This window comes from Hypomesus transpacificus, unplaced genomic scaffold, assembly GCF_021917145.1.
Source record: "Hypomesus transpacificus isolate Combined female unplaced genomic scaffold, fHypTra1 scaffold_30, whole genome shotgun sequence".
Classification (NCBI taxonomy): Eukaryota; Metazoa; Chordata; class Actinopteri; order Osmeriformes; family Osmeridae; genus Hypomesus; species Hypomesus transpacificus.
The window spans coordinates 2,742,793-2,879,239 of NW_025813826.1; the positions used below are offsets into that span (position 1 = coordinate 2,742,793).

General features: G+C 44.5%; 3 protein-coding genes across 5 annotated transcripts; 1 reads left to right on the forward strand and 2 right to left on the reverse strand.

The window, feature by feature from the left end:
• Positions 1-20,366: 20,366 nt before the first annotated feature.
• On the reverse strand, positions 20,367-85,589 carry zmat4a (zinc finger, matrin-type 4a). Of its 2 annotated transcripts, XM_047015466.1 has the most exons (7): positions 85,411-85,589; positions 77,148-77,249; positions 64,753-64,842; positions 52,218-52,374; positions 36,714-36,935; positions 29,742-29,838; positions 20,367-20,528 (listed from the first exon to the last, which is right to left on the reverse strand). In XM_047015466.1, exons 1-7 carry the CDS (start codon positions 85,495-85,497, stop codon positions 20,501-20,503), a joined length of 783 nt encoding a protein of 260 aa, XP_046871422.1. In that variant the 5' UTR covers positions 85,498-85,589; the 3' UTR covers positions 20,367-20,500. The 2 variants fall into 2 exon arrangements, with proteins under 2 accessions (XP_046871422.1, XP_046871423.1); XM_047015467.1 differs by lacking the exon at positions 20,367-20,528 and having other exon boundaries at positions 29,738-29,838.
• A 17,296-nt stretch (positions 85,590-102,885) lies between these two features.
• sfrp1a (secreted frizzled-related protein 1a) lies at positions 102,886-112,622 on the reverse strand. The gene is made up of 3 exons (XM_047015333.1): positions 111,842-112,622; positions 108,568-108,648; positions 102,886-104,211 (listed from the first exon to the last, which is right to left on the reverse strand). Exons 1-3 carry the CDS (start codon positions 112,365-112,367, stop codon positions 103,889-103,891), a joined length of 930 nt encoding a protein of 309 aa, XP_046871289.1. The 5' UTR covers positions 112,368-112,622; the 3' UTR covers positions 102,886-103,888.
• A 10,524-nt stretch (positions 112,623-123,146) lies between these two features.
• On the forward strand, positions 123,147-131,406 carry golga7 (golgin A7). 2 transcript variants are annotated; one of them, XM_047015335.1, is made up of 6 exons: positions 123,147-123,246; positions 124,103-124,228; positions 126,507-126,659; positions 127,339-127,440; positions 128,536-128,585; positions 129,929-131,406. In XM_047015335.1, the coding sequence occupies exons 1-5, from the start codon at positions 123,238-123,240 to the stop codon at positions 128,572-128,574; spliced, it is 429 nt and encodes a 142-aa protein (XP_046871291.1). In that variant the 5' UTR covers positions 123,147-123,237; the 3' UTR covers positions 128,575-128,585; positions 129,929-131,406. The 2 variants fall into 2 exon arrangements, with proteins under 2 accessions (XP_046871291.1, XP_046871292.1); XM_047015336.1 differs by having other exon boundaries at positions 130,969-131,406.
• Positions 131,407-136,447: the final 5,041 nt, after the last annotated feature.

A 136,447-nucleotide genomic window follows, 5' to 3' on the forward strand; every position in this document is an offset into this window, starting at 1 on the left:
GGCTTGAGTATTAATCACACTTGGTTTCTCCCTCACTTAGACAAGTTTGGTACATACTGTACACTCTCAGCCCCATAGCGCTTCTTAAAAAACTAATAGTCTGCAAGAACAAGAAATCACATTTTAAAACTAGCGAAGCAAATGCCATTGCAATTGTTTTGACTAGCAAATCAATATGATTCCAGAGGTCATTCAACAGGGTAATTACTGTCCCCTCGTACACAAACGGATTTGGATGTTGTGAAGTGTTGACACCATATTCGGGCACCAGAGAGGAGCAGATCAGCAGCAGCTCTCTCTCTCCCCAGTCAAATAAATGTTTTGTTTTGTCCCAGTCTGTGATTTGACACAGATGCTTCCGGACCAATCTCTCCCATTAAAATGTAGATTAGATTACCATGGGTCCCTCGACCAAACCAACTGTAAACCAGGGTTTGGTGGATTTTGTTGCAGTGCCTTTTAGTTTATGCAAAAAATGTTTGAGTTATTAAATATGGCTGTATTTTTGGTCTATTCCATGCGTGTTGTTGTGGTGCAAATGAAGTGTAGGGACTGTACAGTATCTTATTGTGACTAATCCCAGAGTCCATTGTTAAAATATGAGACTGTGTGGTCCCTAATGCAGCTCTGGCATCCTGGACCTAATGCATGCTGCCTTGACATGACAAGCGAATTAGAAAGCGTGCTAGATTAGCACACACACTGTACACTGATGTCAGACTTCCATGTTTTAGTACCCCTTCTCCTTAAGTGCATATCCTGGTTAAACAGAACTGCACCATGGGACAAGGAGGTGGTGATGATGAGAAACAAATGAGGTCAATCAATTTCTGCCATGATGACAAAGTAAATTATACCGGGGTCCCAAACTGAACAAACACATGGGCAGTAATAAAACGTAGTGACCTTTAAAGAAGACATTTGCAGCACTAGGATACTGACATTTATCTAACAAATCTAAACGATGAGAATTACCGCCCTGCCCTCGTTAATCTTCTACAATACATTGGAGAGGCCCTTGTGGATAAAGTGTCTTGCTATCCTTTCTGTAGTAATTACGGCCAGCATGCAGAATCGAAACCGGCGCTAAATTAGATGTAATGTGAGCAGACAATCTATAGCCCTTCAATTCACCTTGAAGTTTAGAAAATGTTCAATAAAACTCTAATGATTGTTGTTTAGCTTTGAAAGGGCTATCTTTTCATCATCCTTGGAGCTAGTCAGAAAGAAGAGATTTGCAGAGACATGTTAAGTGGAAGAGACACAAATAGTGTATCCCAATATCCATCCTACCATACCATATAGTATGCCTGAAAAATACATAGTATGTCCCAATCAGGGGCGCCGTATAGGGGGGGGGAAAGCTGGGACGATTCTAAGGGCCCCTGACTGACAGGGGCCCCCAAAAATAGAAAAACTAATAGAAATTATCAAAAAATATAATCTATATTTTTTTTTCATGGGGCCCATGCAAAATACCTGGCGGCGCCCCTGGTCCCAATACATAGTATATCATATGTAGTATGTCAAAAATACCAGGATGTCCTACTGCATCTGGTCGCATTATGCGGTATGCAAGTCAGCATGCTTTTCTGGCTGTTCTGACCCACAATTCTCTGATTCGCAAAAGACGCAGAAGTAAAACCAAAGCTTCCTCCTGGTGGTCCTTGGACAGTATGCATGTCTCAGGTCAGCTCCTTGTTTTTTTTGTGTATCTCCATGGAAATGATGGAGGGTTTCAAGAGGGTTGAAAGTTTAAAGGCGCAATGAAACGACAAAGTAGTATGTCCCAATTGTCTGCATACCGCATGCCACAGTTTGCACGTTGAAACGGCAGCTGCAGAGCATTCTAAAAGTCCATACAAAAATAATGCGATTTAAGATGTAGGGTAGATAAATCTTCTCCAAGTAGGTGCTTAGCGACGCTTGGTTGTCACTTGATTTGAATGCACACAGATTTTCTTTTGTATAAACACTGGGCTTTTCTCTGAGATATATCATCAGGCCATAGGATTGCTGGCCATTTATACCTAATCTATCCTTATCTTATCCTATCTAACATCCTTTCGTTTTGTGGAATATGGTTTGGGATCGGGTCATTTCTCGCCAGTACTAAGAACTGATTTGTTGATGTGATCGATGCTGTCCATGACATCCAAAGCAATTGATGCCAGCCAGCATGTCTAACGTCTTGTACAGTGTGTTTACAGCAGCTGTCAGACTTCCAAATGTGGCAGGTTGTTTACCATCCTTCTCCAAAAATTGTAGTTACCTTTAACCCTAAACCCCCAATGCTTAAATAACGAGAGGAGAAACTGGATCAACAACCAACAAAACCAGATAAGATGAGCACATTTGTAGGACATGTCAGCAAACCATAACGTTTTTGTGATTCAGCTAGCTCCATTTAGCGAAACATTTATTTGAATAACAAGCTTAGGATAATTTCATTCAGACCTTAAACATCTAATTGAGTGATTGCCTTTGGATTTGGGGAATTTATATTGTTTTCTTTGTTCCATCAAATTAATAATATGAAAAATTTAACTTGAAACAAATTAAATTTAACTCGTTTCAATGATAAGGTTAACATGTGAACCCAATTTTTCACTGGGGAACATAGGACCCTGGGAACATATTTTGGGAACATAGATATGCTCCCCAGTTTGAAATATGTTGTGTTATAGCTGTACAGTATGTTAATTAACACACATTAACACCCCCCCAGAACTGGCCCTACTTAATTTGTTATTCTGCACAAGGCAGTGAGGCATTACGAGTTTGGCCTTTCAGATATTCTAATAAATCATCATGAATGTTTGATGCAATTATCTCCATACAGAAGAGCCTTGTAAAAGAATAATCTAAACTGAAATGCCAAATGATGCCATTTGGAAAATGATACCGTCTGAGGTTATAGAGCAAGGGCTTAGCAAGACCTTGGAACACGACCCCGAAGCCAGTGTGACACTAGTGTATGATATCTTGTACCAGCTCATATATGTAAGATAATAGTCAGGAGATAGTGTTACAGAACACTGTGAACATCCTTGATACGGCTGGCCACAGAGACATCTCACATGGGGTACCAATGAAGGCATTGGGAGTGGATAATAGGAAAGCTGTAACAGAGTTACCTCAAATACCTACAACACAAATGTGTCAAAGACAATAACCTAGTCCCTTGGCAAAAATAAACAGGACTTTGGAAGCGTTATCTTGCCGGGAAAAAAAGGACAAATCAATTTTTTCATTTTATAACTTCATTAACTCCAAAGGACACCCACTCCTGCAGGTACTTGGCCGGCATTGCTGCTGCTGGAGAGATGAGCACAGGCATAATGTCCTTTAAAAGGTAATTTATCCCCAGAGTAAATGCTAAATGATTCAGCTGGTGTGTAATTTGAGTCTGGGCCTGGCTGGCAGATTGATCTGAGATATGAATCATTGAATGGTCAAACTGAGAATTAAGTTGCATCTCAGCGACTCTGTCATGATCCCTGGTGCTCGGAAGATGCTCCTAAATCACCAGGTGTTTACGTCTCCTCCCTGACAATTATACCGAAAATGATTTAATGATTATGGCTCAAACAAGCCCCCCAATGGAACTTCTAAAATAAGGGTCTTCTGCCCCAGTTCTATTCCAACCGAGATGATGAAATGGGCTTGGTGGTAAAAAGCAACAAGCACTGGAAATTGCCAATGTAAACTTTGGCAAAATGGCCACTGCTCACAGCTGTGATGGTGTCAGGGGTAAGTGCAGGAGGTGGACCCAAATTCAAGGAGAGGAAGGCAAGGCAGGATCACCCGAAAGCCCAAACTATTTAATCTTCCAAAACGTGGAGCACACAAGGAATGCTCCCTTATTCAACAAAAAAGGAACTGATAAAAACTGACCATGAGAGGAGCCATCAATACACAGGACCAAACTCAACACAGGTGAAAGGGAGTCAGGTGGCTGAGCGGTTAGGAAATCGGGCAACAAATCAGAAGGTTGCCGGTTCGATTCCTGGCTGTGCTAATGACGTTGTGTCCTTGGGCAAGGCACTTCACCCAACTTGCCTCGGGGAGAATGTCTCTGTACTTACTGTAAGTCGCTCTGGATAAGAGCGTCTGCCAAATGACTAAATGTAAACGTGAAACCAACTACAAGAAACAACTGAAAACCTCGCACAGACAGTTAACAAGACCCAGGTGCAGTAAATCCGACACAGGGACACAGCCTGGGCAGGGAGAAACATGACAACTCAAACAGGGGCACAGCCATGGGCGAGACATAAATCCAGGCCCGATGCTTTGGAACTTGTCGATTTAGTTTGATCAGTACAGGACGGATTGGAACATTAACAAATTCCCCAAAAGAGCAGACAAATATGACGAGCAAATTAGACAAGATGAACCGCCATCTGCTATCAGCCACCATCTGTATTCCTGCATGGGAACATTAACATTTCCTAACAACACCGGAATTAACATGTTTCTCTCCTGTAAAAATCTGTCATTCTGGGATATTTAGAGTGTGGACAACTGTATGTAGTGTAACTATCTTAAAGCTTTAGAATATAGACGACTGTGGTATGTGAGCAGAACAGTTGGTTCACAAGTGAGATTTTGACCAAGTTTCTTTAGGGGTTATATTTGCCTTTTTGATTGCTTTCTCTAAATGTCTTGAGTGCCGTTGCATGCTTAAAAACTGTTCTTAACCATTCCCCGTGTATTAACCAATATGTCATGTCCATTGGCAGACCAAAACGCCATCCCAGGGGCACCTCGTCCCCCCTTCTGAGGAGACAGAAGTGGGCCCCACAGATCAACACATCACTGCATCTAAATTTCAACTGGAACCTGGAAAATAGACCCACATTACATTCTGTACATTTTCCTTCTTTTTTTTTTGACCCATGCAAGAGGTTAATGGAAAAGGCCACAATGACATCAAATTGTGTCAAAGAGAGCCAGACTGCCCAGTCCACCTCCTCCTGAAGGGAACATGATGATCTATTAGATAGCCAGACTATAACATCTGTTGCGCAAGATGCATGATTCAGCGGCTAAGTATAGCAAGGACCCTTTAAATATTTATGAGGGGATGTGCTAAATCTCTGGAGCAGAGAAATAAGTTCACTCCAGTCAATCCTCTGGTGGGGAATGAAGAAGGCCAATGTGGCTCACTCACATGAACACTGAGCTCCATGTCCAATCAGAGTCTCTCCTGTGGCATTCCTTGTCTGTGGGTTATGGATTAAAGGTGACACGGTATCAAGCATTTGGGTTCCACTGATGTATGTCATGGTGTGAGTGCAGGGTTAGGACCCAAACGCAGGAGAGAGAGGCAGACAGGGTTCCGAGAAGCAAAAGGTTTATTCGTCTTAAAGCTGGGAACCGGCAGCTTCCATGTAACGACAAGGACAAGACATAAAACCTAAAAACACAGCCAAAAAAGACACAGATGGACGCAATAACACAAATAAGATAACCGGGATGACATGATAATTAACAAGACAGGCAAAGACAATGACATAGAATACCAGGGAAAACATCAGGTCAGAGAAAAACCGAACTGTGGGGACATGACTGTGATAGTGTATTTCTGGGGTCTGTTGAATTCGGTCTGTGGGTAGATACTCTGATTGTCCCAGGGGACCTCAGTACTGTAGTCCACAAACATGCTGTACTTTCTGGCCTCCTTACAGTAACCTGCAGATGCGGTGGACTACAGAAGACGGGTTTGTGTGATCTGCTCGCTGTCATTTTGCCCCAAATATGTGCCAGTGAGATGACAGACAAGGGCTGAAGTTTTTAGTTTCAGAGTTCAGCTGAATGGCTTTTGCATTATTGAACGGGGAGTTTCTGAAAGTTAGCTGCTCCATGAGCATCTGCCAAAGGAAAGATAGACAGGTAATGTTTGAGTTAAAATCATTTCATAGACCATTTGTCATGGTTTTCTTTCTTTCCAGCGTTATTTGTCAGGCGGCACTTCAGATGATTTAGCATCCTCCAGGTTCCAAAAGAATGAACGTGTGTGATGTGTGTGCTTGTATGTGTGCGTGCGTGCGTGCGTGCTTCCGTGCGTGGACCATGAATCTGCATATAGAACAGAATCCCTTTGAAACCCTGTAGCTTATGCTGTATGTCAAAATTATAGCTAGGATTTTACAGTGGAAAAACTATTCCTCAAAACAAATGAGCTCCCTCAGGCTTCACACTGTCGAATAAGGTTTAAATTGCCAAAATGCATTTCATCCGATCAATAACAGTTATGTGAGCTGGACTAATACAGGTTCCAGTGAAGGAGTTCTCAAGGCTGCAGTTTCTGCTAGCCTAGGCGAGAAAGTTCTCTCAAATTTTGTTTTTGACATTAAACATGCCCCCGGTGATTTCCCCCTTTTAATAAATTGTTATTCACCCTCACATTGTAGGTGTTGAAAAAAGTAAACTGAAACAGCATCATGCACAACAAGCTGCCCATTTCATATCAATCATAGAACTTCACAGTGCAGTCGGACAAAACTGTCCAACTTTTTTAAAGTGTTTAGCATTTTCAAAATAGTTTCAAAATCATTGTGAATAAAGGGACAAAAAGTAAAATAGTTGACAATGCAGTAATTGCAATCAGATTTTCATTGGCCAGGAAAGGATCTTCACTGATCTTTGAGTCCAAAACAGTCATTTGTTTGTTTGGTTGCAGCTTCTCTGAGACCCCTTGGATGGACTCCGGTGGTGCAGGCTCCTGATAAAGAGATGACATTGATATGATTCGATATGAGTAACATAACTGGAGTGGCCACAGTTAGCCAATAATAAAGGCTGACATTCTACTGAACCCTCATTGGATGTGCTTGGATACGGGGGGTGGTGGATAGCTAGGTATAGTGTGTGTGTGAGTGCGCGGGGGGGGGGGGCGGGTCGGCTAGGTATTGTGTAGGTCCTGGGTCAAGGCCATGGCCCTGGACTACTAAAGAGAAAAAGAGAGTGACAGGCAGTAAGAGAAAGAGGTGAAGGCAGGACAGTGTCTCCTGACTTGTTGAGACTTACTTGATGAGGACAACCTGATAGGGCTTCCCGTCCACGTACAGGGGCTGGGAGCTCATATCAACTAGCCAGCCAGCCTTGCCAGGATGTCAGCTGAGAAGGGGTTGACATGGGGCTTTCATGTAGCCACAGGGGGTCGCAACCCGACACCCACCTCCTCGTACCTGGCCTGTGTCTGGCTCCATTCGGAAGACTGTATATAGGCTAGCTGCCAGATGCAGTTGAGATGATCCTAAACTTGATATTAACTTTGCGTTGAGAGTTTAATGGCACCTTATTCAGAGCATCGCTGAGGCTTCCTGCATGAAGTTGGAAAGGCCTGGGTGATCCTGTGCTGAACTAGATTTGAACCCATAGGTGGTGGCTTCTTTTCACTTGCCATTAGTCTAATTGAACAATCAAGGTCTTAAGAGAAATTGAAGCCCTCTTGGTGCCTGCTAATGCTCAATTTGTTTCAAATCTGTGCACATTATCAAAGCTGTCTAACTCTAATCTGCTGTTTGTGTCTTGGCTGTCACCCTTTGGTGCGCAACTGATTAGCAAGTTATAGTACATACAGAGAAATACAACTCCATCAAGTTTATGGGATACAAAATAAAACGTTATTGTTCATCCATGGTATCACAACAGTATCACAGTATCACAGTATCACATTAATGGTGTTATGTCCATTTGTCTTACCATTGAGATCAGGGTTCTCCAATCCTCGATGATGCCTCAAGGACCAGGATTGGAGGACCCTGATTTAGATGTTCCCAGCAGCTCAAAACGAAAGGGCTAACCCTAGCCCCCTAACCGTTCCTTTAACCCTAACCGAACCCTGATTTAAACCCAAACCTTAACTCTAACCTTAAACCTAATCTTGATGTGCACAAGTTAAGGAAGACCTGGTAGAACAATTTGAGAAAATGTTAGGACAGAAGTTAGTGACGGTACAGTATAGCGGCCTTTAATCAAGCATGTACGCAGTGCTCTTCAGCCCCTGCTATCTACCCAGGGCTGTTATGTCCACTATGGACTGGTCTTGGGTAGCCGGCTTAGTGCAGAAGACTAGGCTAGACAGTGTGAGGAACTTGCAATTGTTTTATTGACCTTGAAGTTGCATTTTTCGTGAGCGTCATGCAGACTGTTCATTGACTTCATCCACCTCTAGCTCCTGACAAAACTTGTTTAGACGGGTGTCTACATGGAAAACCATTTTCTAACAAGCATTGCACTCATTGGATTTCTGTCATTGGTAACAGCCATTGAACTTTCGCAACAGCCCCACCCACCTTAGTTACTGTTGCTAGCCTGTCAAGCTGTGCTTCTTTGCACAGCGAATGGGTCTACTATTGTGAACTGCTAAGAAGGCAAGGGATAAATTGCATACAACCGGTCAGTGTAAACTTTACACTGTAAAGGATTCTTTTTGGAGTAATACCTCTGTGATATCCTCCAGATTGAGGCGAAAGGGTTTACCGTATGCAGTGGAGGGACATATTTTTAATATTCAAACCAACAAGGAAGGGGACAGAACATTAATCCCTTCCTGCCTAGTCATGCATCAAGAGATACTAATTTAAATAGGCACAGTATGTTGAAACACAAATGTTCAGAGTTCCAAATCAGTCCTCTTAGTTGACGTGTGTCAGTTTAGGCAGTGGATAGCCACAGAGCTGAGAAGCGTAGGATCAGCGCATCATGACAAAACAGCCAGGTAGATGGACAGGAAGGGACCCGGAACTCTGTCGGGCCAATCATAGGAGACTGATGTCCACTTGACGTCTATGCCCCCCACATCACGGGGGAGGGACAAATACAAGTTACAGTGACAGTAAGGGTGAGGTCCCCACCGGTGTGAACCTGTGAACTTGTGCACCAGTTAACTCGTAAGCATGGGCGTATCTAGCCCTATTTTGGCTGGAGCCCCCCCAAAAGTTTCATTAGCCCCCCCCAAAAAAGCGTTTAAAAAATATATATATTTCATATTTTAAATCTAAATTTGTTCATTTATCTTCCTAAATCCCACTACAGGACACTATTTAAAAGGATATTTTCAAAAATGTCTTTGGGGAAAACATGCCCCCAGACCCCCTAGTTTTGCTGAGTCATAGAAAAAATTATAGGTTTTATCTAGGGGCTTAGCCCCTCCAAAAGTGGGAACCTAGATTTGCCCCTGCTCGTAAGACTGACAAAAAATAAAGGCTTCTGATGTAGCCCTAAACACCAAGACAAATGTATCAAGTACTGCCTGTTTGGACACCTTATCATCTATAAAATATCTGTGTGGAACCTCTGCCCTGAGACCCACATTAAATGCCACCCAACTGGCTATAGTTAACGTTAACTAGCTTGCTAATCTTTACAGCCGGTAGGCCTAATGTTAGTTTGCTGGTAATAGTAGTTAAGTTAAAATTAATAGTAATAATACTAATGAATAGTAACCAGAATTTCCGTAAAATCCAGTTTTGTGGATATTATCTCACTTACCTAACTGTGATAAATTCCAGCCATACAGTCATAACCAGAACCAATAGCCTGCTAATGGGTCCGCTGATATTGTCGATTTTTCCAGTCATTTTATTCCTTCCACATTATAATCAAGCAATATCACACGAGAATGAGTCCATTAAACGCACTCCCTCTGGTGTGATATTGCTTAAATATGTTCACAGCACGCAATAGAATTCACGTCATCACTTTCCAGAGAGGGTATACTTTCTTAACATTTAAAACAAGTTGCCTGGGGAAAAGGAAAGGTGGACCAGAAAGGGAGGGAAGAAGACAGGTCCTTACGTTGCCACGAATGCAGCTAAATAAGTGGCATGGAAGAAACGGAAAGGTCAGTAAAAAATACACTCACACACAACATACCCCACAGCATGGCTAGCTAAGTAGCTAATAACAGTGTGACACAACAGCCTGTAGACCGTGTCCAGTATAGCATATTTGTATGTGCAATGATTCGTGTATTCCTTTAGAGCATTTTCAGTGGCTTGGAGTCATTTTCAGCCTGAATTATTGTGTCAGTCCACCCCCATCAGGAGGATACCATCTCCACTTAATTTTGAGTCAGGAAAACCCCTAGTAGGCCTAATGGTAGCAAAGCCTCTCCCTCCATAGGGCAAAATCTGTTGAGATGTAACTTCAGCCGTTAGCTGTTGTGTACCATGCTGACGATAGCAGAATGTGCTTGCCAATAAAATTGGGAAAAATATAAGATGACTGTAATCAGAGCCCGTATAATGGTGTCCTAACAGACCTAGACCGCTGCAAATGTTTCCGGAATCGTTGTCCATCTCTCCATATAACAGCAGGTGTAGAGACGGTCTTTACACCAATGCCCAGACCGTCGTAGTTGGGATATTTGCCACCCTTGCATAATGCCTAGTAATACGTCACACTTGTCCATTTAAAGTTCGTAATCACATCACAACACCTCTCTCCACAGGCTGATTAATTATTTCTACCTTGCTCCTTACACTTACAATATTTGCAAAATATTTTGATGATCAAAGTGGCTGGGAGACATCAGGCATGAATAATGGATTGTGATGTTGGGAATGAGTTTAACACAGGCAGGCGTTGTAGCCACCGCAGAACTGCTAATCTAGAGGCGGAGCATTCATTTGAGGGACCAAATCCAAAGTGGAAGTCAGCATGCAGCCCAATTATGCAAAGGTCAAGAAGCAGGGGAGTGCTAACGGAGCACTTTTGATGTTGAGTGACCGTGTATGAATGGAGACCTCGTGAGTGGGTTTAGCCTTATCTTTCTGTTTCTGTTCATGGTGCACTTTCTCTACAGTACAGTGTGATCCAGGAGACAGAGTTCCTTTGCATTTGATGTGAAGCAGGCTGTACAGTAGCCTGTGTGTAAGATTCCGTACTCCTGGTTTGACTCGAATATGAGATGATGTTCCCATGATTCCCAAGTCCTAACTGCCGTCCATCCTACAGGCTCTTTATCCAACCGTCTCTGCAGAGCACTGTCTAAGTAGGGTGCCTAAAGTATGAATTCTCAATGAGTGGGAAGGTAACTTTTCAAACTTAGGATTTGTATTCCCTCACAGCACTGATACACAGGGGATTAGACCTTTAGGGGTGCTCAGCCCCCAATGAGAATGTGACATAAATACAGTGCCTTGCAAAAGTGCTAAACCCCCTTGCTAATAAATCCCTAATTTCACTGGATAACAATTAATTCATGTATGTATTATTATGCAAAATATTGAATAAATGAATGAAAAAACTAAGGATGTCCTTTTCTTCATGACCTACCAGCATCAAATGATAATAAACAATAATAATTTTTATTTTTGTATTATTATTTTGATGAAATTTAGGGGTGCTTGAGCACCCCTGAAAAGGGTCCACTGCTGATACAGTATGCAGCAAAGTTTACAAACAGAATATTTGGGTACAAAATCTGCCCTACATCCAGACAGTCAACAAAGGGGAAGGATCCCCTTCTTTACTTTAACACCCCACCCCATTTCCACTGACACCATCACCACGCTCACACACTATGGTTGGACCATATGACAAATACATCAGGAATCGACAGTGGGCTGAATCCATTGTAGTGTTCAAGTTCAAGTCTTTTATTGTCAGGTACACAGAACAACACAAGGTTAGACTGGGCACTGAAATTCTTAAGACAAGACAACGCAAGCACCTGACATAACATACAAACGTGTATTTGTTTATGCCGGTATTTTGCTGATTCAAAGTCCTTTGTTTTGGTTATATAAATATATGTTCTTTTGAAAGTTTACAGTGTTTTCGCAAAATAATTAGTTGAGGCGGTTTTTTTTGCTGCGATTATCTCACTCTGTTGGTCGGTTAGTCCACCAAAATGCATGGCCTCCTGTTTATAGTTGCAGCTCATTTGCGCTTGTTAATGATCAAATAAATCATTAGTGCTTCAAAGTAAAACACTGCATTTCACTGCATCAAGATTTTGAGAATTACGGGGATCCGTACGGATCGCGGATCAACCATGGTCCGATACACCACTACCTGCAAATTCGCTGACTGAAGCACAGATAGTTGTCGCTAGGAAAATGTCTTCCTATTGCCCAACCCTATCGCACACACACATACTGAGTATATACTGTATACACACACACACACACAGTCATTCCTTCACCCTCTGTCACTTGGCTCACGTGAGTGGATGTGACAGATCCATTTACCCCTTGGAGAGTGGAGAGAACTCTGGTTATGTCAAACTCACAGAGGCTCTGGATTGTCAATAGAGCATTTTGACCACTCTCAGCCTAGCCTATTTATTGTGATGAATGCAGAAATGTTTACTACGCTTTTCTGAGGGATGGCTCTAAAAACAGATTTTCCAAAGATTAAGATTACGAATGATTAATCTCAATTTAATTAGAGTAATAGAGAAAGCATTTCATGCTCACAACAACACTAAGAAGTGATCAAAATGCTTTGCGATGCAAACTTAATGCATTCCATTTTAAAGGAGCAAAGTAAGACTAAACATGCAAATAACTTTTTATTCGAAAAAAGACCATTTAAAACATGGAAGTAGAGAATATTCCAGCAGCCCACATTGGACTGAGAGCCAAATCAGACGCAGATAACATGCAGCATGAATATGTCTCAGCTAATCTCCTGGCTGTACTTATATGGAAGACAAGCCTAGCTCTCTAGAGGTTCTAGAGTCCACACTCTCAAACACACACACACAAACACACACTCACACAGATTCACACACACACACACACACACACACATACACACACACATGCAGGCACATACACACATTCAAACACATTCAGTACACGCACTGTAACAGCAAGCTTTCCCAAGGCTGTCATTACAACATTCCAGAGAAAGTGCCCAAGCCACAGATCAATGGCCTAGTGTCTTACCCCCTGTGGAATGCAAACCGTGTCAGCAGTGGACAGGTCAATGCTGATGGAAGAACAATGATTACACACTCATTGGTTTTATCTGTCTGGAAATGCAAGGGAGGAAACTTGTTATTTTTGAAGCAATTTGACCCATGCACACACACACACACGCACACACACACACACACGCAGACACACAAACAGACACACTCAAACACACATACACAGAGATACACACACATATCACTGTACACATGGTACATACACATGCTACACACATGGTACAGACAGATGGTACATGGTACACCCTCATGGTACACACATGGTTTACACACATGATAAACACAACTGCAGTGTGGCCTGGCCTGCAATCGATAATCTGTGGCCAGGAAGGGAAATTAGGTTTCATCCCGATCACGTGTGCTTACAAAACACGCATGTATCTGAAATGTGCCACACATAACCCATGGCATTAAAAAAAGTATCTTATACCAGTCACAGCACAAGTTGTTAGCACCATCATGAGAGCTGAATGCCGAAAACTGCAAGTGAAGAATTAACGGAAACAGTTCCATCCTAGGGGGTAAATGGGAAGGAGTAAGAAGTGGTGAGCAGGAATAGATTTGTCTTTAATGAGCTCATCTGATGAATGTTTGATCAGCCCCGTTAAGACCGGCCAGCTCAGAGACGAACGCCGCAGTCTCCTGCACGCAACAGCAGCGACCACACTACGGCATCAGGAAAAAACGTCACGGGCAAAAAACCCAGGTCCATCCGACACAGGGAGCTTGATAAAAACGATGCAGGCACACCTGCGAACGAGCATAGCCTCAGATGAGGCTGGAGAGAAGAAAGGAGTGAAATGTTAATGAAATATACATGGCTTGGCAAATGGTGGGCCTTGCATATTTGCCGACGTTACTTTGTACCCTGAAGGGGATGTAGATGCAGCACAGTACAATGTTCTCATACCTGTCAGACGTGCAGGCTTTGTAAATGAGATTATTAGTCTGAATGTATCTACTGTACAAAAGAAAGAAGCTTGGTTGCTGGTGGGTGTACCACTGCAGTATCATTATTTTTACATTGTGGGATTTTTGATTTTGAGAATCTGATCCGTTGACAATTATTGACATTATTATTACATTGCACCAGCTTTTTGTTCAATGTGACCTTATGCAATGTTCCAAATCTTAGTTGAGGATAATGTCATTCAGCTCTCTTGGGATGAGAGATCGAAGCCAATTAAGAGAAGAACCCACCACTGCCCTTCAGACCCATACATTATAAATAGGTAGCATTTGTTGCAGAATTACCAGGGAATTGTTTTCGTTGTTGGTTTCGTGGAGGTTCTTGAGATACGTCTGAAGGGAGAAAAACAACATGACTTGATACAGTATACAAACTGACAGCTGTAAATAATTGAAGATACACACACACACACACACACTGCACACACACTGTCTCTAGAAGCTAGGAGATGTACTGTACTGAAACACATCTGAGTTTCAGCTTTGTGGAGGATAGTGTGCTGCAGAGACAGGTCTCTAGAAGTGGGCGAGACAGTAACACTGGACTTGTAAGTGTTGCATTTCAAGTAGCCTCTGAAAGAGCAAGCCATGGCAGATTATGTAATGATATCTGGAAGCTTCAACCATGGGTCACCAGTGACCCAGAATAACCCTTATTGCTCTGGAGTGTAACCTCCCCTCCATCCAGTACAGTACCATCAATTAAGCAATGCCTCGTCAAATTAATCACCCAGCCCGGCACATTGACCTGGGCTAATACGGTATACAGATAGTGTGCCAGGGCAGCAAACCTGCGAGTGCCATGGAGCAAGAGAGTCACATATAAAGCCTTTCCAGGAACGCTGTCACCGGCCCCTACAGCATGTGTGTGCGTATGTAAATGTGTGTGTGTGTGTGTGGTGGTGCTGGGCTCGTAGTCGTGTTCCTCGGACTGGCACGCCAAGCCACCGAAGCCCCGTTCCAGTTTATCCAGGGACTTGTGGACTTGCCGCCCGCAACACTAACCCACAATGACAGACCTGCCCCCTAGGACAACACTGGCCTGGGAATGAGAAGGCCTGTTTATTAGCTGAGAGAGAACGAGGGGGAGGGAGGAAAAGAAGGAATAGAAATAATAACACGAAGAGCCATGAGAGGAGGCAACGTCGCGGCTAGACAGATACACCTTGACAAGCCAGGCTGGGCCTCAGGCCACCTCTGGGATTCGACCACGCGAGGTCTAACTGGAAAAGACAGCCACTAATCTATTCCCACCACTCTGGCCGTTCATCAGTGACACATGACTCATAGGGAACAGAATAAATATGGATCATGTTTTATGTGCATTGCATACAGTTGTATCATTTACCATGACTTAGCTGTGGGGGGGAATTTGTGAAAGCATTTTGAACTGAACGGATGGCAAGACACTCTAATTCATCCACAGTTGGTTTCTAAATATGGATGTCGTTTATAAAGGCATGAGTCAGACACAGCACAATACCAGTTTGTTGGGTCCATTTAGACCCAAAACTAATTCTGCTGGTATGAATCTGTCATGTAAAGGTACTGTAGTGTCTGAAGTGTATCTCAACCAAAGTGATTCACAGCATAAAACCTATGGCAAATATGATTTCTTACAGTGGTTTGGTCTGTGTTATCAATATGACTGTTTTGCATATTCTGATTAAGGGATTTTGTGTGCATGTGTGTAGGGGGGGTGGTAGATGTGCTTCCTTCCTGTGTGTATAATCTGTGAAATACGCTTAGGTAATGAGAGCAGAACTTGTGGTTGGCTTTAGGAAATGTAAGCGGCTGTGCCACTGCCTAAGGAAATCATGAGGCAAAAAATATTTTATTAATGCACCATTAAAAATTGATTTATGTTCATTACTTTCTTTGATTACTTTCATCCACTTTGATTGTGAAAAAAAACACACTCCCACAAAGATTAGGCGTTGTATTGTCCATACGGGGAAAGCTGAGGCATGAACAAAGTTAACTGTCTGTAGATCAAGCAAAGAAGTTTTGGTCCTTTCTGAAGATGTGACATCAAACCTCCATTTAGATTACGATGTGATCATTCTTACCATGTTTCCACGTTAATGGACCTTATCTAGGGTAGAATAATTTATAAAGGACTGGTACTATAAATATATCCATTTCTGTGAATGAGTCTGATGACAGGGAGCTCAATGAAGCAGATAATCACAACAACAATTTACAGTATGTTTGGAGTGACAAGAAAGGGTTTGCATTTTTCTAGAATCACTAAATCTCATCAGTTGGCATTCAAAGGACTATACCAAGCTAAGCTTTTTAAATCACTCTCTAATTCGCCTCGTCTTGGAAAATGCCCAATTTCAGATATTGGTTATGGATGACAGAGTCTGTATGGGCTGGAGGGGGATTTGGCATCGCTGCTTTTCCGATCCAGGAATTGAATTCAAAAGAGCGCCTCTGTACTTATAGCATATGCTGGTAAACATTATCTACCAGAACATTTTTACCCCGATACCAGACAGTATATCTACCAGAAAGTATTTACCTGGTTACCAGACAGTATACATATATCTTGTCACTAGACAGTATATCTAGTAGACAGTATACATCCTGCTACTTAACAGTAGATATCTTGCCACTTGATCGTATATACCCTGCTATCAGACAGTGTATATCCTGCTACCAGACAGTGTATATCCTGCTACCAGACAGTGTATATCCTGCTACCAGACAGTGTATATCCTGCTACCAGACAGCGTATATCTTGCTACTAGACCGTGTATACCCTGCTATCAGACAGTGTATATCCTGCTACCAGACAGTGTATATCCTGCTACCAGACAGTGTATATCCTGCTACCAGACATCATATACCCTGCTATCAGACAGTGTATATCCTGCTACTGTACAGTGTATATCCTGCTACCAGACAGTGTAAATCCTGCTAGCAGACAGTATATACCCTGCTATCAGACAGTGTATATCCCGCTACTAGACAGTGTATACCCTGCTATAAGACAGTGTATCCTGCTACCAGATAGTATACCATTCTACCAGACAGTCATAGGGAACTGAGCTCATTCTCACCTTGGCCCCAAACCTCAAAATAACTCTTCTGTCTCTCCAAAAGAGATCAAATCAAATCAAATCAAATTTATTTGTATAGCCCTTTTTACACGCAAGCATGTCACAGAGGGCTTCACATGCGCCCATAGAACTGCCCCTCAACCAACCTAAACCCTCAAGGAAGACAAGGAAAAACTCCCAGAAAAACTCCCACCGGGAGAAAAAATGGAAGAAACCTTGGGAGGAGCAAAAAAGAGAGACGGGAACCAGAGCAAAGCTTCACACTCCTGACTGATTTTCAGAAGATTCAGCCTCCAGGCTCCCTCCTCCTCCTCTCTCCCCGATCACACACCACAGGGGAAGCTGGGAGGTGATCCTGGTCATCTAACAGCTGCAGCTGGAAGTGAGGCGTACTCATGCGTTCACTCAGTAGGTTGTACAGATGTTGCATCCTGGGTTGATGACATCAGATCTGGTTTGATTCGTAACCCGACCTCCTGTTAGACCCGTCTTGGGTCATGTGGTTGTTCTCCACCCCAGGTTACTGTATGTCTGTCAGTGCATGAGGCACTTATTGTTCTTTACAACATGTGTGCTCATTCATACATAAAACTATAGATGCACAATCGTATGCTTTGTTTTCAAGTCTGACCCGAAATCTCTCTGTCATGAGACTTGCTCACAGCAGGTTTTATACACGCTGGTTTAAGTCTGCCTTGATGCTTGTGTGTTATCAGTAGGAGTCCAAATGACCCCCTCAGAGGTCAATAAAGATAATGTCTTCACACCCCATCCCCCTCTATGCCCCCTTACACTAAAACCCATTTGGGGTCGTTCCCATTTCCATCCTATTATATAAATTCTAAACGAGTGAATTAATGACTTTGGCTGCTGATGAGTCTCGGTTTTCTGCATGGCTTAATTGGAATAATCTATCTGGATGGTTCCGGCTGCATGGAACTGGGCAAGGCCAAGACATTTCATTACTAAAGTTACTATCAAAGGAAGGAGCTGATTGACTTCTTGGGGGGGATGACAGAGGTCTGGCTTCTCTGCGTGGTGGAACATTGGATTTTAGGGCACCGGATGTCTGAGCGGAGCATCTACATTCAGGCGAGCAATAAATGAGGATTTTACCCACGTCATTGTAGCTCACAGAAAATGTCTGTATATAGCAGTGCTTGTTTTTGCCCCAATCCACAGCTTTGATTGTGTTTGTCTCCATCCAGAAGCATACATACTGTGATGCTTGAGACAAATTGACACTCATTCTGATACTGTAAAGGTCATTAAATAAACATCCCATATTGTCATGTCGCCAAGTCCGCTTCTATTGACCTGGTCTTGTTTCAATTGATTTTGTGGGTGAAGGGAACCAGATGAACAGACATTTCAAGTCAATAACAACAGGGAGGGGGGTGGATGTCATTGTTGCATGTGTCTTTTATTTAATTTCAGTCACAGAAGAGCACATGACATCAGAGCACAAGGGAAGAGGTGTTCATGGGAGGTGGGCGATCCCTGACGAAGGGATGGACACTAGAGATCCAATGCTAAATTGGACCGAATGGATGACTTGGGCTGAGTACAGCAATTTGGTGGATTGCAGAGTTTGCTTTGACAAAATACAGTACGTGCAGATAGTACATCTCGGTTGTAATATTAAAAACATTTTATACATGACTTGGTTGTTGCCTGTGGCATCACAAGGCAGGTGGCTTCGCGTCAAGCCAGCTTCAGTTGGTGTTCAGTCCGAGATGTTTTCCTATTGTCTCTCTGCATCTCACTAACAGCTTTGGTGGGTTGTTCTTGACAGGAAACAAAACCGCAAAGTAAAAAAAAAAAAATACTATAAAAAAAGACGAGAGCAGCGTTAAAAATGGTGTGACAATTTCAAAGTGGCTCAGTTCAAAACGGAACACAGTTATCAGATTAGCACATCAATACCATATTTAACAGCTTCATCAAGGCTACGTTATTGATCAAACACGAGTGTTCTGTTGACATTGCACTACTGACAGTAGACTAGAGAACTCATCTCTATACAGATACTGTACATTGGCTTTACCAATTACAAACAATCCAATCTACAACATTAGAATCTCATCCAAGATCATCTGATTTGTGGTTCTCAAATACTACCATCAGCAGTGTAAACCCCTTAACAAGATCGCTTGGTCCCACCGGAAAAGATCTGAGAAGAAGTTTCTGCAACCTTTATTATACACCTTTCTAGAACTGTCTGTAAAGTGTATATAAATGCAGGTTTTATAAAGTGATGTTTAAAGTGGGACCAAGTTATCTGAATAATGCATTCGAATAAATTATACAGGAAGGTTAGATAAGGGGATACAAAGTCGGATTGATTTTGAAATATTCTTCATTCCAAATAGGACATCATCACAGCAATAGTTTGACACCATTACAAAATTACATGGTTTTGATCCAATGGCATATCAACACATTCTAGAAGGGTCTATTGGAATGAATTGGTTGAAACTGAAGGACTGACTTTTGGGCAGTTGAAGATTAATTCAATGGGACTTCCCTGAGACGAAGACCACATTAACACATAAATGTCTGTTCAACTTTGACATTGACAACATATAAACCGATGGGTTCATTTAAAGCACTATGGATAATTTCCCGAAATTCTAACCATTAACTGCAGACTAAAGAGCTCAAAATTGCACAACATACCATAACAATTATGTCCTACGGTAGACTTAAAATCTTATATAGACCCCTCCCCTATATTCATTATTGCCATGAATCCCTTTAAAGTCATTAAGGATTTAGAATTACTGTGATTGGATGAGTGAAAAAAATCATTAAACCCAAGCCTGATACAGTAATACCTTTATGCAATAATCCCATTAACAAAAATGTTATGGCCAAAAAATTCAAGCACATATAAATATTCTTAATTTTAATACATTTTCTGTATATTCAAATACATATTTGAGATACATAACAAAAAAAACATATGAAATACATAAATTATTCCTCCAGAATCTAATCACCAATGATAGTCTGCTTCTCTCTAGCCTCGCACAACAACAAAACAGAAGTATGAAGCTTGTAGTCCATGCATGTACAAGACTGCCACATGTCCGATCCACATCTTTATGCCCTTGGATCAATGTCTTTGAAGAGAGACAGAGGTTGTGGGATGTTATCGTGGCTGACTGAAGACTGAAGAGCTCTGCAGAAGCTGTATACATCGAAGGTGAAGCGAGAGACAGAAACAAAGAAGTAGAGAGAGGGAGAAAGAAAGATAAAGGGAGCATGGCGGAGCGAAAGAGAGCAAAAGGGAGACAGAGAGTGAGAAAGAGTACAGGACAGAGGCAGAGATAGAGAGAGAGAGAGAGAGAGAGAGAGAGAGAGAGAGAGAGAGAGAGAGAGAGAGAGAGAGAGAGAGAGAGAGAGAGAGAGTGAAAGGAGTAGAGCAGAGGCAAAAGAAGCGGGCAAGCTGACCACAGCTTGTCTGACATCAATCCAATGGTTGTTTTGTTCTTCACTTCAAGACTCATTGGACACATATCTGATTCTTCAGGCTGCAGAGAGAGAGAGAGAGAGAGAGAGAGAGAGAGAGAGAGAGAGAGAGAGAGAGAGAGAGAGAGAGAGAGAGAGAGAGAGAGAGAGAGAGAGAGAGAGAGAGAGAGAGAGAGAGAGAGAGGCAGACAGACAGACAGATAGATAGATAGATAGATAGATAGATAGATAGATAGATAGATGGGGGAAGGAAAATAAACTTATGTAAGTTTCCATATTTGATTTCATTTTCTACTTTATGAATAGACAATGAATCTGCAATCCCTTTGCACAATGCTATATACACATTCAACACAGTACAGTTTCTCAGTTTCCCACATATGTGCCCCTCGTATCATCACACGCTTCATGTTTCTCATGAGCTCAACAAAGCCATCAAGTCGTGTCTACAGTGTTATCTCCACTTGGTGGTGATTTACGCTTTTATAGTGCACCATTCTCCTGGCCTCCAGGGCTTATCTAATGGTTCATCATCACACAATCACTGTCAGAGCAATCCTCTCTTGTCTCTCTTATCTCGTGTCATCTCTCGCTTTCTCTGAGAGACGACGCCAAATAGGGTTTCTCTCATCGGGGCAATAACTGTCATCAAAACTGCCAACACCAATCTACACCTTAAGTACCATTTGATAGTCTTAACAGTTGTAAAAGGAGGATGGAATGTGTGAGGAGTTTGATTTGACGGAACAGGGAGGGGGGGGCAGTGGTGTTGTCTGGAATGATTTTGAAGAACATTGAGCTTGACCTGTGAGATTTATGTTAAACGTATCATCGATTTATTTATTTATTATGCCTTATCGCTATTCGGCTCAACTGGCAGCTGCAGGTAAGCTTCTGAGAGAGACGCCGTCTGCTGTTTACAATGAGTGTTCCGGTGAGTGGGTCCCTGGGGAAGGTTGTCGTTACAACAGCAGGAGGAGGCCACTCTGGGGCACATCCATTTCGGAAGACAGCTTCCTGTATATGAGATATGTTTGACCCTGTTTCCGCACGTATGCCCTCACAACCACGAACGCAGTGTATGTACATATTTGCATACCAGTGGTAACACACGATAACATGGCTAACACGCTTGTACGCTCGCACGTGAATGCAAATGGCATATGCGTGCGGACGCACAAACGCGCGCACGCAACACACACGCAACACTCGCAACACTTGCTACTTCGCCCCCACTATGATAAAAAACAACATTTGGCCTTTGTAGGAAATGTCTGAGTGCGATTAATGTAACCATTACCGAGCAAAGGTGAAGCCACAAAGCAACATCAGAGGTGCTTCTCAATGACTGCTAATGAAGTTAAACAAGCACCTGCTGCAGTGGCACTGTTCATCCATTCCAGTCATTGGCCAGTCATGTTTACCTTTTTGTTTTCATTAAAGAGATCCTGTATTCATGGAGCCTTTCTATTTAGGAACACTATACGCTTATCCAACCATTTGTACATCTCGTATTACAATTAGCATGGCTAATTGTAACATATTCACAGTTATGTCCTTGTAAATTACAGATGGAAATGAATTAAGAAATGACTACAGACTGGGAAAACTTTCCCTCCGCCTTTTAACTCCAGATATAATTAATGAATATAATTAGTTCATATTACAGTAATTATACTATAAACTCCGGACATTACTCTTCTCTACACTACTATTGTGGTGTGGAGGAATACACATAGGGATTCAAAGTTTGTAAGTAGACCACAGGTTGTTAGGACATGCAATGTGTAGTTCCAGAGGTTCAAAGAGCACGATCCAATTAGTCAGATCAGCCTCTTAATTACAACAGTGTGTCAATTGATAGCCTTCTGGCATTAAAACCAGCAAGCGTCTGAGGTATACAGAACTCAGTGGAGCGCAAGCCTGTAGATTGAATCTTGCATTCAAAGGTAGCATTCAAACCGGTAGAATCGATCTGATCTCGAGCTGTGCCGTCATTCACAGCAACATCATCAGCAACATGCAACCACAGCCCAGCATGGGGTGTTTTGGCTTAAGCACCGCCTAATTGCACATATTTCTGTCTAGACAAGCTCAATCATGGAAAATGGGATACTCGGAGGTAGCTCATAAGTGGCAACATCTATTATATTGTCACCTGGCTCTCTCCAATAAAATGTAACCTTTGCCTTAAGTGCCAGAACCCACTACTTTGGCGGTGTCGCCTGCTACTTCCTGTCCTTGCCCTCAACTTCCTGTCCTTGCCTTCACAACACCCTCGAAGGTGCATCCTCTGCAAAACTTGCGTGGACCAGGCGTGGACTCATTCTGAGCTTAAAGAGGGAAAGTGGCATTCCCAGACGTGGTTTCAAAGCTTCCAGTTTCTCCTCTTACCGGCAAACTGGCTCATAAGTAATTTACCATGAAGTGGGGTATAACTTACACAGCGTCGCAAGGCACAACGGAGCATAGCAAAACACACCACCTGAGTGCCGTGACCTTACGCAGCAAGTAAGAGCAGGGTAGCTTATGTATTCATATGGCGTGTGACAAATCGTGTCAGCACATTACTCTGGCGAAGCACTCCCATGCATTATTCATACTGCTACTTATATTCCACATGGACATTTCGAGTCCCTTTGAAGTTAATTCCCTTTTCGCGATAAACAGCCTCGTTCGTTTGCTACAATTGTGGCTTATGATAGTCCCAGGCTGGTTGCTACTGCCTACAGTAGATGATTTTAGTTTACAAAACTGCAGTCCGCCAGATTTACATACTGCCAGTTACCAATGGACATTCGGAACAGGATATTTCCCTGGACCCTTTAAGCCATTGGGGTGTTTTCATAGACCCCGCAGATTTCTGCATGGTAACACAAAAGTTCCTAACATGTTCCTGGCCTTTACTTTCCATCTGGCCTATTTATTGGAGACCTCTCGGGGGAAGTCACAGGAAACTGATGCCTGAGCCAGTGAGCATGCTGAGGATGAATATCATGGCCATATTTTTACGGCCTTGAAGCTGATTGGTTGAAAGGGTAGCACGAGGGAGCTGTTATTTTTGCCTGTCTTGTGTGTCCATCTGTACGTGGCACTTCAATCTGAAAGGTTTCTGATGACTTGAAATAGAACGATAAAGTGGATACCAAATCAACCGTAAACGACAGTGAATTGGACAGATGTAAAGAGAATGTAGAAGGCCGAGAAAACAGCCTATTGGGAGGGAACGCTGAAAGGTGGGCAGAAAACCCTAAACACGTTGGGCAAACAAAGAGCTGAGAAAGAAAGTGAGAGATTGGCAGGTGAACTGACACAGACTCCACCCATTTGGGGACTGACAATTGTCTATTTTGCAGCCAGCACTGGCCGGCCTCCAGCTATCTTGCAGTGCCTTGGGAATTAATTTGAGGAGTCAATGAATGAGGAAATGAGGCTGAATCATAAAAGAGTGACAATCGTCCCCGTTTCTGCGGCTTTGCCTCTCTCTCCTCTCTTGTCGCTATCTCGCTTCTGATGGTTTCGCCTTTGAGGCTGCAAAAGTTGATATCTAACTCCGGCAGAAGCGTACAGCAGTAAATCTCCCTCTGCTGTGGAGTGTCATCCGGCCCCCTCGATGAACAATGAACCAATCACACACAGGGAATAAACACTGGATAGAGATCCCCCCCCCCCCCGCCACCTTAAGCTCAAAACAGTTTTCCTCAGCCCATAGCAGTTGCACTTGCTCAATATTTTAGCAGTCCAGCACCTTGAAAAACGAGCAGAAACGTACTTCCAAGCGCTCAGAGTGCTTACAGCGCTAGCTAGCTCGACTGCTCTTTCGGAATCAATTGCCTTCGTCAACCCTTCAGGGACTCCTGCAGCCGCTACGCAGCAGTCAGCCTCCTGTGCTGGTAGAGTGCTCTTTCCAGGACACTTCATATGGTCACTTACGTTGCTACTGAGTCTGCCACTAGCTCCCATCCAAACAAATACAGCTCTACCTTTCCCCTGCCAAATGCTTTTTCTGTTAGTACCAAAGTCCTTGCATGACACCGGACACACGCCTGCTGCTACCACGAGAATCTACAAGCCCTTTGAGCAGAGGGGGGGGATATGTGACTGGGTACGCCGATGCATTGCAATGAGATTGTGAGATTGAAAGTGTCAAGGCTGATTAAGCGGCCAGTTTTCCCTCTTTGAAGATGTACGCATGTTTATTTATAGGAGTGCGCGAGGCGTGCGGGTTACGGGTGGTGTGTTTCTGAGAGGGCCGGTCCGACAGAGCCTAGGTCCCAGGGGATGCAGGCCCCAGGGGATGCCTCCTCCCTGGGCAATGCTCGAGGACTGTCATGCTTAAGAGAGCCTGGAGGGAGGAAGCCAGCAGACGACCTGTCAACGTCACTCCCGGGAATACTATCCTTAATGTCGCCTCCACCATGCTGAGCGAATAGTGAGGTGAAATGGCCGAGAAATGAGTACTGCAGATGCAAGTTCACAGCACCGAATACAGTGTACACACAACAGCATGTTATTTTATATCTGCCTACTTTGCTCTCTTCATAGTTGGTGAAAATGATATTACCTGTCACATATAGTAATCCTGGCAATAAGAAGCTGAACTGAATTTGCCACTGAGGGGAATATGGACTTTTATTGTTTGACTTATGATCCAAAAAAAGAAAGTCAATACCTTTTCTTCTGCGCTGTTCGTCATGCCGCTTCCTGTTTACTTTCTTTATGACGAGGAAATGAAATCTCCCTTTGGGAAAGGAGATTCAGAACAAGCTATGTGCAAAAGTCAGGATTGTGTTTGAAAGTCGGGCCAAGGCAAAGCCAAGTGGCAAATTGGCCGGCACAGAGAAGAGGAAGAAAGAGGAGACTAGGTTCAAAGAGATGTCATTCCAGAGAAGAAGTAGAACACACAAGTCTGCTTTTGTTTTGTTGGGGGCCATTCTCTAAGGGTGTACAGTCCTGCAGGGTGTGGGAACATCAGGTACTGTGCGGAGAATCTGTGTGCAACGGTGTGCGTGTGTGCAGACATGAAAGCGTAGCCACATCCTTCCGACGCAGGAATCATGAGGGAGGACAGTGGAGGCAGGTGGGAGACCATACAAACAACAGCCTTTCCATAATACACCATTCTGTTTCATGTCCCTGGCTCATGGCAGAATCCACAAAGGTAAACTGCATAAATCAAGCTGCCCTTGTCTGGCAGCTTAACCCGCTGGATTGGAGCTGTGAATACATTAGGTTTTATGTTCCCTGTGCTTAGAGCAGGACACACCGCAGTCCCACTACGCAGAGAAGAGGCGGGTCCCCTGTCACAAACATATGGATTTCATCAAATAGGAACACAATAGAAAAGCTGCTATTAATTTCCCCCTCCCCTACTGTACATGCAACCCTCCAATGTCAAATGTCCAGACTGTTCCATTTCATTTGTGGCCCGACAGCTCCTGTAGATTACATCCTGACCAAAAAAAACAAAGGTCGACAGAACCAATTCTCAATTCCAGGGAGGCATGGCAATGAATTATTAAGAATCTATATCTCTCAGTTTCAATTCCCACTGTGAAAATATCCGCCAGCCTGGTCAAAACAGTCCTGCTATATTCCATTCCGGGCAGTCATGCCTCGCATAAACTGAATGACTTAAGGCTCATAATGACGTTACTGTAACATAATCTCTGTTATTAGGTGACAGGCAAATGGTGGATGGAGGCTCAGCGTCGTCAACCCTGCGAGAGAAAAATCCTTTAGAACAGACTCATCTCTCCATGTGTGTGTGTGTGTGTGTGTGTGGGGGGATGATTTCCCTAAACATTGGTACCAGAAGCAAAATGACAAATGACTGTGACACACAACCTCCCTGTAAATCCCACATTCATTCACGGCCACCGAAAGCAAAGACGAATGCCTTCTCTACACACGATTAGTTTGTGTTAGGATGAATGTGCGTGTCCGTGCGTTTGGGTCCATGTGCGAGGCTGTGTGTGTACCAACGTGTTTGTGTTCGTGTGAGCCATCTGTGTGTGTCTGTCCATGTGTCTGTGTGTGTGCATGTGTTCGAATTGACGTTTTTGTGTCCATGCATGCGAGTGTGCGTGTGTATGTTTGTGTTTGTGTCTGTGTGTGTGTGTGTGTGTCGTACAGGGGAATACACAGCCAGGGATGCTTGGGCGTTGATGGATGGTGTGACGAGTGGCTGGTGATACCATGGTAATGAGGCTGTCTGCTCGACTTGACCTATCGATGTTCCAGGAATTGGCGTCTGGCAGAGAGGGGGCTCTCTCTCACTGCGTACCCCCCCCCCCCCCCCCCCCCCCCCCCCCCCCCCCCCCCCCCCCCCCCCCCCCCAACACACATACACACACCCTCCGCTCCCTCACATGAATCTGGAGAATGTACGTTCTACCCAGACTGCCGTCTCCAGAATTCTCTTTCTCCTCCGTCACATCTACTAATGGATGACATGACATGTCATTCCTGGGAGATGACCTCAGTGTCTGCTCATACCACTACTGATCTCCGCATCTGCCCAGGCTTCAGATCCTCATCCATCTATGGGGATGAGTGTAGCTCAGTGGTAGAGCATGGGGAGGGGTATAGCTCAGTGTCAAAGCATGGGGATGGGTATAGATCAGTGGTAGAGCATGGGGATGGGTATAGCTCAGTGGTAGAGCATTTGATTGTGGATCCGGAAGTACTGGGCTTGAATCCCCTGAGTACACCTCTTTTGATAAAAATAGTCTGCTGAATGAATACATTACATTCACCCTACAGCCCCAGCACACAGTTAAGTGATTTGTTTGTTTTAAAGTGAAGGAACTTGTCAAGATTGGTGTTTTAAAACAATTTATGAAGTGTTTTATGGATGACTCCCTCACCTGTAACTGTTTTGTTGTAAGTTGATTTATGATATTAGTTTACTCCAGTGATTAAGGTATTCTTTGTTTTCAAATATCTTACATTTTTATGTTATAATATTGCAATGCCTGGGTGCTGCCAATAGTTTCTTGGCCAGGACTCAACAACTTTTTTTATATCTCAATGATATAAATAATATAAATAGTGGGTTAAATAAAGGTTACATTAAACATAAAGTGCAGGGTAAAAGGAACTAAAGGCCAAAGGAACCTAAACATCCCTGTGCAGGACTATTCACACAAAGCATAATGGTGTCATGCCGGATAATTACCGATTTTTCCACTCATCCTTAAAAAGTTCCAATCCTATATAGTATGTGCAACGAGAGAGAGAGATAGAGAGAGAGACAGAGAGAGAAGGAGAGAGAGATGATGTGTGTTTCTGCTTCCTCGCTGCATTCCCCAGACAAGAGGTCAAATGTGTTTCTCCCCATGTTCCCTTAGTTAATACTGACCAGACACATCCCTAGGTGTCTCTGCAGCACTCAACAGAAAAGCCCTCTTTCCCCCACTGCCTGGGGACAAGCACACCCACCACGATGCACACACACACACACACACACACACACACACACAGCCACTCTGTTACAAACATACACGCCCTCACACGCACACGCCCTCATACACACACACACACACGCACGCACACAACCACTCTGTTACAGACAAAGACACACACATATACCCTCACACGGGGACAAACACACACATATCCCACTAGACAAATGCCCTGGATAGCTCCCAGTGTCGAGGTACAGTGCAGGCCCAAGGACAGATTGTGTGAAAGCACTCATTTCTGAAAATGGGGCCAGTGCCAGAGCTGACGAGCCAAACAGGACATAGCCACAAATTCTTGGAAAGAGAAGAGAGAAGCATGTCAGACAGAGTTAGTAAATCAAGGGGGGGGGACCTCCGATCGTGGCGGACCTTTTTCTGTAAGCCGGCAGCACGAGGAAGGGTTTATGTATTTAGGTACTGGGGCTGTTGTACGGCTCTAGCTGGCTTGCTAGGGGAGTATTGATCACAGACCTCATTAGTAGCCAGGTCGTGATTGGCTAATTTGCTCCCCCTTCTGAGTTCAAATTGAATTTCCTCATGGACTTGGACTCAGTCCAAGTTAGCCACGTACTGTATAAATATGGGTCGAAAAGAGCATGCACACAGATCAGGGTGACTCTGTACTGTACGACATATGACATAAAGTGACCTGACCAGACATGAACAGATCCAATCATTCAGTACAATGGCGTAATACGGATCAAAACATCCAAACCTACTGCAGGGGATCCATTCATTATATCATTTGTTTCGGCATGAAATAAAGAAGCAGCTCTTTCAGAATAAACAGCAAATCTTTTGACCATCAGCTTCTAGTAAGTTATGATGGAGGACACATAAGACAAACAGCAGTCCAGTCCTCCCTTTAACACTGTGCAGATTTTCCTTCATTTTATCGAAGTACACCGGCATGAAGCAATGACCTAAATACACCCGTGACACTGCAGGCACTACAGACTCAGTGAGCCTGGTTGGAAGGGGATGGAGAGGGGTGATGAGGTAGGGTGGGGGGGGTGGGGGTGTTTCATGAAGAGGAGTTGAGGGGGAAAGTGGTGGCGGGGGAAGAGGGGTGGTGGGGAAGTGTGGAGGGGGGTCTGGGGGTCCGGTGCCTGCATCCTCCTTCCAACGAGTGCGAACAGACACTGCCCAGCAGTCCGCATTAATTCCGGGACATGCCTCGCTCCGCCCCGCGGCAGCTAAGCCGCTGACCTCGCACCTAGCGTCAGCCAGATAAATTCAGACCTCAACGTCCCTCCCACTCCCCTTTCTCTTCACCTCCACGTATGTGTCTCGAAATCTGGGCTTCGATGTCAGTTTGGCCTCAGTGTTTGACGTGACTGCGCTGTGCTGTGTGTTTGTGGGGTCTGGGCAGGCATGTCACAGGCTTTGGGTGGTTGTTCCATACGTCGAGATAAGTGCTTGTTGATTCTGGGCTCTGGGTAGCCTCCTGCAGGCTCCACAAGCACCAATTAGAGGCCATGTGAAATAAGTGGAAAAATTGCTCAATTAGACCCATTTCTTCTCTTACAACTAATTGCTTTCAATAAGCCAGAACATGAGGGGGATCCCAAGATGCCTGTAGTGATTCTGTTCCACAGCCCTGTTTACTGTAACGTCTGGTGTAAGACCCAACGCGTTCACTAAGATCTCTCCCGTGCTGCATGTTTATATGTGAAAGCCTCCTGGAAAGCGACAATTGAATTTCAAGGGAGCTGCAAGATAAAGGAATATGTAAACAGAGGCCTACTAACTGACGATGCCATCATGCGGCAAGCTAACAGGATGATAGGAGCTCTGGGAGCGACTCACTTGTTTTGGTGCTTGGAGCCTTGCAGATGTGCATGGTACTGCGCCACAGAGTTGAGTGTGACACTGCAGACCTCGCAGGTATAGCTACGTTTCAGACCTGGAAAAAATGAAAACACAGAAACAAACATATCCGATTAATACACAGACGCACACAGGAAAAACTGCATTCAGGAATGGAATTATCCGATTTACCTTTGGAAGTTCCAAATGAATTGTGTTTCAATTCAATTCATTTAAGGGCACTCAGGGAGTATATAGTAGAGCAGATTGCACTGGACTACTATACAGCTGGCTGTCCTGTACAACTGACACAGACTAGTCAGCCAGCAGCTCTGTGAATGTCTGCAGTAGGAGAGCAGGTTAAAGATAACAGCAGGCTCTATCTCCTCCAACCAGCTGCACTGGCAGTGACTGTACCTGATCACCACTTGCAGTGGGATAACACATCAATGAATGATGTAGGTGCTATGTCTCTTTCCACGAAACTGCGACAGACTTTAGCGCCTGTTCGATGTCTGACTGGCAAGATACTTTAGAGCTGGTTGCTGGTGTGAATGAAAAGATGTTTGTGTAAATAACAAGATGCTGCTCCGTATACGTTGGAGGGTAAGACAAACAAACCCATGTCTCTGTCGGTCTCTCCTGCCATATCTCAGGTAAATCATGCTTAAATGTTATTGTCAAGGCAGGTAACCATCCCTTTGGTTTGTGTGTGTGTGTGCAAATGTGAAAGAGCTGGGCACTTGTGTCATGCTAGGTTGCTTGCGTTCAGTGCCCAGTCTGACCTTGTGTTCTTCTATGTACCTGACAATAAAACTTGAAACAGTTAGCGGCGTGCTACAACAGAGTAAGTGCCCTGTGTAATCTCTGTCATGTTTCACTAACTATACGGCGGCGTGATAGATGTCCGCGCTTGCCTCCCTGACCCGATGGAGCTGAAGCCCAAAAGCCATCAGAGGGAAAGGCCAAGGCTAAACAAATGTGTCAAGGCCCCCATCATCAGATCTGATCTTGGCGTCCATCTCATCCATCCTGAACGAAAGCTCCGATTGCTGATGACCTTTTCTCTGCACCAAGACCGAGTTCCACCTCCAGGCTGTCCTCTTCGTAGATACGAGTTGAAAATCACCCCCCCCTGTTTTCTGTTTGATATCTCTGACACTGGCCCGAGCGCATGTTATCGTCAGCTTTTTTCTTTTTTTTTCAACCCTCCATTTTCGATGAGTCCGAGACTGATGCCTCTCTCCCTGACGGAGGAACAAGTCTCTCTTCCAGCAGCCTCCATCTGTTGATCAGCCCTCTCCATAACCATATGTCAGTCTGCTGGCCCCGAGGACTCGAGATTTCAATTTTCGCGAGAGCCTCCCTTGACACACTTAGCTGCCGGCATTAAAGTGCTGCAGTGGCAGCAGTTGAGGGGGGGCGGGGGGGGGGGGGGGGGGGGCGGGCGCACCGGGGGCTTCGTGGTGGCCTTTCGTCAGCCCGCTTCTGAAATGCTTTTTGAAAAGGTGAAAGAATGTTCCGCAGCCCTCCCGAATCCATCACTGCCAGTCGGCCCACCTGAGGCGCTGGTTCCCGTGGCAATGCCGCCCCCCCTCCACCCCCCTCCAACCCACCCAATACCCTCCTTGCATGCGAAATCAAGATGGGAACAGCCTCCGGGCCTCTTTCGCTCTGTGGGCGCTTATCGCTTTCACTTCCTGCTTTGTAGACCCTTTGTGGTGAGTCATGGGGGGGCCATTTGTTTTGGTTAGAAGGGAATTGGCCCTATCTGAGGACGGAGTAAAAGGCAGAAACACAGAATGAATATAAAGTCGGTCTCCATACTTCCTTTATTTTAAACCTTGGCATAGACACCTCATCCAGACACTCTTAAAGGAACCCTAAGAGCCTAGGGATAAAATTAGTACTGCATTCATGCACACAGTATTCAACTGATGCATAGAAATATGCTGATCCTTATGTCTCCACAAACTAAAAGACATCTGGTGTCATGTTACTTCATTCACTCCAACGCCTCATTATGACCTCTCATTGGGACAGCCAGCAGTCATGTCACTGGATTTTACGAACGCATGTTTGGTTGCCTTGGTGCTAATGGAAAGCTATTGCCCTGCCCTTTGAGGCCAACAACAAAGGGTTGGTAGCAGCATGATCGATCAACAGTGTAATCCTCTGAGTGGATTGTTTATAAGCAGCGAAAGGTGGTGTGGCTTCACGGTTCATGCTAAATTAACCAGCGGCCATCTGCCTCTCTCAGATGGTGCATCTAGATCTTCTCCCAGACTACGGCAAGCGCAACCAGCCTGAAAACAGCATATGCTAGCCCTCCGTGGTGCTTGGGACAAATTGTACAATAGTTCAAATCTAAGAGTTAGCTCCACAATGTTCCTAATGCCCACATAACCATACCCAGGCACGATTTCCTCTACACACACATTTCAAAAGGATTCATTCGCTCCCTTACTTGAAACAAGGGGAAGAAACAGCTTCAGTCTGGAGATTGCTGATAAAATTGCAATCTCTGTGGAATCGAGATGGGCTATAACTTGGCATGGGATGGTGATAGTGTTGGACTGATGTGTAGTCTCCCCATGGTCTCATCTGCAGTCTATGGATGGAGTGCTTACCCAGAAGACACTGTGTTCAAAACACTGCCTTCCCCTGTGCCCTCTGGAAGAGGAACTTGATCAGCTGGGTGTAATTTGCTAGTCTCTGAGACTGCCATTAAAGGCAGTAATAGATCTATTTTAGGGTCAGGAGGAGTGGCGGATACGACACACATACAAGAAGGATGACTGGTGAACTGTGATTGCTGGGCCCCCGAGAGGAAGCTAGAGAGAAGCGAGGGGGAAGATAGAGAGTCAGTGTCTCTGTGAGTGTGTGTATGTGTGAGAAAGTGGGAGACAGAGAGAAAGCGAGAGAGAGAAAGAGAGGGAGAGGGCGAAAAGAGAAAAAGACCAAGAAAGAGAGAGACGGAGAAGGAGAGAGGAAGGACGTGTCAAATTACATCTCCCGGACACGTCTCTCCAATTAACAACTGGGATAGAGTCCGGAAAAACACAATTTGTAGGCTGACTTGATTGACAGGATTGGCTACGGTCTAAATTAAACGCTTTGGAAGGAATAGTAATCACTGATGCAATCATATCAGATTGCATTAAAATCTTCATGCGGCAGCTGTATGCAGAATCCTAAGGGACTGATTGATAAAGATGACGAGGAAGAATGAAATCGGACCAAAGTGACTGAGTGTGAGAGAGAGACACAAAAATGGCCTCCAGTATGAAAGAGGATAGGGAGTCTGAAAAAAAGAAAATAAAGAAATCCACACCCTATTCTATTCTTCTTTCTGCCCAGTAAGCACGTTCTGTTAGGGCAAACACCGGAGACATGGAGATGATGAAATATCCTTACAGAGAGGTTAGTTACAGGGAAACAGCATGGTACTGCACCACAATCTCCAGCCACATGATGAAGGCAGGAAGGGTGGAGAAAAAAAAATATAAAAGCAAGATAAAACCAATTAAGCATGTGTCATCAGTCCATAGCTGGAACCCTCGAGAAAACTAGGAAAGGAGAGCTAGGAAAGGAAAGGAGAACTAGGAAATGGAAAGAGAGCTGGAAAAGGACAGCTGGTAAAGGAATAGAGCTGGGAAAGTAAAGGAGAGGAAAGGAGGAAAGGAGAGAAAATGAAAAGAGAGCTAGGATAGGAGAAGAATGCTAGGAAGGAAAAGGGAAACCCTAACCCTAAATATGTGTCAGCTGAACCATGTTCACATTTGAGATGAAATCATAATATATTTTTTATTTATTAGAAGCTAAACTTTTCAGTGCTTTTAAATGCAACTAGCTAAAAAAGACATCAGGAAAACAACACCATTAACCAAGCACTGGAATGATAAGACACTTCTAAATGGGCACATTCAATTCAATCTTATTGTTATTTCGGCATACTATCACAAAATCTGTTTTTCTACAGTACATTCACTGGCAATTAAATCCAATGTAAATTCTCCTTTCCATTAGTTTTGTCTCCCTATTACCAGGGATCCATTTTCTCTAGTTACTGCGTGTGATAAATTCACCTGGGATTACAATGCAGCACTCTGTTTTGGATTGACAAGAAACATTATAGCTTCACAGTAAACTATATAACCACATAAAAAGCGGAATTACATCATCTCACAGTAATGCACTTGGATCTAGGGTAAAGAGTACAGGTACAAGAGCTATAAAACATGTACACGGCTTCTTTAGAAGTTGTGGGTAGCCGTCAAGGAAGTTACAACAGGCCTTCCAGGCTAGCTTCCTCCCCTGGGGCCCGCAGGACGATAAACGAGGTTAGGTAGTTGTAACAACTAACAAACTGAGGGTGAAATGGAGCACAGACGGGGGGGAAGAGTGTGGGATGTCAGGATAAAGGAGAGCACTAAACAACATGGGTGTTTTTATTGCATAATGGTAAATCAGAGCGGAGAAGTGGACAGGTATAGGCCCTGGAGGCTTGTTCTCAAGCGTCAGTATTTGTCAGCGGTGCGGTAATGAGTGGAGGTCCTGTAGCCGACCACACACAGAAACATCAATCCTGGGTTGTACTGTACAATGTTTAGGACATCTCGTCAAAGAGTGGTTCTCCATAGGGCCCAGCAATCTGGCAAATCTTGAGAGCGAAGCTGAAAATATTTTCTCATTTGTTGACACACCAGCAAGGTCATCTGAACAGCCCAAAAAGCAAGGATTGTAAAAGGTAAAAAGAAGGAAAAAAAGAAAGAAAGAAAGAGGGAAGGTAAAATGGAGAGGAGGGGAAATGAGATGTGCTATTTCATTTGTCACCCCCCCCCCCTCCGCCCCTCAAAAAAAAAAAAGGAAAAAAGAAGAGGAAATGCAGAAATGGAGGAAGCTTTCTAGGCAGGAACTCTGTGTGTTGAAAGATGGGCCTGCCAGACCAAACTCGGCAGCGCTATGCATTAAGCAGCCCCAGAGCTTTGCTCGCTCTTCCCTCCGTGCCCCGCCCCCCCAGCCCCCCCCCTCACCCCCACCCCCCACAAAGGCAGTTCTTCCCGTTAGGATGATTTGCCTCTTCATTACTAATTGATTATCGCCAGAGTGGGAGAGGCTCATTAGGGGCGAGTGCTGAATACTGCAGCTTCACGCTGCCATTTCTGGCCCGCGTAATGACTGTGCGGCGTGTCTTCCATCTCTCTGCGAGACACACTGTGCCAAACAGGTGGCGAAGGGAGGTGAGGAGGCTGCCTGAGTTATGGGACATCAGCCTTGGAGTCAGGTGGCTGAGCAGTTAGGGAATTGGGCTAGTAATCTGAAGGTCGCCTGTTCGATTCCTGGCTGCGCCAAAAATGACGTTGTGTCCTTGGGCAAGGCACTTCACCCTACTTGCCTCGGGGGGAATGTCCCTATACTTACTGTAAGTCGTTCTGGATAAGAGAGTCTGCTACATGACTTAATGTAAATGTCTGGGAGATGGACATGTACAGAATAGACATCATCCTGTGACGTTGGGGCCGACTGTATTGAGGACAGGACAGGTGGCATTGTGATGCGGTCCGAAAAACGAATACCTTCCAAATGAGAAATGGTTTGGGTCCCACTTAACCTAAAGGGATGTGGGTTTTCCGTTGCCATTGACTTAACTGGACCCATGAATGCTAATACATCTCCATCAATAATGAATAACGACTGCACACAAAGAACCTCATGTGACAGGTACATCCTGCAGGGACGACGGAATGGTGACCACGGCCCTCATGGATACGGTGGGGACATACCTGGAAAGTGACCAAATTCTTTGTCTCCAAGCCCACCTATCAGCATCAATCAGTCAATCAGCCCCTGGGAGTGAGAGAACCTCTCCAATCAAAGATGAGAGGAGCAGTGTTATGCCCACCCCTCGTGCTCCACTTCCCTTCACAAGCCCCTGGGCACCTCCTGCCAGCCTGGCAGCTTGCCCACCACACACTAAAGGTATAATATCTCGTCATTATTATTGACATAGCACGAGTAGGAGACGAGAAGAGGACACCCTCCCCTCCTCCTCTGAAACTAACAGCCCATAACGTGTTCCCTGAGCCGGGGCACTTGGAAACACTCACTCTCTCCTCTCCTCTCTGCTCCTGTAACAGCCTGGCCACTTAGAAACACTCCTCCTCTCCTCTCTGCTATTGTAGGAGGGCTACAGACAAATTCAGAGAGCCGCAACGCAACACAGTTGGAACAATGTATTCACTTACCTGAAAACCATGTAGTGTATAGTTCCTTGTAAAAGACAAATACTCACCAATGTTATGGATTCATGACTGACTGAATGAATGAGTCACATATTGAAAAGGACTTTGTTGACGATTTCATTCGAGGGCTGCCAAGCTGTAGCATCTTTGTTTTTGCCTCACTGAATCTCCATTCTCAATCCACTGCTAGAGCGCGCACAGTTCTTTGCGGACTAGTTTGTACTGAATGTTCTGCACAGCAGACCATACTGTATACTGTAGACGCGCTGTTCTTTTAAATAACACCTTGACATAGTTCTTCCGTGTGTCATTCCACATATGGAATGAAAAACTTGGCTCCTGTAACTACTGTGGCAACCTGGACAACTGTGAAATTGTTTGAGTGTGTGCATGTGGGTTGTATGAAAGGGATTATGCATATATACAGAGATATATATATATATATATATGTATATACAGAGTAGATACAATCTTACTTCCATAGCTATATACTCCTTTCCTTATCTCCAGTCCCTTCCCCTTGCAGTTGTATATCTCCAGTTATTCATGTTTCCTCATCCCCCCACCCCACGGATCCCCTTCACCATCCACTCCAGGTTTTCTTCACCCCAGGTCACCTCCACCCTAGGTCCCCACGCCCAGGTCCCCCCTCCACCCCAGGTCACCTCCACCCTAGGTCCCCTACTCCCAGGTCCCCCCTACACCCCATGTCTCTTCCCCCAGGTACCTTTCATCTCTCCCATGTCCAAGGTCTTCCCCAGCTGCTCCAGCAGGTCTGCGCGGGCTGCGTTCTTCTTGTGCTTCTTGCCGTCGTAGTGCTGCTGCGCCATACCCGGGTTGTTGAACCAGGCGTTGCATAGCTGGCAGTAGCGGTCTGAATCCCGGCGTTGCCGTGGCGAGGTCACAGGGGTCGTTTCTGGGGAGTTTTTTACTGGACTGGGCGGCACCTCTGCAGGGACAAACAGAACCAGAAAATGACGGTGTGAACAACACGCTCAGAGAAATACTACTAGAGTTCTCTATATGCCGAACGACGGGTTGCTTGCTGGCGGTTGACAGGACACAACGTGAGGTAAAAAAGGATGTCGTCTCACAGACATTGTACTGCAGACAAACTCACCGTCGGGTTGTGCCAAAACGAGGGGTTTTCTCTGTCAAACGCCTAAAGATGATTTCCCCTTAACGAAACTTGGCAAATGCGTGGGTAACCAAGCTTCACTCACGGCTGCCCACTTCAGACTTCATGCAAGGCTGCCCCCATTAACGCCCCCGACAAACAACTCGCAGCACAGACGGAAACGTGGCAGTGCCGCGCAGCCCCGTCACAGTAATCACTCTCAACACTACAGTGCTTGTCCCACCCTGTCTAAGTCAACATGTAGAGTGAGTGGCCCATTCGAAAGAGAACAGATTTCATTAAATCCTACTGGGCCCTGTTTGTGTGCTGTGGCAGCAATTCAAAGGACACTGTGACCATAGAGTTGGATTGTCAGTGGTGTAAAAGCTATTGTCAGCACTCTTGTCCTCAGCTTAAAGGCAGGCTAGGTAATGTTGTTGAGAAGCACTTTTTGACAAATTCTGTGAAATAAACATCACATCCTGATAGCAACCAATAAATCTGAAGGTTTGACAGTAAAGGGAAATCAATCGGATACCTTTGGGTGTCTCAGGATTGTCATAAACACGATCAACCATTAAGGTTGGACCACCACTAATGATTGGACAGCATTCAGACTGAATGCAATGATTGGACGGGCTACTTTTCTGTCTGTCTACCTACCCCCCGGCAGTAGTCAGGTAGCGCGTTCATGTGTTTTGGAGGAGTGGCTTTTAAGAGAAGGGGTGATATATTTGGGATTGAATCCCTTCGAACTCAAGCTAAAATGTCTAGGTTTGCAAAACATGCCTATCCTGCCAATAACTCTAGTTAGGCTGACAGGCCCGTGACTAACTCTGTTCCAGTCACCCCAGTCAAACCCTGATCACAGCAGAACTATTCACATGAATGATATAACAACTCCAGATAAACGTTCTATTGTTTAGTAACAAGAAAGTAACAAAACCAGGACACTTTACAGTAGAAAAACAATGAGAAAGCTGAGAGGTAGACATGCTTGTTTTTGCAATCTTCTCTGTTTTGTCACTTATGGAAACGACATACATGAGGAAGCAAATAGCCCCCTGCTCTACACAGAATCCCACTCAGCCCATAAAATACTGCAGCAGAAAAGAAGACAAGCGAATATGAAAGCATGGAATTAAGTGTCTGTCGGAGCTGAAAATCCCAGAGTGTGAAATGTATATCGTTTGTGGGGGTATGACAATAGGGGTAAGAGAACAAAAGGCTAGGGAGATTACTCATCTGGAAGAAAAAAAGGGGGAAAAAGGAAGATAATTCCTTCAACATTAAGACAAGCCTCCCGCTTTTCCTTTGCTTGAGCACACATGCTGATTCCAACTTCTCTAATTGCATCCTTTTACTCTCTCACCATCTCGTAAGCGGAGTTTGCCCCTGGAAGCAAAAGACATTCGCTTTCAGAAGCCGTTGTTGGAAAGTGGTGTGTAATTTTCATTGGCAAACACATCAGGCAGTTTGTCTCATCTGCATCAAGTGTGTGTGTGCGCGCCATGTGACGTACTGCAAAGGAGGAGGTTTTGGACAGCACTGGCATTTTCCATGCTCATCTTTGATTCATCTGACACCCAAAACAAGCCCATTCTGTATATAACATCTTCTAATATGCAATACCCTAGAGAGAAGATCCCTTCTTCTTATTATTACTTTTGAGCACTGAATAGTCCTCATTTTGAGACTCAACACTGACTTAATCCGACACAGAGAAATCCTCTCATTCAGCAAGACTTCCCAGATATATGGCTTTTTGTGTGCTAGAGTTGGCCTGGACCATGTGCCCACCATTCCCTGAATAATTGACAGGGCCAGTTTGGTGTCACTCCCAGCTGTGCCTGTGACATTTACAACGCCAACAAAACACATAGCTCCCCCAGGCTCATTTTATGGAAGCAAATGATTGTCATTAGATTCTTCCTGCTGTTTTACATTTCAAAAGAGAGATACATGGCTATGGCATATATATATTTATATATACATATATATATACTGTATATATATATAATCATTTTTTAAGATGTTTTTTTAAATATAAATATGTTTTTATTTTATACAAAATGTCTTTTTTAGACGACAACGAAAGCCTAAATGTTTCATTTCCCTGAGATGACAGCCCTTCTTACCCTTGACATGAGCAGAGCCTCCTGTAGCCTCGATGTGATTATCTGCTGAACCACAAAATAGAGGTCCTAAAGGGAGGCTGAGTGCTCCTGCCCGTGTGTCTGTGTCGTGACACCAGCAGCAGCCACAGGTGACATATTATACCATCGACCGGGCAGCTCCCAAATTTAGAGAAACCATCCATCACTTGGGAAAAAAAAACATTTTTCTGAAAGTGAAGGCATTTGGAGGCCAATGCAAGCCATTTTCTGCTGTATATTCACTGATGTTTGTGTCTGAAGCAAGATAGAGAAATATTGATTTGTTTTATTCTGAAGTACGTTCAAAGGTTAGATATGTGTTGTGTACATATTTCAAATTTCAAATGTTTTAAGAGAAACATTTAGACTGATGTACAGATTCCCTAAGTACAAGTAATAGTGATGGTCAACTGAGTAGATGTGTTTGTGCCAGACTGTTAGCGAGCCGTAAAAGCAGAACATAAATCTCCAAGTATCTGTTAAAGAAATTACATGATACAGAACTGATACAGAAATTCATAACAACTTCATTAACAATGAAGATGGATGTTCAGACAGGCTAGCAATGCAGCAGTAGCTGAACACCATTACTCATCCTATCTTCAGGGTATCACGGTCTGGGGGCCAGATGTAATCATAGCTAGTTTTTCATGCTTAATATCCTTGTAGTCCACCTCCCTATATATTTAGATTTTGTAACTTAAAAAAACAAAAAAAAATAACATAATTTGTTTAATTCCATAACAATCTCCAACCTTAACTATCGGTAAACCCTAGGTCGTCATCCTGATTATCATTCCACTGGGCATCATCCTTCTGCTTACCATCCCACTGGTTATCATTCCACTGGGTTTCATCCCTCTGTTTATCATCCTGCTTACAATCATTCCACTGGGCATCAACCTTCTGGGTTATCGTCCCACCTGGTTTCGGCCCACTGCTTGTCATCAAACTGTTTATCATCTCATTGGTTATCGTCCAACAAGGCATCATCCTGCTGGGTTATCATACTACTGGGTTACCTCTGCTCTTTATCCTTGCCAGGGAAGGCCTCCTCCCCATTCAGCCCCATCTCTGTGACTGTGGGATAACAGCCCTGCTTCCAGATAACGGCACAGTGGGGTGTGTGCCCTCTTCCAGTATTTAGAGCATCATTAGAGCCGTGCTGTTTCCATCCCTGTGTGCTCTTTGAAGCAAGCTGGGGAACAGAGGCTAGCCTGGCCGTCGTCCCTCTACCCCGTCCCCTGGCACTCGTCCCCAGCCCCGCCCCAGAGGGGCAGATGGGTGTCCAGGCTGCCTCGGTCAGCCTGTGACAATGTATCGACACACCCACTGTGTGGAAGGCACTTTAAAATCACTTAGAAGGCCATCAATTCTCCAGTGCGGCAGGGGAAGGATATTTATAGCGTCTTGGATTAGAGAACAACAAAAGAGAAAACGGGGGTACCCATGGAGAGAAAGAAAGAGATAGAAAGAGGGAGGGGGGAGAGAGAGAGAGAGAGAGAGAGAGAGAGAGAGAGAGAGAGAGAGAGATAGAGAGAGAAATGAAGGACAAGAGAAAGGGACAGAGAGAGGGGGAGACCGAGAGAGAGAGAGCGCGAGAGAGAGAGAGCGCGAGAGAGAGAGAGCGCGAGAGACAGAGAGCGCGAGAGAGAGAGAGAGAGAGCGCGAGAGAGAGAGAGCGAGAGCGAGAGAGCGAGAGAGAGAGAGAGAGAGAGAGAGAGAGAGAGAGAGAGAGAGAGAGAGAGAGAGAGAGAGAGAGAGAGAGAGAGAGAGAGAGAGAGAGATGGTGTGCGTAACCTTCATTCGTCAAGGGCAGAACAGGATCTGTGATTGGTATAGGTGGTACAAAGAGGTGTGAAAGAAACAATGAGTCGGAGAAGAGGATGCTTTCTTCTTCTGTGGAAATGGTGATGGCAAAGGCTGGCTCTGTTTGCTGTCATGCAGAGCATGGACACTAGTAGAGGGCGGAAAGGCTGTGTGACTCATCTATATGACCTAGTAGAGTCTGATACATAGCTGCATCACTCCTTCAGATACATAAATGCTTTCACTCCTCTACTGAGGAAGGTTGTCTCATCTTTCATAACATGAGGCAATGAGTTTCTTTAATGAGTAAACTAGCAGTCCTGTTTACGGTTTGGAAAACCAAAATATCTCCTTCACCCTGATAGATGGATGATGACGCGGATGCAGGTATTTGTGTTGTTGTTTGGCATCATGCTGTAGTGGTCACTGTAGAGTGTGTGTTTTATTGGTGCTGATTAAAAGGGATATGAATCCTGCAGTCAGGCAAATGGTGTTCTTGCATCATCATCATCATCAAGTCAATGAGACTTCACATGAGTTTTTTTTGTAAACCTAAGCATGAGTTTTTTTTGTAAACCTAAGCACTTCTGTAGTTAGCTAGCTAGCAGCCCCACAGTCAGTCTGTTTGATATCGTTATTTGTTGGCTGTTTGGTCTTTGATTGGGACGTATATAATTTCATGAAATCATTTAACGTAATCATTTAACTCCACTCCAGTCTTACATCATCCAAAAACAACGTAATTTTCCAGTCAAATGTGTTATGTTGTTACATTAGGATAGCTTGAACTTGAGCCTGATACAGTTACTGGAAGTCTAAGACACTTTTGGTAAAGATATCATTAATTCACAGATTCCTTTTTACCCTGAGGGGGTGCATAAATACATTCAAGATGCACTGTAATCCAGTTTGCATGAAAAAAAAGCATGGTAGGCGAAAGGTTGAAAAAGGCCACTTCCCTTTCATCCTAACAATCATTATGGAAACACAGTGAAACAACTACACATGCTGGTATCATACTGCATTTAGTTTAAAAGCTCCAAAAGCCAAATAAACAGGATCATCTCTCTATAGTCTTCCTGTGTACACAGAGTGACGTGTAAAATGCAGCCTTTGTGAGCGCAAACAGTTCTGAAAATCGGGTGAGATTCAGCATCTCATGGATCAAAAAGAGAAGGATCAAAGCGCTCTGAATCCGTGCAGTTATCTTTTCCTACAATGCTTTTCCCTTTTGGGCTTTCCACCCCCCTGCCTTTTGCCCCCCCACTGTACAACTGACGAAACTAAATATTTTCTCAGAACACGTTTTCACCGTGCCTCTGAGGCCACGACCACAGCAAGCTGTGCGGTTCATCAAATAATCAAAACAGGCTCTTCCTGCTGGGTTTTACTGTAGCTCTGTAGACACCCAGCGCTTATTCTAGATCAAAGTCTTTGGCCATTTGGCCAGTATTTCATCGATGGATATGACACAGATAGTGGTTATTTAAGAGTGAAGTATTGTACTTGTGATGGGGATGGCATTTATGTTCCTCAACTACAGAATGCAATCTAGAATTAATACAGCACTTATTCAAATGGTAGAAAAATTGTATTGAAGCATCACAATGGGTTGGAAAAGACATTCAGACCTGCAGCTTTTGTGCTCATAGCCTGCTGACTCTTGGAGACAGGCCAGGAATTTCCCCATACAAGATGGAAACTATGCTTTCAATACCCGCTGAGCCATTTGGAGAATAGGACATACTCTATAAGCGCCAGTGTTTGTATAAGAATACTAATAGGAAATGAACGACTCATTCACTCCTAACCGAGTCGAAAGGCACAGTACAGAAGCACGAGAAACTGAAATGCTCACTGTGTTAACGATTCAAAAAATATGTGAACACGCATGCCGTATGTGGGTCACTGAATCCACATGTTCTTGTTGCCATGTCCTGGAGGCCTAAACTGAAAGGGCAAAATCGTTTACACATGCTCACATATGCAGTGTGTGTATGCTCTACGATAAGAATCCTAAACATGTGATGACAAGGAGAGAGAAAAGAAGTATGAACCTTAAAATACATTGCTTCCTTCTTTCTTTCTTTCTTTCTTTCTTTCTTTCTTTCTTTCTTTCCTTCCTTCCTTCCTTCCTTCCTTCCTTCCTTCCTTCCTTCCTTCCTTCCTTCCTTCCTTCCTTCCTAGCCTCCTCTCCTCTAAGATGTTGTGTACAAAGTCATACAGATTACTGTACATTTTACTTAATGTACAGTATAATGTTAAATAAGAGCCCGTTAGTGGCTCCACTAACAGGAAAGGATACACTTTAAAAGTATTTGAGCCAGAACCATGGATCAATCATCCTCTGAATGAAAGCATGCTGTTCTGGCATTAATGGTGTTTGGGTTGAATGTGAGTATTGGGTCTGAGGGTTGAGTGTTGTGTCTGGGGTGAGTGTTGTGTCTGGGGGGTGAGTGTTGTGTCTGGGGTGAGTGTTGTGTCTGGGGGGTGAGTGTTGTGTCTGGGGTGAGTGGTGTGTCTGGGGTGAGTGTTGTGTCTGGGGGGTGAGTGTTGTGTCTGGGGTAGGCGTTGTGTCTGATGTGAGTGTTGTGTCTGGGGTGAGTGTTGTGTCTGGGGTGAGTGTTGTGTCTGGGGGGTGAGTGTTGTGTCTGTTTTATTTTTTTTTTATTACTTATTACTTTTGAGCACTGAATAGTCCTCATTTTGAGACTCAACACTGACTTAATCCGACACAGAGAAATCCTCTCATTCAGCAAGACTTCCCAGATATATGGCTTTTTGTGTGCTAGAGTTGGCCTGGACCATGTGCCCACCATTCCCTGAATAATTGACAGGGCCAGTTTGGTGTCACTCCCAGCTGTGCCTGTGACATTTACAACGCCAACAAAACACATAGCTCCCCCAGGCTCATTTTATGGAAGCAAATGATTGTCATTAGATTCTTCCTGCTGTTTTACATTTCAAAAGAGAGATACATGGCTATGGCATATATATATTTATATATACATATATATATACTGTATATATATATAATCATTTTTTAAGATGTTTTTTTAAATATAAATATGTTTTTATTTTATACAAAATGTCTTTTTTAGACGACAACGAAAGCCTAAATGTTTCATTTCCCTGAGATGACAGCCCTTCTTACCCTTGACATGAGCAGAGCCTCCTGTAGCCTCGATGTGATTATCTGCTGAACCACAAAATAGAGGTCCTAAAGGGAGGCTGAGTGCTCCTGCCCGTGTGTCTGTGTCGTGACACCAGCAGCAGCCACAGGTGACATATTATACCATCGACCGGGCAGCTCCCAAATTTAGAGAAACCATCCATCACTTGGGAAAAAAAAACATTTTTCTGAAAGTGAAGGCATTTGGAGGCCAATGCAAGCCATTTTCTGCTGTATATTCACTGATGTTTGTGTCTGAAGCAAGATAGAGAAATATTGATTTGTTTTATTCTGAAGTACGTTCAAAGGTTAGATATGTGTTGTGTACATATTTCAAATTTCAAATGTTTTAAGAGAAACATTTAGACTGATGTACAGATTCCCTAAGTACAAGTAATAGTGATGGTCAACTGAGTAGATGTGTTTGTGCCAGACTGTTAGCGAGCCGTAAAAGCAGAACATAAATCTCCAAGTATCTGTTAAAGAAATTACATGATACAGAACTGATACAGAAATTCATAACAACTTCATTAACAATGAAGATGGATGTTCAGACAGGCTAGCAATGCAGCAGTAGCTGAACACCATTACTCATCCTATCTTCAGGGTATCACGGTCTGGGGGCCAGATGTAATCATAGCTAGTTTTTCATGCTTAATATCCTTGTAGTCCACCTCCCTATATATTTAGATTTTGTAACTTAAAAAAACAAAAAAAAATAACATAATTTGTTTAATTCCATAACAATCTCCAACCTTAACTATCGGTAAACCCTAGGTCGTCATCCTGATTATCATTCCACTGGGCATCATCCTTCTGCTTACCATCCCACTGGTTATCATTCCACTGGGTTTCATCCCTCTGTTTATCATCCTGCTTACAATCATTCCACTGGGCATCAACCTTCTGGGTTATCGTCCCACCTGGTTTCGGCCCACTGCTTGTCATCAAACTGTTTATCATCTCATTGGTTATCGTCCAACAAGGCATCATCCTGCTGGGTTATCATACTACTGGGTTACCTCTGCTCTTTATCCTTGCCAGGGAAGGCCTCCTCCCCATTCAGCCCCATCTCTGTGACTGTGGGATAACAGCCCTGCTTCCAGATAACGGCACAGTGGGGTGTGTGCCCTCTTCCAGTATTTAGAGCATCATTAGAGCCGTGCTGTTTCCATCCCTGTGTGCTCTTTGAAGCAAGCTGGGGAACAGAGGCTAGCCTGGCCGTCGTCCCTCTACCCCGTCCCCTGGCACTCGTCCCCAGCCCCGCCCCAGAGGGGCAGATGGGTGTCCAGGCTGCCTCGGTCAGCCTGTGACAATGTATCGACACACCCACTGTGTGGAAGGCACTTTAAAATCACTTAGAAGGCCATCAATTCTCCAGTGCGGCAGGGGAAGGATATTTATAGCGTCTTGGATTAGAGAACAACAAAAGAGAAAACGGGGGTACCCATGGAGAGAAAGAAAGAGATAGAAAGAGGGAGGGGGGAGAGAGAGAGAGAGAGAGAGAGAGAGAGAGAGAGAGAGAGAGAGAGAGAGAGAGAGAGATAGAGAGAGAAATGAAGGACAAGAGAAAGGGACAGAGAGAGGGGGAGACCGAGAGAGAGAGAGCGCGAGAGAGAGAGAGCGCGAGAGAGAGAGAGCGCGAGAGACAGAGAGCGCGAGAGAGAGAGAGAGAGAGCGCGAGAGAGAGAGAGCGAGAGCGAGAGAGCGAGAGAGAGAGAGAGAGAGAGAGAGAGAGAGAGAGAGAGAGAGAGAGAGAGAGAGAGAGAGAGAGAGAGAGATGGTGTGCGTAACCTTCATTCGTCAAGGGCAGAACAGGATCTGTGATTGGTATAGGTGGTACAAAGAGGTGTGAAAGAAACAATGAGTCGGAGAAGAGGATGCTTTCTTCTTCTGTGGAAATGGTGATGGCAAAGGCTGGCTCTGTTTGCTGTCATGCAGAGCATGGACACTAGTAGAGGGCGGAAAGGCTGTGTGACTCATCTATATGACCTAGTAGAGTCTGATACATAGCTGCATCACTCCTTCAGATACATAAATGCTTTCACTCCTCTACTGAGGAAGGTTGTCTCATCTTTCATAACATGAGGCAATGAGTTTCTTTAATGAGTAAACTAGCAGTCCTGTTTACGGTTTGGAAAACCAAAATATCTCCTTCACCCTGATAGATGGATGATGACGCGGATGCAGGTATTTGTGTTGTTGTTTGGCATCATGCTGTAGTGGTCACTGTAGAGTGTGTGTTTTATTGGTGCTGATTAAAAGGGATATGAATCCTGCAGTCAGGCAAATGGTGTTCTTGCATCATCATCATCATCAAGTCAATGAGACTTCACATGAGTTTTTTTTGTAAACCTAAGCATGAGTTTTTTTTGTAAACCTAAGCACTTCTGTAGTTAGCTAGCTAGCAGCCCCACAGTCAGTCTGTTTGATATCGTTATTTGTTGGCTGTTTGGTCTTTGATTGGGACGTATATAATTTCATGAAATCATTTAACGTAATCATTTAACTCCACTCCAGTCTTACATCATCCAAAAACAACGTAATTTTCCAGTCAAATGTGTTATGTTGTTACATTAGGATAGCTTGAACTTGAGCCTGATACAGTTACTGGAAGTCTAAGACACTTTTGGTAAAGATATCATTAATTCACAGATTCCTTTTTACCCTGAGGGGGTGCATAAATACATTCAAGATGCACTGTAATCCAGTTTGCATGAAAAAAAAGCATGGTAGGCGAAAGGTTGAAAAAGGCCACTTCCCTTTCATCCTAACAATCATTATGGAAACACAGTGAAACAACTACACATGCTGGTATCATACTGCATTTAGTTTAAAAGCTCCAAAAGCCAAATAAACAGGATCATCTCTCTATAGTCTTCCTGTGTACACAGAGTGACGTGTAAAATGCAGCCTTTGTGAGCGCAAACAGTTCTGAAAATCGGGTGAGATTCAGCATCTCATGGATCAAAAAGAGAAGGATCAAAGCGCTCTGAATCCGTGCAGTTATCTTTTCCTACAATGCTTTTCCCTTTTGGGCTTTCCACCCCCCTGCCTTTTGCCCCCCCACTGTACAACTGACGAAACTAAATATTTTCTCAGAACACGTTTTCACCGTGCCTCTGAGGCCACGACCACAGCAAGCTGTGCGGTTCATCAAATAATCAAAACAGGCTCTTCCTGCTGGGTTTTACTGTAGCTCTGTAGACACCCAGCGCTTATTCTAGATCAAAGTCTTTGGCCATTTGGCCAGTATTTCATCGATGGATATGACACAGATAGTGGTTATTTAAGAGTGAAGTATTGTACTTGTGATGGGGATGGCATTTATGTTCCTCAACTACAGAATGCAATCTAGAATTAATACAGCACTTATTCAAATGGTAGAAAAATTGTATTGAAGCATCACAATGGGTTGGAAAAGACATTCAGACCTGCAGCTTTTGTGCTCATAGCCTGCTGACTCTTGGAGACAGGCCAGGAATTTCCCCATACAAGATGGAAACTATGCTTTCAATACCCGCTGAGCCATTTGGAGAATAGGACATACTCTATAAGCGCCAGTGTTTGTATAAGAATACTAATAGGAAATGAACGACTCATTCACTCCTAACCGAGTCGAAAGGCACAGTACAGAAGCACGAGAAACTGAAATGCTCACTGTGTTAACGATTCAAAAAATATGTGAACACGCATGCCGTATGTGGGTCACTGAATCCACATGTTCTTGTTGCCATGTCCTGGAGGCCTAAACTGAAAGGGCAAAATCGTTTACACATGCTCACATATGCAGTGTGTGTATGCTCTACGATAAGAATCCTAAACATGTGATGACAAGGAGAGAGAAAAGAAGTATGAACCTTAAAATACATTGCTTCCTTCTTTCTTTCTTTCTTTCTTTCTTTCTTTCTTTCTTTCTTTCTTTCTTTCCTTCCTTCCTTCCTTCCTTCCTTCCTTCCTTCCTTCCTTCCTTCCTTCCTTCCTTCCTAGCCTCCTCTCCTCTAAGATGTTGTGTACAAAGTCATACAGATTACTGTACATTTTACTTAATGTACAGTATAATGTTAAATAAGAGCCCGTTAGTGGCTCCACTAACAGGAAAGGATACACTTTAAAAGTATTTGAGCCAGAACCATGGATCAATCATCCTCTGAATGAAAGCATGCTGTTCTGGCATTAATGGTGTTTGGGTTGAATGTGAGTATTGGGTCTGAGGGTTGAGTGTTGTGTCTGGGGTGAGTGTTGTGTCTGGGGGGTGAGTGTTGTGTCTGGGGTGAGTGTTGTGTCTGGGGGGTGAGTGTTGTGTCTGGGGTGAGTGGTGTGTCTGGGGTGAGTGTTGTGTCTGGGGGGTGAGTGTTGTGTCTGGGGTAGGCGTTGTGTCTGATGTGAGTGTTGTGTCTGGGGTGAGTGTTGTGTCTGGGGTGAGTGTTGTGTCTGGGGGGTGAGTGTTGTGTCTGGGGTAGGCGTTGTGTCTGATGTGAGTGTTGTGTTTGGGGTGAGTGTTGTGTCTGGGGTGAGTGTTGTGTCTGGGGTGAGTGTTGTGTCTGGGGTAGGCGTTGTGTCTGATGTGAGTGTTGTGTTTGGGTTGAGTGTTGTGTCTTAGCGTAGTGTCTGGTTGAGACTTGGTACCCAGCTGTCCTATTGGCTAGAGAAACGTTGTACTGGGAGACGGTTTGTTAAAAGGGACGCACTGTGCCAACCCGCTAACATTCCTCAAGTAGAAATCGAATACTGGGCTCTTCTGATGCCTGGATTTATCTTCCTGACATGTTTTACTTCTAGCCCCGGCGTGCAACTGCTCTCAAGCAAACGAAGGTCCCAGCCAAGACCTACATCATCAGTTTGGAGAGATAAAAAGATTAGTTTTTACTTTTAACGCTGCTCGTCAGTTTGCTGTGTGACAGGAAGAATGTTCTGTACTGTGAGTGCTCTGGGGAAGTTTACTGTCAAGAACAGGATGCTAGTCACTGTCACTGTTTAAGTACAATGGCTCACATTCAAACAAATGGCCAATGGAAGTTACCCATCATTTGAACTGTTTCCTTGGCTATTCCTATGCCTATTCTGCATTCGGAGGGTGTGCTGTACTAAATGTGGGTAGAGCAACGAAATGATCTGTTAGTACTTCCGTGTCGTGGCTGTCAGGTTGGAAAGAGGGTTAGGCAGCCTGGCCTGTGTCAGAGCGATTGATGGCTAAGTCCATTCCTCCCTCAGTGAGGCACACCGCGGCCACTGTTCTGAACCACTGGCCACAGATGGCACATTTAATGACTGTATCTGTCTTTGACATTGATGAAAAAAAGTAAAGAAACAACAAAGCAGGGGGCTCTCCTCTAACTCAATCAGCAGATTAAGTTAGATCTATATAATCTTCAGAAGACATTTTCAGTTTTTTTTTTTTTTTTTACATTTACATTTTGTCATTTAGCAGACGCTCTTATCCAGAGCGACTAACAGTAAGTACAGGGACATTCTCCCCAAGGCAAGTAGGGTGAAGTGCCTTGCCCAAGGACACACCAATATTTATTACGGCCAGGAATCGAACCGGCAACCTTCTGATTAATAGCCAGACTCCCTATTCAGGATAGAGCACTTTATGAAATGCAAACGCTAAACTGGTTACTGTGGCTTACAGGTGGTAGAAAGTTCAGTGTAGAAAGTTCCCTCGAGGTATCTGGTTTCCCCTGAGGTTTATAGTACCAACATTCAGTAACACTGAACAGCAAGCCAGACGTGATGTTATTTGACATGACTCAAACCACAACATCCCGTTAAGGGAAATCAAGCAATTGTCACAGATTGCATGCAGTGCTGTTGACTAGATATCTACAGACGAATGTCTTCGTTGGATTGTGGTGCTGTGTTCCTGTCTGCCTGGGGTAATCCCCTAGAGCTACCCAGGCAACGAGGGGAGGGGGAGGGAGAAAGGTCAGGCTCCTTAACATCTGAGGAGAACTGCAGGGCCATGGCTCATTCTGCAGCCCCCCTCCCCTCACCTCCACCTCCCTCTCCATCTGCTCATCCACCTCCATTCTCCACCCCTCCTCCTCTCTCTTACTGCCCCCTCCACCTCCCCTATCTCTGCACCTATTCATCTCTCCTTTCCTCTCCCTCTCCATCTGCTCCCCCAGCCATTCCCTGCAGGAGCTAACCAGACGTCATGTCATATAATTAAATACTTTACAGTCGCTGTCGTCAAGGATACATCCACATGCAAACACCACCACAATACAGTGTATGGAGGATTGCAAGTGTTTGGAGAGTGAGAAAGGATGCTTTCTCCAGCGTTAGTGTGCAATACGTTGCAAAAAACAACAACACTTGTCCCATCGGATAGTGCAGACCAAGACATCCACATCTAGTACACACGCATACGCACACTTGAAACAGAGACCATTGTTTTGTTATTCCAAACCATCACTCCTTAGTCGGATGCTTCTACCATTTCCTCTTCCTGTCCCCCGGTGAGGCTGGCTCATGGCAGCCCACAACGTGGAGTGACTTCTGCACTCTCCTTTCTTTGTGGGTCAATTAGAGCCGAGGGCAAGGAAGTGAGGGTGGACACTGATGTGCAATGAAAGGGTGACACAGCAGGCTTAACACACTGCCCTCCCTCCCCTCGCCATGTCCCTGTGCTGTGAGAACTCAGGGGTGGAGGAGGAGAGTGTTCTGAAACATGGCCCACTCAGAACAACGCCCCCCAGGCAGCACATCCCTGTACGCAGACAGTGTTTAGCTTTAGAGCTTTGATTTAGAACTACAGTACCCATAAGGCAACATTTAGACCACAGAATCTGTTTATAAATGGGCATCCACAGAGACAGAAGAAGGCCTCTCAGGGTAATGTAGTCTTCTTTGTTTGGGTTGGACCAGAACAGACAACCGTGTAAACTATGGTTATCATTTTTCCCAGTAATTGTGCATCTACACACATCAGCATTAGTATAAAAGGGAACAGTCCCTGACGCCTTGTGAAATAAAATATTAACTGGAAACTTCAACAAGATTAAACAATAAACTTAAAACGACATGAAATCCCAAACAATAAAAACAAAATGACCTCTATCCGTATTTCTCTATCCTTCTGTTCCTCTTCCTGCAAAGCGAGTGGACATTGTCATACTTTTTCAGTTTCCCTTCATTTCCAACGTGACCAGCTTTCATTACTCTCTCAACTGCCAATTTGTAAACAGTGAGCAGCTGTAGAGGTTTACAGAAGCTGCCAAACTTCCTTCACCTCGAGGTGAGGAGCAGACGGTAATTAAATATAAACAAAACAGAGGAAGCTCACCACTGCTAATATGCTACAATAGTTAGCTGCTATCCCTCCAGGAACCTGTTGCTCTAACCAGTGTTATCTGCTCTCATTACAGAGCGACTCCCACACACACACACCCACACACACACAGCGTGAATACAGAAGCATGAGTTTAGTGTGAATTCAGACAATTTGTTAACTGCATGTCTAAAGACAATTTTTTTACTGAAAAGACTAACTCAATGATTGGCACTGAGATGGAGAGAGAGAAGGGAGGCAGGGAGAGAGAGAGAGAGAGAGAGAGAGAGAGAGAGAAAAAGAGAGAGAGAAAAAGAGAGAGAGAAAAAGAGAGAGAGAAAAAGAGAGAGAGAAAAAGAGAGAGAGAAAAAAAGAGAGAAAAGAGAGAGAGAGAAAAAGAGAGAGGTAAAGTGGGAAAAAGAGAAGGAGTGAAAGAGAAAGAGATAGAGGGGAGAGAATGATAGAGAGGGAAAGTACAGAGAGGAGCGAAGGAGAGAGGACAAGGGAGGGAGGCAGAAAAGGACAGAGGAAGAGGGAGAGGCTGAGAAAAAGAGGCAGAGGGACAAAGAGAGAGACAGAGAGAAAGAAAGACAGAGAAAGAGAAAAAGAGAGGAAGGCGGACAGGCAAAGAAAGAAGGGGAAAGAGAGGGAGAGAGGAAGAGAGGAGGGAGACGTCGACATGCACTGTGAGAGGCGCCTACCTTTGGCTGTGATGGCAGGCTGCTCCCCCAGAAGCAGCTTCAGTCTCTTGGCGTGGATTTTACCCTGGTAATGTGACTGTGCCACCACCGCGGAGGTGAACGACATGTTACACAGCGTACAGCACTTGTTCTTGTCCACGTCCCCCTCCTCGCTGCCCTGAAACACAGACACACAAGGCTACAGGTTGAGTTAACACAACTTTGAATGACAGCATCATGACATGGCTCTGCCCGAAGAGCTTGCAAGCCGAAAGTGATGCGTCGAGTCAGACGCTGATGAGCCGACCAGAACCTCAGCAGGGTTCAAGCGCTTAGGGTTTTCATCTTTCTAGGGAAAAGCCTTGAGGCAGTTACCTCCTATGTGACCCCTAAACATCAGTGTGAATGACCTGAGAGCATGATACAATTCATTGCTCCTGCAAATTATGTTGTGAGTGTGTATGTGTGAAATAGAGACAGAGAGAGACTTAGACAGAGAGAAAGATACAGAGAGAGAGGCAGAGAGACAGAGAGAGATACGGAGAGAGACAGGAATAGCTTGAGATGCTGAGAGAGAAACGGAGACAGGGAGAGATACAGAGACAGATACAGAAACGCAGACCGAACCAAGAAGACAGATACAGAGATAGAGACAGAGATACAGCAAAAGAGCGAGACACAGAGAGAGACAGAGGGAGAGAGAGCAGCACGGGAACTCAAGACAGGCAGATGTACAGTGAACACGTCAGTAAACTCCCAACAGCGACAGACGAGAGGAGCAATTTGACACTCCTGGCCGGCTCAGTCATTAGTTTCTTGGTGGGATGCAAATGGAGACTATTCAGCGGAGAGAAGAGAACGGGAGGGGAGCTGAGCAATGGCAGGCCCTCTCCCTGTGGCTCCATCTGGGCAGAGAAGCACATTACCCTGAGAGAGCAATCAGGGACCAAGTGGAGAGAGGTCAGAGAGAGATGGATGTCGCCATTTCTGTTGGGAAGAGAAGGCTAACCTAGGGGGTCCGGGTGGGGGTCAAGGATGGGGCTGACAGGCAGGCAGGGAACAAAGATTGTTCCGGCTCAAACTTTCCATGCTGCTTACAATATTCTCTCCTCGAGGAACGGTTTTGAAACATGGCGCGATACTGCAGAGCCACGAAGAAATGACTCGGTCTGTCAGGACTAGACAGTACACATTTCACAGTTTCATTGCCCATGACTGCGGCGCGTCGGGATTGTGTGTGCCTGTTTGTGTTTGTGCAGTCTCTGTTGTCCTCCGGTTAAAGAACATGGTAGGGGGGAAGTGGACTGACGTGCACACTGTGACAAAAGACTCCGCTGTAAGGCACAGCCACACATTACATGACACCAAGCAAAACAAACAGAAGTCCAAACACAGGCGTGAGTGACAAGTAGCTGCCGCCAGGAGCCAGGGCTCGACGGATGGATTGAAGCATCCTTAATGGGTCACAATGCACACACGGGCCAGGTCTTATTTACTGCGTGACTATAGAAGGACAATGGACAGCTCCCTCTCTCCCTGCGTGTGTTCGTGTGTGTGTGTGTGTGTGTGTGTGCAGAAAGCAAGAACAAGGGTATGCCTGCGCACTACTGCACTGTGAGTCACTCGGTGACACACAGCATCACACATGCACACACGCACGCACAGACACACACACCACGCCTCCTCCCACGGTTGGTCCTGTCCTTCAGTGATTCTCGCTCTCTGTCTCTGTCACTCCTTTTCTTTTTCTCTTTTTCCACTTTCCCCCCAACTGTTGTCAAGGTGAACGCACACCAGCGGTGATTTTAGGATGTTACTTTATGGATGAAAGCATTCCAAATGAGACTAAATTAAACATATGGCGCAAAAAGCATTATTTTACAGTTAATGACAATTGTAATTGTTTGAAATGTAACTAACTCCGACTAAGCAGGTTGACGGAGTGGTACCCGATATGTGAAACATTGTGTGGCCCTTTAAAAGAACAAAAGGAAACTGTCATATGAATCGGTCCGTATATACAAAGCCCTATGCCAGCGAAATGTGCTGCCATCCGTAAAGAATTATTTACGTTTCCCCCAAAAAGGGCCATGACTCAGCAGAACAGAAGAGATATCATCTTTACTATATTTCAGTGCAACGTATCATTTGACGCCTCTGTAATCTCTCAAAAAGCAAAGTGGAGAAATGATTGGACTTGTGCATGGCATGTAGTCTACTGCTTTGCTGCAGTGTGTTGCTGCGTGCGAGATACATTGCAGCTCTCCTTATTCCCATTCATGTGAGGCATAATAAAATAATCTTTTTGATTTGCAAGCAGTAAATTCTCTTTGCTGTCAACGCCCAGCTGCACATTCTCATCTGGGATTTCACCGAGCAGCAGATCCAACTTGCCCAACGAGTGCTTGTGGCGTCTGAAAAAGATAGACGATATGTCTCACCAGACCAGATCCCTACCACCACACACACTACCAGACCAGCACCTGTGCCTCGTTTGTGTTCCGGAGCCTCTGGCCTGGTCCAGAGTCCCAGGATAGTGTTTTCTCACTGTTATCAGTGGACCAAGGTGTGGAACTCCAGTTTGGTAGGGTTGGTTCTGGGTTGTACTGAGTAGGGTTGGGCTGTGTTGGACTGGGCTGAGCTAGGCTGCTTTGGGCTGGGGCTTGGTTGGGTTGGGCTTGGTTGGGTTGGCCTGGGTATGAATAAATAAATGAATAAATGTAAATGTATGGGTATGCTGTGTTGGGCTGTGTTGGGTATGGTATGGTTGGGTTGGACTGGGCTGGGTATGGTCTGGCTGCCTCGTATCTGCCTCTGCCTGTCACATGTGAAGCTCTTGAGGGGACAGGCCAGGGAACACACTCCTGCTTTGGCTTATTTTCACTACAGACAAAGAGGGAAGAGGAAATGGGACATCCAGGCACAAGGTTATACCACCCGCCAAAAGGAACAGTTGATCTTAATATAGAGTGGGATAAGGTAGACTATGGCTGTCTGACAGGCGTATGTTTTAACCTTCACCTCAGACAAATGCCAGCACCAATAACAGAGAGAGAGAGAGAGGTACTGTGGCTCCATTTGACAAAATGCCAGTGCAAGACTTCAAGGACAATTACTGGGAAGCATTGATAACTGAGTTTGCTCAGGTAGAAAGAGGTAGAAAAAGGTGCTCATGTAGAAAAAATGCCATATGTGGAATTGTTTACACTGATCCTTAGATGTACTTTTCACAGTATTTAAATTGTATGAAACGTCATTGCTATTTCAACTCATTTTACAAATGAATTAGGGGCCTAAACACTTTTGTCTCATCTTCATCCAGATCTGGAACATACAAAGTGGGTAATTACTAACAGCACAATGACTCTTCAGCCAGCAGAGAAGGGACTGATTTCAGGGATTGTGATTGGCTATGCCAGTGCTGTGAGATCTTAGCTAGAGAGACACCCTGCTGATCCCATAGCAAGTTTAATTAGCTCAAAATGGCAGCATGATGAAAATGAGTTATAACTGTTTGGGAGAGCTAATCAGACTAACGCTCTTGAATGCATGGATGGAGATGGAGATGGAGGGAGAGAGAACGAAGGCAATTCAGCTATAGCGGACCAATCTCAACTAATCTCTTGTTCGTAAGTGTGGAAGCGTGATTAAGTCTAATGAATAAACTGAAATACAGACACAACTCTTAGTGTGAGGAAGGGTTAGGGTTAGGAGAGAGCCTCGTCTGAAACCACACCATGTGGGATTCATTTACATTTAATCAGTTAGCAGACGCACTTATCCAGAGCGACTTACAGTAAGTACAGGGACTTTCCCCCGAGGGAAGTCGGGCGAAGTTCCTTGCCCAAGGAGACAACGTCATTTGGCACGGCCGGTAATCAATCTGACAACCTTCAGATTACAAGTCCGATTCCCTAACTGCTCAGCCATCAAACTCCGAATGTGACATTCACAGTATTTCAGAATCTGGATAGAGAACTATGGATTGAATGACATCAGCAGAGAGTCAATAAACAGCTCAGTCCATACCGGATTATGAGACCATACTTCCTGTTTTTTAGGAATATAAGGCGCGTATCTACAAAGAGCACCAGTGACTTTCACTGTTTAATACCAATCCCAGATTCAATGCTTTGAGGCATTTGCTCTAACACAGGCAGAGTGAGGCGAGAATAGCATCAACCATTCCTGATTATTCAAATCACCGGGGAAAGGTGAGGCGCTGTTCCTCTATGAGGTGGGGGGCAGCTGATACACTTCCTGTCTCCATAATGAACAAGGTGCAGCCACAATGTAGTCCTTCTCACTCAGTGGCATGCTGGGAAATTGGTCTGCACAGCCATTTTAGCGTTTCCTTGGCTTTTTAGCGTTTGCAAATGGTTCATTAGCCTAAGATAGACATCTACTACCTCCAATTCCTCCCAGCGTATAGCTGCCACTGCAGGCCATTGAGCGCTTGTGAAATCATAAATCACCGTCTGATTACTGATGTACCCCATCTCCAGACAAGATATAAAATTCAAGCCACGCAGAAAAGTAGAATAGGAGCCAGAAGAAACTTCCAACTCATATTTTATTTTGCTCTGACAGTTGGGTCTGGTTACCCTTCCGTTCAAATAGATTTCCCTCCGACCAGAATCTGGTCGGGCCAATCAATAACCTTTTATCTGACATGGGGAGGGTTTAATGAGAGAAGTGCCTTTGAGGCGTCTTTGTAAACAACGAAGGACATTTTGTTGTTCTGAATGATTGTATCTATTAAATTCTATCCAGTTGTGTCCAGAGGGATTTTAGTGTGCGTCCATTGATAATTCCCCTTGGAAATTGAATACTAACTAACTGAGATATTCCAGACTCATTCACATTTGCTAAAATGCAGAGGCAATTAGGTGGTGATTAGGGGCAGGTGGGACATTTTTTATCTGTTATAATTTATAGCATCTTCCTTAATTGCATATAATTTGGTTTGGATTTGATTTCATGTTCATTGGTCCCTCCCTGCCTTGCTGTTTCAGACTGCGTACGGAATGTGGGACTAGCCCCTTTCTCACAATGCAATGTCTACATTGTACGTGGTAAAATATGAATATGCACGCTCAGACTATCGGTGTATTCAATGTTGATCACACAAGTTTGGTGCCAAGTGGGGCTGACAGCTTGTTGCCTCACTACAGCGTCATTTCCTATTTCAGAGTTGATTGGGTCAGCAAGAAGAGCGAGATTGTCTCAGCTTCGCTCATGCTAGTTTACTTGATAAAATGAATGAAAGGGATTACATACTTAAGCACAGGTTTCAAAGCATTAGTTTTATGGATAAACTGTAATTAAAGTGTCTTGGTGCCCACAAGCCTTGGGATATTGTCATCACTTAAACTGCTGGTAAAAGTAACCGCAGGTTTAACTTGGTTAAAACTTGGTTTTAGAAGAAAAAGGTTAGGCCAGCATAAAAAATAAGCCATAATAAAGTTGTCATAACATTATAATAACAACCTTAATAGATAAGCATGGACACGTGTGCGTGTGCGAACACCTGGTGGAAGCAAGCCGCTCTGTTGTCAAAACTGTTTTGTGGGACCATACTGTTTGCTGACATGTTAAAAAAAGCATATCAGTAGCAAGAGAGTATTGTAGCTTCACTGGTATGCAGCCCATCTTTCGAAGAGGTTGGTGCCCCACCAATTTTACATACAAAAACACCACGGATAAAATGAATCTTTTGGAAAAATCTTAGTAACTGAACTTTTTTTTCTTGAGCCAAGACAAATTATATGGTTGTGGAGGTGAAAGTCCCTGATACTAACAAGTCTAGCAATCGAATTCCACAGCTCTGCTTCCAAGATGCTGTATTCATGCACTGCAGTACAGTTGGATGATTTCTCCTCCACGCTCTGCTACTACCAAGTACTGTCTTTAAGCATCATTCTAACAGCTGGTCAGTGAGTAATAGTCCTGGCAATAGGTCCTTAAAGTCTGTCAAGAGCTTTGACTATGAAGCTGTTTGCTTTGCGCACCTGGGAACTTGAGATTCAAAGGGAGGCTCATTCTTCTTCACTGTTTGTTATGGCGTGACATTCGCTTCTTAGGAAGGCAAGCTGCCAAACTCTACTGTGTCAGGGGAATCCAGCCCACCACACCACCATCTCAGCTGAGATATGACCTCTCCAGATGCTCTGGTAGCCAGGATATCAGAGAACCAGGAGATGGATATCACTGGTCACTGTTTACTGTGACTGACAGCTGAACAAGTTGTTTACACACACAGGGCACCATCACAGTGAGGGTTTTGAGTACACTCCGCCACAACGTCCACCAGAGCTCCACAGGACTCTGCCTCACTCTCCTGACCTCACCTGCACTGGGCCTCACTCTCCTGACCTCGTCTGAACTGGGCCTCACTCTCCTGACCTCGTCTGAACTGGGCCTCACTCTCCTGACCTCACCTGCACTGGGCCTCACTCTCCTGACCTCGTCTGAACTGGGCCTCACTCTCCTGACCTCGTCTGAACTGGGCCTCACTCTCCTGACCTTGTCTGAACTGGGCCTCACTCTCCTGACCTCACCTGCACTGGGCCTCACTCTCCTGACCTCACCTGCACTGGGCCTCACTCTCCTGACCTCGTCTGAACTGGGCCTCACTCTCCTGACCTCGTCTGAACTGGGCCTCACTCTCCTGACCTCACCTGCACTGGGCCTCACTCTCCTGACCTCGTCTGAACTGGGCCTCACTCTCCTGACCTCGTCTGAACTGGGCCTCACTCTCCTGACCTCGTCTGAACTGGGCCTCACTCTCCTGACCTCACCTGCACTGGGCCTCACTCTCCTGACCTCACCTGCACTGGGCCTCACTCTCCTGACCTCGTCTGAACTGGGCCTCACTCTCCTGACCTCGTCTGAACTGGGCCTCACTCTCCTGACCTCACCTGCACTGGGCCTCACTCTCCTGACCTCGTCTGAACTGGGCCTCACTCTCCTGACCTCGTCTGAACTGGGCCTCACTCTCCTGACCTCACCTACAGACCTAGTCAGCAGGCCTAAGCAATCTTGTTCCTTCTAGAATGGCTTACACAAACCATCTACCATCTCATTAAGGTGAGGGGATTTATAACCAGGATATGTATCAGACTGTGTAAAAAGAACACATTCTTTTAATTGTCACCCTTGTGCATTTGTCTTTGTTGAAATCTATTAAGGTGTACAGGCTGTTAGAGGCTCCGGTGGACTCAGGTGGAGAGGGATGCTTTTACAGGCTGAGGTGAAAAGGGAAACATTTCGAGGCTGTTTGGGTGAGTGGTGTGCCTCTGATCTCCAGAAGAAGCCTGTGCATATGTGCTTCCCTCTCCCCGGCCTGCTACAGATTGAGAGATGTGCAATCTGCTGGGCGTTGCTGAAGGAAGCGTTTACCCGACCAAGCGTGAGACTGCAGTCACTTCTGGTTTAGTCAAGGCAGCACTGCACACCTGTGCCATCAGCAATCACAGGACTCCTGTCTGTCTCTTCTCACGGCTTGGAATTTTAGGCAAACCAAATGAGGGAACTAAATGAAATGCCGGCTTCTTCAAGCCACGCACCACGTTTGCGCATGAGCACACACTCGCATACAACGTTGCTGTTTACCCCCAGGGTGAGCGATGTGGAGATACTGGGTGAGCACAGGAACTTATTATGCACACATGCAGCCGTGCCCCTGGACATGCCAGCACAGACCAGCAGATGCCATCCTGGGTAGGCGTCAACCCTAGGCAGAGGTCGTGACCCCTCGCGTGGCCCTGCCAACCGCGGCCGTCCGCCAGGCCGCTCAGCACGGCGGCGAGCAGGCGAGCGCGGAACGAGGCGCTTGTGAACTTTTTTCTTTGTGAGGATCCTCACCTGGATGACCGCTTGATGGTCATCCAGGTGATACATTTACATTTACATTTTAGTCATTTAGCAGATGCGCTTATCCAGAGAGACTTACAGTAAGTACAGGGACATTCTCCCCGAGGCAAGTAGGGTGACTTGCCTTGCTCGAGGACACAACGTCGATTGGCACGGCCGGGAATCGAACCAACGACCATCTGATTAATAGCCCGTCTCTCTAACCGCTCAGCCATCTGACCCCTTGATACCTCACAGGGGATGGGCACTTTCGGCGACGGCTCCAACGACGTGAGCCAGCTCCAAGCAAAAAGGAGCTGCAGACATCTACTATCCTTATACAGGTGGGAGGGGGGGAGGATCAGGAGGATAAGGGGAAGGGGGCAAGATGAGAGGAAGGAGGAGGGTGCGTGTGTAAAGGAGGAGAGAAGGCGGCGGGGGGGGGAGCGGAGGCGTGGAGGAGGAGAGGACGTCGAAAGGAGGGGAGGAGTGAAGGAGAGGAGAAGAGGGGAGGAGTGAAGGAGAGGAGAAGAGGGGAGGAGTGAAGGAGAGGAGAAGAGGAGGACGCGGGCGCCACCCCGCCGTGCTCCTGACCCGATCCCTTTGGATGGGAGGAGACACGGGATGACTGCTGTCTCCTCATGCACAAGGAATCCTAGGGGAGAGGGCAGGGCAGGGGAGAGTGCGGGGAAGGGAGGGGAGGGGGGGGGCTCAGCATGCTCCAGAGCTCCCTGCCCAGACTACAGACAGACTCACTGCTGCTCCTTTCCACGAGTGTTCCAGCCAGGCTTTCATCCAGTTAACAGGCTGCTCGGAATACTGACACAACTCTCGCTTCTCTGACGACTCGTAAACAGCGGACATAGAGATGTGCCCATTTTTTTTCTTCCCTTGATGCGGCCCTGCACAGCTCGTTTCAAGTGTATGTGTATATTTCGAAGCAGATGTGTTGTTCGTGTTGTTTGACAGCCAGAGTACATGGCCCAGGCTTTTGGTTAGGACTCTACATCCCCCCTTCCACCCCCCTCAAAGGTTACCGCGGCGACTGCGGTTAGCTGCGTGGAGTTGTCAGCTGAGATCAGTTCAGCCAGGTCCAGACAGGGCCGTGCTGGGTACCAGGCTCGTCAGGCCCCCAGGGGGGGCCCGGCCTGACTATTTTTAGACGTCACCACCTCAGAGCCATGCATGCCGCCACAGTCCTCGTCGCTTCACATCTGTTTATCACTGTCCCTTACCGCTCTGATCCGGAGGGATGTGTCCTTTTGGGGAGTGCAAGGAAGGTCAGGGTTTAAAAATCCGTTTGTGGCACTTAGCTCTCTCTCTCTCTCAGTTTTTTCACTCTGTCTTTGTCTCCGTCTCACACACACACACAGTCTCTATCCCACCCCTTGCTTTCGTCTCTGTCGCTCTCCGCTCTCCTTTTTCTCCTCCCCTCTCTCTCTCCTAGACTAGAGAGCGCCAACGGTTGATTTGAATCCCGCTAATTAAAAAGGAGTAAGGCTCTGAGCTTTCCAGTCTGTCCTAAAGGTCCCCCTGGTTGCTAATTGTATCCTTTTTTACCGGTTTATACTGAGGTTTACAGGGCCCAGGGCAGGGGGAGAGTTTAACTGTCCTTCAGAGGTCCATGTAGTTATTAGTAACCAATGGCACTTGCTGAATTAGTGCAAAACAGACGGACATATGAGCTCTATGCTTATTGGGTGCTGCCTTTTTTCCATAGCAACTCATTAGAAACAGTGCCAGAAATGAGTTTCGCACACTGAATACTAATGGCTGGGACTAAAAGGAGAGGAGGGTTGAGCGGGACACATTTTGAGGGCAACTTGTTTATCTGTTATTTCTTCCCAATACACTGCTTCACTGCTTGGACATGGTGAATAATTCTTTCTCCAGCTTTAGAGCAGATTTGAGTTGTGGGTTGAGCAGTTGAAACGCCTGTATTATGGATTCAAAACCTGAACCCTCCCACGGGAAAGACTAAGCATCACAGCTCTCAACGAAAGACTGTCCCTTTTAAAAGAAGACAAAGGAGAACGAGGAACAGATCCAACAGAACCAACACAATAGATTCATTCTGAATGAATTGCTCTTTGTAATTGAATCTCGAAGCGACGGCTCACACTTTATTCACAGGTACTGTGTAAAATGAAATATTCATATATTCCTACTTAGTATATGTCAGAGCTGTTGCATTTCATCCTTCAGATCTCAAAGGGAATGAAAGAACATTTAATTATCTGGCTCGGATACTTCTGACGGAAGGAGTGTCGATATCAGACGAATCTGAAACCTTGTCTAAGAGGTGGGGAAGGAAAGAAGAAGTGAGAGAGAAAAGGGAGGGGGGAGAGACAAAGAGAGAAACGGAGAAAGAGAGGGAGAGAGACACCACGACAGAGAGAAACAGATCCAGAGAGAGGGAGAGCTACAGCAAAGCTTCTTCATCCCAACTTTCATTATCTCGCCTTGCGTCTTACGTTTGATTCTCAGTTGCTTAGTGACAACGGATTTGGTGGATGTGCACATCTCCCCTCCTCTGTATGTAGTGATGTTGCTAGGCTCACATCACCCCCACCCTATGAACCTGTCTTCCCCTGAAATGACCTGCTCCGTCTTTAAAACTCTGATTTAACTGGATAACATCCAGATACAACTATTTGGACCACCTCAAATGTTGCTGCGTCATCTACCTACACACTCCACCATTGGATCCAACAATGTTCCTCGAAGAAGATCTTTGTAATGGAGACAATTCTCTGGGGAAAAAACGCTGTTGTTCAGACACCCCGCCCGGCCAAATGGCCAGTGTTAAAGTGGTTGACAGAAGGCATCAGCCTCTTCTCCCATGGATGTGCAGTGAGGGCTACACCAGCACAGTTTTACGCTTGGCTGTGTTGCTCAGCCATGCTGCCTGATTCTGTCCAGACACAGAGTCTGAAACCACCAAACACTAGCTTCTCTTATCAAGTGACCAATGATATAACTTTCCTCTGGTAACTGGGATGCATGAGGATGACACCGATTCCAGCTGACTGGTATACACACACACGCGCGCACACACACATGCACACACATGCACACGCACACACTCCCACACACACAAGCTAGCAGAGAGCTTTGATCTTGAAAGCAGATGAAAAGGTAACATAGAACTGAAGAGATGAAGGGAAAAAAAGACTTGTCTCTACCTCCAGCATATCCCTTTTCTTCCTGTTTTGGAAAGGGTTTATTTACTGTAGCAGTTTGAAATGCTGGCATAGTAGTAAACAGATAAGGAAACATATACATCTTCCTATTGTGGATTAATATTGGATAAAAACAAATTTTTCCATGTGTTTATGTGAATATGGTATGTGGTCATCTATGCGACTTGGTCGAGAACAACATGTCAGAGGGAGAGACAAAGAGATCCAGAAAGAGAGACAGAGAGAAAGAGAGAAAGAGAGACAGAGAGACAGAGAGACAGAGAGAGAGAGAGAGAGAGAGAGAGAGAGAGAGAGAGAGAGAGAGAGAGAGAGAGAGAGAGAGAGAGAGAGAGATCCAGAGTGCTCCGTCCCCTGATGAGTTTTTATCTGGTCCAGAGGCAGACATTCCCAAGCTGATGGCAGATCAGACTCACAGTAATCACAGCTGAGACCTCCAGTCTCAGCAGCGCTCTGCAGAGTAACACTCTGCACATACACTCTACCCACAGCACACACTACACACTCCACACACACTCTACACTCACCAAACACAGTCATCAAATCAAATCAAATCTCAAAAATCTCATCTCCCATCCCCAGACGCCCATGGAGCGATACAGTAGCCGTCCGCAGCGAAGTCCGTCGAAAAGATTTCACCACGAAACACGGGGGGACAATGCCATGCACAATGTATGTACATGGCTTGGAAATGTACAGCACAATCTACTCTATTCTCATCCATAAGTGAAAGCTTTCTTGAGCTGTAGTGTTGGTTTGATGGAAACATGGTGATGTTTCCATCAAAACAAGGGCGGTCTGTGCTTTGTACAACCACCATGATCCATCTCCCCTTGTAAGGTGAAAGCTCAGAAACACACCCTTCACTGTCCACACACGTCTCCACCTGGGGCTGACAGCTAGGACATAATCGCTGCTGTCAAAAATTCCATGTAGTCCAGATTAACGTGTGTGAGTATGTGTGTGTGTGTGTGTGTGTGGGGGGGGGTTCAATAGATTGAAAGCAGCCCTCGCAGCCGCAGACTGTTCCATTGTTACTCCCCCGTTCAGCCAAGCAGAGATGCTGTTTATCTATTCACCATTCTGACGGAGGCGAAGAGGGTCAAGACACGAGGGCAGGAATCAATACTGGGAAAGTCCATTAAGACTGTAGAGTGGTTGAGTGAACAGCTGAGCAAAGAGTGTGTGTATTTGTGTGTGTGTGTGTGTGTGTGTGAAGGTGCATGTGCATGCTTGGGTTTGTCTGCGTGTAAGTATGAAGCCTAGCAATTTTCAACAAGTAATGATTTTCTCACTGCTGTAATGCCCAGTTGAGGGACTGTGTGCGGTAGGCCTGTGGGTGTGCAGCGTATCTGTGGCATGTGTGCGGTTTGTGTTTGGTGTGTGCGTACTGTGTGTGTGGGTTGTGTGTGGTGTGTGTGTGTATGGTGTGTGTGGTGTGTGTGTGTGTGGTGTGTGTGTATGGTGTGTGTGTGGCGTGTGTGTGGGGTGTGTGTACTCACATTGTCTGTTCTGAGCTTCTTAGCTGGACAGCCCCCATCTCTGGGATGTAGCATGTAGTACAGACGCACTTTGTTTGCATGTTTCCGACTCTGAAAATACAAATGAACAATTGTTACAAAGAATTTCCTTGCAGTATTTCTCCAATAACAATAACTCATGGAGCTCAGCTGAAATTATATGGACGCACAACATAATTAGATTTCATTGACATATTGACTGACATTCATAGCTTAGGGTCACCACGGTTATCGGCTACATCTGCGTTATAGCAAGGCACCGTTCGATCGACTGGAAAAGCGATGATGGAAAATAGTGAAATCCACAGCATATGGATGCCACTGAATATCCTGGGTAATTAGTGCAGCTTCCATTGACGAGGTCCCCTCGTCACAAGGCGATGGATTCCTTCGCTTTGACAGCGAAACACTCCCGTGGTGCGGGGGATGACTGTCGATCGACCCCCTCACACACGTAGCACCCACACCACCTCTGACTGGGCAGGGACTTGGATGTGGACCTAAATTAAAAGGAGGAGGTGAGGGGGGGGGGGTTCTTGAACTGAGAGGGACTGAAAGTCACCGAAGGAGATCCTATTGAAAACCTTTCATTCCATCTCAAATGATGAATCGAGAAAAAGGGAGAGAGAGAGAGAGAGAGATAGAAGAGGGCGACGAACAGAAAGGGAAAAGGAGACGGCAGAAAAAGAGAGGTCGAGATTGACGGCCTTTCCGTTTCGTCTTTTTTCGGGGAGATTCACAGCAGCCAGGTGTGAGAACACACGACACCACAAGCTTTTCAAATGGCTTCCTGTCAACATGGACGGCTCCAGATCCATCTATCGGTCTCGTCTCTCCCGTTTCCGGCGGAGGATATTGCATCCTGAGTCTATTTCGATGAGAAAGGCTTCATCAGGAAGACTCTCTCATCTCACGCCAGAACAAATAGCCCAGAACTTTAATTCAGTGGAACATTAGTTACCACTGACCTGAGTTGACTTTTACAGGATCTCCGTCGGACACAATAACACGTTGTCAGACAGCGGAGCGGTTCGATGCAATATGTATGTCACGGCCACAGCCGTGCCCTCCTATTGTTTTTGGTTTTGCCCTGCCCTAGTGTTTCCCTGTCATTGTCGTCACCTGTCTTGTTCAGTTGTCGTTAGTTTCATTGTGTTCACCTGTGTCTTGTTTGTTTCTGTGTATTTAGGTTCCTGCTTTGTGTCCAGTCTTTGTCTTAGCATTACCCTTTGTCCCTGCGTGTACCCTGTCTGTTTCCCGTTTTGAGAATTAAACCTGTGTTCCTCGCTATGCCTCGGTACTCCCCTGCATTTGGGTCCAACCCCACCTCACGTCGTGACAGAATGCTAAGACCAAGATGGGACCCAGCAGAGAGTTCACCCAACCCTTTCCTAGGGACCCGCCTGGCCCTTGGTGGACCCCGAAGCCTGCAGCTCAAGGCCCACCCCAAGTCCTGGTTCCAGCCCCAGCCGGAACCCCGACTCCAGCCTCGGTCCTGCCCTGGGCCCCTGCCTCGATCCTGCCCTGTGCCCCTGCCTCATCCTGAGGTTGTGCCGCCCTGCGCCCGGACGAAGAAGGTTGCGCCGCCCAGCACCCAGACCACCAAGGCTGTTCCTGCCAGGGAGTCAGCCGCCTGCCGCCAGAACCCAGCCCCGTTCCTGCCCTGTACCCCTGCCCCGTTCCTGCCCTGTGCCCCAGCCTCGTTCCTGCCCTGTGCCCCAGCCTCGTTCCTTCCCTGTGCCCCAGCCTCGTTCCTGCCCTGTGCCCCAGCCTCGTTCCTGTCCTGTAGCCCAGCCTCGTTCCTGCCCTGTAGCCCAGCCTCGTTCCTGCCCAGTACCCCAGCCTCGTTCCTGCCCAGTACCCCAGCCTCGTTCCTGCCCTGTACCCCAGCCTCGTGCCTGCCCGGTGCCCCAGCCTCTTTCCTACCCTGTACCCCAGCCTCGTTCCTGCCCGGTGCCCCAGCCTTGTTCCTGCCCTGTGCCCCAGCCTCGTTCCTGCCCTGTGCCCCAGCCTCGTTCCTGCCCTGTGCCCCAGCCTCGTTCCTGCCCTGAGCCCCTGCCTCGCCCCGAGGTTGTGCCAGGCCATCCGAGGACTCCTGGCCGCCTCCTCCTCCGCCCGAGGACTCCTGGCCGCCTCCTCCTCCGCCCGAGGACTCCTGGCCGCCTCCTCCTCCGCCCGAGGACTCCTGGCCGCCTCCTCCTCCGCCCGAGGACTCCTGGTCGCCGCCTCCTCCGCCCGAGGACTTCTGGCCTCGTCCTCCGCCCGAGGACTTCTGGCCTCGTCCTCCGCCCGAGGACATCTGGCTGCTGCCTGCCGCGGTGCCCGCGCTCCCATGCGCCCCGGTGCCCGCGCTCCCATGCGCCCCCTCGCCCGCGCTCCCATGCGCCCCGGTGCCCGCGCTCCCAGGCGCCCCCTCGTCCGCGCTCCCAGGCGCCTCCTCGTCCGCGCTCCCAGGCGCCTCCTCGTCCGCGCTCCCAGGCGCCTCCTCGTCCGCGCTCCCAGGCGCCTCCTCGTCCGCGCTCCCAGGCGCCTCCTCGTCCGCACTCCCAGGCGCCTCCTCGTCCACGCTCCCAGGTGCCCCCGTGCCCGTGCTCCGGCGTCCGGGCCGCCCCCCGGACCTGCCTCTGCCTCCGGGCCGCCCCCCGGACCTGCCCCGACCCTCTGCCCTGCCTCCCGTCGTCCCCCGGACCTGCCCTGACCCCCTGCCCTGCCTTGTGGGTCGTCGGGTGACGTCCCTTGAGAGGGGGGTACTGTCACGGCCACAGCCGTGCCCCCCTATTGTTTTTGGTTTTGCCCTGCCCTAGTGTTTCCCTGTCATTGTCGTCACCTGTCTCGTTCAGTTGTCGTTAGTTTCATTGTGTTCACCTGTGTCTTGTTTGTTTCTGTGTATTTAGGTTCCTGCTTTGTGTCCAGTCTTGGTCTTAGCATTACCCTTTGTCCCGGCGTGTACCCTGTCTGTTTCCCGTTTTGAGAATTAAACCTGTGTTCCTCGCTATGCCTCGGTACTCCCCTGCATTTGGGTCCAACCCCACCTCACGTTGTGACAATGTAGGCTCTGCCTGTAGCCATGTGCAGTTGCTCCATAGCTGGGGGTGATTTAAGGCACCGTGTCGGGGGGGGGGGGGGGGAGTGAGTGAACACTGTGGGTGGTGGACTGATGCATGCCTTTGGACTCATGCACCAGTTGTCTTCTAGAAGCCTCCGCCAGTTTAAGACTGGGACTAACATGTGGTACTACACTACTGATGGCATTTCTGTCTGTGCTTCTGCCTACCTGTCCACCTGCCTGTCTGTCTGCCTACCAGTCTGTCTGTCTTTCTGTCTGCCTACCAGTCTGTGTCTTTCTGTCTGCCTACCAGTCTGCCTGTCTGTCTGCCTACCAGTCTGCTGTCTGTCAATGTATCAATCCCTCTATGTGTCTGTCCATCTGTGTGTCCATATAAAAGTGTATGTTTCGTATGGTGACTGGAGAAGGGAGATATAAATAAAACAGGGAGTAGAACAGGATGTCTCCCTGGTGTGTCTTGTTTTCACAATCATGGCTCCAAATGCACGCTTGACATGGTTAGTGCTGAGGAAAAATCCATATTGCATTATCAGCACATGGGTGAGTTGATCAGAGTTCCCATCGGTCTGTTTTGGTGTGGCCCAGGACTGTCTCTGGGCCTGAGGGGATGAGTTCAGGGTGGGATGAGTACAGAAGGGATGAGCATTGAGGCTCCGGAGTTGCCCTGAGACAACCCTGCTCTATGCTACGGGGAAGAGATTCTTTACTTCACAAGCCAGGGGTTTGTATGAGGCTCAGGCTGTACGTAGCAACAAACAAAATCACACAAGCAGCAGCAATTTTGATCACGTTTTACAAAAAGGCAATGCAAAAGTTTGCAGTTTACATTTACATGAAATTACCTTTTGATGTGTATATTTGAATCATTTGGATTTACATGAATAGGAATATATGAATATATACGTGAATTCATCTGAATAGGTATTCAACGAAAGTACTTAGGTATTCAACTGATGTACAGTGGGTATTCTACTATTTAGTTTATCAGCCCAGGGACAACCTATCGCTTCTGTACATATCCATACTGCTCGCTCATAGCCTAGAACCAATTAGTGACATCAAAGAGCCATCTTAGCCAACTGTCTGCCTGCCTGCTGCTGTGACAGTTACATAATGCCATGTCATGGCAGAGCTACAGTGCCCGTCTATTTCCCTGTCACTAATTGAAGCCATTTACATGAGCAAACTCTTGAGTGCGCAGTGCTGTGCTCTTTCCTGCGTTGTCGTTGCCGTGCTGATACAGACGGGACAAGTGGGCCTACTGGGCTTTGAGCCTTCTAGGTTCTTTCCAATTGCGTAAAGTCAGACAAACCAGGCCTGACATCAAGTAGGGCAGATAGGCTCTGGAGACGGTTGGGACAGGGGGTGGGGCGACGCAGGGGAGGGTGAGGTGAAGGGGTGAGGCTGTCACTTCGTTGGACTCTGAAGAGGCTTTTAAGTGTTTATCATCCAGTCATGCGCCGTGACCGAACATCATTCATTTGCATGAAATACACCAGGCGGAATCAGGGCATATGAGAATAGGGCTGCTTGTCTGTATTAGGTGTGGGAATGAATCAGGACTTGACATTTCCAGAGGACTGACTCTGTGAAAACGGTGTTCTAGCTGACTTTCTCAATCGAATAGCATAGAGAGTGTATGCAGGAATATGGCCGACAGCATGCACAGTGAACCAGTGAATCAGACTAATATCTTCTAGCACATATAGCATGTAATTGCGCCGATGTCCCATTGATTCCCAGTAATAGGCTGTTTCCGAACCCGCACAGATCACTGTGTGGAAACGAATCCCCAGAACAGCACATCATCAGCCACTTGGCAAATAACATCCTTAGGTTACTCATTTGTATAGTTGGCAAAAAGATAATTTTCTGACCTTTTCCCAAAAGGTAATATTCAAATAATTTGATTTCCTTGCATTTGCTTCATAGAGCTGGGTCTGTGCGTGTATGCCTGTGTTTGCCCTGTATATGTGTGTGTATGTGTATGCTGCAGATTTATAAGCAGGTAAGCAGCTGTGTGTATATGTGTGTGATGGATTAATCAGACACCATGCAGTCCCAGCTGTTGGCAGAGCGGACAACAGCGGAGAGCGCCAGCGTGCCACATAGAGCTGCTGTGAAGCAGCGGAGGACTAATAGATGTGACTGCAGACGTTAGCAGGCACGCTGCACTCAGTTTGGGGCGAGCGACACCCATAAGCACCGCCTGCAGGCTCCCTCTAATTGGGCCCCGGGAAGCCATTTTGTAAACACCTCACCACTCCGTTGTGTTTCTTCTCATCTTGTGTCTGTCGTGGATGACTCTTGCCTGACCACCTAATTAAATCAAAGATGCTTTTAGTTAGGCCAAATTTGGGACTGCAATCTCTTAAATGACTTGGAGGAGTCTGTACTGGGATGTAGAGATGCTGTATTGTAGACGAGTGGACAAAATCAGCTCAGACTGAACATGTGACATTAATCTGTTGACATACAGTACATTTGAGTTAGGAATATCTCAATTTCATCTCGAGAATGTATTCTCAGTTTGATGCCTCAGACAAATCATCTTGTCATGTGAACCTTTTTGTCTTCATGTATTCTGTCTTTGTAGCTAAAACCTACCCAGACTGTGACAGACCCCCGGAACCAAGTGGGCTTCTCAAGGAGCAGCCAGAGCCCACTTAACCAGTGAATTGTTCAGTCGCTAGATCACTAGACCACTGACGATGTGCTCCTCCTAACACTTGGCAGCATGCTGTCAAAAGCGGTTCATTCTCAAAACTCCCACAAACAAACCCACTTTCTGACGTGAGTTCACCCCCTCAAAGATAAGAGGAAGACACTCTCAATCTGCAATCACATCTTACATTAGAGGAGGGGAAGAACAACTGTACGTTGATGGTGTTTCATCTGCAACAGGCAACATCATGCGGATGTGTTTACTTGTACTTGGATCTGAGCCTTATTTTGGTAGTGCTGGCACAAACTGAAGGCATTACCCAACAATGCGGGAAAATAAGTATATCACACATCCAGAAATACCACTGTAAGGACAATAGACATAATAGACACATGCCTTTGAACAAGAAACACTTTGAACTTTGTGTGTATTGCACCTGTCTGTCTGCCTTCCTGCCTGCAATGCCTGCCTGTCTGTCTGCCTACTTTTTTGCCATTCCATGTCTACTCATTATCTGAGCCTGAAGTATAGCATTGAAATCAGTGACCAGGAAGTGAAACCAGACCAGGAAGTGAAAGCGATGTGGAAGTTAATGGCTGGCTATCGTTGGCAGTGGGGAAACAACTGAGCAGGGTCTCAAACCACTGAGGGGTAAAGATCAAAAACTCTCAGCACAAAAATTCTGCACACACCCAACAGAACTTCCCACCATGCCATGGGATTTCTCAAATATTCATTTTTTCCCTTCCTGACAGCTCATATATTATACCTTGTTCTTGGACCCCACAACTAACAACAACAACAAAAAAATTAGCTCATTTTCAGTAAGTGATTTGTTTGTAAGCGATTGCCTTTGGGGTCTTCCTCGAGTTTTATCTGCAGAGAAAAAAGCTAGAATTGTTGAACAAATTGGAGAATGCCATCGTAGTTCACTCTTCATTCCTCCAAAATAAACCTCCCAAATGACTTGATTAAAACCCAGAACGTTTCAAAGGTGTTCAAATCAAATTAAGAATTCTTCGGCATTCCGCATTGATGGATAGCACACAATGGTATGTCATTTGTATCTCAGGAAATTGCACCCAGGGAAGAAAGCCAGTTTAAAAAAATCACCCAAAGATTAAATTCTGAGGTTTCAACTCCAGCTCCCTCCCTCCCTGCCATGTGTGTGATAGAGCTTACTCACATGGGGTTTGATTTCTTTAACACTAAAATGACATTATTATGATTTATATATATATATATATATATATATATATATATATATAATATAAATATATATTATTATTATTATTAAGAGCGGAATTTCAGCCCGTGCTGAATTTAGCAAATAATTCAGCATTGAGTTCAATAGGGGGTCAGATGGCTGAGCGGTTAGGGAATCGGGCAATTAATCAGAGAGTCGTTGGTTCGATTCCGGGCCGTGCCAAATGACGTTGTGTCCTTGGGCAAGGCACTTCACCCTACTTGCCTCGGGGAGAATGTCCCTGTACTTACTGTAAGTTGCTCTGGATAAGAGCGTCTGCTAAATGACTAAATGTAAAAATGTTAAAAAAAAAACTGTTTTTGTTGTATGTAAGAGGAAAGTACAAACTCCAGTTTATGATCCTCAAGTGAAATCCCTGACATTGTGAGAGAGAATTGTATTGGGACACAGAGATGTAAGTGTTGGGGTAACAAGGGTTTTCATGTCTGTTCAAGTTCACATGTATAGTGTTATCTTCACATTAAGAGGATTATATTCCGTTTGTTGACCAAATCTTGCAGTGGGAACCTTTCCTCTCCAAAATAATTGCACCCAATGAGAGACAGTTTCCCTCATTACAACATGTTTGAGAGCATCGTCTTCTGTTTGTCCATCATTAGCACACATCAGAGAGACAGAAGCACCCCTTAGGAGACTAATCACTTATAATGTTAGCGTCTCCAAAGGCCTTCTGAATGAGCTAAGAATTTTGTGACGTTCCTCATGGCATGGAATCCACTGATACACTAAAGACCCAATCATCTGGGCACCAATCAACATATCAGCCCTTTCAATTATCCGTTACTGGGGTAAAAAGGACTCTGAGCGCCAATTCCATTCATTACATTGTCAGCATAAAAATAATATTTCCACCCATTAACTCAGTCTAATGGAACCCACATAGTTTCTGATTGATAGCCATTTTGCATGCATCACATCCAGCACAGGCTACAAGATCTCTGATGGCCAATCTGATCTAGTGCAACAATTAGAGGATATCACTGGTGTAATGATACATGAGATGTAATTAAAGGGGGTGTGGGGATCTAGATTTCCTGCTGCATCTGACCGACACACTGCCATCAACACGGACCAAACGAGGCTTCAGGGAACACATGCCACCGCGGGCTACTCACCTCTCAGAATAAACTGTCAATGTTTTGAATAGTTTATTTTGTCATGGTATTGTATTACAGTCACAACCCAGCAGAACGGTTCCAGTGTAATTGTTGATTATTCAGTGTTTATCTGGTTATTTCAAACAGGGACTGATTGAATCAGCATTGATATAACTCCAGATAATATGAAGCTATCATGTACATACATAATGCAAGGCATCTATACTGAGCCAAGTATATAACAGTATTCCTCCATGGCCTTCTCTTATCCCCTGCCCCCAGAACCCACAATCAATAGAGAAAGGTCAGGCAGAGTTGGCATTAGAAATGCAAATTAGCTCGCCGATAAACAACATGTCTTAACTTGGCTATGTTCTAATGAAGTCCTGGGGAGCCAAGCTGTGTGATTACCGAGCCTCCGTAGATAGGGCTGTGTTCAAGTTACCTGCAGGTTGTATGAGCGAGCGCTGTACGAATATTTTCAACGCAGACCACAGAGAGCTGTAGCTGCTAGAAAATCCGATGAACAAACGGAGTTCAAAATGGACATTTAAGTCCAGAGACGGTAGCCGAATCAGCATTCCACGGACCAGCCCCGGCTCCACTTTTGCTGTCCGCGGAGAGCCGAGATTCGGGGATAATACGATAAGACATACGGATCAGATCGTCTCTAATTGGCCTTATTTTACACTCACCCCCCGTGACTAGGTGAGGTTTCAGAGGGCGGCAAGCTCAAGGACAGAGAAAGGCCACCGCAGTAACTATCTAGGCCTCGACAGTCGTACCCAGCACGTCCACGGCACGCTAGGAAGGCCTCCTTGAGGGCTGATCATATCGCCGGGACCAAGTGTAGACATTCAGCCCCTCTGGTCTCTCCTCCTCTCAATCTCTCCCTTCTCCATGCATATTCACGAGCCAGGAAAGCTGAACGTGGGAATCCAGTGAACAAAACATACAGGCCGAGGGCGAGGAAGCAGCACCGTGTACGCTGTGAGGAGGGAAAGACACTGGGAGCTAACGCGCGGGGAGGAAAGTCTATATGCGTGTAGAGTGGGAGGGTAAATGTGTGAAGCCCAAATCTCGACAGGGTTTGGTTCGATATGGATGTTACGAGTCACATGGAAGCTCGACCAGATTAGTCTTGGTGGTTTCGTCTCGGTTATTAACAGCATCAATGCCCCACATTCAGTCTCCAGACTGGATCATGTTTCCTGATGTGAAATACTGTGCCCAGTTTGTTGCCTGTAGATAAACAGACTAGTTTTTCGGCTATGGAATAAGGTAGAGCACGAGGAGATATGGGTCAGTCCACACACTCGACAACCCTGTACAATCCCTCAGTGTCCTCCAAACTTCTCATCACACATCCCTCCAGTCAAGGGGAGGGCCAGGGATATCCTGAAAGGCATGGTACTGAAATCCTAGAGAGCGTGCCGCAGTGCACAGGTGGCTGAACAGAACGGTTGATAACTAGCTTTGTAAACTCATTTTCCAGAGTAGAGAGATAATGACAACCCATTCTGTAAGACACAGAAAGGACAAAAGAGCACAGTTAAAGTGAAGTCATATTATATAGAGGGAGGGTAGCCAAATTGGTCCAACAAAGCCAAGGAATTTAGGCGCTGCTGGTAAGACAATTCCAAAACGATTAGCTGCTGTTGAAAAGAGACTCATGCTATTGTGAAGGAGAAACAAAACGTGTGAATTTAGGTTGAGAGTTCCCCTGGAAAACTGGATTTGGAAACAGCTGTTCTACCATACAGCCCAAAAGCTGGAGATATGCAAAACAAGGACAAGAGTAAGAAGTGCTGACAAATGCCAGTTGACAGGCAGGCTCCGAAGATCAGGAAAATGAGATTATTCTTGCTAAGGCAGAGAAATACACAGAGGATGAAAGCAACCGTGCAGAGCAAGGAGCTCTGTGGCAAATAATAACAATACTATTTCCCACATTGGTACAGTACTGCTGCAAATACCAAACCTAATATCAATCCTAAAAAATAAATTGTTTATATAATACTATCCATAAATGAATCTAATAGTCAGAAAACCGTCAAAATCTACTTCTCTCTGTTTTGTGCAATACTGTCTGCGATACTGAAACGTTTTCCGGAACATACTTTGCTAATCAACTTTGTAAGAAGCGTGAGATGTGGGACACACTGAATTGATTACCTAATGTTGAACCCTGTACGTTTAGAACAATGCTACAGAACTGTAAATTAATGGGACCTGGTGAAGGAAGTGATTCTTTCCACTGTGGACCAGATCTCAGAAATCTTCTGAGGTAGGTCTCTATTGCGTTTGATGAAGGGATTAAAGGCTGTATTGCCCAGAAATAATGACGTCCTCAGACTCAACTGGAAGCAGAGTTTGGCATAAAGGCTTCATTTAGCATTTTCAACTTTGATCAACCTCAGAAGGCTGGATTGGTCTCACAAATTTTCCAGTCATAAAAAATAAATAATCCTATAACAAGGCCAATGCCAAGGTCACACTGGAGAGAAAAGGCTTAGGGTGAAATGCAAGAGATGCAGGACTTTTTAAGTTTAGGATCCACCAAAATTGGGTTGAAGGAAAGCACTAAAGGCTTGTTAAAATGCAGCATCAATAATACAGATTACAGATAGGGTCCAGAGAGCAGTTTCAAACAAAGTATGAAAATCACAGAGGGTACAACCCCTGAAGAAGACTAAACCAAATCTCTCTTTGCTACTCGTCCTGTACAGTTGCTGTCGTCACTCTGTGCCCCCAACACGTCACTGTCCATTAGAGACCAGAACAGGCTCATCTGTAGAAGCCAACAGGAAACATGCTGGAGTCACCCGCTCACTCCACAATAACTGAGTAAATATTTCATACCAGTGGGTGAATGTTAACATTTTTGTCCAGTGTACTGCAGTGCACTGCAGAAAAGATATTAAGAAAGTATTTTCCTTCTACCCATGGCTTGTTCCAATTATTCATATCCTACCCATAATACACTGCCAAATCCCTTCTTAATATGTTCACACTCCACACCGTGTTCACACAGTGTCTCTTGGGAAACACTGATGACAGCGATAGTCGGTCAGTGATCAGTCGGAAGAATAACTACATATGATTATTACAGACAATATCCTTAAGCCTTTGATACATTTTACAACAGTGGTAAATGGTCAAATGGCATTGACCGTTTCACAACAGTGACCAGCAGGCTGGACGAACCCTCCTACTTCAACATCCACAGAGGAGTCTCATATGAGACCTTTCAACTCCTATTATTCACCACGTCCAACACTAGGGCTTTGCAGTCGGACAGGCTTGTCCAATAACACCAGCTGACAGTGACTGAGCAGCAGCATCTGCAAGGAGGATGGGAGTTGGGGAAAGGGGGGGGGGGGGTGGCCCAGTAGTACACATACAGCAGTAACGTACCTGACTCATGGTGTATCTTTCAAGGTTAGGCAGTGCTAGGGTACACTAAAAATGTGGTATACCCGCCAAAAAGGGAGTTGTGCGGTGTTGAATGCACTCTTTTTTCTACCTCGGGCTTGGCAAACTGCACCTAGCCCCTATCCTTAGGATTCTTCTGGGGTGAGACTTTGACAAGAATATCAATGAGATTTGCTTTCCTGATATGTGCTGGATTTATCTCATTTTTATGTTTTTTGACATCATTTTTCCATTTGTTTTTCAGTCCAATTAGATTTAAAGTTTGAGAAAATCCACTGTTAACAAGGACTCATTTGCAATAGCTGTGACAACGTACACATTCAGTTTTTGTGGACTGAGTGAGCTATTGAGCTTCTAGTCCCAGCTAAAAAGACACACTATTTTCCAGCTCCACAACCGCATGATATCAATAAGTAGAGTTAAATATTCCTGATCTCAATATTGACAAAAATTATTCTGTCCTGCCCAGGGCCTGGGGGAACAGCCAGGGCAGGGAACAGCCAGGGCAGGGAACAGCCAGGGTAGGAAGCAGCGCGGTGTGGTACAGTACACCTGGTGCAGCTTACTACTGTACACCTGGTGTACAGTACTACAGCTAATAACTGGGTTGAAACCACGTGAGTCATATGCTGACTGGCATGTCTAACCTGCAGAGCTTTGCTGTTCGGGCCATTGCTAAGAGTTTTTTGTGCAGGCTGACTGAGGAAAAACAAATGACCCTCAACCTTAATTAACACTGGGTGTGTTGCTGCTTGTTTTCCTGAGGTAACCCAAAGAAGGTGTGTGTGTGTGTGTGGGGGGGGGGGTCAGAGACCCCCAGAGAAGGGAGCAGGTGGTCTTCCTCACCTCATAGTGGGCAACCCTCTGAGACTCTGAGATGAGCTGAGCGCTGCACACTTTGCAGTAGCTGTCTGTGAAAAGCCCTTGGTCCACTTCTGTAGACTTCATCTGTGGAGGAGACAGACAACCGTTAGGGTATCATATCATCTCTCTACACCAGCAACAGCCAAATGGGAATTGCTGACATGAAACAACTGAATTACACAGGATTATGCTTCAATGCTTTACATGCAAAGTGGTGATGTAACAAAGTAGGTAAACACACACCATTGCATAGCTTGACAGTTGTTTCATCAATATTTCATCACAAACAAATGCAGGGTGTGTTGTGCCAGCAATGAGTCATAAAATAATGAAATTGTTATCAATAACACCTCATTTCAGGTATCTAAAGAGCATTAGCATCTGGGCCAATGCTCTGTTGCCAAGTCAAAACCATTTCTGTGAACAATACAGGACCTGAGAGTCGGATGGAATCTGTCCATTGAGGATATGCATAAAAATAAATCACAGCATGGGAAATGGTAATGTGGACGGTGATTCTGGTGTGATGCTATTTCATCCATTCCATCGAGAGCTCTGTCAAATCTGGGTCATTTCAGCTCTCCATTACTAATTCAGCCCCGCTTCCATTAGAGGTTCACATCCCATATTTGGGAGCACTCATGCTCAACTTATCCTCATTTAGCCAGTCACGTCTTCATTAAGGCCTGTCTGACAGATGAGCATACAGGTCATGTGGGTACGAGGCCCGTCCTTTAAAAGTTACTCACGAAGAATAAACATAGAGCTTGGAAGACCGGAGTACTTGGAAATAATACAATTATTATATAAACCAAAACGGATGTACAGTTCCCTGTGAGTGAATGATGCATACGATTAAAAAAAAGCTTTTTTGTCCAATTCCATCCTTGAATTAACGGCAAACAAGTTACTCAGCCAACCCCATGATTATTTGTACTGTGATTGATGTAATCAGTACTGGTTAAATCTTAAGAAATACACTCACTCACAATTCACTTTCGTTTTTTATACATTTACATTTAGTCATTTAGCAGACGCTCTTATCCAGAGCGACTTACAGTAAGTACAGGGACATTCTCCCCGAGGCAAGTAGGGTGAAGTGCCTTGCCCAAGGACACAACATCATGTGCAGCGGCCGGGAATCAAACTGACAACCTTCAGATTACCAGCCCGATGCTCTACCCGCTTAGCCACCTGACCCACACTCATCCCCAAATCTGGGAATTACTGGGATCATATGTATATGATGACCCTCAAAATATTTCAGGTTGGGGATGTGATAACAACAGCTCTGATTTAAGGCTAACATGCTGTTTATTTTAATCTCTTCTCTACCCTGGATACTTAAATAAATGATGAACTCTTGAGACTCAGCCAGTTCTCGCACATTATCAGTTGATGTTGCCTGGAGAAACAATTGTTTAAAAAATAAATAAAAAATAAAATAACTGGGAAAAGAACAATTAAATCGTCAAAAGCAGACCATTTATCAAAGCACCGTACGGATGTTTTAACTTGAAACAACCTTTATAGATTCCAGTTCCATTTGATTCTCTCCCGAGAGGTCACCTTGTCATTCCATTCTTTTTCTTTATAAGGTTACTTTATCTTGACACTGTATTAAAAAGCAGTAAGTATATCACTACCGCTTTGAGGGGAACATCGCTCTACTAATCTGGACAAACCTCTGAACTCTTCCATTTGAATGATCCTATTGAAGCAGACACCGTGCATTTGTTCCAGACTGCCTTATTACCTTTGGCTGTTAGTGTGGCTGTTCCTGAAAATAAAGTGACCTTGGCAGAGAGTTTCAGCAGGTCACAGTGTGCCTCGTAGCTGTTGCACATTCGATCACCCAGAGGCCAGGGCCAGACTGACAGGGTGAGCAGAAACCCTGTCACATCCCCACAGTGTCTGCAGCACAATGGACTGAGGGATAAGAGAAAGACAGAAAGAGAGAAAGGGAGACAGAGAGACAGAGAGAGAGAGAGAGACAGAGAGAGAGAAACTCTCTCTGTCTCTAATAGAAGACGAAAAGAGGGAGGATAAATTAATAAATCAGTGCAGCTCAAAGGGCCCCCTTAGTCTTGTAATCGGCTGAGAGCAGCACTATTTCCCTGGTACGAGACAGTGCGCAAATTCCACAGGACAAACAGCCTAAATGAGGGGCTTTAAGAGCTCTATCGGCCTTCCTCAGCCCTCAGCCTGGCTTGGGCGAAGGCACACAGATACAGCAGATGAATCATTCATCAGTCTAAACACTGTTCGGGAGCAGAGGCGGAGGAGGAGATGGCGGTAGTAGCGAATGTGGAGAGAAAGACCTCTCCACCCTCTCTTTGACAGAAGCATTGTTGGCCAGATACCCGCATGACCCGACACAGGTCCTGTCCTTGTCCTTCAGTATTAGTATCATAGTAGCAGAGCCGCCGGTCTTATGGGGATAAAAAACAATAGCGATGGTGAGGCCGCGCGGCTCACGAGAGATCCAAAAGAGCTCAAGCAATTAACAAGTTCCACTTCTCCCTGCTTGGCGGTCAATTCGTGAACACGATGGACCACTCTCAGATAGCGAGCTCTGATTGCGATGGGTTGAATAGCCAATAAATGAGATGCCCACATACATACATTTCTCTTTGCTTTAAGTAGACAAAGGACTGCCACCCACAGGGGTTGTCAGTTGAATACACGCAGTCAATAACCGATGACAGAAGCTGCCCCTCTTGGCATCATTAGGGTCAGCCCTAGAAGCGCCACACACAAACCTTCTTTCATAGGTTATTGTGGAAAACGACGCAGAGGAGTCGGAGCTAGCGTGGAGCCGTGCTGTGCTGCCGGTTTGCCTCTCCGGACAATCAAATTAGCAGGAGTGGCATTACCCTGCCTCTCACACCCAGTCGACACAGTTTCCAGCAGGCAGGCAGCAAATCAGCCTGAGCAGCTGGTTGTGGTGGGAAACAAAAGGACGAAGGGAGGTTTGTAGCTGGCAGAATATGGAGGTAGAGGAGTGAGGGTAGTAGCAGGAAGGATGTGGAGGTAGAGGAGTGAGGGTAGTAGCAGGAAGGATGTGGAGGTAGAGGAGTGAGGGTAGTAGCAGGAAGGATGTGGAGGTAGAGGAGGGAGGGTAGTAGCTGGCAGGCTGGGGCAGCAGGACAGAGGTAGAAGAGGGGGGTTTGGCAGGAGGTGCGGTGGGGAGGCAGCTTAGAGATTACAGAGAGAGCGATGTGGTGTGTCACTGCAGATGTTCAGGCTACTAAAGGTCATATGTAATGCTTTCGGGAAGGTGTTGATCTGTGATGCTGGAGCGCAGCCATGAGCATAGAGTCACACTGGGCTGTCGTCAAGGTGACCCTTTGGCTGAGGGAAGGTTTGACATGGCACAGATTGGTTCTCCTGCTCCTCGGGGTTGGGGGAGGAGACTCCATAATATGACAGGCATGGGGCCTGAGATTGATAGGAAGATAACTTGACACTGACAGGAAGAGGGCTTAATATTCTGGTTTGGAATCAAGTTGTGGAAAGACAAACTGGGGACCTAGAGAAAGTTTGGTGTTTATATCATGTAAGACACAAGGTGATTTGTTTATTAATGAATTAAACAAGTTTCGTAAAAAATACTGACTCTTTATTCTCAAGGTGTCCAGAACTCGACTTCAACTCGACCAGTGAATTTTTGAAGCAAGAGGTTCTTCCATAATTCATGACAAAAAGTGTGTTGTTTTAAGTATTCCCCATTTACATAATTAATACAACTCTTTGGATAAAGGATGAGTTAGATAAAGTGTCTTCATTCCTTTGTTCTAGGGACTGTCATTTTGACTTGGCACAATAGATTGTTTGCATGGTGTTTTTTAAGTAATTTTCTCTAAAACATTAAAGAGTACACAATACATAAAGATTATCTGAAATCTGCTGTAGTTAAAAGCTGAAATGTCTCTGCCTGGAAGGCCACATTTTTCATTCTCCAAAAAATGTGCAGCACCATGGAATAAATCAGCCCTGTTCCATTTGAGATCTACCACAAACAATACATAGAGATCACAAGACGACACCAAAGAAAGTTCAGAGAGAAGGCAATTTTTACATTCCAAAGTGAAATATTAATTCAGTTTTGCGCATGTCTTTTTGCAGATAACAGTAAACGAACACAGCTCAAAGAAGTGCAGTGTGGGATATACACAACGACCAACGGTGGCCGGTCTCTACGGGAGTATTCTTGTGCTATCCCAGCTGAGCTCATTACAATCAGCACCATCCAGGCAGGCAGCCATTCAGTGGCAGGACATCAGACAGCAAGAGCGGAATCAGAGATGAGAGAGAAAGGGACCGAGGAGGAAGGCAGCCCAACGCACTCATCAAAAACATGACCACAGACATTTAAACGTGAACAAATGTTTTGATCAAGTTTGCTTCCTTCAATGATGCACTAAGGACAAGCAGCTTTCCGAGTTAAACAGTGTGGAACCAGACCAGGCTTCCAGCTTTGCTTCCTAATTACTACTGGTCCCATTCCCTCACCTTGAGGTACTCTACCCCATCAGAGCTACACATCACACTCAAAACTCATTGTGAAAATAATAATTTAAAAAGACAATAAATCATTGATAGATTACATTGCCCACTGACTTCCTGCTATCCTGCAAATGAAGAAAGGATGTTCTTACCTTACCTGTTGTTGTCCTGCGGATAATGAACAGTGTCCTTTCAAGGAGGGCGTCATGAATTTTGAATGCCTTTCAAAGCTTTCCTTTGGATGTCAGATCACTTGTCAGAGAGGCCAATGGCATCCTGATAAAGTAGACTGTAGCAGCCTTCTGTACAGTGGCTGTATGTAGAGAGACTTACATGTCTTGCCAACATGAACCAGCTCTCTTGAGCAACAGAGATGATCCAAGGCTAAGGAGACAACTAAGACTTTCCGAATCCTGGAATCAGGTCCTAATGCTTCACAAAAATGCAGTCATTATTTATTAAACTCACAGTGAAAACGTAAAGACAATTATAAGAGTTAGTGGCGGATATCCAAATCTTCAGTACAAGTAACTACAACAAAAAAAAACCCTCCTGTTGAGGGATTGGTCTCATCCCTGCCTAATCATCAAGTCAACAGCATCGAACAAGAAGGCCCTGGCAGCCGTCTCAAGGACTCAAATCATTTGAGTGCAGTCCACCACTCCATCTCACAGGCTTACTGAAGGTCACACCGGCGTTTATCAGCCTGATGGAGCTCCTAGTGAATCTGCATATCATCAGTGTCGACACGCAAATTATAATGAAGTCATCCTCTTGAGAACCCAAAGGATGAGACACCAAAGTACCTGAAGTCGTTAAAAAACACAAAGCCTCCGACGGGCACACATCTGGATATCTGGAAAGGGAAAGAGAATACGACTGAATGAATCGACTGAAAAGCTCAGAGGAGGATTTGGGGGGGGGGGGGGGTTATACGGTTGCTTTCTGAGAGGAGAGATAGGTGAGCTGTGGTCCAGGCTGTAGGGGAGAGAGAAGGCGGGTGTACTGGGAGGCCACGGGAGCACAGCTCAGCCTTGCAGGGGAAGAGGGATCAGCTGCTCCAAGGCCACACCCAGAGTGACCTGTGCTGTCGACGTGCTCGTCGGTCAACTATCATCAGCAAACATCAGCAACTTTGGTCCAGCTGGTGCTCGGGGGGCCTCAAAGTGACATCCCAGCACAGCTGATCACCCGGGGGAGCACATTAACCAAGCCAGCTGAGGGAGGCAGCACTGGGGTCTACTGACTGCAAGACTACGCGTCCAATACCACACTGCAGCTTCTTCCACAGCTCTACAGGCTTCGTGAGACATGGCACTGCAGAGCAGACCTGGTATCATTAACTTACGGTCCTTGTACCCTACAGCGGTCCTGAGGAGCATTCCCAGGTCCCCCGTGTTGTGATCCTGCCCTAGCGTCAGGCCACAAGAACAGCAGGGTGTAAACATTAATGTGCTACTCTGCCTGAGCAGGCTGCAAACACCTCTGTAAAATAATCAGGTTGGAGGTGAGCCAGGGTGGCGTGTGTTGCTATTAATAAGTGACACTGGCGACGTCCAATCTACATAACGTTCATATGTTCCCCGTGCTTTCATTTGACTGCATTGCACAAAATCCTAACGCAAGGCCACTGCAGTCGAAAAATCTCAAACTGTGAGGCAGTTCTCTGATTCTGTGTATTCTTGACCTGCTTCTGTGATATATTTGGATCTACCTCATGCTCTTTACTTTTAAGCAGTTTCAACTTTTTACTAAGATCTGAGAATATATTTGGCTGGCCTTATTGAAGTTACTTGTTACGTAAGCTATTTATAATAATGGACCTGTTCCAGTCCTATCCGCTCACTGTTTGATACACAGCATTGAGGAAAACAGAAACCTAACATAAGGTTTTTTTTAAACAACTTTAAAGGAAGGCACATTTTTCATTTACCAAAGCAGATATTTATTGATGACACCGAAGCAGAGTACTTCAAAGCGGCTTATATATAGCTCCCACACATGACTGACGGCAGGAAAAGGATCATAAGCTTTTTACGACTTCAAGCTTTTTCCAAATAGAATGAATAAACGGCGTCCGAACAGATACATTTGCCAATAAAGGTTCTCATCCCGATGTCAAGTTGGAGAACTCGTATGGGCGGTGTGGTAAGCATATTTTCCTTGTGATCGATTTTCATGCAATATCAAATGAGGAAAACTGAGGGGGGAAAGGACGTTTATCATATCTCCTAAAGCAAACCCATCCAGCCAGCCTGTATCACTGTCAGGAAACAGATATCATAGACAAAAGAGGAAAACAAAGTTTGGTAGTGCACTGACGGAGCCACCTGGTGGTCCGCACAGATACCCAGTATTATGCAACTTCACAACTCTGGCCACCACACCAACAGTAGTTTACTGAGCACAGAGGTAGCAGTGTTGAGCTACTGAGTAAAGCAGTGTTGAACTACTGAGCCGGCTCGATGAGGCCTCAGAGAGAGCGGACAGGGACACAGACAATCACATCTGAAACTTGTTTCAATGCATAAGAGAGGTGAAACAGGTGGATTCATTTTTCAGGGTTGTTATCCCACTCACATAAAGCCATGTCCACTGACGCTGAACAACCGAATGCTTCACTTTCTTTTTTTTTCATTCAGAGGAATAGGAAGGGCAGAAGAAATTCGAAAAGATTGAAACTACAATGAATACCTCATAATAACAGAGAAGCTATGTTACAACTCAAACACGGCAGAAAGAGAAGGACATAATCTTTCTCCAACAAAGCGTAGGCTACACTATACTATGGGGATCTTGAGATGACAGAGAATTAAATGCAGCGGTGCAAAAAGATAAGCTTGACATTACCTGGGGAACATACGTCATAGACGCAGAGGTGCAATGCAAGCTGTCAATGGTAAACAGAGTTGTTGCATCTCAAACTTCCCTTGTGTAGCCTGCATTTTAGTAGTCTAATCCAAATGTTTCACTGCATGTGAAACAGAGTTTGAATGACACACATTATGTAGGGTAAGTGAGATAGGATCGTCTTGACAAACATCAGGCAAAAAAAGATGTTAGAAGAATTTGGTGCGTTAAATACCAGGTTGCATCGAGCATGTCCTGTCAGCGTGGCTTGTCACAGTAAACCTAGTGGCCAAACTGGATGGAGTTAGTGTAAACGTGCTCTCTGCATGTTTATTTTGTTGAATTGTCAACAAGACAACATGACCATATCATATTCAGGGTTGTGTTTAACATGCAGTGTTGAAACAATAGTTTTAAGTCACTGTAATGGTCAGTGTAAGGCACAAGACGTTATATTGGCTTGATGTCACCAGACTTTATAAATAGTGGGAATGGTTTTCTAGGAGTCCGAAGCGCGCGGCTTCAAATTCAAAACCGCATCTGATAACAATATTCTAAAATCTCAGCATAGCAATGCATAATCCATTAAACTGCACAATTTTGCAGAATGGCGTGGCGGATACTTTTAAACATGTGTCGTTAAAACATCCCATGACGGCGTAGCCTACACAATATTTTCCTCTGCCAGTAGTGCGCATTGAAAATCCCATGCCATGTCAGTGATGCCGATATTTCTCACAACGAAGCAAATACAAAAAATTATGTTATTGTAAAATAAAAATAAAAACATACATTTCAAATCTATTTAAATGCGTGATTAGTTGTATAAACAATATAAGATGCAACAGACAAAATAAATGACTCCGAAGGAATTTAATTCTGGTACCTGTAACTCCAAACTGTAGCCCTGGTACAAGTGTGTCGGAAACACCGTCAATTGATGTTGCACTTGTAGAGAAACTGTGTAATCCATTGACCAGATGAGCGAAACGCGTTTACAAAACAGAAGACGCTTCCACTGCTTTTTGCAGTTGTATAGCCTTTCTGTAGTACAATCGTCGACTGTTCTCCGCCCCGCTCCTACCCCATTGGTGGGTTGCTGTAGTAGTTGTGGCTCTGACACTGTGGCTGTACGGCAGTGCCTCACCAGTTTCAAAGTAATCAGAGGTTTAGTGCCGGTTTTGTGGTAGAACACCTGCCGTTCTCTCTGGGACCGCCCTTACAAAAGCAGCCTGACTTAATGATGCAGCCTGACACTAGTCATGTAGCTACATTAAACAGGCTTTAGTTTCAACTAATAATGTGCTAATAAATACGATGACTAGCATCATTAATTATTCATTTTGCCTATTGAATTCGAACAAACTAAAGGCATTCCGTCCAAGGAAGATTTATTACAAGAGATCCAGGGACGCAATCTGGTTTGCTGATTTCATCAAGTAGGTCAGAATATCAAGGTCAGACACTTTCAGTGGAGGGAACAGGGGGAACCTCACCATGCCTACGTGTCCTTGCTCTGTCCTTGAGCTCCAGCGCAGTACTCTGCTCTCTGAATCCAGAGGGGCTGGACTGGGCTCGATCTTTGTGTGAGAGAGGTACAGTGTCTGTGTTATCTACCCCCCCCCCCCCCCCCCCCTACACACACACCACCCCCAGAGCCGAGCCGTTTGATCACACCACCACAAACAGCATGCCTCCTGTGGCTGCTCAAAATGTGTCAGGGGCAGATGTTCTATTTTCTCTTTGTACATCTCCTACATGTATCTCCATCGAGATAAGCCACGGCTCCATTACACAGTGTAATGAGTGCGATACAACTGCAGATCTCCACACACACCCACACCCACACAGGAGACGAGCCAGGGTTGGGTGGTTCAGTTAGAACGAGAAATTCTCCTCCTGTACAGTCTGGTGATGACGGATGACCAGAAACCTCATTAGACTGTGCCGCTCATCCCTTGTAATGCACATTCATGTTAACAATCATCCCATATGCCCATCGCTGGGCCATCCCCATCGTCCCAAAGGTTAGGTCCTCAGGGGATGTGATCCTGACAGGAACAATGACAGAACGCATTGCAGGGGGATACATTCTGTGGCAGTTGTTTGCCAGTGCTTCTTTAACTACATCTCTAATAAATAGTCTGTTATACACAATTGATAGCACAAATGTTAGTACCGGCATCCATGTCTCTATGAATTCATCACAGCGGTAACTGCATGAGGTTGACATTATTGTTTTAGCTGATGCCATTTTAGCATGACAAGCCACACAAAGAGAGAGAATGTCACCGTCAGTCAATCACTGATCTGTAGCCCATGGCAACCACCACCACCACAACCACCACCACCCCCAAACCCCCAGTGACCCAGAATACGGGAGTGCTGTCAAAAAAACGGTGCTTGTATAGTAATGTGAGGTGTGGGTGTGCGTGTGTGTGCCATACAGCAGTTATATAGCCCCAGGTTGATGAGGTATTTGAGTTGCGTGCTGGAGGTGGAATCAGACATACCATAATAGCCCAGAGAAGTGACAGCTTCGGTTATATTAAAGTACATTACTGATTCTGTTTACAACCACAACCCCTTTAGCCCCAGCAGACTCACATTCAGGATGAAGACAAGTAACACACAACATGCAAACTAAATTGGAGGTCAAGTTGTTCAACTGTATTGTTCATCACAAATCCCTCTAAATAGCAATGGTTTACTTTGACTTTGAATTCATAAGGTAAGATAAGACAACTTTTATTGTCCATTACATTGATTAAATTAAATTAGTTGATGCAGGTGCAATCAACCAGATATTAGAAAATGTCAAGGCGACACATACGGAGGCACACATAAATAAACACAAACACACAGTACAAGGGAGAAAGAGCAGTGTCTGGGAAGAAGCTTGGATGCAGAAATAAATGACAGTCCATGACAGGTAGCACTGGTACAGGGACAGGAGCTGGGGAATGTAGCCAATAGCTGATATCAACTTTCACCCTTTTCCTCTCAAACTCTGCTTTCCATTCCATCAAAATCCCTCAGACGCCAGAGAGTGACTCACCTTGTTTTTAACCTTCATGAGCCACTCTGGTGCCAGACTGCTGATTTTGCCGTCTTCACACTAACCCCCCTTTTCTTTCATCAAGTTATGTTTGGATCAAAATACTCAAATGAGGTTTATTTCCCAAAGCCTTTCAAAACAGAGCACAACAGGGTAAACATTAAAGGGCTCAGTTGCTGTGGCTGTTCCTGAACAATTAGAGGTTTGGCTTGTCAGAGATGATGTTGTATTTGTCCTACATGCACCATTTCTTTTTGGAGGCCTAAATTGACAAGTGAAGTAGATACATTCCATATAAACTGTTTTTATTATTGTGTATTTCCTGAGCTCTTGTCCATTAGACTCCATGGACATGAGACGTAAATGGCCTGGCTGATTCATATTCCATCCAGGACTGCTCTGTAGCGAATAGGCTGATCCAGGGGGAGGATATAGATGGCCGGTCACACTTGTCTCATATCAGACCTCTTGATGTGACTTGTATTAGATTAGAGCTCACACAAAGCTGTTATTCTAATTTGGCTTCGAACTGCCATGTGCTACCCACGAATGGGATCTTTTTACATGTATTATTGTATTCCATATATCATTAGATATTGTATTCCATTTGACATTAGATATTGTATTACATGCAGCATTAGAAATTGTATTACATGTAGCATTAGATGTTGAATCCCAGGGGCGTCGTTAGACCCTTTTTACTGGGGCACGAGCCCCAGTATAAATCTGCTGTATCCCGGTAAAATCTAAAGTTTGAGTTCTAACAATTTACTTTATTAGTCAGTGCATTCATTTAGATTGATAATCCCGGAAAAAATAAACACAGTATTCCAATCAACGCTTGTAAAATCAAAGAAGTTTTACCGAAAACACAAACCGATGCCCGCAGAATTCCATGTCAGCGCGCTCTTCTGAGCTTGCCAAATAGCCACTGCAGCACGCACACAGTAGTCCAGGTGTCCGACTCGGCACACAAGTCAGAATAGAGGTAGGCTAAGAAAACATTACAAAGCGATCGACTTAAACATAAAAACAATATTGCATGAAGCTCAAAAAACAGTATTTGCGTGCGCTTGCATAAACTATTGATGTCCCTGCCAAAGCTGATATCAAACTTGCATCCCTGAACTGTTGTGTAGTGGGTTAAGCAAGGGCAGTTTCTATAGCTAGCCGAGTAGTAGTCTATTGTACGCGGCAAGCTTGGAAGAAAAAAAAGGAATATGAATAGGGGCCTGTGCACCAGTAAAACTTTATGTCGCCCCTGTTGAATCCCCTGCAGTATTAGATTTAGAGAGGTCCAGGTCATTTAGAGCAGCAGCCATGTTGGATGTTTACCTCGCTTATTTGGTGCGATCCTGGCAGGCGTTTCTTCTAAAGGTGACAGGAAGAGTCCCCATGGCATGTCCGCGGTCAGAGAAAGTCTGTAACGAGGATATCCCCCGCCTGCTGTCTCATGTGGCTGTGCATCGGTGACATGGAAGCAGCTGCCTCCTTCAACCCAGCTTGCCTGGCCTTGCAGCTCTGGGGTCGGAGATGGCTCCCGAATGGCCTGCCTCTCCCCCTCTCCCCGGGGAACAGTTCGCGAGCACCAATTCTCTGAGGGGGCAGTGCTAGCAGCAGCGCTAGTGTGTGAGTCTCCTGGTATGTTGGAGGGGGGTTGTGTGACTTCATGCTGTGGCTCTGCCCTGTGTAATGTAGCGCAGAGACGGGCCTTGAGATGAGGCCCTAAGGTTGTGTGCTCAAGACCGCCAGGACCTCTGTCTTATTCACTTCTCATTCTAACTCAGTCAGGTCAGACAAAAGCTAGGCTTTTTTACTAGGTCATCCTACTCCACTCAGCTTGTATTTGCACTTGTATTTGTTGAGGGATGTGTGAGGATGGCAGTGAACGTAGTCTCTCAGCGAACCCATTTTATTCCTCAGAGAAAGGGTTTGTTATGTAAAGCAGAAGAAAATAAAGGAGCCTATCTGTTCCCATTGGATAGTGAGCAGCACAAACATTTTGTTGAACCTTTTGGGCAAATTGTTCAGCGCCGTCTTGCTTCTCAACACGTCATATTATAGCCTCAAAGCCATATTCCACTTCTTATATGAGTACAATTTCCCAGCTATAAATAGGTGCTCTCTCACTTTATTTTCAGACGCATTAACGCAACGTGCACACTGTATGCCGACACACCTCGTACTTTCTTTCCCCTGCTTTAGAACACTTCACATTAGGTGAGCAGATGCTGCAGTGGCGGAAGCAAACACACCAACACACGTGCACATGGACACACGCGCACACGCACACACTCGTGCGAACACACATACAAGTGCACACAGGCGCACACACACATGCACACACACCTCCTACACCAGCCTCCCACCTATTGTGTTGGAGCAGAGCGACAACACATGATCATCTTTAGCATCGTGAAGAGTCCTTTCAGGCGGAAAAGCGCAACTAAGATTGTAGAGGACCAAGATGACTTGACTGGCTGTAGGAATCAGAGGGCAACGTTTGCTATGTGGTGGTGTCGGGGGAAAAGGTGTTTTTCTTTTCCCCCCTCCATCACCCTTTTCATCTTACCCTGAACGCTCTCTGCAAATTGAGGGTTATAAAATGCGACAGCTCTAGACACACGAAAAGAGGGGTATGTCGCCATGGGGTGACTTGTCACCTTTCTGATCAATTTTACAATCGAAGTCTGCCTTCAAGTCATGCAGGCTTCCTGTGTGCTAGTCTTTGTTCGATGCACGCAAAACAGGTTATTCCTATCTGCTCATATCTGAACCGATCTATAAAGTGGGATTGATTCTAAAGGAGAATTATTGCTCCATTCGTTTCTTGTCCAATTGTCCTGAACCCTTGTACTGTATTGTACTTTGTTCGTCTTTTTGAACAGTCGCGATGCCTCAACCCCATGCCTCTGACACACAGTGGGACCACAATCAAGCAGGCAGATTGATTAGGAAATACATCCTACATTGGCTTCTGCCTGCCTGCCAGGGGTATGTGTGTCTGGCCCTAAGTCTGGCACTAAGTCCTGTCGGCTTAGAAGCATCAAACCAGCCAGCACTAGTTGCCAGAGAGCTGAGATTAGCACTGTGCTTTAGGTACGATGTGTCTGTGTGTGTGTGTGTGGGGTGTGTGTGTGAGAGGGAGGGAGATTTAAATAAATGTGTGCATGCATGCTGGTGCATGTGTGTATGAAGTGGGCGCATGTAAGCATGTGTGTGTTTGTAAACCCACTGCATGCACTAGAGGGTTGAACTGTGAGGTTCACGGTCCAGAGCCCAGGTTTAACATCCACAGGGAAGTTTCATGCCAGAGAATCGCAGCAACGGAAACATGCAATGTGCTAAAAGCTTTTGGGGTTTCCCTGATCCATAGTGTTTGTTAATGGAGTGACTGATTAATCACGCTACATTAACACATGGAATATTGCTGTCTGTTACTGTTGGGTTCAGGGACAAAATTCCTAGGGGGGGGTTGGGGGACAGGCCCCTCCCAATGTTCTAGGAAGGAAAATGTGTCCCCTCTCGATATAATAGGCATGTTTATGTTGGTAGGATTATCATTTCATTTCAAATGGGGCTGATGTGACTTTCTGTGTTACACTTTTATAATGTATGTATCTTGTTCAGGGTTGGACTGGCCGTCAAGAGAGTCAGGAGATTTCCCGAACGGCCGGTCAAACAGCCACGGCATAATGCAAAAAATATATAATATATAATAATAATACACAGTCGTGGGCCGGTCTGCATTTCAAAGTCCCGGCCGTTTTTCAGTCCCAGTCCAGACCTGATCGTGTCCCTTCCAAAATCGATTCCAGTTTCATAAAAAATTCAAAATAAGAATCTCTTAGAACTGATGTCATACTTTACTCATCCTTGCTCCCATGGTTACAGTGAGTTTAGACTTTTTTCACAGCACAATATTTTGCTGTTAGGAGTATGACGTAAATGTCAGATGGATAGCTGGCTTACTTTCTATCTACAAGTACAGTATGTCGTTTAAGGTAAGTTCGACTCAGTAGGCCTATTATTGTTAGTTTTCTACACCACAAAATGTGTCACCCCCAATGTGTGACTATTTTGCCCTTGGTTGGGTGACATAAGTGTATGGCATGCGTGCAGCTGTGAAGGCATTTGCACGGCTGCATTCTTAGGTTGATTTAACTCAATTTGTGCAACTGAAGGCCACAATACCGCTTCAGATCCTGGTGTTTCCATCGATACTAATCTTGTAATCAATTGTTCCATCTCCAAGTGAAGTGTTCTGTCCTTCAGCCTGATCTGCACCATTGGAAACATGCGTGTTCAAGATCAGGCCAAACTGCAGTGAATGATCAAGATAGCATGTAGGATCATTGGGATCAGTCAAGTGTCTGCGGCTCAGCTGTACATTGACCATATTTAAAACGAAAAGGCTGACCAGATCCTCAATAAACCTCTTCATCCTCTCTTGTATTTCTGAAGGAGTGGCAGGTCAAACAGAACCCAGTAGAAGGAAACAGTTACAGCAAATCATTTGTGCCTTTAGCAATCCGATTACTCAATGATAGATACATACACCTATGTTACTAGGTTTGGGTATTTTGATAGTGTATATTTGTATATTTTATAGTGCTAGCATTGCACAAGATATTCTTCTTGACGATTGTGCTGACTATCTATATGTGTTTGTGGGTGTGTGTGCCTTTGTTTTCAACGGGACGTGTATGACCACATAAATTTCCCCTTGTGGGATAGTAAAGTTCACCTTGACATTGACCTTGAGCTGGGGAGCAGGGTGGGCAGCGGGATGAAGCACTGACTGGGTGGTGAAAAACAAGCTGTGAGGTCTAAGAAGGCTTCACTCAACTCAAGAGTACGGCCAATTGAATAGTGCTCACTCGTTCAGTGGCATTATGGGAGAAATATCCATTCAAAACGGATGATGATGGCAACGAAGGCTAATGCAACGTTGAAAGAGCAGAGGAGGATCGATGAGTAGAGGTGGTCAGAGTTTTGCCTCAGAAAAGCACCTGCACAGAGCTCTTATCTTCACCTTGCCAGGCTGACAAAGCGACTGAGGGATTACAGCTCAATAATTCCAGACTGCACTGTGGGGCGAAAAGGCAACGGTGGAAAGGAAGGCACTACTTCAAATCCTTCTGTAACCTCATTTCAACCTCAAAGAAAAGAAAAGCTAGAGACGGGCCGAGAAATCCTTTCAGTCTCAAGTTTAACAGAGGGGGCCCCTTTCTCAATCAACAGTCTGCACCTTCATGTGTGTGTGTGTCATAGCAGGCCAAGTCAACTGAAGGTTTTACAGAGTGCAGTCTGAGCTCCTTAACACAGACTACAGACAGGTCCTGGGTGGTAAGATGCAGTGAAGCGATTAACGTGACACAGTAACGGGCATGTGTTTCCCTCACATATGAAATGCTGCCGACATTGTTCAGAGATCCTACATCAAACATGTACGTGATTGATCACCTCATGATGCACGCACTTCACGTCCTTCCATCCTGCTGACAGCGTTTGGGGTATAGCATACCAGCTGAGATCCATGTTGACCTGAGACCAAGGGTGTCGAAGTGGGGTGAATAGTGTTGGTGTGTGTGTGTGGGGGGGGGTTTGAATATTTTGAAAATATGTTGAATTTAAAAACAGACATAACCAAAATAGGGAGGTGTGGCCCCAAATTGCAATCTCTTCATGCGCCCCAAAATGATTAGCGGTGCCCCTGACTGAGACCCCTTCCTCTGGCTTCATCAGAGTGCAAGCCCACCGACCCTACTATGGAGCATGACTCTGTCATCCCATCTCGCAGACCACGGGGCAGGTGGAGGAATGCCAGCGGATGTCACAGAGGTCACGGAGCCCAGACACATTGTCATCACCAGGTGGATGGGGTCACACAATATCTGTTTGGGTTGGACATGCCAGGTCGTGGCCCCTCCCTTCTTTGACTTGCAGACCTATGATGATATGATGATGACAAGGTTCAGTTTTTGAACCGATAGCATAAGGCCTTGTTTGTGGAAAGCTGTTTTCACAAGATCACAGCAGTATTTGTGGTATTTTACTATATTGTTAGTGTGTCATGAGAAGTCGAGGGATAGTGGTCAAAATGTCTGCGTAAAAGGCTACACAATGGTTCCCTCTTGTGGAGATTCACCAACACTACCTTTTTGTCAAAACATCATTTAAACATAAAGTTATGAACATTTGAAAGGTTATCCTGAAATACAAATGGTGTAGTCATGTAATCAAATTCAGTACAGTTTGACTGTTTTTTGTGCAGGTCGTCAACCAACTCTGCAACACCTTCATAATCAAGGAGTAGTGTGGGAAGGAAAAGTGAACAGTAAAAGCATTTCTTCTCAAAGTGGATGAAGGATGTTTATCAGGAACAAAGCACTTCGGGGAAATATCAGGGGCACCCCTCCACACCTCATTGGATTGCGTTTAAATCCAAACCACAGCCAATCCCTGGCCAAAACCACATTCAGGCCTGTTTCTATTTAAGCATGGAGCTTTCAGAAAAATCTAGGCTAGGAGACAAAGTGAAGCGATCCGTGAATACGCATGGCTCTCACTTTGGAGAGGAGGCTGGCAGCTGACGGCTGGTTGGCAGGGCAGCGCCTAGCCAGCGCCAGGCGTGCCCACAGGGATGGATGCTTGCCAGAGCTGCGTTTGTCTTGGAATACCTCGCCTTGCAGGATGAGGAGGGAAAAGACCCCCCGTATCCAGGGATCAGAGGTGGGGGATGCAAGACCCCCAGAATCCCCCCAATGGGGGGTGGGGGGGAATGTGTTTCTGGGGGGAGGATCTCAACTCTTCCATAATGGGTGGATGGACGGATGGATGGATAAATTAGGAAATGGATGGATGGTTGGATGGATAATGGATGGGTGGATGGTTGGATGGATAAAGGAGGGGTGGGAGGATGGATGGATAGAGTTCAATGGAACCCCAATCCCCAATGAAGCATTTTAAAATCAATATTAGTCCGTTTGTTTTCAATTGTAGATCTGCTGTAAATTCCTACTGTTTTGCATTGTGAGGGATAAATCAGAATTCTTCTCCAGTCATGATTTCGAGGTCAGTCGAAGCGCCGCAGGGACAATGGCCTGCAGCCACCACTAGAGGGCTCCTTGAGGCTCCTGTCCACTCTCACAGGTCTGACCGGCTCCTGGAATCACCTTGTGCTACGTTACACTCCTTTGACTGTTGAATAGCTTCTTCAACGTAGAGAGGCGCAATCTCAAATTGGCCATACTGAGCTTTGACATTCTGCGGAATAACGTATGAGTGCCGGGGTCCGTGGATTATCAGGCACTTGAAGCCAGCATAATGTTGAGTCCATCCCGTCCCCCCCGTCACCCCTCCTCCGTTACTGTGCTCAAAAGAGGGGAGGGGGGGACAGAACAGTATGCTGCTTTCAAGTGGGGGCACACAAAATCCACCAGGACATCCATCAGGATCAGAGCAGTGGAGATCCCCCCCCCCCCCCCCCTCCAGTGTTTTCGCTGACACGGCTGATATATCGCCTGATACTGGTCCTCTAACAGAAACATGATGTAGTTCATTATGCGCCCTGCAGGCTTGGACAAATAAGAGTTCAATCTCCTCTTTCAGCCGGCTGAAATATGAGCAGACTCTTTTTCCAGTCTCGTTCCTCTTACTATCCCTCTGTCCACAGCTGGAAGAGAGGGACCTGCAGAGATCCAGACAGACATTCCTGTATTTCCACTGTAACTGAGATCATAGTTGTGTGGGGTAGCATAAGGTTTAAATAACAGGAAAGTGCATTATTTTGGAGGTGTCCTTGAATGGGCGGGGGGAAAATCTCCATATTAAAGAGGGAGTCAGGTGGCTGAGCGGTTAGTAAACTGAAGGTTTCCGGATCGATTCCTGGCCGTGCCAAATGACGTTGTGTCCTTGGGCAAGGCACTTCACCCTACTTGCCTTTGGGGAATGTCTTACTGTAAGTCGCTCTGGATAAGAGCGTGCTAAATGATTAAATGTAAATGTAAAGAACATGGCCAAAAAGGCCCATGCTGTATTTTCAACCTAATACGAATGCACTCATTGGTTTGTTTGTACCAGATACAATACTCCCTGGTACAACCCAGTTCTCCAGCTATGGCTGAGGGCAGCCTCTCTCTGTGCCAGGGACTTGTGTGTCCAGCGCATACACTGTAAAACACTTTGTTATGACCACGGGACTCATCTATCACGTCATTAGTCTGCCTGTTGGCAAAGAAAGTGGGCACACAATACCATATTTATAAAGCAGTACCACTATAAAAGCTTACGAATGTTAAACAGCTCTTAACTCCTATTGTGTGTGTGTGTGTGTGTATGTGTGTGTATGTGTTTGTGTGAAAGGGAGAATGAAGGAAGTGGGGGGCATGAAAGAGGCCCCAGGGGAAATCTTTAAAAGTGTGCAATATAGGCAGTGAGCACTGGAAAATCCTGCCAGAGAAATCCCATTCTAATTTGATTTATGTCTGTTTTGGTAATTGTTCATGATTTCTTGTTTACTTAATCAGACAAAACAAGAACAGCACAATATCTTCCATGTTAACGGTGAAGTCTGAGAGCAATGCCTGGGCTTGAAATCCATGTGACAGATTGGGGTTGTTGAGGCAATTGTCTGTCTCATCTAAGCTTTGCCTGAAGCACCATGTCTAAAGCTATAACCTATAACAGTTAGCAAACAGCAAAACCATACGTATGCCGTGTTTGGAACCAGTAGATAACTTTTTGGGACTTGACAGTACAAACGTATGTTCTGTTCATCCACGTTTCTCCAGCTATACATACAATGTAGTTGACGTCAGCTCGCTGATCTATGGAGTCAGCTGAAACAGGCGTTTACGTAAGGCTAGTTCAGATAGCGTACCAATATCCTCTCACACACTAAACACTCCATTACCATATGTAATGTTTATGGCTTATTTCAGGAAAGGTAACTCTTTCACCTCTCAGCTCCATCTGGTTTAGGGAGGTGGTGGGGGTTAGGGGTTGGAAAAAGTGCCACATTGTAAATTACCGGCACATACACTTTCCTCATGACCTTACAGTATAATAAAAAAAGCTCCAACCTTCAAGCATAGGATCCAACCCACTAATACATACATTTGCAGCATAATGCATTTCTGTGTTGTACTATTAGACAGAATCCCATGAACCAAAACTAATAAAGTCATGTTACATTATTACATTTACTCTAACTCTGCATTTACTCTAACTCCGCAAAAACAAAAAATCTGCAGGTAGGTAGGTGTCGAGGCTGTGAGGGTTTTATTGGCATGAGTGAAGACCTCTGTGACATTGCTTGTAAAAAAAGACTGAACAGATTAAATTTGATTGTGTGGGGGGACAAGACTCATACAGGTTTCTTTACTCCAGGGGTACCTCCACAGTTCAATCTCTGTGTAGTTTTTGTACCATTCATTACCTATGGAAATTTAAGGAGCATAAACACTTGTGAAGTTCAATTCTTTGAAAAACACCTATAACTTTTTCCGAGGGGGGAAGTCTGCCAGGAAAAGTAAATATGTAATGTGCTCAACATTCATTTCAAATGGAAAAACACTATAAAGCTGTCTATTTGATGGAATCCAGCAAGATGGCATACCGAACATGCAGATCCAGTTCAAAAGCCGTTTGTGAGGAGGAGGTGGGTTTGGAGGGTAATCCCTGCGTTCAGCTCTAGCAGGTGTATCTCTGGGATAGAGACCTGGAACCAGAGAAACATGGGATTAAACTAATGCCATTTCTGGAATCAGGATTTGGAGGTAAAACATATTAACAATATTATTTTAGTTCAGATGCTTTTATCCAAAGAGATGTACAGCACAGGGGGGGGGGGGATTTGACCTCTTTATCTGCAGTCAAATGCTCCAACCATTGATATCCTGCACCCCCTGTAGAAATGATGGAGGGCAAGGAGATATTTGATTAACCATTAACCATGGTACAACAGTATGTTAACGTATGTTCATGTTTATGAATATTCACACTCCCAACCCCATGAACCAACAGTTGCTAGTTGCTTCCCTGGAGGATGGTTTAAGAAAAAAGTTGAATATTACATTGTTGGCACTTGAAGCTGCAAACTCTGGTTCTGAGCAACAACTGAAATCTCATTTTAATGTCAGAGTGTTTGTCATATTTAGAGTGAAGAGGCAGTCTCAGAAAGAAAAAGGACCAGTCACACACCCTGGCTTGAACAATTATAATTCATGAGTGGATAATGATGTGGCAAGTTCAAGATCTGAGGTGAAGCAAAGTGAAGCAGAGATGAGACAACCTTAACTACAGTTGAACAGGCAAACCCAGTGTTTGGTATATTAAGTCCCATGCTTAGTCTAAATTGCTCATTAAAAAATTTATAAAAGTAAATGGCCCTCACATTTCAACCTAACATAGAAACCAGAGCAGATTTGAGAGCAGAAATTATCGTTTGACAGGGTTCACGTGATTCATGAAAGGTTTGTGTCTCTCCAATCACACCGTCAGAATGATTAGACGTTGATGTGGTGGCTGAAAACAATCATCATTCACACACCCCTATGTATTATTCATTTAGAGGCCTAGCCCCTAGACTCATGAGCAGTGAACCGGAGACAGAGTCATGGGCGGCCCAGGTTCACTGATGCACGTGGTGAGCGAAGGCTGGCCTATGTGGTCCGATCCAACAGACGAGCTACTAGAATGAAAAAATACAAAAAACAAATTTGTCCCTGTATCAAGAAAGCTCTTAATACTCTGGGCCAAAGGCTTGTGTAATACGTTATTCTCATCACTTTGTATGTTTTGTAAATCATTTACTTATTTGATAAATGCCTTGTACATGTAATTTTCTGGATCTAACTGTATTGTGTATTGATTTGTGTTGATAAACTGCAGCACGCAAGACACATTTCCCTTTGGGGACAACAGTCACATCTGTGTGTGTGTTCACATGTTTTGTTTGGCCTCACGCCCTCCAGGTGTGTCTTGTCTGCTCATTAGCAGGGTGTTTAGTCAGGTGGGTTATGTTTGTCCTGTGCCAGTTTGTCTTGTGTGTCTCTACCGAGCGTTCCCCTTATAGCTGTTACCTGTTCCTGCCTTGTGCTCTGATTTCCTGAGCTTAGACCTCGATTAGACTGGACTACGACTACTCTACCTGATACTGGATTGTACCTTCACCGCCAGCCTCTGCACCGACCACCTGCCTGTCCCCAACTACTCTCTGCCTTAAATCAACTCTATTGTTCTCGGAAGCTACCTCCTGTGTCTGAGTCTGCATCTACTTCTGTGCGTGAGCCGTGACGATACAATCTTACCGAACACACAAAGGTGTCTCCCAATTCAGCTTGCACCTTGTACCCTGGTCCTTCTCCTGATTTGTCTATCACCCTGTTTACTCTCTTCTGTCCTCTGACCACTATCTCAAAGTTTTCTCACCAATGCTCTTGTCACCTGTTTTTAGAAATGTACTTTAAAACACATTTGTCGTGATATTTTTTTCTCTTTGCTGACAATATCTAACTTTTATCTGATGCAATTGTTTAATGCCTCTTGCATCTATGTTGCCCACTGTGCAAATTCCTGTTATGTCTGTGTTTCATGTGGCATGAGTTGACCACTCACTTAAAGCGACAAGCACAAGGACCCAGGAGCACAAGGACACATTGGGCAGAGGCTGATGAGGCACACCTGACCTCAATTCCCCCATATCAGCTCTCCCATAAAGACCCTGCGAGGTCCATGAGGAGAGTTGCTAAGAAGACAAATCCACACACTTACCTGAGTTTGTGTTCTGACGAGCAAATTCTACAGAAGAAAACACCCAACCGCCCATGCACCACGAGCTGTTAGCAAACCCTCTTCTCCCTGCAATGCGACGCTTGACCGCAAGCTCACCTCTTCTGAGCTCTCCCAATAAACCTGCTTCTCCAGGGCCAGCCACAGTGTTGTGTCCCTCATTTCCCACCACAGTCACTACCTGGTTACAAGTCAAAGGGCAACCAAAGGTCTCTACCATCCAACAGAAATAAAGGAGAGTAGTTTGTTGCTCTGTGTCTGGTTTGGATGGTCTCTCCATGCACTCTTCTCTTCTCGTCAAGTATGGAGCATCTGTCAAAGCATTCTGTTCACCCTTTCCACCGGGTTCCCCTGCAGATGGTAGGGGGTGGTTTGAGAATGTGAGATTCCTGCGAGCTGTTTGAACAAGCTGTTCTCAGACTCACGCCCTTGGTCATGGTGCAGTTTCTCAGGATACCCAAAACAAGGACTAAAATCTTGGAATATTTTTATGATTTCTTCTTCGTTGGTTAGACACTGCATGGGATAGAACCGTTCCCTGACTAAGAGGAGCACATTGTCTGCATCCACATGGCCCATGTCATCATGGAAGTTCTTCAGCACTACTGCTTTCAGCTTGCTTGGCAATACTAACTGTTTTTGCCATTCCCTCTGTACAAGATTCCGTAACATTGACTTTCACCTTGCTCCATTCATTCACCAGTCTCTTCATTGCTCTTCGCATGAGCCTTTTCTCTTTTGCATTCGAATTTCGTCCTTTGTTTTTCAGATCAATCATTTTTCTAATGTGAACAGCCACTTGTTGGGTCTTCAGACGGCACACACATTTCCAGGTAACGCTTCTTCTTTGCTAACTGCTAATTTGCCATTTGAAACCAAATTACAGTTGTCAGATACCATTAACATAATGTGTGATCTCACAGAAAAACAATAAAACATCTAGAAAGTGCAGAAGACTAAACTAGAATGTAATGGTACATGCACTTATCGAGTGAGCTACCAGGGCGCCCCAATATGTTTCATTTTTATGTAGTTGGCTTACTATGGAAACAATTTTCATGATTTAGCCTACAGCTCAGCATTATTTCTGACAAGGTCTATGTTTTATGGCTGCATGGATGGGTGCTTGCACAAAACACCCAAAATGACCCTTTTATGTTGCTGGCTAGCTACTGATGGTGCGCAATAAAGCGGAGAATAGGCAACAGCTTTACCATAAAATTCAGAGGATGTTTTTCACTAGTTAGTGGTAATGTTGTCCCTTTGAAGACACATGCGTGCATTAAGAACAGAGAACTGCCTCACTTTGAAAACCTTCAGGCTCAGCCTGGTTTAAAAAATCCATAAAAAAAGAAGAAAAAGATAAAGTTTTCGGAGGAAGAAAAAAGTCTTCTGTTACGACAGTCTATTTGCTGCCAAATATTTGCACTGTAAATCTAAACAACACTTTACTGTTTCCTCCAGTTTATGTGAGGATGTGGAGTTGCATCCTGGAAAACACTGAAGAGGGGTGGACAGAAGTGTCCAGATGGTTCTCAAAGAAGAAGAAAAAATCACTAAAAGAAAGAAATGTCTAGATCCTTAGCTTAACAATTCCTGTCAAGAGTAAACTAAGGTTTGCTTAAGCATACGGGCAAGCAGGAAAACAGCTAATATGCAGTTTGTGTATAATTAGCAATGACACTGATCCAGACTGAGCCAGTGTACAGTTGGAAAAACAGTGTCAGATTATCAAATTGTATATTTTCATCAAAGCAGTATCCAAATCATCGTGTTACCATATTAGAAACATTGCAAGAATAAGGGGGTTCCTGTCCAGACAGAATTTTGAGAAACTCTTCCATGCATTTATTGCAAGCAGGGTAGACTATTGAAACCTTCTGACAGGCTTTCCAAAAAAATTATTAGGAAGTTGCAGCGCATCCAGAATGCGGCAGCTAGAATTCTTACCAAAACAAAGAAACTGGGCACATATCTCCAGTTCTTAGAGTCCTACATTGGCTTCTAAATGCCCTGAGTTTAAAGTACTTGTTCTTGTGTACACATCATTACATGGTTTAGGACCAAAACACAACTACCAGGACTTCCTACCCCAGGTGAGCATGTGCTCATGAGAGAAGTTCTTATGCAGATTGTCTCTTATTCAAGTAAAGTGGTGTGTGTTTTTGGGGTATTTTGAAGACAGCTGAAGCAATAATTAGAGAGCTGAATCCCCATCTGAGATGTATTTTGTAATACCAAAGCCATTACTGAAAACAGATGGCCTAGGGTCTGCTCCCAATGATATATATAAAAGAAAATCCAGCAAGCCTTTTATTGATAGGAACAACAAAGGTGGCCAATGTTTAGCTTATAATCTATGCTTTTTATCCACCAGCAAGACAGTACCAGTTTTTATTAATTACATTTCAAAATCCTATGCGGCATGGTAATACAAGTCTTTAAAACATATTTTTCATTTTGACAGTTGATTAGATAATGTTGCCATTTCATGTTTTGTAAAATCAACAGCAATTTACTGCAGACAGTGTGATAAAATAAATATAGGCCTATATCAATTATTTTAGCATTTACACAGCATTCCAAGATTCAAATAGACTGTAAAACCACAGTTAACAAATATGTCAAGAAAATAATTGGTTGTTTAAAGAACATGGTCTGAGATGGAATAAAAACATCATGCGTGAGAGATCCATTCTTTCCAAAACATGGGGATGTAAAATTTGATCTGCAAAAGCAACTCCAATCTATCTGACAGCCATGACAGATGAAAGTTAACTTTGAACTCATGCAAACTTTATTGGCATAGCATCTCCTGTTTTGTTGTTATAGCAGCAGACGATACGCACACATCATCAGCAAAGCGGAAAATGTACGTTTACACTGAGTTTGAAACATCGTACTGTGATTCTAAGACAGATTGTTAGATATAATTGCACCATCAAACCATAAAGGTTTAGGCTGTGACAAGTTATAACTCATGTCTGCCTCATATAACTAAATTCACAATTCACATGTTGCAGTCGAAGACAGAAAATCCTAAACAATTATGGACTATTTACCTTTTCCATTTTGTGCTTTTCAAGACAAAAGAAACAAGAGACTGTAAATATGTGAAATTCTAACTACATCATATTTGATCATGTTTAACGGTGTTAGAAAAGCATCTTGAAAACAGATCCCGGTGGGGTGAATGACACCAGGTTTTCTCCACCAATGAGGAGAAAGGAAATGGTCATCACACAAGGGAAGCATTCCATCCAGTTAACCATACAGTAGTATGCCTTGTTTATGGGTTAGCGTGAGGGTTTCTCTTCCTTGTGTGCACCATGTGAACGTTTATATTGCTTGACCTATTTGAGAGGAAAGGAGAACTAGGAGAGTAAATCATCAGTCATTTCCAGGAAGAACTGTAGGATTATGGCGCATGTTCTTTGTACTAAAATGGAAAACTAGGTATATTCAAAAGTATGTTTAAAAAAAACAAAGAAGTATTCAAGACAACAGTTTCAAGTTTTTTTCAATATTTATGTAAAATTTGTATGTACATAATAATGGGCAGCAATGCATTGCTGACATTCAAAGTTAAAGTCATTTAACTTGACAGTGCTAATATGGACCAGCAATACTGAAGAAAAAAACTGATTTGTCAATCCACAGTTTTTTCAAACTGAATAATGGTTTACATGAACAGCAATAAGGAGCTGTATAAAAAAAACTTTGGTCAAGTATGATTACTATACGCAAAGCGTTTCAGTATTGTTTATCAGATAGTTTGCCTGTAACAGTGAGTAACTTGAAATACTGTATAATACATAGTGAAACAGATGACATTTGGCACAAAATAAACTGTAGCCTACCATAAAGCGGAAGTAAACTATTTAACGGTGTACATGTAGCTCATGTAGATAGTTTGATATTTGAATACTTTCAAGTCAGAGAAAATCTAAATAGTAGAATCACTTGTAGTGCAGTCATGTATAACACAAAACAATCATGTGAATGCAGCACTCTATTATACTACTGTCAATAAGTTATGTAATGACCCTATCTGTACCTCCTCTACTATGTGGCTTTTAAAGCTAGAATGCAAGTAATTGTTGATTCTGCATTATCTACTTAATGTGATCTAATTGTTGATTCTTTGATTGATTAATATATGATCAGAACAAGAAAAACATCATAAATTTTCTGCCAAAATCACTGAATTGTATAATTTCTTTTTTTACAGCATAATCGGGGAGTGTGTAACACAAATATCTACATATAAAGATGTGGAGATTATTTCAGTGAGGAAGAGGACCTACTAAGTCTTTTTTGAGGAACCAAATGGAGACCCACCCCTATAACAGGAGGTTTCCACGATTGTTGTGTATTGACCAGAAATGGACAGCGTAGGTCTGTAAATATACAAAGATATATATATAGATATATAAACAAAACGAAAGCCAAAATGTGGATTTTTTTTACGGTTGTGCAAGTTCTTATGAGATGCTAACTGGGTGCATTATTAGAAGACATTCTCAAAAGCAGGACACTTGTAGGTTTTAAGTTTCTTTATGGCCTTCTTGAACTCTTTGCTGGACTTGTCCCACTTGTGGATGCCTGTCAGAAGATACTGCTTGTCGACCTTGCGGCCCATGATCAGGTACTGGTTGCCCAGGTTATCCAGCTGCTGACAGGGGCAGTCGGCTCCATTCTTCAAGTAGACAACCAGCTTTTTCAGGTCTTTCTTCTTAAGGTTGCCAGGTTTCAACATCTTCTTCCTCTTTTGCAAGATCACCTTGCGATCCATGTGCTCCCGCTTCACCTCCTTGATCTTGGCTCTGAAAGCTACAATGACAGAAGGAGAGAGGGGAGATAAAAAAGACATTTGTGTTTGCGGCTCATGTTTTGCATTGTGTAAGGGAATATATCAGATGTTTGCCTAATGTTCTCACTTTCACTCAGCAACTAAAGTGAAATAGTAGGCGTTATTTCATGTCAGTAGAGAACAGGACAGTCACATCGTGTGTACATGCCGCAAGCTGGGAGGCTGGGTTTCAGAGGGGACTCAATGACAGCTCCCACCAGCACCATAGGACCGTGCAGGAAAGAGAAAGAATATGCGACCGCAGCTGAAAGGGGAGACATATACAATAGAGCCTTGCGCTGTAAGGTACTTGGGCTAGTTATGAAAAGAAGTCTGTCTTTCGTGGACATGACTCTTAGACAGTGTCCAGGTATGGGAAACTGAGACGTCTACATTTTCTATTCCTTTCACTGGACAGGAATGTTCAAATACCGTCCTGTTGAGCCGCATGCCCCTCCAGAAGTAACCTGAGCAGGGTTTCGTTCCTCAGAAGAACCCTCTCTTGTGGGCTTCTTGAAAGGAATTTCCGTAGCCTAGTCACCCTTGTGACAGATGAATTGAGGGAAAGTCTTACGTTCAAAAATTTGCCAGCCTCTTTCTGGTCAACATTGTGGCTCATTCCTGACCAAAAAAAGACTCCCCAGAAACGTCTCCATTCTATAATTCTTCTTACCTTTTATCCCCCAACCAAATCTCACACTAGGCCTCTGATTTGCCATAATCGGTCTGATCTTTCACTAAACTCTCTTTAACCTCATAATCTCTTTGTTTCCTCTGACTCCCTTTCTGAACTAGAGCAGAGGTCTGCCCCGAGGTGGTCCCGATCTCAGCCCGCCTTCCTGGAGCTAGATGCCCACGTCCATGTGACTGTGTTGTGTAGAGCAGGTCAACCTGGTGCATGGTAACTCCACAAAACCTGCGTGGCACATTATCTCAACATCTAAGATCCGCTATCCAGATACACACAATTGTGTTGCAGAATTGCATGCACCATTGCATTGTCATTTCTTAGATTCAAGCCCGACAACCCTTCTTTTTTGCATTTCATCTCCCCAATTAAAGTGTTAGAAAGGACCAGTCGTATTCTCCAGGTATTAACAGTGCACATGGTAAGGATTAGAGCTTTTATCCTCGGTCTCTGTTCCTTGAGAAGTTGCCGTGAGGAGGCTTAGTGTTAAATGAAATTTAAAATGAGCAGCTTTCATAATTAGCAGTCAGAAAAGAAAGGTACGGCCCCACTCCTGAAACCACTTCATCTAGATAAACCCAGCTTACACTCTGGGCTGAACTTTATTTGCACCTAGTGTTATTTGTGTTCATAATCTCCTCAGCCAAAGTGTACAGTAACCGCTTGTAGCCAAGGTGAATGGATGGAAAATGATTTAACTGTTAAACGGGAGAAATCAGCCATTCATTTACAGTGCCTGAGGGGCAGTTGAGTTTGGTTGTGTGTTACTCTTAATCAAATACATTCAGGGCCCCAGTAATGCAAACTTTTTACCCAGAACGTTTATCTAACCATAACACTTAAAATTATTGCACAATGCAGTTTTTTATGTTCCAGGCGATAAAAAAAGCGAAACATAACATTGTCTTTAGGTAAGTTTTAGAGAAGTCAAACATGTCTATCCATCTTAGTGCTATAAAGTTCACCCAGCACTTTAACCTTTGTCTGTAACCTTTGGCCTGGTTTCCTCCCCAGATTTAGAGGGCGAGACAGCCTCTTAGGCATCTCCGATGGTGCCATAAACCCAGCAGGAAAGACTGAGCCGGGACTATTCAACACCATGAGACCCGTCTTTTCCGATAAGCCTATGCAATCAGTCAGCCCAGCCAACTTTTGTTTACTGCATTAGCATGGGGATAGTGCAACTGGCAATAACAAAGTCTTCTGTCAAACGTAGAGCCGGCCCTATTTGAAGTTCTCTGGACGTGCAATGAGTTGCCATAAAGCCTTAAGTAAGGAGATAAACTGTGGAGGGGGATGTGCAGTAAAAGCATCAGCGGCTGACAGCAGTCATGTGTTGAAGCAAATGTCCATATGTATCTTTGAAGATCCAGGGAGAGTTGGAGCCATCTCTTGCGGTGTTTCCTTGAAATCACTCTATCTTAATGACAGTCAACTTCAAACTTGGAAATCAACATTTCCACTAAGATGTTATTAGGCCTTAGTTTCTGTCTTTTTTTAAAATGATTTCCAACATACCATTCAATTGAAGAATGTAAGTTTGGTTTATTCGATAGCTGTAACATTGGAAGTAACAATTGATCCTCCTGGATCTTTAAGACTAAAAATCCTATGCTTAGAAAAAGACTTCTACGACATTGTCTTGTATCCAACCAAACTGAATCAAAAGCTGTCTTGCATCAATAGTGAAGCTTTATCAAGATCAACTTGCACGAGAATGTCAAACACGATTGTGAGATTGGAGGGAAGCAATTATTTTTGGACTTCAAACAATAGCACGTTCTTTATAGAAAAAATTCACACTTAACCTCAATAGTAAATGAGAACAGATCTTTCGCAATAGGACGTTTCCAGGAACCAGCCTTTTTTAGAGCAAAAAAGGGGGGAAGGAGTGAGAGGCAGCATATTTTAGGCATGATTAGTTTACACAGTTAAATAAATCCCTTTATGTTGGGTACAATGGCCGTAAGCAGCAATGAAGTATATAGCCAAAGAATGAAAAATTGTAACACAACATTTGGCATGTTGCCCTTAATAGCTTGTTGCCATGGCATGGCCAAAGTGATAATACTGAAAACAGTATAATTCTCTTTTATGGCAAGACTGTCCCTAAAGAAACTAGCTGGGATGGCCCCTGTGCAAGGAACCCCTTGTGATATTAGTTCCAATTGCTGCAATCACAGGCTCATTAAACGGTCATTATCATCCCTCAGACTGGGTTAGCTCCTATTTGAAGCTATAAAGCGCTCGCGACAAGGATCCAAAACTACATGTCTCCATGAGAGATGAAATCAGTCGGAGATGTGTCACTCTAGCTCGGCAAGCCTGGACGGGCTTTGTACGCACAACCGCCTGTCCTTACATTACACAAATATGGGAGTTTACCTAACAAACATAACTTATGACAGTGCTTTCCCTGAGAACCACACTGAACGAAAATCTGTTTCTAATGCACATAGTCCGTCTGCCCCAGATCCGGAGCTTGGAATGAAGTTTGAAAACAACAGAACTCAGAGGCCAGCAAGCAAATAAAAACCTCACAACAGTATCCTATAAACTGGAGACCATTCTTGCTTCATAGAAGCACTGGCTACTGTTAGCATATACATACATTATCAATGTAATATACTGTATACTTTTAAGTTGAAGAATTGCATTGACACATCATAAGTTCCGTAGCTGTGAAATTGACCTATAACTAACAAGCCTTCTGACACTTTGGGCAGACCAGACAACAAAACAAACATCTAAGATTTACTGCCTGAAATACCTGCCACATAAAGACTTAAGTGCTACTCCCAATTACCCCAATTCATTAGTAACACTATATGGGCCTTTAAAAGGATAATAAAGACTGTGATTAATTCACAGGGGTTGCATATTTTCTAGACATTTTCTGTCTTTTTTTATTTTTTGAAGATATGTGTATCTATTAATTGTCAACAGAATGACCATTAACACATACTAGCCAGTACCAGCCAAGAAACAGATCACTTTTCATTTCAATGTGAATGAAATGTTACAATTCTTCTTGAAACATCGATAAACCAAATTCTCAACAGACAATGTTGGAACCAATGGTGTACAGAATGTTCATAGTTCATGGCACCGACAAAAACTTGAATCTTTTAACTTGATCTGTTTACATAGGTACTCTTAATGTGGCCTTAATTTTTCTAATTGTTATTTTTTGTTTATCCAACTTAGTTTTCCTTCAGACAGATTTGTTTTTATCACCTCATTTTTAATACAAAGCCTATATGGGCTGTATGTCCGCTTAGCTGCACAGGCAATCATAGCCTATTCTGAACCGAATGCCTTTACTGCAGCAGGAATAGTCACAATCCAGGAATGCATTCAAGTACTCCAGTCAGAACACAGCCACTTAAACTTCTCTAGGCTTTTCTGACTGCTTTGCAGACTGAATGTTGGAACGCATAAAATGTAGAATCAAACAAGGTATTTTTTGTTTAGTTTTTTACTAGTTTAATATTCATATTTTTATATTATCCAATATAGTTAACACTAACACTGGCACACAGTGTCCAGGTAGTATAAGAACTGTCATGAAGTAAATGTGTGTGGTTTGTCTGTTTCTGTTTGTGACTGCGCGCGTGTCTGTGTGTGTTGGTATTGGGAGGATGCTTACCGAACTCACTGGCACACATGTGCTCCAGCATAGCATCTGTTTTCATTTCATTGTCACATGGAGGGCAGATGGGGGAGAAGTCTGTGAAGGAGAGGACAGTGTTAAAAAACAAATGACTGTATATGCAGAGGGTGATCCAAATAACAGTTCACTATCGTTACTATTTTCATTCACATCGTCCTTGTCTTGAAGCACAGAAACAGTGAAAAGGGAAAGCCAAGAAAAAGGACATAAAAAGGTCAGGACAGTCACATTTAATTTTGTCTCTACGGCAACCAATTTCCCATCCTATCTGTTTGGAATCCCTCCTCTAGTCTCGTTGGACAGTGAAACTCCCGGTGCGGTCAATGTTCTGATGACCTGACCTCAATTTGGAATGTCTTCCTCTTTTATAGCATGCAGTAACTAAGCCTTGCTGTGAACACTGCAGATCACCATTGGCAAGATGACCGCTCTTTAAACTGCCCTATACTGTGGTCAAAGTGACCTTCATTCCATTGTAATCGCGTGACTAGTGCTGGCCTAAGGCTCTAGGTTGAAACATGCTCTGTCCAGCTGCCATGATATCCTGCTGTCCTTTCTGGATCTGGACACACATTCAGGTCTGCAAACCCCTATTCACATAATCACACACTCACACACACAAACACACACACACACAAACACACATGAGAGACACAGAGCCCCATGCCCAAGCTAGTTAGAACCCCATGCCCAAGCTAGTTAGAACCCCATGCCCAAGCTAGTTAGAACCGAATGCCCAAGGTAGTTAGAACCCCATGCCCAAGCTAGTAAGCGATCCTTCAACAGGAGCCCTTGGTTGCCATCATATCCAGTGCTTATGTTGCAGTGAAGCCAAGTTTCAGATTTGTTTATATTTTTATGTTGTGACAATGTCAATTAAAGAAATTCACGATTTTTTTTATATACCAAAACCCAAACATGTGTTTTTGGTTAAGGTCTAGTAACTTTCATGATTGTTTCATGAACAATGCAATGCTTAAATAACTGATTAGTTCTGGTCAAACTACAGAGCTCATTTCTCAAAACAAAAGATTGGGGGAAAAAACATTGAACTTTTTTACATTTTTGCTTTTGTTAAAAACATTCAGAATGCATTAAATAAATCTGCAAACAGCTAAACATAAAAAAATACATATTTGCACACACTCAGCTTGTTTGTGTGTTATGGTTGCCAGTTGTTCATTATGTGTGTTTGACAAAAACTTGAGAAAGTTACACCCTGGTGTAAAGATCTTGTAAAAACAGATGCTGTTGACAAACCCACCCAAATAGGCCCTTTTTTCATTTAAACTAGTTTCTCCTTTAAATCTATCAGCTCAATACAATCACTTGTTTAACATGAGCACAAACCCATGTTCATTAACCCTTTATGGAAATTGAATAAATGTTATTTATGTGTTATTTAATGTTATAAAAAATTTACTTGGTGAAACTATGTTGCTTGAAACTTTAATATTTGCCAATACAATATGTGTAAATATTAGAGTTTATCAGAGATAAAAGGCATGTCTGTGAGTCCAGTACAGAGAGAAGAATCTTACTGCTGAACAGACTGTAGCCTGCAAAGCCAGGCAGACGGTGCAGGGTTTATTTATCCCTGGGTGCTGACACCACACAATAACAGGTGACGTCTTGTGACTGAGGATCCCTGTGTGGTCCCTGAGCTTCCAGTGGACACTTACTCAGGCTCCTGGGATCCCGTCCATACCACCATGTCAGTCCCAATGGCCCCCTCCCCAACACCCCCAACCTCCCCCACTTGCCACTTTCCCCTCCCCCCCACACACACACACTCATTCCCTCCCCTACTCATTCCCTCCCCCTTCGTCTTATTTATGAGCAATCTGCATGAGCTAGCTGTACTTTCCCTTCTGTACGAAACTCCAGGAAACAGGAACAGACCCAGAGACTGATTCCTTTTAGAAACTGACAAGTCAAGAGACTAGACTATGAAGACCCAAGCCAAAAACGAGCAATTCAGAAAACCCAGTGACTCCTCATGCAGCACTAACATGTTGATTCCTGGAACATTTATAGAGATTTAGCTAAAGCATATTCAGGTTTAGTTCAGGTTCTTAAAACAGAAACTGATTCCAGGCAGGTTATGCTGTACACAGGCATTGGTTTAGTGAGGGATGGTGTCCGTTGGAGTTCTCCAGCCTTCAAACTAAGGTTATTATATTTACAGCATTTACACTATGCTTTTCATTTATTTGTTACACTATGCATTTTATTGAAATCTGTCTCCGCGGTCCAGCTGGATTCAACTTTTCTTGCTCTAACCCGCACCCTCCCTCCAACCTCGATTACCCCCACCCCCTGCTCTCTCTTTGTCAATCTCTCTCTCTTTCAAAAGTGTACTACCAGTCGATCAGCTATTAAGTTATTTCCAATGAGATATTTCTGCTTGCATCAAACTTCAATTATTGTATATAACATATACATACAATACTTTTAGTATATATTATATTGAACCCTAACCCTATTGAAATCTGGCATGCCTCCCAGCATTGTCCACAAACTCAACAAACACCTTGAATAAGATTGTTTCCATCTGTTAGGACCATTACAATATTACAGCATCACTTCTTTGTCCCAGCACGGTGGTTTACAAAGAATAAAGGCACACATTAACCCCAAGAAACATTTGTTATCTAATGACACTTGTTGTTTGGTTTACTGGGAGATCTAATTCTTCTGTCACAGGTAAATGCAACCCAAAAGGTCATGTTGGTTCATTTGTGTCAGGATTTACATTTCCAAACAGACCGTAACCCCTGAAACAACATTGTGTTGTGTGAGGATTTGTAAGGGTGTCAATTCTCACAGCACGTCAAAGTAGAGACTGTTTATTATCTTAGTCAAAGAGCTCTCCATGCACTCAGGCAATAGTGTGGCGTGTTAGCTTGGCGTGATAGCGTTCTCTGGCTTTTAAGGTGCTCTAACTAAGGAGTGTTCCTGGGCACATGATTAAAGGAAAGGATCAGAGCTGTGTGCACATCAGATCAAAATATCAACCCCCTCTTATATGCACATTCACAAACTGTAGAAAACTCAGAACCTAAATTCATCGTGCTTTAGAAAACTCCTTCAAAGCTTTAGAAAAAGGATCACAAACTGATATGAAAGAAAATTATCTCCCAGCACCAAACAGATAGACTCAGCTATAGTGAAACTGCCTGGCAGGAGGATAAGAAGCAGGAGGAGGGGAGGATAGGAGGACAGGAGGCATGCTGGTAGCTTCTCTTACCCGTGGGCCTGGTGCTCTCAGTAGCGTTGGGCGCCGTCATGGCGATGCACACGTCGTCCTGGGGGAACTTGTCGCAGGTGAGCATCTCTGGCCAGGGGAAGCCGAACGCCTCCATGATGGGGGTGCAGCCGTCGCGCACCGCCTCACACAGCCAGCGGCATGGGTAGATGGGGTGCTCCATACACACGGGGGCAAACAGAGAGCAGAGGAACACCTGGGTGCCTGGGTGGCAGTTCTTGTGGACCAGGGGCACCCAGCTGCCAGCCTGCTGCTTCACCTCGGCCAAGGTCTCGTGCTCCAACAGGTTGGGGAGAAGCATCTGGTTGTATCCCACGCCGTGGCACAGTCTTAGGTCGTCGGGGATGTCCATACACTGGGGGGGCTTGCCGTAGCTGCGGCCCCCATTGTAAATGTCAGACTTCCAGCTCAAGTACTCATATTCAGATGCTCTGCACATAGATGCCAGTGCCAGGAACAAAGCCAGGGGGATGATCCTCCAATCACACAAAGGTTCCAAGGACCTCATACTTAGACCAGGAAGTCTGCAGAGCCCAAGTAATGCTGCTTTCAATTGAAGAAAGAGTTATGCTGTAAAGTAAAAAATAAAAAAAATAAAAAACAACGGAGGAAAGATGAATCTTGATGATAAATGTTCTGTATAAAGTTTCAGGTTTCAATAACTCCACTGCAGACTCGTTTCGTTGCAAACTCCGTTCTCTTCTGGTTCGACTAGCTCGCACAAGCTCGTGCGGAGATAACTGTTCCCGGTGTACGCGCAGCTCGGAAACAAGAGGAGATTGTGAAGTGCGCGTTGTCCAATGGGAGAGCGCCTGTGCCTTTTGGCACTCTCATGTCAATCAAAGTGCTCAATTACCCACTGCGTAAAAACCAGCTCAACTCTCCCTACCCCCCTCATTATCTTTTCTATTCCTTAGTCAAAACAAACTACCTGACGTGACCTGTCGACAAAACGAAATTATACGTAAAAGGTGTCGCGCAATGACTTGCAGTTCAGTGTTAAATTGGTCTGAATTATCCGTTCAACCAATTATGTGTTCTTAGACATTCATAATTTGAACAGAAATTGTGTCTCTAAACGATATTTGTCTCAAGAGGTTTGCGAGCCAATCAAGTCGCCTATATTATTTTAAATCGTTTACTCATTTACAGGCAGTATGCTGCCATCCTTGCAGGATGTTATTTTTCCCGAACATAGAACTAATTAGCCCAAAGCAAATTTGTTCGTTCGTAAATGTGTTTACTTCCTTACAATGTTACCCAGTTTGACATAAGACATGCCAAATGCCTTTATGTAAATCCTCATTCATTTGCTAGTCATTGTCTTGTTAATGACGTTAAAACCCAATTAAAACACTTGTTGGAGAACAAAAAGCCACCCGTTGCACATGGAGAGAACCCTGCAAGGCCATTTTCGTTAATACCATGTGACTAGTATTTCAACTTGCATACAAGTTTTATCATGACGATTAAAAAAATACATTAACATGTATCAGTGCACGGTAAACTTTTACAAAATCATTTTACAGTGTCCAACATAAATCAATGCATCTAGCTATACTTTTCGTAACATAACTATTGATCGTACCCATTTGTGCTGATGACTAACCTATAAATGAAAGCATTAGAACTTGATCCACCGACAACGTTATAAGATGTTGTAATTCACGACAACATGACTTTTTCCGGTTTTTATACACCTAGTGCATTGCAGCGTAGCCCACATGCCTTAGCAATGACACAACTTAATGAGAGGGCAGATAGATTCTCCAAAGTATTTTAGAAATAGCACTGGTACTTATATCTTACTCAAATAAACAATGATGACTTAATAAGGGTTTCTGTGACTGCCATTCTACTCCTTAGACAGCTTTATGATGTGATGGAATCTAACTACAGTTTTCACACAGACGGTTGCTAAAACAAACTTCTATTTAGGAGACACTACTGGAGAATATGTTTTTTTCCTCTTAAGACCTGGCTGTGCTCAGATTGATGAGAAAGTCTGCTATCAGAGAGGATGTGCCAGTGAAGATAATGGTGGGGAAATGGTCTGTTACTGTGATCCGCATAAACCCTTAGTAGCAATCTCCACATGGGACACAAAAGAAGACATGCACCCTTAAACTAAATGACTGGTTTGTACAAAATAAAAAAAATGGTTGGAAAGGTGAAGTCACAGTATATCAAAGAGAAAGCAATCAACAATTGGTTTTGATAGACATTAAGTATTCAGTAGAATTAGCTTGTTAAATAGTAACCTAATAAACAATATATTGACACTGTCCAGTGTCAGTCATCTTTATCAATGTGTAATGCTATGCAAATGTAAAACTCTTTTAAAACAAAACTTGCATGCGGTCTATAATAGCAGCTGCATACATTTAAAAAATAGAGAGACTAAATATTTGGACTTTCAGGGCCTAAGAAAATGGAGTTTCCCATCTACTCTCCACTCATCTTCATTCAACAGTGTTTGAATTCAGAATCTCACACGCATGTGCATGCATACCTATGAAAGGGCATTTGGTAGATCAGGGCCAACATGTATGTCACAAAACATTTGTCATCAGTGACCGTTAGTTAAACACTGGATCTCCTCAAGGCTCTAGTGTCTTAAGAATTGTGACATGGTGTATGTACAAGAAAAATGACATGTGGTGAAAAAGCTCTGCTATGTCCAACAAGAATGAAAAAGCTAGTGTTTTAAGGATAAAAATGTTTAGAAATAACAACCATACCTGCTTTCTGTCAGGTAGCACTTAGCACAGGGGGAATGTAACATGACTGGCGTACTTTAGCTAGTCTAGTTTAGCCAGTGTCCTGTAGTTGAGTGCCTGTGTGGCTTACGACCAAGGGCAACAAGAGAGAACTGGGACAGTATAGGTGATGTTAATGTATAATTGCTGCATTGGGGTTGACTGACTCCTCACTAGTGGTGGTAACAACTTCTCAGTCAGTCACTTCACATAACAGTAGGATAAACCAAGCTTAACAGCAGGTGCTCAATTCATGTTCAAAACTATTGTGACGATGCAGATTCCAATCAGGTTATGCGCATTCAGGTATATAGGTGAACCACACAGATGGGGCAAAAGGGTTGTGAAAGGCAAATGAGTAGATTTGCATTAGATGTTTATCTTGTACATAATTAACTTGTTCCTAATTGCTGTGCTTCCTTCTAACTGATCAGGATAACCTTCAATGAAATCGATGTATCGGATTACCCCAGCGCCAAAATGTGCACTGCAGTCACACAATTTTATGCATTAGCATCATGGAAGGTTTGTGGCAAAGAAGTTGTGGAATACTGGCAGCAACACTTCTGGTATTTCCATGCAACTACCAACCAAAGTGATCTCCACACCAGAGCAAATGTTGTAGTAGCACCTAGAGGGAATTTCCCAAGTGCAGCAAGCTATCGTGTTGCCTGTGATGGCTTGTCTTTGGGCTCTGCCATGGACATGACTAATGCATGTCATTTGCGAAATTTGGATTCAGACGAAGAAGAGGGATTGGCCACTCCAAAAAAGTTTGCTTCTGTTACTGCAGGTTCCTGAGGTCTTTGCGCTGTTGAGGACTGGAGCCAAAATATCTTTTCACATAACTCGTACCTCATGGTCCGCCCAGGGGAGCGCGATTATCTGGCTCACGTTGTACTGAGAGGTACTCAGTCACTACTAGGGTTCCTGCCCCATCAGGGCCTGTATGTTTCACACATACAAGGAATTATTGTATGACAATAAGTTACAGGTACTTCCTTACTTGTTGAGGTCAACTTTGGGGTCAGAGAATGGAGCTGGAACAGAACTGAAAAACTCAAGCGAGAGCATCTCGTCTGCTGTTTTCCTCCCTTCGTAATTGATTTGGGATGTACTCTCAGTTCATCTGCACATAAATTGTTCATGTAACAATTTTTGTAATTAGGCGTGGAAAATTTGATCTGTTTGTGTCAACACCCTGATTCATGGCCCATCAGCCTGGCTGAATAAGATGGGCACAGTGCACAGGATACTTTTGGGGGGAAATACCTAAACCAAAAACTGGTTCTTAACACTCCACATACTCACACAGTGCATTTTTTATCCTGCTAGCCAGAAATGACAGACTGATTTGTGTGAGAGGGGGAAGAAACAGCAAAACAAACATGTCTTTGCTTTTCTTGCTTAGCCGCCAGCCAAGGAAAGCAGAGAAAATCCTGCTGCTGCACAGTGCACAACCAGCGTGGGGTAATCTGTGAGCATCGCTTGTCCTGTCATACCACACAAGTGAGAAAACAGAAATAGTCAAACCTAAATAGCCTACACGGTTAGAATAGTTAACAGTACTTGGAACAACATTTGAAAAGGTTGGCGTTATAATGAGTAATAAGTATAACGAGGAACAAAGAAATCTTCCATGAAGATATCATTTTAAGATATGTGAATGTGTGGTAGGAGTGGTTAGGAAGGGTGGCTTCAGCCGAAAGTCATTTTGACATCCATCTGTGTTTTATTACATTGACTTTTTACCACCAAGTAACTCCCTCTCCATCATCATCTTTTAATGTATTCATTCGACTTTTGATGTCTTTCTTCACCTAGTTTATTATCTTAGTTAAAAAAAATCGACATACAGAGGGAGACTGACTGCAAAACGTGCCACTGCAGTTGGTTGTAACGGAAAACAAACGACTTCATTCAGACAAAGTTCAAGTCTAACACAGAAACTTGCAGACCAATCACAGAATGGAAAACAAGGCAGGTGTTTGGGGTTATTGTCACAACTATTTATATTACACTCCGCACAGCTTTCCATTTTACCCTTCTGTCATAAAAGGTAAAAAGCTCAATAGAGAAAAGGCAGTTAGTAACTTGTTGAGTGTGGCAGGCATGCTGTGTGCTGTGTGGACACAGTGGTGTATTCTGTGTTTTGTATCCCCATCGTCTCCCATGCATTTCCCAAAGACATTAGACCCCAGCTCTGCCTTCAGGCCTCAGAGCACTCTCCAGCGCTGTCTGTTTTTGACACAAAGCAGTGCTCTCAGGGTGCTCTGGTTAACATTAACATGCATAAACATTCAAATTAATGGGCTTCGGCAACAGTGTAAGGTTAACATGGCCTCTACCCCTCCAACAAATTAAGTGCAATTTTTCATGCAATCGATTATGACCTGTCCATCACTACCAGTCTAATACTACAACAGCGCCACAAAATGTAAACAACTACCTCCCAAAGCTCCGGCCCCCCGCCCTACCCTCTACCCAGTGTCTCACCATCCCACATCCCACCCACCTCCACAGCACCCCACCTTACCCACCTCCCCTGCTACACAGCTATTCAGCTCTCCACCCTGCACTCAACCCACCTTCCCAGTCCCCCCCCCCCCACCCTCCCACCTCCCCGGCTATCCCCACATACACCCTTCCCCCATCAGATGAGATTTCAAACCTAAAAGAAAATGGTGATGTACTGTACTGTGTATTCTATAACAACATCAGGTTATTCAAATGGGGCAGTAGCTATTTTCGGGAAATACACAGCAATCGGGAAGTTTATTGTCAGCTGCTCCTTAAACAATCGGAGGTAGTCAGGGTTGAATGTTTCATTCTTGTCTTTGCACAAACTAATTGGCACCCTTCCAACTTTTTTCTCCAGAGAAAAACCAATGTGGTTTCATTCGGAACCCATTGCAGTTAACTAGGAAAGCATGTTGCTTTTAGTTTAGTCATACTTATCACCAAGGACTGAACCACCCCCTCTTTCTTTGAGATAAAATAGTGGAATGTGTCCCACAGTAGACCCTAAACACCCTAAACTGTCCTTATGCTGGAAGCAGAATCTCTTTACTGTCGTCACAATCATTAGGCTTGATTAAGCAAATGGTAAAATCTTTCAATGTCAGAAGTTTAATTAATCCAAAGAAATTGGTTTAACATAACTAATTTAACATATGGTTATACTGTACCCATAACTGTATGACAAAAGATTTGTACTGATCAATGCTGACAAATATTAAATGGTGGTGATAGTGATGGTAATGAGGGTGGAAGTAGTGGTGGGGGTGATGTGATGGGGGTGTAGATGGTGGTGATAGTGGTGGTGGTGAAGATGGTGGTGGTGATAGAGGTGGTGATGGTGGAGGGGGTGATCGTGGAGGTGGTGGAGGTGGTGATCGTGGAGGTGGTGGTGGAGGTGATAGAGGTGGTGATGGTGTGGGTGCTGATGGTGGTGGCAATGATGGTGGAGACTGTGATGGTGGTTGTCAGGGTGGTGGTGATGGTGATAGCAGTGGTGATGGTGTGATGGTGGTGAGGGTGGTAGTGATGGTATTGGGGGTGATGGAGGTGGTGGTACCAAGATGAGAAGCAACCACAGGAAAATTCCCAGCCTGGATCAGTACTAAAGAACAGTACAATGGGCCAACTAAGTGATTGTGGGTCAGACCAAGCTTGTCTCCTGACTGTCAAGAAAACAGAAACTCTCCTTCAGGCAACACTGTCCCTTCCAGCCAGCTGCTGAGAGCTGTGCCACAGAGGACTGGAAAAGCAATTAAATCAAACATGGGTGAGTGGCTGCAGGACAAATGCCTCGTCAGCGTTTTTCAGCTCGGCCAGAGAAAAGCCCATGGAGACTTTTTTGTTTCTCAAGGTATTTTAAGAAAAAGAGTATTGAAAGTGAGAAAGAAGAGAACCCTCAAAAAAGACAGTTTGTGTCACCAGGCGAGCGGTGTAAGAAATAGGGTGGGAGAGACATTGGCCCAATTCAGAGCCTCTTTCTTTACCGGACGGCCTAAAACTCAGGGTCAGACACATAGTCTGACCTTTGACCCAATGGTTCACGTCTTCCCGTAATTACCTTTGCGCATCCACCCTGCTTCAACCCCCACCCAAAGACAATGTAACAATTTGTCTTTTCAATTGTCTGTCACTCACTCTCTTACTGGTCATTTCAGTGGGCGTATGTGGGTTCTTTTTCCATTTGTATTTATTTATTTATCTTGTTCAGAGAAAGTGGGGGTTGTCTGGTCTCAGAAACAGGGAGTCTTTGTTTGGGCTGGTTTCACATGAATATAACCCCCATCCCTACCCTTGCTTTTACTCAAGCTCTCCATACTCAGACCTATCCTGGGTTTGATTGAGAGGCCTAAGACAGGTTTCTCTCTGGTTCATTGTACAGGAATTTCCATAACCGTGCATATAGAATTAAAACGCTCTTCTCTAGCACTTACAGAGTTCTAACCACCCTGACCAACCAACCAACAGAGCACCAATCCACCATACTGGTGGATTGGTTCCCTGTTGTGTGAATTTGAATGTATTTTTTCATATAAAGAAACTAAACAAGACTTGTAAACTATTCCTTAGGCTTCTGTAGAAATGTTAAAGACAGCCCAGCTTGTTACAAATGCTTGACCACAGACTCGTTCCCTTCACCATTTTATGAACGTCACGCTCCAAAAACTTTACGGATGCTGGACTGTCTGACTCGTGACACAAAAAAATCTTCAATGTTGTCTGGAAATGTACACATTTCTTGGTTGTTTATGTTATACACTTTGAATATTCATTAATTACAAACTGGTCACATGATTGCATTGACTCAATTCACATATAAGACAGTTTCTCAGGAATTTGGAGAAAAGGAAAGTCTGGACGGCTGGAATGTCTCCAAAGAGAGGTTTATTAAGGTTGCTTTTAGAGTAGGTCTCCCTCTCAGGTTGACTGCAGTGTGACCTAGTTCTATCTGCAGTATTACGGCTCAGATCAGCCAGAGATAAATCCACTTTGAGGCATGCTCTGACCACCATTGTTTTTGACACATCTGCCCACACGTCATTTGTTTGATTAGAGGCATAATGGCATGATTTAAGTGATCGGTGGATTTAATGTTTTGACCCGAGGTGAATTTGGTTGAGGAAATATGTATCTGAATGTATTGATGCAGATTATCCCCGATGGTGCCTTCTAGGTGAAGATCAATTTGTGCTCTCACCACATTGTGTGAACTTCAACAACCTCTGGTGCTATTAGCGGTGGTTTGGGAACTCTGTGGCACAGGAACTGTCTATGGAAGGCATGCGGTAAAAGAGATGCTGTAAACATCAGAAATCTCAAGACACTGAGGGCCACAACCCTGACCAAATGATGTTAATAATGACCCTGCAAGCCTAGCAACTATGTGGCTCATTGGTCATTAGCTCTCTTACTGTTTTTGTTTTAGTAATCACTTGGTGAAATTTGAAACAATGGGATGTTTTACCACCAAATACATTAAGTTCCATGTAATGAAAGGAGAGGAAGATGTTTCCATTTCTAAAAGTGTAATCTACACCAGTTTTCCAGGGAGAAACACAATCATCATTCCACCTCATTTGGTTTACACAAGCCATTTATTTTAATCTTTGTCTTATCAATTTTCTTCGAACCACAAAATTCCACAAACAATGTTGAAAGTGGAATTGTTGCATGGCCTTGTGGTTTGCTTTGATCATTCTAATTTGTGCAGAACTGGCGTGAGTCAGATATCTTTGAAAACCATGCAACTAGCTATGACACAAAAAAACTACTGCCATCCATCTTGTGCTATGCAGTGTACTGTCAAATACTATGTATTCATAGAATGCTAATTTTTTTTATCTAGAATAATCAGTTGTTCAGGATCACAGAAACCACGGGCCTAATATCAGGTTTGACAAATTGTTACTTTTAGAATGGTCATGATTGTGTTGGCCATCGATACTAGGAATATCCCACTATAGAGATTTAAGCCTGTTAAGGTTGACTTTTCAATCTGTAGGTCTAAACAGAGCAGCAGAGTTATGTGGGTCATGAGCGTCCCCGCACACACGGCTGTAAAACTGTCGTGATTTAACTGGATGATTAACACTTCTCAGACTACTGAACCAAATATGAGGTAACCTGACTCCCTGATCCTAGCCAAAACATGCCCAATGTGAGGGCAGCCCACATCCTGCAGCAGTGAAGAAAAAGCACTGGCCACACCCCCTCACCCCCCACCCCTCTCAAACAAAGACACACCACACAATTTCTCAATATTTGAATGATTCCACTCCTCAATTATTCTCTGTTCAAATGTACTAAAATTAAGTAATAATTGGTATGTACTACAAAATATAAATCAATAAATGACACAACAATATATGCGCATGTCTGAAGGAGAATAATGGCCGATGAGGTGAGAAGAATTGGTACTTGCAGGAAATAGGGACCGAAAATGCACCAGACTGATAAAACACACTCTAAACAGGATATTAAACAGCTAATAAACATTTAGAGGCATATAATGTTACTCTTGAAATGCTTAACCGGCAGCTTGAGGAAGGCGATTGTTAGAATTTTCACAGGGTGTTGAATGAAAACTGCTGACCACATTTGATGCAGTATGTCACATCGTGGTGAGGTAATAGTAACACATCGTTACCATGGTAATTTGGGTTGGCAGAGTGGGATTCCACAGAACCACACACTAGGGAGAAACCCTCTGCATCTGTAATTCTGAGTCTGAAAAGGTTTTCATCAAGACATACTGGAACTAAAATCAATTTAAAAATTCCTGACACCCCATTTGATGGATGGTGACAAATTCAACGGACAAGAGTTTTTGGAGGTTAATCCTTTTAGCAACTTTACTCAGCTATGTTTTCATTAGAGAAACTCCAAGGTTTATAATAATTTGGCATCTGGGAAGAAGTATGAATATCCAATCATGGAAGAATGAAATATTGCTGCTTGATCCAGTTTGGACCCACATTGACCATGCTGTTTCTCCTTCTTGGCTACTATAGAACAGGAAGGCTTTTGGGGCAGAGGACATTACAGGATATCATGCACAAGGTTTTCAGATTAGCACCATATGTAACAGGTTTTTACATTTACTGTAGGAGAAATGGAAATCTGTTTCAGTTCTGTGTCTTCACCTATTAGTCTCATGGCGGCAAATCAGAGTTTTAAAGGAACCAGCTTGCATCACTCCACTTGTGTGTTTGGATCACTGGCCAAGAGTGTGGCAGACCCTCTGTCTCTGCAAAGAATTTGCATGCCTTCAAGATGATAATAACCCCTAGCAGTCCAAAAAAGTGTATGTGTGTGTGCATGTGTGTGAGAGTCTGTGTGTGCGTGTGTGTGTGTGTGTGTGTGTACAGGGGTCTCCTGGCATGTCATGCCAGTACAGAGACACACGCTCTTATCATGACATCAATGGCATGTTCAGACTTTCAAGTAGACTCTTCGACAGCACAGAAGACTCCTCCAGATCAAGAATTCTCATCCACCAGAGATGAGAATATCCTCCACTGGAACTGTTGATAATATTTAAGAGCTGAAAATGACCAACACTAGTCCAACTCCCCAGGTCATTGGTGCTACTGCAAAGTTTTTGAAGCCTGACTTCAGTTTCCCACTGCTTCTTGAGGGTTTTGAGCTGTTCACTTGGCTGATCTGTGTGACTTGTCCGTGAGGAATGCATATTCTCAGCCATCCCTTGCATCACGAGGCAATTAGAGTGGATCTGTGTAAATGTAAAAATCCCTCTATTGGTCCTCCACAGGGTTTGTTTGTGTCCTGGCAATGGGGCAAAGCTTTAAAGCCCCCTCTTCTCTGATGACCTGAGTCTGGGAGAGCCCACTAATGAGCACCATTTGGGTCCTACATTTACAACACATGCTGGTTAATAGCCCGCAACCATGGTTTAACTGCAGCTCAGGCTGTTCTGGCTGCAGCAGCTCTCTAATGGAGAAACACTAGACATGCTCACAAGCTCACCACTGTTGAAACCTTGACCTGAGATTTATATGTGTTCACCGCAGTTGGATCATGCAGTAAAAAAGTCACCCCCAGATGAGTGTTTATATGGATGTGACCTTGGTGTCTATTTTTGTACAATTTTGTATGATAAAGTTTTTTGTCGTTGGAAAAAGTGAATTACAGAAAGCTCAGAGGATGGCCGTCTGTCTTCAAAATGTTTTTAACTCTTCTTCAGAATCATTTAATTTTAAGATAATAAACCTAATGAGACTAACAACAAAACATTTTCACAAGATAAACACTGTTTCTAATCACATTAATATGATTGTGGATACTAGATTGGAGTAAATCAGTCCGCAGACTTTACAAAACTAAAGGTTCAATGTATTCTGGTCCTGGTCTTGGTTAATGAGATGTCTTATATTCAATTTTCCATGAGCTCCGAAGAAGGCTGAATTTGTGAAGTAATGAAATACTCCTGGTTCCTCACACGTTATAACGAACAGCCACCGAGACCATTCACGTGGAACCAAGAAAGCTCTCTCCTTCTTACCCGGACACGTTATCCAGACGCACAAAGTAGCACTAGCTGATGAGGATAAACAAGAGTCAGCTGTCACAGAAGCCGTCAACATGGCAGAGGTAAGGACTAAGAAAGCTAATAAGTGGTTGCAATCGTTTTATTCCATAATTGACAAACATTGCTTCAACCACACAATTTATTAGTAATCTTACGATTTGTTGTTGTTGTTAGATAATGTGTTTTATCTAGCTATTTCACTGGGGTTACTTGAGCTACAACGTTTAAGGGGCACTACTAGTAGAGCTAGCCTAGCTAGTTACAGTGCTGTATTAGCTAGAGCTAGTCCGCTCACAATATCACGACTTATCAAATCTGTCATTTAGTTAGCTACTATCTAATTTTTTTAAATTATCAATACGTTCCATATTGTCGGTTGTCCTTAGCAAGGTTTCTTGAAATATTCTAAACAAGCACATAGTGGTAGAGATAATTGGCTATAGCTAACTTTAGCTGCTACGAGTACAACGCTTTAGTAGTCAATGCTAGTTATCAACATTTCTGATAACCAGCCTAGCTAGTGGAGCTAACGATTTAAAAAAAGAAATGCATACGGTTTGTATATAACACCAAAGTGTTATGCTATCAAATGACTGTTAAATTATAGATTACAAAGAAAAAATTGCTGTATATTTGAAAATCTAGCTACCTAGCACAAGCTGTATGATAGTTCACCGTGAAGACGGAACTACTACTACCTTCACCCCCCCTCCACCCCCTCACACTTTCAAAGTCTTCTAGCCATAGTTTCCTGTGTTTGTTGTGTGTTTGTTGTGGTGGTGTTGGTTGTCGTGTGCCATTCATGAATCAGTTTCATTGATTGACAACTTTTAAGCATTCTTCAATTATAGCTTTGTTACGCAAATGTAGGTAGGCCTTTTGATACATCTTTTTTTGACACGTCTTTACCCTCTCCAGACTCACAGCTTGCAGGACATGAGGCAGCCGCCAGCCATCTCGGCCAAAGTGTTCATCCAGAGAGACTACACCAATGGCACTGTCTGCCAGTTCCAGACCAAGTTCCCCTCTGAGCTGGAGACCAGGGTACAGTACACACATTGAACATCAAATCAAATGTATTTGTACAAACCTTTTTAGAAGCGATGTTGCAGAGGGCTTCACATACGCCCATGGAACTGCTCCTCCACCAAGGAACCCCTCAAGGAAGACGAGGATAATAGCTGGGAGAAACCTTGGGAGGAGCAATTCAGTGAGGCATCCCCTCCTCCAGAGACGGTTAACCTGTTAAATATACCAATCAGTCATGTGTCATTAACGCCACATAATGTCCATAGGTGTTAGACTCCTATGGGTTTGTTAAGTTAAACACTCCAGTAAAGGCTGGAGATTCTACGGTTCTGTTTTTTATCCTCACTTGAACTTCCTAGTCTGCGAGTTGCACAAACGGTTTGAATTCCAGGACTTGGGAATGATCCAAGGAGGGAAGCGCTAGTCTCTGAGGCTAAACAGACTCTTGCTCCGTGCCACATGAAAGAACGTGCGAGCAAAACGGTTCAGAGTTCGCAGGACCAAAAGCGCCATTTTGCCATGCGCTGACCACATGAAAGCTTAGCTTTGTAACTCTGTAAGCCCAGCACTTTTACGTTTCCTCTCGAGTGGGTGGTCTCTAGCACACTTGTTTTCCTGTTGGATGCACAGCAGTGTACACACACACACACACACACAGTGTCCCAAATTAGAACCACTGGAGAAACAGAGGCTGTCTCTCCATGGAGTCAACATCAACAGTACCTTGTCATAAATTAAAACCCCCTCCAACATTTTCTTCCACTGGATTCCAGTGCTGTATAACAAATGGGCTCTGCAGTGCACTGCCAAGACATTAAGAGAGCTTTTATTTATTTTTCCTCTGTTGAGAGGGGTTTCAAGTTTCAATCCTGGAAGAAATGTTCTACCATCCCTAAACTCAATTTTAGTCCTCTAATTCTCTATAATCATTTTCTGGATTGGGTGAACTAAATGAGGATGCACAACATTTCTGGTCTGTTGATTTATTATTATAGGTTGTACATTCTTTTTTTTTTTCTCTCTCTTTTTTTTGGGGGGGGGGGAGGGGGTGAGACATAACGTGTGGAAAAGCAGTGATATTTTACCGTGTTTGGCAAATACAGAGCACTGAGTCAGGACGGCGACAAAAATGACTAGCGCAATTCAAACATCTTCCACCCCCACTTACGCAATGATTTTTTTTTGTGCTCTTGACAGTGTACCACGCATACTTAAAATTCACTGGTCAAGATTAGCATGTCTAATAGCTCTACATGGAATACCAAACAATACTATCTAATGTTCTAATGGGTTAGGGTTAGTAATGTTCTCTCCCAGGGCTGTACTTTCTCCCTGTTCCTGGAATGCAAAAACAAAAACGCTCTGTGCGTCCGACGTAATGGAAAGATGCTCGGATGCAGCAATGTGGTTTGAATCGTGGATGGTTGGATGAGAGAACCGAGAGGCAGAACAAAGAGCTGCTAATGGTGGGCACCAGATTCCTACACTGAGACCACTTATGTGCTGGAGCTTGTTGCTGCGCCATTCCTTGGGCACACGATGGAGCAGAACTTGGAGGGCGTTCCGAGGCCCAGGAGAGCCCTACTCTTTGCGGGTTTGGTCTCCAGGGTCTCGGTGAGCCGCCTCCCATGTTTGCTGACTCATCACGGTGTGGGACCCACTCAGAGGGACCAGGTCAGGCTCGCACTGTCGCCCAGGCTCACTGTCGCCCAGCCACCCATTCACGCTGTCACACAGATGCCGTCACACTGACACCCAGTCACACTATCACCCAGTCAAATGGGCCCAGTCCCACACCCTCCTCCGCCTCCCTTCTCCTCTCAACGTGCGTGAGGAGGGCCTATGGGAGGGGGGAGGGGGGGGGGGGGGGAGTATAGCTACACTGCCTCTTTCAACTGGTCTGTAATAGGGGGAGTGTGATTACATGGCCACATCGTCTTTCGCATATAAGTCATACAAGCAGTCAGCGCTGGTTCGGTGGAAACTCTGGCCAGATGAATGTGTTCCCCTGATGAGATCTTCCCCCCCGCTGCCCCTGGTGTGTCCTGCAGGGTAGAACGTGAAAACATGCGGTGAGCATCCAGCCAAGGTTTCCTCATCATTAACGGAGCGGAGAAAGACGCTGCGTCCTCTTTTAAAATGGAAGAAAAAGCTCCATTCTGCGAATCCGAGCGTATGCGCGTATAGCAAGGGAGGGCGCAAAAAAACAAATGCTCTTACACGCCGACGTTCATCTGACGACTCGGCGTGGATGTTCTAATGGGGCCTACCGTGTGGGGTTTGTGAGTTGCAGATTGACAAGCAGCAGTTTGAGGAGACTGTGCGGACGTTGAACAACCTGTACCTGGAGGCTGAGAAGCTGGGAGGCCAGTCGTACCTGGAGGGCTGTCTTGCCTGCCTCACCGCCTACACCATCTTCCTCTGCATGGAGACCCACTATGAGAAGGTTAGGCTCGCACTCTTGCCAGTAGGAGGATTGATGAAAGAAGGTTATAGCACATATTCTTTTTTACTTTTGCATTGGTTACTCGAATGTACATCCTCTGAGTTGTCTCTGTAGAAGTTCCAAACTTTTTTTCAATTCGGCTGAGGCCTGTGTTTGATTTATAGAAGCTGAAGGTCCTTCTAGCATGTTCCATCCTGCAGCAGCCCAGTCTGTCAGTCGTACTTCCTGTTCTCAAAGCTCTGGATTGGAACAGACAGGAATGTGGGAGAACATATTTTGGCTTGATTTGTTTTTAATGGTGGACCATAAGGATGGAAATTTTGTTATTTGAGATGACTAGTCAAGTTAGTTTTGTTGAAAGGAAATCGACTGCCGATATCCAGGCACAATACCAGAAAGTCTTTCACCCGTGTTACGACCCATGAGGGTCGAGGGTGAGAGAACTTCGGTCAACGGCCTCTAAAGTTCTTGCTTCAGCACACTGGCCGTCTTCATCTACAGAGAACTCAAGAGACTGGGGGGGGGGGGGGGGGGTGAGGTTGTTTCCTATGACGCGATTGGTTGGAGTACAGCCAATCACCTAACCCTTCAGAGTTTAAATGGGACAGGCAAGAGAACTGAATGTGACTTGTGATGAGATGGAAAATCTGTTGCTCTTCTGTTTTTGGCCTCGTGGCAGGTCCTGAAGAAGATCGCCAAGTACATCCAGGAGCAGAACGATAAGATCTACGCTCCGAGGGGTCTCCTCCTCACCGACCCCATAGAGAGAGGCCTCAGAGTTGTATCCTATCTGTTCAACTCGACCCACGACCAGCAAGCACATCCAACTGTTGTTAATTACAACACTAGGAAAATCTGACCCCTGCATTCTCCGGCATCCATGTCAGAATAGCCCCGTCCAGCACGATTGGAAACGGGGCGGGTTTTTCCTAATGCATTTGGAGGCTTTAAAAACAGAAAAAAAGATTTGGATCTGAAGAAACTGATTAGCTCGTGGTGGTAAACAGAGAAATTCTAGCTGATGTTCATATGATAACAAAGCTGGGATTGATATCATTCAGGTCCTGCTCTACTGGGCTGATGTGCTAAAACAATAGAGTTTGGTGTGTGTGCGCGTGTCTGTGTATGCACCCTGTGTCTGCGTGCATGTGTGTGTGCATGCCTGCAGATTTGTGTGTGTGTGTGGTTTCCAGTGCTCTGTGCTCCCCTCCACCACTGCTTCCTGGTAATGGAAGCCAGCCGTGCAGCCTCCAGCCAGAACTGTGTGGTACGTACGGTTGCACTATAATAACCCGATAAAAGTGACATGTAATCCATCGCATCTGCATAAAATCTGAGGGCGCCGAAATGCCTCTGCTCTCCCAAGTGTGTGTGTTTATGTGTGGGGGCGTCAACGTGCGAGCGCAGGTGCGTGCCTGGGTGACTAGGCTCGACATTCCACCTGATGGTTCCAGGGAGTGGTAGGGCTCACGGCTGGTGGGGTGATCGAGAGATACGACCGGACTTGTTTGCAACCGAGGCTGGGTCATGTGGCCTGGGCCCGTCACCCAGGGACTGTTGGTTTGCTGACTGCTGTGGCAGGGCGGGGGGGGGGGGGGGCTGGAGATTGACGGGAATGTCACACCTTCACCCCACCAAACACACCACTCACCCCCCCCCCCCCCCCCCTCCCCTCCCAGTACACAGGGACCTCTGTGATTGTCACCTCTGGCTGTGGGGGGTGGATGAAGCCTGTTGGCTTCCGAACCAAATGGTGTCAGCATAGCCAAGTAGCTGTTAATGACATACTGTAGTGAAAGGACGTTGGGGGCTAATGACCTCCTACTGTATTTGAAATGCTCCGGTTCCGTTTTCTTAACTCGCCAACTTCGTCAAGGTTGAGATCACCATCTTTGAAGACCACATGGGAAGATAAAAGACCAATGGGTGAGTGTTCTAAAGTTGCCAACCTTAACCGTAAAAACGGGATGTGTCTCGGAAAGAAATGTCTGAAATGTTTCTCTTGATTTGTCCAAATGGTAAGATTGAGTAAAATGATTAAGTGTGCATCATTTAGGCTCAGTGAGGAATCCCTAATTACTCTCCTGCTGTGTTAAGTCAGTGAAGCAATGGGGGTTCTCTTATTCAGTATCACTCTGATTCCTCAGTCCCCGCCGGATGGATTTCTTACCCAAAACAGTTTCATGTTCAGAAACCTCTGATTTCCATCTCTCACATTCATCTCCTCCCTCTCAATATCTCAACAGTCTTTTCCACCGTTATAATTTATTACATGTGACAAACGGACATCATTTTCCCCATTAAGAGTTTACATTTTTTCTCTCCTTGAGGGCGATAGTTCTGCCACGAAGACGCTGGAGCTCGTCTCTGCCAGCAGATGATGAGAGACCCTCGCGTCTTAACTCTTCAGTTATCCCCCCCCCTCCCGTGCCTCTCAGATAGCACTGTCCCTGTCGAGTCTCCCGGCCTCTGGTGATGCAGAACACTGCTTGTTCTGTGTACCTCAGGTGCCGCAGCCCCTATGGGACAAAGTGAACGGAGAGATTAATCTTCCCATGTCCAAAAATTCCTGCCTGGTTCCTCTACGCATATACATGTCTCGTTGAGGAATGTAAACTGGATTTTTGGGGGGGTACATTTTTATAAGTAGCTGTTGAGAGATGAGTGCCCTGGATCTTGGCCATGGTCATAGCAAGGGTAAACTACACTCAAGGAGGGAGACTATGTAAAGTTGCTCACCATCTAGCCTTCCCAGGCACAGAATGGGCAAGATGTGCTATTTTCCCCCCTCCTCCTTTCTCCTTCTCTCCTAGTCCCTCTCTCTACCCCTCTTCGCTCCAACTCCCCCTCTCTCCTCCATGGTTCGAAGCCCCAGCGGCACAGAGGAGCTGTCCTGGAATTTTACAGTTCAGGTTGAAGTATGAGACGAATCGTCCCCCGGTGTAATGACCCCAGCCGGTACTGTAGGAAAACAGACCTACAGCAGGAGAATAGCTGTAAAATAAGTCATTTAGAGTCAACCAAATGGTCCTCTCCACCCGTCCTCCCGACCTCAGACGATGAGGTCGTTGAGGTCGTTGAAATCGTCCCTCAGTCTGTCAACTTCATGTCCCTGGCCCAGCCTGTGAGAACAGGCTCCTACAAATCCTTAGCTTTTGGCCCACAATTCTATGTTTTTTTTTATGGACAGGCCTGCCAAAATGGTGATAGCGGGCAACGACTTGTTTGTATTGTTTGCGTGTCTGACATCCATGCCGTTTTCCCGGCAGATCGGATTCCCGCGTGCGTGTGGACCTTCGGAGGCTGGTTGTGTTCGACAGCGCGTGGGGATGTCACCTCCTCGACCGCCACGGAGGCCCGCCCCGCCTCGCTCTCTCCCTCCTGGGCCCCTTCCCCCCCCCCCCATACACCGCATCCTCCCTCACTGCTCATCGTAAGCCGTCAAGGTTTTGATTCAGAAGTCCTTAGGATTGGTTCGTGCCGACCTGCCCAGCTTTCATCAACCCATCCATAGGAGCGGTGGGAGGGAGGAAGGAACTAACTTTTGAGGATTCGGACTGCGTTTTTACGATTTTAGCGAATGTGGCCGAGGATTTAAATCTTCACTTCTGCGTCTAAACAATCTGTCCTGTTCGCCGCTAACTACCCTAACTTGTGTATGTACAGTAATGGCCGTCTTACTCCTTTTTAAATGCAATACTTAGGCTGTGCTTTGTTTTGAGCGGCCCCTTTTGAGCATCCACATCGATCAAATGAACTGCTTCCTAGGGATTGGGATGTTTTAAGTCGAAGGAAGAAGGTTGTTTGTTTAAGTGTGGCTCCACACACAAGGGCACCCTCCAAACGAAGTAGCCTAAATATTCCATGTAAGAATGCGTTCTGTTATCTGTAATCCATCTTTGTCCAAGTTTCACATTTCAAATACCCCCCCATCATGCATTCTGCATGTTTTCCCCCAAAAAAATTAAGCACCATGGTTCTTTAGTTTGTGTAGTAAACTGTACATGTCCTCACCTGTGCCATGCATAGGATACAGTGACTGTTGGTTTTGTCGTGCTTTCTCGTGTAGTAATTGTACTCATCATGATGCCTTTGACCGAAGCAGAGAAGTGCTCTTGATAGACAGTGCCTGTATTGGCTGTGAATATTGCCTCGTAGTAAGTTCAAAGTTGGGTGCAGTCCGGTGTATTGTAATATTTATCTTATTAGAGTTAGCTTTGTTCTACGGTTGATGGCAAGCATTACAAACTGAAAAGGATTCCTGTCCGAGGCCCACCTCGCAAACCTCTTGATTCTTAATGTGTTTCAGATAAAGGACTTGGTTGAGAAATCTCAGCTCATGTTATTGAACACTCCCAGCCAAAACGAGATTGAAAAGTGCTCACTGTTGCTTTGCGACTATAATGTGTTTTGAATGTGAAATATTTTATCTGAAATAAAATATCTCAAGATTTTGCAAGTAATTTATCGCTACCAAAATATAAAGTTACAGATTTTATGGAGACTTTGAGAGATGATGGTTTATGGAAGGCACTGCTAAAGCATTCACATTACCTATAATTATAATGTACATATGATTGTGTGTTCTGTTAAATAATGATGAATGATGACTCTTGATTTCATTTGGCCTTTTTAACTTTTCTGTTAATTGAGAAATTATAACCTTTTATATGTTCTTTTTTTTCACAAGTTCACAAGCAAACTCTTCTTAATCTGTGTATTGTATCAATAAAGAAACTGAAATATTTTCAGATTATGAATTGTATTTAAAAAAGGTGGCTCACATATCTCCAGAAATGATTATCCGTTTCCTTTCTAATCAATTTCTGCATATAATGGCTAGTACAACCATGTTAATCGTATCTCCACATACCTAATTTGAACACAAGAAGTTCTAGTAAAGCCTTCCCACCTTGATTTAGAGAGGGAAAATACCTAACAGAGGGTCTTGGAATAACACCAGGACTTTACTGAAGCTGCTCTCACTTCAAGGCAATATTTTCTCCTGTCCACAAGAATTATTAGCGTAGGACTAGACCTGCCTAAATCCTCTGAAAAATGCTTTCTCACAGCTAAGAAATATCATAAGCAGGAAGCCATGTTGGAGTGGATATCCAGGAAGGTCATCTGGCTGAGTGCCCCCGTCTGCCCAGCAGATTGGAAGGACTGCGACCTGATCACCTGTTCCTTCTGCTCTCCCAGGAACAGCAAAAGAAAGTGACCGGTGAACCATATACCCTCCAGTTTTTTTTCACCGTACCCGGACTATTCAGCCGGCCTCACACATAATTGCTTTTCCCCTTAACCTTTTATCACATGAATGCCGTTCTTTGTTCCCCCGCAGAGCAGGAGATTTTCCCTGAGCGTGTCTAGTCAACCGAATGTCTGTCGTTACCGACTGAACTCCGTCTCAAGTTACCCGTGACATTCCCTCGATAGCACTGCCCAGTCGGTGGTCTCTGTCTGCACTCCGCAAAGCAAGCCAGATCCTTAGCCGTGCACGTAAATGCGCATGAGAAGAGATTGTGTGTGTTTGTGTGTTAAAGGGGCAATTGACTGGGTTTTTTGGGTATTTCACACTGTTCCTTAAGGTCTCCGAATAGGGTATGTAACATTGGTTGGGTTGAAAATGGCCCGGGTGCTGTTCTATGCCCTCTTACAGATCGTCTGAAATGTTCCCGGGAAAAAACACTAGCTTTTCTCCTTTTATGGTATGCTCATTAATATTTAGATAAGCTGCGCGCTGATTGGTTGGTTATCAACGAGTGAAGCTGGGAGCAAAAACGCAACACGGCCAACAGCAGCACTCGCTGAAACACTGAAGTTGGAGACTTGAAATAAAAACGCGCAAATAAATCTATTGTGTCTACACAACACTGTTTTCAACAGATTTACTATATAACATTTGAAATGATAACATTACTTGTTTCCACTTCTGTTGTTGAAGCAAACTGGATTGACTTAGGTGGGTAGAACATTAGGCTACAGCTTAGCAACCAAACGTTGTTGCAATCGTGATTCTACTCGGCTTCAGTTAGCTAGCTAGGCTAGCTCTAGATATCTTGCTGTAAAATAACATGACAAAGATCTGGACAAACATGCATCGTGAATTGTCGATTTTCATTACACAGGTTATTTATTTGAATGAAACACAGTCAGGAACATGAATCAACGTTAGCCCCATTGCCAATAAACTAGGCTAAATTATTACACATTCTATGCTCTTGCATTAACTAGCAAGCTAAACTTGTTAACATGCCTACAGTCTAGGTGTTACTAGTAACAGTTACTAGCAATGCTAATGTATCCTGTATCTAAAACCTGCCTTTCTCCAGTTCTTTCAAATAGATTATCTAGACAGGCGTTAGCAATAAGCCAGACTGCAGTTCGTTTTCTGGCTATTTTTCGGAAGCTTCCCTTCTAATGCCGACTACAGCTAGTCTAGCTAGAGTCATTTGATGTGTGTAGAAACGTATTTAGCATTCTACCTGGTATGCTATATACAGGAAACGTTAGCATTGCTAATAACTGTTAGCACAACATCTTACTGTCCTTATAGCTTGCGGTTGCAATGAGCATACGTTGGAACAGCACCTCCTTTCCAGGTTCAGCTTCCTAGCATATCCTGCTTGAAATTGTCCAAGGTTGTCAAAACGGTCTTGGGTGAAATGTTCAGAGCAAATGAATGATTGAGTGTCGAACTTCGCCTGGATCTTCATAGACAACAGCAGCCATGCCTGTTGAATGTTTGGCTCCTTCGGAAGACTGTAAGTGTTAGCCTTCCCTGTACAGCCTGGAACACAGCATTTACAACCGTGGTCCATAATCAATATCCTTGTTATAATTCAAAACGTTCTTCTTTGTAATTCCTTATAAGTAGCCTACACAGAGCAGCGCGCAGCTAAACTAGTATCGGAGATAGACGCTACCTCTGGTTGGTCTGGATGTAAATTCTGGGGCGTGACAAAGATACAGACCAGAGCCAATAAGAGGGCGATCACCGGTCCTACGTAGGACCGGTGGCTTTGTTGAAAAGCTAGCGTTTTACAGCCAATTTTTTTCTTTTTGAGATTTGAATAGGAAAGAGGTGTCAATAGACTTTGATATTCACGGTATGTTCAGTTTACCCTCCGAACTGTCTTTTTCAACAATGACAAGGTAAAATCGGTTTTGCAGTCAATTGCCCCTTTAAGAGAGTAAAGACTGCGTGGACTCTCTGGTTTGGTTTCCGTCTCAAGATGTCTTCATGCACCGTTAGTAGAAGCAGACATGGGCTAGTGGAGGGAGTGCACCAAGCAGATGGGTGGTCTTGGTAGGGGACTGAACAAACACTTGGCTAGGCTGTGTACCAAACATCTAATCAGTCAGGGAGAGTGAAAAGCGAGAGTGTCGAAGCTGATAGGTGTAATTTATGTTCACGGATGAATCACGCCTCACAGCCAGGGCATGCATGACTTGGCCTAAATGCAGTATTTCTGCCAGAGACTTGCATATTTGTCTTAGCTCGACAAGCCTCGCAGCTCTCTCGACAACAACAGAGCTTTTGAGAGTGGCCCTGCTGGTCTTACTCTGGTGTGCAATGCAGGTTTGTTGACATTAACACAAGTGACTGTCCAAACACAGAGGAATAGAACCTGGATTAATTCCAACCCTACCCATGTTTCTCTCTCTCTCTTTGCTTCTCTCTCTTTGTCTCTCCTTTTCTTTCTCGTTCTCCAGTCTGCTCCTGTCCTTCACAGCAGTTAGGTATAACTTAGGGCAAAACTAAACTTGGCATTAGGCGTATCTCACAGCTTCAAGCCTGAAGCCTTCTCGCAATTTACAACTACTGTAAATCACTTCCTTTATGGACTACTGTATATATCATCATGAATCATGAATGTCTACTGTACTTTCAACTGGATTGGGTTGGCTGCACCAAGCTGCATTTAACCCACAGCTATGTATCCTTACTTGAGCATTTGACTTGACAAGGGCAGTCGATTTATCATGGAAAGTGAAATAGAGAATAACCATAATAGTTACGTTAAACTACAAGAATGAAATACATGGGACGCAAAGAAAACTGGAAAAAACTGTAGTGTGTTTAATTGACCAGAGGGTGGCAGTCAAAGACCACTTATTTTACTTTTGATTTGTTTCTTCTTGGAATCGTTTCATTGAAATAATTATTTTGGATATCCAGGATTAGCTGTTGATACATACTGAAACAATTATACATTTACATTTAGTCATTTAGCAGACGCTCTTACCCAGAGCGACTTACAGTAAGTACAGGGACATTTTCCCCGAGGCAAGTAGGGTGAAGTACACAACATCCCAAGGACCCAAGGACACAACATCATTTGACACGGCGGGGAACCGGTTACCTTCTGATTACTAGCCCGACTCCCTCACCGCTCAGCCATCTGACTCCCCATACATACATCCAACCATAAAACTCCCATGAATCCTTGGACCTTTGGAATCAGAAATCCATGCTTCCTTTTTAAGTCAGTTGATGTCAACACATATAAACAGTACAAAACTGAACTACAGTGTGTTAATCTGTATTTAGGGAAAGTGTGGTTTACCATGATGAGATCCCCGATTCATTAAATATATTGATGGCATTTTATGTTGATTGTTCCCTGGTCATCTTCACTCCAATATTTCCAAGAACTACAACAACAGCCAGGGGTGGTTTGCTTCATAACTCAGACCTTTATTATAGTTAACAAAAAGCACATCTTTTGTTTTACACTCCATTCAAGTATACTGCTAGAATATGTAACATTTGCCATTCAGCTGTCAAAATGTAACTGAGCCCTCATAAAACAGAGGGGGCAGTTATGTAGCACCAATTTAAAAAAAATAATACAATGAAATAAACTCACACACATGAAAGTAAAAACTAAAGAGAACAAAGTTCTATCAAAATCCCTGACTTTCACAACAATAAGTTACTAATAAGATGTTTGCTGGAAAATAAGAAATGATTTGGGAATGAAAGTAGTCCAGAGGAAAAAATAATAGCTTTATTTCTTTGACTATAAGGCAGTGAGGCAACTTTAAATGAAGTGCTACCTTTACCTTACTCGTTGTGGTGAGGAGTGCACTGTGTGGAGGAGTAACCCTAACTCTTCTTCAGAGTTCTGACTGTCAGTCACAGTCTTGAGTAAACATGAAAGTGAACTTTTCAGGCACTTTGGTCTAATTTGGTCACAGATACCAGCACAGGAGAAAACACCATAAAATAACTTAAGGAAAATGTGTTGACCACAACAATGAAGAGTCTGACTTAAGATCTAAAAAGAATCATTAATGATAGTGTGATCCCCACACTTTTCTCCCTCACCAGTACGTTGTCACTAGAATGTAGTTATTTTCTATGATAAAAAATTAAATTAAAATAAAAAAGAGGAAATAATCATACACAAAAAATGTATATGAGAGCACTTCAGAACTATAATTGCATTAATCAGCTATTAGTTGCTGCATCCGTAAGCATCTTGAATAAGCCATTAATAGGGTCATTATAATAAGAGTTCCCAAATATCTGTCCTAACAATTCTGCAAAGTCATCAAAACTCAGTACAATGATCTTAGAAATGTGGTTCTGAATAGTGCAGCAGGATTCCCTTCGATGACTGCACTTTAAGGATACACTGAATGTATCCTTAAAGACAGCGGGGAACCACAAGAGACAATCTCATCACTAATTCACAAACGGTCTCCAAGTAGCGGGGTTGGGGAAAGATAGAGAGAGGGGGGACGGGGGAGAAAAGAGAGCGAACGAGTTTGATCTC

Excerpts from the sequence above, each read along its gene's own strand:
- zmat4a (XM_047015466.1), bottom strand. The coding sequence starts at position 85,497 with ATGGATTACACAGTTTCTCTACAAGTGCAACATCAATTGACGGTGTTT. Across the intron at positions 77,250-85,410 it reads GCTACAGTTTGGAGTTACAG|ATGAAGTCTACAGAAGTGGA; the intron begins GTACCAGAATTA and ends TCTCCTCCACAG. Across the intron at positions 20,529-29,741 it reads GGCTCCAAGCACCAAAACAA|CCTGAAGAATCAGATATGTG; the intron begins GTGAGTCGCTCC and ends CTCTCTCTGCAG.
- sfrp1a (XM_047015333.1), bottom strand. The coding sequence starts at position 112,367 with ATGAGGTCCTTGGAACCTTTGTGTGATTGGAGGATCATCCCCCTGGCT. Across the intron at positions 108,649-111,841 it reads TGAGAGCACCAGGCCCACGG|ACTTCTCCCCCATCTGCCCT; the intron begins GTAAGAGAAGCT and ends TCTCCTTCACAG. Across the intron at positions 104,212-108,567 it reads CATGTGTGCCAGTGAGTTCG|CTTTCAGAGCCAAGATCAAG; the intron begins GTAAGCATCCTC and ends CTGTCATTGTAG.
- golga7 (XM_047015335.1), top strand. Across the intron at positions 124,229-126,506 it reads CCTCTGAGCTGGAGACCAGG|ATTGACAAGCAGCAGTTTGA; the intron begins GTACAGTACACA and ends TGTGAGTTGCAG. Across the intron at positions 127,441-128,535 it reads TAGAGAGAGGCCTCAGAGTT|GTTGAGATCACCATCTTTGA; the intron begins GTATCCTATCTG and ends AACTTCGTCAAG.